General features: G+C 33.3%; 3 protein-coding genes across 9 annotated transcripts; 1 reads left to right on the top strand and 2 right to left on the bottom strand.

Moving 5' to 3' along the window:
- Positions 1–1,164: 1,164 nt before the first annotated feature.
- On the bottom strand, positions 1,165–7,155 carry LOC133190093 (uncharacterized). The gene is made up of 5 exons (XM_061325562.1): positions 7,112–7,155; positions 5,727–5,768; positions 5,293–5,352; positions 3,808–4,056; positions 1,165–1,392 (listed from the first exon to the last, which is right to left on the bottom strand). Exons 1-5 carry the CDS (start codon positions 7,115–7,117, stop codon positions 1,180–1,182), a joined length of 570 nt encoding a protein of 189 aa, XP_061181546.1. The 5' UTR covers positions 7,118–7,155; the 3' UTR covers positions 1,165–1,179.
- An 11,082-nt stretch (positions 7,156–18,237) lies between these two features.
- Positions 18,238–46,744, top strand: LOC133189966 (liprin-alpha-1-like). Of its 5 annotated transcripts, none has more exons than XM_061325417.1 (25): positions 18,238–18,754; positions 19,556–19,660; positions 26,397–26,561; positions 29,302–29,376; positions 29,941–30,072; positions 32,446–32,670; positions 32,922–33,068; positions 33,433–33,651; positions 33,871–34,065; positions 34,202–34,278; positions 34,410–34,506; positions 35,035–35,249; positions 35,509–35,689; positions 36,406–36,498; positions 36,754–36,890; positions 37,091–37,293; positions 39,313–39,406; positions 39,516–39,597; positions 39,944–40,144; positions 40,649–40,824; positions 41,010–41,107; positions 41,288–41,463; positions 41,897–41,969; positions 42,599–42,629; positions 43,816–43,982. In XM_061325417.1, the coding sequence occupies exons 1-25, from the start codon at positions 18,515–18,517 to the stop codon at positions 43,832–43,834; spliced, it is 3,456 nt and encodes a 1,151-aa protein (XP_061181401.1). In that variant the 5' UTR covers positions 18,238–18,514; the 3' UTR covers positions 43,835–43,982. The 5 variants fall into 5 exon arrangements, with proteins under 5 accessions (XP_061181401.1, XP_061181402.1, XP_061181399.1 ...); XM_061325418.1 differs by having other exon boundaries at positions 41,897–41,965; positions 42,596–42,629; positions 43,816–43,947; XM_061325415.1 differs by lacking the exon at positions 42,599–42,629 and having other exon boundaries at positions 41,897–41,965; positions 43,816–46,744.
- Positions 46,745–67,987: 21,243 nt separating this feature from the next.
- Positions 67,988–137,184, bottom strand: LOC133189964 (myelin regulatory factor-like). Of its 3 annotated transcripts, none has more exons than XM_061325412.1 (23): positions 137,024–137,184; positions 123,805–123,871; positions 95,936–96,196; positions 92,608–92,714; positions 84,286–84,526; positions 81,387–81,511; positions 80,855–81,029; positions 80,047–80,242; positions 79,805–79,881; positions 79,179–79,380; positions 78,753–78,953; positions 76,938–77,162; positions 75,914–76,092; positions 75,649–75,828; positions 75,264–75,353; positions 75,019–75,110; positions 74,461–74,607; positions 72,759–72,823; positions 72,128–72,287; positions 71,463–71,607; positions 70,403–70,502; positions 70,204–70,263; positions 67,988–70,106 (listed from the first exon to the last, which is right to left on the bottom strand). In XM_061325412.1, the coding sequence occupies exons 1-23, from the start codon at positions 137,064–137,066 to the stop codon at positions 69,999–70,001; spliced, it is 3,246 nt and encodes a 1,081-aa protein (XP_061181396.1). In that variant the 5' UTR covers positions 137,067–137,184; the 3' UTR covers positions 67,988–69,998. The 3 variants fall into 3 exon arrangements, with proteins under 3 accessions (XP_061181396.1, XP_061181397.1, XP_061181398.1); XM_061325413.1 differs by lacking the exon at positions 74,461–74,607 and adding an exon at positions 74,271–74,411; XM_061325414.1 differs by lacking the exons at positions 123,805–123,871; positions 137,024–137,184 and adding an exon at positions 98,151–98,276.
- Positions 137,185–144,179: the final 6,995 nt, after the last annotated feature.

Here is a 144,179-nt window from a genome sequence, read left to right as displayed (position 1 = left end):
GGTCAGTCTCGAACACACGACCTCCCGATCAGGGATGTGTCTTGAATGATGTTTTGCTTTCACAATTTCAAAATGAAATGTCATTTTCACAGTGTGAAAATAACATCCAGAACTACATGAGGTAAAAAATAAAAGAAAATCAAGAAAAATATATAAACAGAGAAAATTCAATGTTAATATTTTGTAATTGGACATGGAATTTATTTCACTCATTATTTCTAGATCTGGATATTTTTCACGAATGCTTCATATGTACTTGTAAGAAGAATTTCCTTTTTAAAAAAAATCCTGTCCCACTCGTGAAATACTTTCATTTCACTATACTCCGCTTGATCCCGAGTGCTAAAGTTTTAAATGTTGATCACCATATTAATCATAGATTGGATGTTTGACTTCAATGACTACCCAATAATACCCCTGCCACTATGTGACCAATCGTTAAACAAAAAATACACGTGGTCTGTCAAATCCCATTTTACTTCTTAAAATACTGTGATAGCAGTCTCCCAAATACTTTTTCCCATAAATACGAGAAAGGAACCTTCCTCACATTTAGATTTAGATTTTTTGCAATAAATTTGTTTAACACATCAAAGCGCTAGCGTTTTAAGAACATCAAGTAAAATGCATTTAAAAAACAAGTAAAATGTATAAAATAAAGCTTTTTAAACCTCACATGCAAACTTATATTACCTCCACCCGGCCAGTTCACAACTTAATATGAGACACTTAGTTTTGTAAGAAGCAAATCGGTGTTTTACTGACCACGTGTTGCTGTTTATTACAAATACCGTACGTATACCCGTAAAAAAAAATCAGCCGTTGCAATTGGTCAATATCACCAGTGGCATTGTTTAATATGCAAAGTAGTATTCATTTCATTGAAACCATACAAAACGTTGGATATCCTCTTTGTACTCAAAGTAGAAATGTGTTAACATTCTAATCATAATTTGGAAATTTTAGAAGAAAATACTCGTTATACTTTTAAAAAAACATCGCCTTAAAAGTGTCAACAAGCTTTCGTACATATCCTTTGTTAAGATTTTTTAAAAGTACATTTTTTATCAATATTTGAATAAACACACCTATACACATACTATCTTTTTTCTCACATTTCACAAACACCCATTTTTTCATTTCACATATTACACAAACATACATACAATGAGGTAGGTGCTATAAAGAACCAGTAATCGCACTTCGGTTAGAAATCAATATTATATTGTGAGGTGGTTTATCGTCTTGCTGCGTCAATACCGCCACTAACACCACAACCAACACCACCACACAAATCACCACCACAACGATCCCTGCCAAGATACGGTATTTCCACATCCTCATCTTCTCTTTCCGTTTGACCTTTTTACTCACAATCTGGAATTCCGCAGCCTATAAAGAGGTTAATAATCATGGTATATATATATATATATATATATATATATATATATATATATATATATATATATATATATATATATATATATATATATATATATAAAGTTAAATCGTAGAGAAAGGTGTCGTTAAATGAAGATTTTAGCTAGCTTTTGAATAATTTGTTAATAAGTTTAATAGTTTCACTTTCTTGAATTAATACATGATTACTTCCATTGCATACAAATTGTTTAATCACTGGCTAATCAAAGATAGGAATCTCTAGAATAACTTCAATGAAAAAGTGTAATTTATATCCGTACAGTCATGCAATAGGCACTGGTTAACAGAGGCATTGTAGCGGGTAATGTAAACTTATAAATGTAGCGGTAATGTAAACCATTTTGTAGCGGTAATGACTAGCGGTAATGTAATGCACTCGCTGGTGTGAACGGTCAACAGGGAACTCCTCCTAGGCACCGGATCCCACCTCTGGAATTTCCGTGTTTTATGTCCTTCACAGATTCGATTTTTTGAGATCGATCACTGTTCTTTGTCTTCATCATTTTCATTTACCTATTGTGTCGATGAAAATATTAGGTCTAGTTTGAAAACTTGTGTGACATACATTTACCTATTGTGTCGATGAAAATATTAGGTCTAGTTTGAAAACTTGTGTGACATACATTAACCTATTTTGAAATTCCAAATAAATCCCCCCCCCCCAAAAAAAAATAAAACGATGAAAAATCAGACATGACGTTGTAAAATGATTTGAAAGGTTCAGACCCTTACCCGGGGCATGTCCATTTTATACAGCTGTCAAAAGCATTGTTTCTTTTACATTATTTTGACCTGCTAGATGTCCAGAAGCAAAGAAAAAGACGTAAAAGAGATTTAAAAGAAGTAAGACATATATTAAATTACAATCAATTCAATAACCATATAGAATGAGGCCTTTGCCATTTGTCGAATGGAAATGGTTGATAAATTTCAGACTATGGATGAACGGACCATTGCCCGTCATGATAAAGTTATAGATGTTCTTCAGAAGGAAAAAAAGTCATTTAATATTTCTGATACATTTAATAAATAGGCAAATCCATCCATTGCCCGTCATGATAAAGTTATAGATGTTCTTCAGAAGGAAAAAAGTCATTTTATATTTCTGATACATTTAATATATAGGCAAATCCATACCGTTCATCTAAATTACATTTCCTTAACTCTTTAACATAATTTTACATGATTTGTTTGCTTAATGTTGTGAAAAAATATAATATAAATTGATTAAGTTCAGATTGAATGTCGCACAAAGACGGAAAGGTAATACATCACCAGATGTGATGAATATTGATGTTCTGTCTTACCGAACCACCGTCAGGGTAGCTCAGTCGGTTGATCGCTCACTCCGTGATCGGAAGGTCGTGTGTTCGAATCACGGCCGCGACTGACCTAAGTCGATATAAATAGGTAGCAACTGTTCCATCGCGAAGTGCTCGGCACTTTGGAGTGAAAGTTGCGGGTCCTTTGGATGAGACCTTAAAAACCGAGGCCCCGTGTCTCGGTAGGCGTTGGCACGATAAAGAACCCTCACTGCTCAATGGCCCAGTGTAAAGGTCTAAATTTGAAGTCCTTCACCGGTATATGGTGACGTCTTTATATGAGTGAACAAGATGTGTTTGTGAAACACTGATGCCCCCGTATGGCAACTTATAGCAAAGGTTAAACTTTCTCAAATGCAAATCAAATATGTTGACACTCAAAGTAAGGTCTTGTCTCGAGGAATAAACCTGTGAAATATGAAAGGCCTAGCAGCAACCATTGAATAGATATGGAAAAGGTTAAAGTTTTTTTCAAAAGTATGTCAAACATCAAGGTCAAATGGTCAAAATTAATGGTGCCAAAGGAAAGGCCTTCTCCCAAAAAATACACAGGTGAAATATGAGAGCCGAAGCACCAATCGTTCAAAAGTTATGGCCAAGTTTAAAGTTTTCCAAAAGTAGGTCAAACTCCAAGGTCAAGGTCAAAGGGTCAAAGCTGTTGGTATCCAAAAAAAAAGGTCTTGTCACAAGAATTACATATGTGAAGTATGAAAGCCCTAGCACCAACCGTTCAAAAGTTATGGCCAAGGTTAAAGTTGGTAAAATTTTGCAAAACTGGTTCTAACTCCAAGGTCAAGGTCAAAAGGTCATATATGGTGGTACCCAAGGAAAGGTCTTTTCATAATAAACACTCATGTCAAATATTAAAGCCTTATCCTTGACAGCGCAATAGTTATGGGCTAGATTAAAGTTGACAACAGACAGACAAACAAACAGACAGACAGGACAGAAACAATATACATGTACCCCCTGGATCTTTCGATCTAGGGGCATAAAAATTCTCGAACGGGACGTAAACAATATACAATCAATCAATCAATCTTACCGAACCAGTAAGTGTGTTAGCTATGTCAAGAAGATCGTGCAGACTGCCATGCCGATCCCGAAGTTTTATGATATTTTGCTGCATGACGTCTGTCACCTCCTCGAGCTGTTCACGTAAAATATCGTCCACGCTCTTAGTCTTCCTAATGCTATTCATTCTCACAATTTTTCTCATTTCTTTTCTTTCCTCGTCCTGATTGTGTAGATCCTCCAGGCTTCGACATCTTTTGTCTTCTGTGAGAATGCATGTCTTTATAAAGAATAAATAAAACTTTTAGTGGAAGTTTCCCGAGGAAGAAAAGCATTGAATTGACGGATGCATCACGTCCGGTGTTGTAGAGTGAGACTTACCCATGGTCAGATTTTCCCCCGGAAGTCGTGCTTTAGAGTGAGATTTCCCCCGGATATTTTGCTCTAGAGTGACATTCCCCCCTGGGGGATTGATGACTCTAGAGCAGGAGAACTCACGGTAAAGTATTACTCTAGAGCCCCACTTAGAATTGTGCGGGAAGACCTACTCTACCACTAGTCGCAGACACAGACCCCCAGTAGGTCTCCCCCTTTATTTTATCTTTTTTTTTACTGGTATTACAACGGGGAAACATGGCTCTAGAATGGGTCTTCCCCAAAGGGATACTATCACTTAAGACTAGAGCAAATCTTGCGGGGAAGTAAGGCTCTAAAGTCAGGCTTCCCCCTTGGGTAGACTTACTCTCTTTTGATACTTTCTGGGGGAAGTATGGAACTGGTGGTGAAGTTAGGTTCTAAAATATTAGACATTCCCCCTAGGGGTAATACTCACACCACAGCAAAACTTCCGTGGGAAGTCTCCCTATGGAGGGAAGTTTCGCTCTACAACATCGGCATAAAGAATGGGATTTGACAAGAACATTATTATAATTCAATTAAATCATGTATTTAACGATCAAAAAGGTACATATTGACCGAAAATGGATTGTAATCAATTTAGAATCATAAACATTTTTTAACCCTATGAAAGATAAGGGTCCCCATGGATACAACACTGAAAGTTTTCCGAAGATTTATTACCGTTGACTACAACTAGGAAACATTGAATCGTTATCAAAAGGTTAACTCCCTTAAAATAAAAATATCTGTTATAATGGTAACCAGCTGACAATTATTCATGTTTTTCATACTTGGAATAGATTCTAGATTTGATATTTAATTTTGTGGATATATCTATTGATAGTATTTGAAAAATTATAAAAGCTTTTAGTTTATTTATCCCCCCCCCCCCCCCCTCAAAGTATTAGTACAACATAATATTTTAAAATATCAGACGAGTGTGCAATTGTTTACCGATTTATATAATCGCTATTATTTATTAATTTGTTGTATACTCAATTACCTAATTGCCCCATAACTTGGAATCCCCACATATATCAGTGTATTAAACCTCCATTATGAAGTGACTTCGTAAACTTTCAAAATTGAGAGTTAATAAAAAACAAAATGGTCCTACCTCAGCTTCCTCGGGGTTCTCCGGGTCAATATCAATCTGATCCTGTCTCTTCTTTACCCCCTAAGATCATACAAAGAAATTTATCTCAGTCTATTCAGTATATATAACGTCAAATTACAAAGTAGATTTTTTTTTACTTGTTTTATTTTCCTTTGATTTGAACAATAGTAATTCTTGAACATTACGTTGATTGAGAGAATATTTTATTCTTATTTAGACGTAGTATCTGGTTTTTAATTATTTGCGAAAAGATAATTTCTCTGTCAATTACCAAATACAATTGAATTACTCTCTCGCTTGCTTTCTCTTTTTCCTTATACTTCCATCAATGCAGGGTCTTATTAGGTAATACCGGTATGATACATGTATATTGATAATGAATACTTGTACCACCCCATAATGATGGTCCCGGTAGTTTACTATACATGCAGTACCTTTCGCATCTGGCGCCCCCTTTTTATCTTCTGATCTTTCTTCTACAATTAAAAAAATGCATGAAATTTTATAAAACTCAAATTCCTCTGCGTTTCAACTTCTAGTCCACTCTAATGCTGGCATTACACAGAATAACAATTCTTTTATGCATACTAATTTTCTTTTCTTTTTTTATCAATTGAAAATGAATATTCTGTTTAAACTACTGCTATTTTCAAACTAATTTTATTTAAGTCGTTTTAATTATCAAATGAATACCTAATAGAGGTTGATTTGAACATACATTTGTATTTTATTGTACTTTATAATTATAAAGGGATTGGGCACAAGTTCTTAGAACTTTTTACGCCCTCTCCCTACATGTATACTACAAATTTAAATTTAGTCAAATTTAAACATGATTACAGATTTAGATTTAAAGATAAATTAAGTCACAGTTGAGCATATACATAAAGAAAGCATAAATAATATTTGCAAAATTTACAATCAATGCATTTTGTAGATACATGCATGTAATTTTGTATATACATATACTGATATATTTATTTTAAAATATTGACAAGGAAATCTACCAGAATGTTTAATGTTTGAACCAAAGTGAAAGAGCACATAATAGAGTTTTAAAATCTATTTTAAAATACATTCCAGTAAGGGATACACTAATCAAAGGTATATTGTATTAAATAAAAGTGTCAACAAAACACACAAGGTCCTAGGATTATGTAAAAAGCAAAACAGTCTATTATATTTTGTGAAGTGCTCCATGCACATACTTATTCCTATCTATTGCCATTAAAGTGGTCTACTTGGGGCTGACCATGACAAATCAATTTGATCATTTTGACATTTCAAAAAGAATATGACAGACATGCTACTGTTAGATCAAAATATACACATAATAGTATAGGTGCATAAAGTTTTATTTCTTTTTTATTTTTGAAAATGACAATGCGTTACTTTGGTTTAGTAAAGTAATGGTAATATACACGAGCAGGAAAACAGGTAACGATTTTATTGTAGTCAGTCAGAAATATAATACTTGCATTTTAAAGTGCAAAATCTGTCTATCAAATGCATGGCCTAGTTTTCTAAAGAATGTTGTTATGTCACTGCAATCGCCAATGTATTATGCGACAAAAATAAAAATAACGGTAAAATCTCCCTTATAGAATCAGGAAGAATAACAACAAAATACCCAGATATAAATCGGAATTCACGAATACATGCATGGTCTTCATAGCTAAAATCAGTCCAACTAAAATGTTCATGAGAACCGTTGAATTCTTTTATGTCCTTATTATAAACATATATCGTACCCCTACTTAAAATCGTAATACTGAATGAAGTTTCAATGTTATTTTATAAAACGGCAGAAGGACCTTACCTTCATGTTTACAGGTTAAAAAAAATCCAACAGGGTAGTGATTTACCTGGGAAATTTACAAAATTATAAGGAGTGTCAAGTCATGCACAAAATCTCGTCGAGTTGTAATGAAATAAATGCGGTCATAAAAGTGGTTATTTTAAAGATTGCCTTCAGCAAGTACATGTATTTACCGAGTGAAAAGGTGTATCAGAATCATTCAGTCAAAGAAGCGGAAATATTGAAGTTATTGAAAAAATTAAATAATTCAAATTAGTAACTAGGATGTCAGATACAGTATTAATGGTCGGATAACAATGTATTCAATAATAAAAGTTTTGTAACATTCACACACACTCCCTAAATTACTTCAGGGGAAAATCTGAATCATCGTCATGTTAGACGCAGTAACTTAACTTTAAGACATTAATTGTTTTCATTGATAATGTGTCTCATTCAGGAGTAGATATATAGATGGAAATAGTCTCAGACTTAATGTAACAGTCTAACACTTGAAACTAGATGCTGTCACAGTTTAGACAGTAATAAGTGCACGTAGGTGTTGGTCTCTAAATGCACTCACCTTCATATTTGGGTAATAAGGGAAGAAGCCACAATAATTTTATAATTTACAAACCAGTCCGTTTTCAGTCCCTAATCGCCCCCAGCGTGAAATTTGAAATTCCCAAACCTAAATACACATCAACAGGACACGCTCAGACTTATTCCAAAATGCGATTGGACTACTGTGAAAAATTTAAGACGAGTTCAAAGTTTTGTTTAAAAAAAGGGGGGAAGAAAAGAGGAAAAAAGAAAAAAAAAACATCAATTTTTACTCAGTTTGGCCTCCAGGTTGAAGTCAGAAATCTGAAACCTTATTGCACATCTACAGGACATCACCAATCACCATCCGAAAAATGATTTGGCTACAGCAAAAAATGTAAAAGCAGTTAAAGAAACCAGGTTTTGTAGAAAAAAACATCTTTTTCCTAACCCCAAAGGTGAAAATCGAAATTCTAAACCTAATATTTGCACATCTACAGGATGTTGTAGAAAATTGACAATTTTCATTGACACCCAATTGCCCCCGTGTGAAAATTGAAATCCTAAATCCTTATGCATACATATCTCTACAGGACACTCCCAATCATGTTGAAAAATATGACTTTTCTACTGCGAAAAATGTAAAAGGAGTTCAAGGAGGCAGGTTTTTGTTCTAAAAAAAGACGTTTTTTAAATTCCCACTTTGGCCCCCTAGGGTTAAAATGAAAATTCCAAAATTTTATTGCACATCTATAGGACCCTCCCAAAGATATTCCAAAAGATGTGTTGGCTACTGCAAAAAATGTCAGAGGAGTTCAGGGAACCATGTTTTTGTAGAAAAAACGTCACTTTTGAGCAAATTACGCACAGGGTGAGAATCGAAATTCTGAAACCTTATTGCACATCTACAGGATACTCTCAATAATAATCCAAAATATGAATGATCTGCTGAGAAAAATGTAAGAGGAGTTCAGGGACCCCCAGGGTAACAATGAAATTACAAAATATTTCTGCATATGTTCAAGGCACCGCCAATTATATTTCAAAAGATGAGCTGGCTACTGCTAAAATGTCAGAGTAATTTGAAAAAGAAGATAGTGTGCCAGACGGATGGACAGACAGAGCAGGATAACATCAATATACCCAAACTTCCTTCAGAAAATGCGGGTATAGTCATCAGTTCATACCGTTGTCGGTACGTTATAAACATAGCGGGCACCTGCATTGAATAAGTCTTATTTGCATGTCTACAACTGAGGACACAAAAAAGTAACATGGAGAATTAACCATTTCTTTGACATGTTATGTTATCCATGCAGTTATTTGAGAGGCGTCATAAAGAACCAATTTTCTTTGTTTCAAGTAAAATAGAGAAAAAGTTAACAAATCAAAGACTTGCCTCAAATCGTTACGCGGCAACTCTAGCAAAAGTACAAGAGCTACTTGTTAGACATACATATAATATCGTTTTTCATCTAAAATTGCCTATAACTTTTTACCTCTCTATGCCCTTCTTATAATGGTCCGTATCACTGGGAGCACTAAGAATGCTAAATGGAAGAATACAGGTAGGCACTGTTACCGATGTTCAACAAAAATTTTACTGTCTGTTACGTAACCGGGGTGCTAGTCATTTATTACAATTGCTTTGCAGATTTATATTTACTTGTATATCGTTGTGTAAATAAAAGGACTTTGTTATTATAGATACATAAATGTATGTAAAGACTTAGATACGTGATTTCATCTCGACCAGGACAGATTCAAACGTTTGAAACTGGTGTTTTTTTTCCATGTGAGAGCGATGTAAACCAATATTGGTAGTACATAATTTGATTATATATCATACAGATATACATCCCAAAGTAGCATTACAAACGTTATTTTGTTTTTGTATACATGTACGTGTATATCCTTTTTTAAATTCTTGAAAACGCGAGTTTTGATGTCATTGTTGAAAAGGAAACAATCAAAATTTAAATTTCTAGAAAGTATACAAGATCACTTTTGTACTGGACTTAACGAACCAGGTAGTATGGTAGGCCTGACTTGACAGAGGCAGAACTGAATACTTTGATATACCTTCCCATGCTTTTATTGAAAATAAAGAAAGAAGTTCTTGGAAGAAGTTATCTAAACAAGGACACAAAAAATATTAGGAACCCGGAAGATGGATGAAATGACATCCTTAATTTGTGCGAGTTCACCCTACTTGATCTTACCACAATATATCAACGTTATCAAGGAAGTATTGTAACACTTTTGTTTAATTCTGTAAGAAGGATATTGATAAACTGATATTCTTTAAAAATAAATTTCTTACCAAAATTTAAGACTAGAGTAACATTTTGAAAGGTATATCCCCTTCTCAAGGTAAAAACGACTTCGTCACTCAAAATTTTGTTAGTTAGGTCCGATTTTAAAATATTTCAGGGATTGATTTGTGACATGTCAAACGTTGCGATGTTCGATCTTTTCCATTTGCATTGTATAATTTTTCATTCGTAGTCTATAATTTTCCATTTGTATTGTATAATTTCTCATCTGTATTGTATAATTTTCCTTTTGTATTGTTTTCTTTTCCATTTGTATTGTAAAATTATACAACACAAACGGCTCTTCGACTCAGGTAACTTTGGTAGTAAATAATTTCAAGATTATGCTTTTATTCCAAACGTTGTATTTTCCAACTATTAATCCTTAATGGGTTATTTGGTAATACCTGAGAATATTAAGTAAAACTTGTAGACACGATTTTATGAGAATTATTCTCATAACCTATATAATATACTTTTGCAATGTTTCTAAGAATTGAACGCGACAGTTTATCTTTCTTGGATCAAATGGGAATTAGTTGTTCTGTTGTATTATCCTCGGAGGAATCAATATATATATATATATATATATATATATATATATATATATATATATATATATATATATATATATATATATATATATATATATAGGTGTGTGAGGGTGGGTGTGTGTATGCATCGTAATATATTTTTTTTAAATTAAATTCCGACATATCTCAACGTTTATATGTATACAAAACTAAAAATGTTTTTGGACCGTTTGGAAAATTATGTCATATGAAGGTAAAAATACTTCAGCTGATCCATTTCATTTTCAAGGACCTGTTATATTTTAATTCCCTCTGTTAACTTTTTTAATAGAAAATATTGCAAATACGGTATTTAATTACTCTATCTTGGTCTGATATAAGGTTAAAAATTCTTGAATTGATTACAAACTGTGTATCAAGCAAAACATTATTTTACTGTCCAAATCCTGGAATTTGCCAGTCCTAAATCTTAAAGCAACAAAACTGAGGGGGGGGGGGGGGGGCACCAGCAACTAAAGGAAAATTTACTATAATAAAATACTCAGAAAAAGTCCCCCCCCCCCCGCCCCCGTTTTACGGGCCTGTAGAATCTACATACCTCAGGAAGCTTCCACATAACTTTCGTCTCTTCGGGCCCAGTGATTTTGGAGATTTTTAAAGAATTTTTCCTATGTATTTCAATATAAAATTTTGATTCAATATTGTAGCCCCACCCTATCCCAGGGGCTATTATGTGAACAATTTAGAATCTACACTACTTCAGGAAGCTTCCAAGTTTCATCTCTTCTGGTCCAGTGGTTGTTGAGAAGATTTTAAAAATAATTTTTCCTTTGTATTTCAATGTAAAACTGTTGATCCCCTGTTATGGCCATCCTACCCCCGGGGCCAATGTTTTGAACAATTTAGAATCTACACTACCTTAGGAAGCTTCCACATAAGTTTCATCTCTTCGTGTCCAGTGGTTCTCGAGAAGAAGATTTTTTAATGACCCTACCCTATCTTTGCATTTTCTACATAATCTCTCCTTGGAATAGGACTTGGCCCCTTATTTGAACAATTTACAATCCCTCTTACCCAAGAAAACTCTGTGCCAATTTCGGTTAAATTTGGCCTAATGGTTCTTTAAAAGAAGTCGAGAATGTTTACAGACGGACGGTCGGACAGACCGCTAGACGGACAGATGGACGGACGACGGACAACGGGTGATCAGAAAAACATACTTGAGCTTTCAGCTTAAGTGAGCTAAAAATTTATTACGCCCTCTCCCTACACCTAGACTTTGGTATGAATTTGCTAAATAACAGTTTGTGATACATGTATTAAAAGGATTTTTTGTTTCACGTGAGATCACAAGAAGAGGCTCGATGTTTTAACTGTATTTATGCACCATGGAATAATTCTTTGAAAAAAAAAAAATTCTACATGCAGATCAAAAAGTTTGAAGACACATTATTTAGAAGATTTACAACGTACACTAATCACACTGCTTGCATTAATAATAATCCCCAGTATCAGTTCTCACCTAGAAATGTGAATTCCTTTTACACAACAGTATACAAATTCAGTAATGAATTCAGACTTAAATGAGTGTATCACGAACTCCAATCAAAATCATTTGAATAAATGTGCCTGTCCCGGCTAGCGGATTTGAATGATAACAAGAGGCCCATGGGCCACAACGCTCACCTGAATAACTTTGGCCCTGCTGTTCTTCACCAGATGATCTTTTTGTAATACCTATTGTGGCCCCGCCCTACCCACGGGGATCATGATTTTAACAATTTAAAATCTACACTACCCTAGGATGTTTCCATATAAGTTTCAGCTTTACTGGCCAAGAGGTTCTTGAGGAGAAAATTTTTGAAGATTTTTCCTATATATTTCAATGTAAAACTTTGATTCCCTATTGTGGCCCCGCCCTACACCCAGGGGTCAAGATTTGAATTCTTTAGAATTTACGCTGCCCCAGGATGCTTCTACAAAAGTCTTAGCTTTTCTGACCAAGTGGTTCTTGAGAAGAAGATTTTTTTTTCTATATATTTCAATATAAAAATTGGATTTCCTATTGTGGCCGCACCCTGCCCCCAGGGGTCATGATTTTAACAATTTAGAATCTACACTACCAAAGGATGCTTCCACATAAGTTTCAGCTTTTCTGGCCTAATGGTTCTTGAGAAGAAGATTTTTAAAGATTTTTTCTATATATTTCAATGTAAAACTTGGATTCCCTATTGTGGCCCCGCCCTTCCCCCGGGGTCATGATTTTAACAATTTAGAATCTACACTACCCCAGCATGCTTCCACATAAGTTTCAGTTTTTCTGGCTAAGTGGTTCTTGAGAAGAAGATTTTTAAAGATTTTTTCTATGTATTTCAATGTAAAACTTGGGTTCCCTATTGTAGCCCCGCCCTTTCCCCGGGGGTCATGATTTTAACAATTTAAAATCTACACTACCCCAGGATGCTTCAACATAAGTTTCAGCTTTTCTGGCCTAATGGTTCTTGAGAAGAAGATTTTTAAAGATTTTTTTCAATATATTTCAATGTAAAACTTGGATTCCCTATTGTGGCCCCGCCCTTCCCCCGGGGGTCATGATTTTTACAATTTAGAATCTACACTACCCCAGCATGCTTCCACATAAGTTTCAGTTTGTCTGGCTAAGTGGTTCTTGAGAAGAAGATTTTTAAAGATTTTTTCTATGTATTTCAATGTAAAACTTGGATTCCCTATTGTGGCCCCGCCCTTCCCCCGGGGTCATGATTTTAACAATTTAGAATCTACACTACCCCAGCATGCTTCCACATAAGTTTCAGTTTGTCTGGCTAAGTGGTTCTTGAGAAGAAGATTTTTAAAGATTTTTTTCTATATATTTAAATGTAAAACTTGGATTCCCTATTGTGGCCCCGCCCTTCCCCCGGGGGTCATGATTTTTACAATTTAGAATCTACACTATCCCAGGATGCTTCAACATAAGTTTCAGCTTTTCTGGCCCAGTGGTTCTTGAGAAGAAGATTTTTGAAGATTTTTTTCTATATATTTCAATGTAAAACTTGGATTCCCTATTGTGGCCCCGCCCTTGCCCCGGGGGTCATGATTTTAACAATTTAGAATCTACACTACCCCAGAATGTTTCCACATAAGTTTCAGCTTTTCTGGCCCACTGGTTCTTGAGAAGAAGATTTTTTAATGACCCCACCCTATTTTTGTCTTTTCTTGATTATCTCCCCTTGTAAAGGGGTTTGGCCCTTTATTTTAACAATTTAAACTCCCCTTCACTCAAGGATGCTTTGTACCAAATTTGGTTAATATTGGCCCAGTGGTTCTTGAGAAGAAGTCAAAAATGTGAAAAGTTTACAGACGGACGGACAGACAGACAGACAGACGGACAGACGGACGGACGGACGACGGACAAAATGTGATCAGAAAAGCTCACTTGAGCCTTCGGCTCAGGTGAGCTAAAAAACCTTCCACAACTCATTTTTCACCACCTTTCCGAATGGTAAACTGTTTGTATTTTTTTTACACTGACATGATACCATTGCTGTTTTGGAGTGTTGACCATTATGATGGTGTTGCTGTAGTACATCACAAATGTTGCACGATTCTCTGGTTCTGCGCAGGATTCCAAAGCATACATCTTGAATTGTTATAAGTCTCTGGTTTACCTAGGTTGTATCATTTTTCAGGTTAGCGCCGTACTTCTAGATGGACAATTTTACACTTCTGATCTGCGACAGAGTCTGGTCACCAAAGATGGCATTACTAGTACTTCAGCCTGGTTGACGTTGGTTGCGGCACTTCTTAGGTTAGTACCTTTTTTACGCAACTTAAGTTATGCGACTAATTCTATTTCAGCCTGGTGGTTGGTATTGACAGTTAGTCATCAAGGAGTTGCGATCGACTTCTGCAGAATCTACGTCTCCCCTCTTGAAACAAGCGGTCTAAACAACCTTTACTTCTCTGTTTATCGTCTCCTCCTGATGAACCCGAGTCTAGCCAGAAACACTGGACACCTTTCAATGCTTTCAATTCACTTGGCTTGTTTTTGTTTGCGTGTCTGTTTGTCAGAATTGGTATCACTCGGAATTGGTTTAATTCTAGACATTTAATAATGCCTAGTTCAGTTAACATTCGTGTCAGATTATCTTGATTCAGCAATGGTGTAACAAGAACAAATAAGTATATCGTCTTACTAAAAACCACTTCACCCGGAATCCGCAGTAATGTCTCCCCCATCCCTATCTCGTCATACAGTCCCACTCTGTAGTCTGAAATGGTGCTGACAAAGTCGCAAAACTTTTTTGCTTTACATCGATCATCTTCATCATCCACGTGAAGAACAACTCCATCTAGCGGTAACTCCTTTGGCATCTCCAGACTAGCCATCACTGGACACGTGTCTGTTTCCAGGTCGCTTTCGGGAAGAGGCTGGGGAAAGAGAACGGTGCTTTTTTCTTCTTCTGGGTGTACAGTAAGCTTGTCAGCTGTTTTGAATGCAGATTCTGTTGTTATACCTTGTCTGCTTCGGACTTTCCTAAATATCCAGACAAATCCAAGACTTCCGGTCAATAAAGCTACAAGTTTGATAGCACTCATGATTAAAATACATGTACAAGCATAATCAATGTAACCTAAATTGTTCTTCCGGTTTCGTTTTGATACTACGGAAACCAGAGCTAGCTAGCCAGAGCTAGCTGAATGTAAAGTTGCGTTTCGTGTTCATGAAATCAGGAGCGGTGCTGATATCCCCCCTTTTAGCTCACCTGAGCCGAAAGCTCAATTGAGCATTTGTCCGTTGTCTGTCGTTGTCGTTGTAAATGTTTTTTAATACAATTTCATCTTCTCCAAAACCACTTGGCCAACTTCAACCAAACTTGCCACAAAGGATCATTGGATGAAGAGAATTCAAAATTGTTAACAGAAAATTCCGCGTGGCATTTCAAGGAGAGATAATTAAGAATTCATGAAAAATTAATGTCATATTTTAAAGAACCACTGAGTCAGAAAATATGAGACTTATGTGAAAGTTTCATTGCATACTGTAGATTCAAATTTTGTTCAAATCATGACCCCTGGGGATAAGGCAGGGCCACCACAGAGGATAAAAGTTTTACATAGGAATGTATGGGAAATATCTTTAAAAATCTTCTCAAGAACAGCAAAACCATTATTTGTTCATTGTTGTAGGGGCAGAACCAGGCTTCATTCCTGAAAAGGAAGGGGACACATCAAGCCACAAGATCGGGAGTGGGCAGGACACCTCACTTTTTGTAACATAATGTGTTCCTTTTTGGTCCACTTTGGATTTTTTTTTTTTACTTTTTTCAAAGGCCATAGGGGTAATTCACTTTCTGAAAAAAGGGGGGTCCTTGAATTATCCCGTAGCATTGCTTGCTAATGAAATTGCAATGTAAATCTTTTGAGGTTGTTACACTGATGACAAGTTGCATCAATCAGAAATTGTTTTATTAAAGCTTTAAGTTGGACTTTTTATTTTATGTCCTTTAAATTACGTCCATAAATTCCAATCATTTTATTACTCGAATAAAAATACCAAATTACAGTACAGTCATGAGTTTAATTTAAAACTTTATCTTCACAAATTTGCCCCTGTCCATAATATCATAATATTTATTTATTTAGCTATTATACCCACACTTTTTAATGAAAGTTCGAGTATGTTGTTATTATCCAGCTCCGTCTGTCACACTTTCTTCCTCTCGGACTACCTCTTACATTTAAAGGAGTTGCTAACTCTGATTGATGGTGCCTTGAACGCCAAAAGAATATGAAAATTTTTATTTTCACCTGGGGGCCAAACGGGGATAAAAGAAAACCAATGTTTTTCTACAAAAACTTGGTTTCCTGAATTCCTCTTACATTTTTCACAGTAGCCAAGTCATATTTTGGAACGTGAATAGGAGTATCCTGTAGATGTGCAATAAGATTTTGGAATTTCGATTATCACCTTGGGGGACGACTGAGGGTTAAAAAAAAACTTTATTTGAACTTTTTTTTGGGGGGGGGGCAAAAAACTTGTTCCCTCAAGTACATTTTTGCAGTCACCAACTCATCTTTTGGTGTCTTGTAAATGTGCAATCTAGTTTCCGGAACTCCTCTCACATTTTTTGCAGTACTAGCCCATTCACATTTTGGAACGTGATTGGGAGTGCCCTAGAAGTGCAGTAAGGCTTTTGGAATTCTGATTTTCACTTGGGGGGGGGGGGCAACGATTGGGGATTTAAAAAAAAAAATTACTACAAAAACCGTGTTCCCTGAAGTCATTTCACTTTTATTTTATTTATTTATTTATTTTACGTTTTATTTATTTATTTACTTTTGCAGAAGCCAACTCATCTTTTTGGAATGTGATTGGTGGTCTTCTATACATGTGCATTAAGGTTTCTAAATTCCGATTTTCACCCTAAGGGCATCGATTGTGTTAAGATGCATCGTTTAAAAAATGGTTCCCTGAATTCCTCTTATATTTTTCGAAATAGTTTAATTTGGAATCTGATTAGGAGTGTCTTATAGATGTGCATTAGGGTTTTTGAGTTTGGATTTTCACCCTGGGGGAAGACTGGGAGATAGTTTTCTCTAAATAATCTGGTTCCCTGAACTTTTATTACATTTTTTGCTGTAACCAACTCCTTTTTTGGGAATATGACTGGGAGTGTCCTGTAGATGTGCAATAACATTTCAGAATTTTGATTTTCACTGTGGGCCAAATGGGGGTCAAAATTTTTTTTCAAACAAAAATGTCTAGTTCCTGAAATTTTCTTACATTTTTCAAAGTAGCTCAGTCATATTTTGGAAGAAGTCTGGGTATGCCCTATAGATGTACATTTAGTTTTCAGAATTTCAATTTTCTTTCTAGGGGTGATTGGGGGTTGAAAACTGACATTTTGTAAATTATAGAATTATTTTATGGCTTCTTCCCTTGTTACCAGAGTATGATGGTGAGTACGTTTAGAGCCGCAAACACCAAAGTGCGGATATTGCTGTCTTATGACAGCATCTAGCTTTATTGATTGATTGATTGATTGATTGATTGATTTTGGAGGAGGGGGAAGAGCTTCATAAAAAAGTGGATAGGTTTTTATGTATGATTTGAACATATTTTATTGTAAATTTAACACAAAAGTATCAGAAACAAGTTCTTACAACTTACAAGTTCTTCTCCTGGTGTTAGTAAAGTTAATTAATATCGTGAGTACAATTGTCACAATAATAACATTGTAAATAATATTGGCAAGTGGCATTAATAAATTGAAATGTTAATCAAATCTTCCAGATTCATTAATGAATTTACGAACAGCTGAAAAAATAAAGCAGTTCCTATCATAAGACAAAGTATCACTACCCCATAGTTTTTATGTATATATTGAGTTCATCGTTATATGATTTTTTTTTTAATTCAAACTCAGATACCCTCCTTTCCCATCCAGGAGGCATCCTTGGTATAATTATTTCAATTTCTTATAGTATATAATTACTACGGAGAATAACAGGAACAGTCCTTGTACAAAATACTTCTCTCTCTCTCTCTCTCTCTCTCCATACTTTTGACACTAAAAAGGAAAAAAGAATCATCTTATCTAATTTAAATTAAATAAATTGAGCATTTTGATCATTCTTTCATTTCTTGGTATGACGGAATTTGATGTACAAAGATCGACAACTGGGAAAACAAAACGAAACAAAACGTTAAAAAAAGTTGAGTTACTTCTCTTGGATTTTTTGCAAAGGAATTGTGGGTAATGACACACTTCGACTGAAAGAAAGATGGCACCCTTTCATGTAAATGATGCTGATAGGAAACTCAAATGCTTTTGATATGAAGGACTTTGATAAGTTTTCAGTGAACAGATTTAAACGGAAGTATGCGTATTTCATCCTAGATAAGAAAAGTGATCAAATTTTATGTGAATCTCGAGATTAATGAAGTATTACCGGCATTTTACACGGGATGCTATCATAAACAATGTTGTTTTTGGGTTCATGTCGCCGATGACTAATGTAAAATCATCAATATGATGTGCGACGTGATGCCTACGATTTCTGAGTCCGGTTCGAATGACCGGGAGTCTCAGAGTTCGCAAGATGAGGCTAACTTCGAGCAGTTGATGGTGAACATGCTGGATGAAAGAGATAAATTGATGGAAACACTTCGCGAGACTCAGGACACGTTAACGTTAACCCAGCAAAAACTCGCCGATGTGGAGAAAGAACGAGACGCTTTACAGGGGCAATTTCAGACCACTACACCTCAGGTATTTGTCCCCTGAGGTCAGGGGGTTTGCCTATTTTATGATGCAGCCAACACTGACATCATCGGTTGGGGATTCCGAATAAATCAGACGCCATTTTAAATACATTAAGCAGCCTCGGGATGTACTGATAGTCAGTTATGTCATCTGTGTGTTGTGGTTTTTAAATGACCACCGGTATACAAAAACAAACAATGTTCAGAAAATATAGTACCATAAAAGCTTTGTGTACACAGCCAATCCTAGTATTCTATTTTAAGAATTCTGACTTCTATTCAAGAAAGATATGTCTGACACAAGTATTTTAGTGTGTTTAGTTTAGCACTTTAAATTCAGGTACAGTGTAACCTTTATAGGTAAATGATATCAGTCATTCACATTATTTAATGACACAGAATTTGTGAATGAGGTATTTTAAAAAGGGAATTCAGATAGTACTCAGTAGTGAAATACACTATTAAGAAAAAAATAATTTGATACTTGAGCTAAATTATGAATTTTTCTTTCTATATTTTTGGAAAGGAACAATGGATGTTGCTTTCAAACTAGATGTTTGTGTTAAAAAAAAGTGACATAATTCAAATTTTAAAATGATACCGACTTTTTTTGCCTTACTGTGTACTGAAAAAACTGATATTATGTCAGCATACGTCCATTATACAGCGTAATATAATTCAAACTCAGTAAAAATGAACTACTTTCAGTATAATAACTTTTTAAAACAATGATGAGTTACATTATTGGATAAAACTCAAACTGAGACATAGTTAAAATGCTTCAGTTGAATTTTTCACTTTTTTACAGCAGGAATTTGCCAGTTTGTCAAAAGAGGTCAACCAGCTTCGAGACCAGCTGTTAGAGAGAGAAGAAGAAGTAGCTGAACTGAAGGCAGAGAGAAATAACACCAGGGTAGGTAAAGTGTTGTCGTGCTGTTGTGAATGACCCATCCCCCCACCCCCACCCCACCCCTCCCTCAGTGCCTCATCAAAAAAGGACTGTGCAAACAACAAAATCATACTGTGGTGTCTTACTTCTAAATTATATATAACACATACAATGCTTAAAAACTCAATAAAGGCAATAGTACAGTATGTTGTAACTATGTAACAGCATTTATTATGCCCCGCCATGAATATGGCCGGGGCATATAGTGTTTGTCATGTCCGTCTTTCGTCCTTCCTTCCTTCTGTCCTTCTGTCCTTCCGTCACACTTTGCGTTTAGCCCTGTTCAAAGCTCAGTTTCAAAGAAACTATCTAAGATATTTTTATCAAACTTCATATGCTGATAGATATTGATGAGAGCTATGCAACTGCATCAACATTTTTTGACCTTGACCTTTCCTTTGACCTTGACCTCACTTTTCTTAAATTAGTGTTTAGCTCAGTTTTAAAGATACCATTCAAGAAAGTGTAATCAAACTTCATATGTTGATACATACTGATGTAAGCTATTCAACTGCATCAACATTTTTTGACCTTGACCTTTCTTTTGACCTTGACCTCACTTTTCTTAAATTAGTGTTTAGCTCAGTTTTAAAGATACCATTCAAGATAGTGTAATCAAACTTCATATGTTGATACATACTGATGTAAATTATTCAACTGCATCAATATTTTTTGACCTTGACCTTTCTTTTGACCTTGACCTCACTTTTCTTAAATTAGTGTTTAGCTCAGTTTTAATGAAACCATTTAAGATATTTTTAACAAACTTCACATGCTGATACATACTGATGAGAGCTATTCAACTGCATCAATATTTTTTACCTTGACCTTTCCTTGGACCTTGACCTCACTTTTCTTAAATAAGTTTTTAGCTCAGTTTTAAAGATACTATTCAAGATAGTATTATTTAACTTCATATGCTGATACATACTGATGAGAGCTATTCAACTGCATCAATATTTTTTTACCTTGACCTTTCCTTTGACCTTGACCTCACTTTTCTTAAATTAGTGTTTAGCCCAGTTTTAAAAAAACCATTCATAATATTTTTATCAAACTTCATATGCTAATACATACTGATTTAACCTTTTCAACTGCATAAACAATTTTTTACCTTCCTTTCCTTTGACCTTGACCTAACTTTTCTCAATTTGTGTTAAAATGTTGCATTACTGATATACCCTCGGCGGGGCATTCATGTCCTATGGACATATTTCTAGTTATTTCTCCAATGGATAACATTATGAATGATTTACTATAACAATTTTAGTTGTATATGCTTATTACTCTGCTGATAGTTTAAAGCATTGTACCTTTATATTTTAGTTCTAAAATGCCCTGCACTTTTGCTTATCAGTATTGTTATTAAAAGGGCTTTTTTTCTAGGGAATCTGTATAGCTATATAGATCTAGGGATGTCTTAGAATGAAATTTGTCTGAACTATTTTGAAGATAAAGTTTAATGGTTTGAAGACGAATTAGATTGTTGGATACTGTATATTCAGACAGCAGTTAAAGTAAATATTGAATCTGTAAATCATTAAAAAAGTTTGACCAAGGTCAATACACATAAGTGTCCTAAAAGGAGTCAGTATTTCATCTTAAAGATCTGTGAGTGATAAATAATTTGTTAATCATTATTGTGCTGTTGTCATTGTAACATAGGTAGGATAATTTGATAGTAAATCTCTAAAGAATGGCTAGTAAGTCCTTGATAAATATCATACAATAAAACAATGATACTTAAACCAGTAGTTTTAGAAATGTATATAGATAAATATGGGTATTTTGAACTCGACAGTATTGAGAAGAAACTTTCAACATCCAATATACAATTTAGTATTAATTCAAATTCAAATGATACACTCACTTGGACATATCCCATCTCATTTGATTGAGCAGTTTAAAGAAATATAATGAGTCAAAATAGGTTGATTTTTTTTTTTGTTTCTATGATGCATGTGTATGTATCATGAATTGAAAGATTTATCAAAATTATGAGTAGAGCAAAGTTTTGACAAGCTCAGCTGCACTGTATAGTAAACAAAGCGTGCAACAAATAAGTGCCAGAAAAACAAAGGTTTTATCTCTCAAGTTATTGTCATAGCCCATATCAATGTCACATGACTTTATTTTTTGCATAAAACTTATAAACAACATTTCATTAGAGAATGCAAAGGTTTTAATATGTGTCATATTCTTGGTCTACCAACATTTCGCTTGTGAGACCTAAGACCATGGTAACTTGTTCATGTTTTCTGCGCACACGTACATTAAGGATTAAAGTGTGTGGCAATGTTTTTTATCTTGGGCCAGACAGTAATTATATTTTTGTCCATAAAAGTAGTTTATTCAGGGATTTTTTTACCCTTTGATTCCAGTGGCCGGGGCCGTCAAGATTGGGAAAAACAGCGATATTTGGTTAAATTGGGAAAAATATCTTCATACAAATAAATAGGAAAAAACAAGCAAAAGTCAAATATTTAATCATTTTTCTTATTTTTTATAGTATAAAGCTGGCTTAAACCAACTTTAGTGATATGAAATAATAGCGGCTGTTGAAGTTCAGAAGCTTAAAAATGGCAAAGCCGCAGTGTATGATAACATCGTAAATGAACATATTTATACATTGTCATCTTTTTTACCTTTATGTAAGAAGTTCTTTAAAATAACATTTGATAGTGGGTTTGTTCCAGATGAGTGGTTAATCGGTATTGTTTGACCAATTTATAAGAATAAGAGCGATTCAACCCAGCCTGAAAATTACCGTCTTAGGCAAACTGGAGAGACTGACATGATGCACGTTTATTTTTTAGATAACGATCCCGACTTTAATTTTTAAACATCGATCCCACTTTAAAAAGTATGCAGGCAAACATCCGTAGTATTCTGAATAACTTCTCGGAAGCCCTCGGATGGCTCGTACATCGCACATAGAGAACATAAACACCTTCTTGTCATTATTTTATTTTAATAATTTACAACTTAATACTTTTTTCATATTGGGAATTTTTAGGTATGATTTTGGGAAAAACATGCACTTTTCAGCATTGGGAATGGGGCCGAATTTCGGCCCCAGAGAGACCCTAAAAAAATCCCTGTTATTTAGGTTCTGAAACATTCAGTTTTATGAAACTGCATGATTTGCATGAACAACAAAATTTGCATGAGCCATTTATTTTTATTTGGGGGGGGGGGTTCCAGGGAATCACAGATTGTCATTATCATTTTTAAAGTTAAGATTTATTATAAAATTTCTTAAAGATGCTCTTTAGATTGACAATTTTTACAGCAATAAATATTAAATCTGTCTAGCTGTGCCATGTATACATTGTAATGAAAACATCAATTAATATTTTAATAATGATTTTCAGTGGGTTAGCTAATTGAAGAACTAATCCCCTTTTGCCATGCCTTAGTCAATTGAGCTAATTCAGGGTAATCCATAATGAACAAACACCACCAAATGTTTTCCCATAGACGTCCATTCAAAGTTGAACCCCTGTCACTGATTCATATATTGAATTTTTGGCAAATGACTTTCTTGCAGTGAAAGTTCAAGATATTGCAAAACAAAACATGCCAGAAAAAATATACTGTGCCACAGCACTTTTACTTTCAAATTCCATTTGTTTACAACTAGGTGTGTTAAACACCAAGTGAAAATCTCTAACCAAAGTGCATCCCTCCCTTCAAATTTTTACCTTCAACTCCTATATATCTCAAAGAAGCCTAAGTCTTCATATGAGAATTTTATCACCTTTATTTCACTTGTCAGATACATAAGTCTTTTCTATTAATGACCAATCATGTGCCCTGTAGCATTTTCTTCTCCACACAACTTCAGGTGTCCAAAATGTCTGCGCCCATGTATATGGTTATTTAGGTGTTTTTTCTATAATACTCTGGATTTTACTTTTGTATCAGTTTGTCATGCATTAGTCAAATAAGCTAATCCCTGCTTTGAAAGCTAATTCCTGTTATCTGTTATCCTCAAGATTTTACATTTGTATTGGTATAACCAAAACAATTAAAAAGTAAGGACCATTTTCCTCGGCTTCACCTCAGGAAATAGTCCTGGCCCCGGGGAAGTGGAATCCTGTTAACTCTCTCAAAGATGATAAACTTTAACTAATAATAATGTTGACTAGTTAGTTTATTAGTTTTTAACTGTACAAATATATCTCTTTTATACATAAATATGCTAAGCAATGTGTTGTAAGTTTGGTGTAATTTAAGAGAAATTGATGTTACTGGAGCAGAAACAGGTGTTGCAATGTTTTTAACTATTAATTATCTTCTCAGTAAAACATATGGCCACATTTTTCACAAGTTAGGTGCAGCAAGAAGGTCTTATGTTCTTTATTTTGTTGGTAATTTTTTAATTCAAATACATCTTTAGTGAGTTAAAAGTTGGATGGGGGATGTATAAAAACTGGGATGCAGGAATATATGAAACAGCATATCATTATAAAAGTAATGGACTCAGGTTAATAAATTGTTTTTGATATTAAAACATTTTTTTTATCAATGCATGAATATTTAGCATGTTTAGTACAAAAATTCCATATTTACAAGTGTTCACTAACCAGGAAAAAAAAAATCATTGTATAAAGTTACAGGATGAAATCATTTCAAATATCAATCAATGCTTAATTAGACTTGTTTACTTAGTGGCAGTTTTTTCCCCTCTGAACATAGAATCATCTGTATAACTTAATAAAGATTCAACATGTCAAATACAAAGTGTGCAGTAATCAATGATTACAATAAAACAGGTTAAACCCTACAGTCAAGGTCAAAGGTTGTTTTTTTCACAATCTTATGAATTATCCAGAAACCCTTTCAGAGTTGGGGAAAGATGAATTCAAACTGAACATATGATAGCATCTGCAGAAACATAGCTTTTACACTAAGAGATTCCCAAGTTTTAAGATCAATATGTTGGTCTGTGAAGAAGTGTGCTGGAGAGATGTATTATATTTTCTAATATGGATTTTTTTCAAGTTGGGAGATCATCTGTAGGGAAGACGGTTATGTTTTATTGTCATGCATAGCCGTTTTCTTGAGAGAGTTCAGATGATGTAATGTACAAATGCCAAGAAGATGGTGTGCTTTTGACATACTGAATATTTAAGATCATTTCTTGATCTGAAGGCTTTCTATTCAATAATCTGATGCTTCATATTTAAAACATGATGTAACCACATTTTTTTTTCTTGTCTGATCAATGTTACAGAATTGTACGCTCGCTTTATACAAACTATTTGATGAGTCATATAATGAATTATGTAATAATCTTATATATAATTGTGATAATCTGAAAGCATATTTTTTTTTAGCTAAATCATATTTACTTATGTAAACCATGCCAGTAATTTAATTCTGAAAGATCTCTATATATCGTATTTGCCTAATTTTCTTGTAACATAGTATGTAGATCAATTCATAGAAGCCCAAGAAAGGCAGGGGAAAATGAAGTTTTCAAATGAAAAGTACTTTTATAAATTGCAGCCTAGCATTTGATGGCATGTGGTATTTGAATTTGCCTAATGTTACGAGACTTTAGTCCAAAGATGGACTCAATATTAGAACAGATGTCTGCCTCGCATCATTACAGGCAATTGACAGACATTTGTGTGTGTAAGGAGTTGTAGCTTAAATGGATTGATTTGCATCAGAAGTCTTGTTTTATTTGAATGTGATTCTCTGATCCGGGAACTGTGCCTGGGAATTCCATGAACCCCATGGGCTGTTCAGGGATCTCCAAGATGGTCGCCCAGCACTGCACCATTTGACCATGACTTCAGACTCAGAACTGTGGAGTGAAAATAAGAAAAGTCAATGAATAGGAGCTATTACAAAATTATTGATAGTATAAAAGACAGGTTTACTGTAAGTGTGCTTGTCTGGGATTTTACCTGTGGATTGTTTTATTCTTGCATTAATACTGAGTGATTGTATTTACAATTATACATGTGTGTTTTTTATCTATCATCATATAATTTATAACTATATATCCTTGCTTGTTACATTTGCCTACTGATTCAGATGTACTTTTTATCAGTGTATATTGTAAAGACACTTTCGCAAATGTTGAATGGGTTCCTTAGCATAAGAACACATTCCTTAGCATAAGAACACATCATGTTTTAGGAAACAAATGTGGTTCAAGATGATTTTCTAGCTAATGAAGATTTTGACCAATGTCCAAAGTCAAGGACAGTAAAAAAAAAAAAAATGATTTTAGATAATATTGTATTGAAAAATAAATTTTTAGCTTTTAGAATCAGTACAGACCTGTACAATCATTCTTATCTCACAAAAATGCATTCTGATTAGTTAAAGAAACATAAAATTAGAGATATATCCTTAAGGACTACTTAGATATCATAGAATATAAGTGGTATTGTTATTTGTGCCAAAATCTATATTTAAATACAAAGAAGATTGTATTGCCAGCCCCCCTCCCATTCCCTGTGACTCCCCACCCACATGAAGCACAAGCTTTATTTGAACAGTGCAATGCACAGTGACAATCAGATATACATTGGTAAAAATCCTATATTCAACTCCTTTGCTAAATTTGTTATAGAATGTTTTGCTTTCTGATTTACATGTAGTTGTGACTAAAAAACGCAATGTATGTATGTGATGTATGCATTTTGATTGCTCTGCATTGTAGTGTTTCTGTTTGTAGTTGTTACTGGAACATCTTGAGTGTTTGGTATCCAGGCATGAGAGATCACTCCGGATGACTGTGGTCAAGCGTCAGGCCTCGTCCCCAGCTGGAGTGTCCAGTGAAGTGGAGGTGCTGAAAGCCCTCAAGTCTCTGTTTGAACACCACAAAGCTCTGGATGAAAAGGTACTTTTATTTTTCTCATAAAGGACAAAACACCACAAAAACTCCAAATGAAAATGTACATTTATTTCTTATAGAGGATAGAACACCTCAAATCCATTAACAAAAAAAACAACCAAAAAAAGGGAACTTGAGCCTTTCTAAAATGACATTAATTCTCTGAAATCCATAAGATACTTTAAAGAAGGGGGAAAAAATCTTGAAACACCAGAAAACGTTTGATGGAAATTTAGATTATTTTGCAATTTGTGCACAGCACCAGACCGCGGATAAAGTTGCCATGGCAGCCATGTTCAATATATTTCATAGTTCTTAAATCAAATTAAAAAAGTTTTTGAGAGTGTCCATTGAGCAGTATCTACATGTATGTCCCTATATTAATGACTGAGCTTAAATTCATGAAAGTTTCATTTTCAAATGTATATTCCCTGTTGTGCTTGGAACATTGTTTGACTGTTCATTTCTGGGTGATTAGCTGGGTATAATTTATTTAAATTGGTTCATTCTTAATAATTTATTACTGAATAAAACTAACATAAATGATAGTGTAGGAGTATTTTGCTTTGGAGACTGTATTTTTTAACCTGTATTTGCCAAATGAGTGATGGGATAACATTTTTTGGAGAGGTCCGTTCCTGAATAACTTTAAGCCTTATATTAGAAGAGAAAAAAAGAAAAAATATTCAAGATGTAGATTTACTTGACTTTAAATTTAGATGACATTTATCATCTAAGATATTTTTTTCTAATATCTTCAATACTACCTAATAGCTAACATGGTATTAGATTTAAAACTTGACTTTTATTATGCTGGACAAATCATCACTGAAGGTTTTCCAGGATAGGAGACGTGTTACTGCATCTGATGTTTATAAGTATAGAAACACTTTTAAGTGACATATAGGCCTATGGCCTTGATTTGTAGAAGATCTCATGTGGATGAAAAGTTGAAAACAGAGAGTCCCATTCCATTGTTTTCTTAATCATTCAGACCATGTTTAGGTTTTCTTCACTGTACTTCTTTGATAGTACTGATGGGATGAGTTTACTCACAAAAAAAAAAAGAAAACATCGAAGACAAAGTGTAAATGCCCAAGTTTTAAATATGACTTGACATAAAATCTGAATTAAACATGATATATGAAGTCTGTAAACATACTTTTTTCCACAGAGTCATAATTCCACCAAATCACAATTTCTGTTCAATCCATGGGTAGAAAATTATGTGGATTTCTTAGATTACCACTAAATGCCTTAATGTTCTATTACCGGTAGTATGCTGGGAAAATTTCCACGGAAAATTTGTGACTGGGTACATAGCATAAATTAATACCACATGGAAAAAGGTACTTCTACAGTAAATGAAAATGAGACTTATGTTATCTGAATTATATGCAAGGATTGTTTCAAAGCTGCATATCTTACAGTAACATTTCCCTAAATGGATCTATGAAAATGCATTTGGTTACATGTATACTGAGTGTGGGTCAAATTCACCCATGATTCCAGATAACCACCTTAGTCTGTTCATTTTATAAACAGCTCCATTGATTAATTTCCGTCTCTGCCATCGTTTATCATGAAGACCAGTCTGGGCTTTCATTGTCCTAAAATGGTAGAAATTGTTCACTATGATATCAATATAAACACCTTATACAAGGCCTAATAATTTCTACAGTAGATTTTTACATATATTTCAGGTTTGAATTTTTTTTAAGCTGATCTGATTTTCAGTTTTTGAGATATTGAAATATATTATGTATATAACGAAAAAAATCAGAAACTCTTATGGCTGATTAGGCCTGTGACAAATTGTAACTGTGTGTACAATTCTTTATATCTGATACAGAAATTGATTTCTCTTTTACATGGTAAAAGGGGAAAATAATTTTCTGTTATCTCTATGTTCTTGGTAATTGTTGAACCCCAAAGATTACGTAATATGCATAAAAGAAAAATGGTAAAGCATAAATGCTGTTATCTATCAATTATTTGATAAAATATTGGCAAGCTGTAATGAAACAATATTATCAGCATCCTAATCCCGCAGACCCAGAAAAAAAGACTGGAGTGGCACCTAGGGGGAGCACTAGTCTGTATTAAATAACTGAGAAAATCAATGATTGCGCCATTGACCCAGGCCGATTTCTGCTTCCTTAATTGGACCTTTTCCTGATTATAAGCCCTGTATTGTGATATACAGACAGCACAGAAGAGACAACAACCCTCCGAAAAATTGATTCTTGTGGCTAAGTCTCTCTGATTCTGATATGAATATTTGTCCTTGCTTTTCTCTTATCAAGAGTGCTTTGAGCAAATAATTAAAGTCAATGTGTTTTTTCTCACAAATATGATGTAATGATATTTAGCATTCTGCTGAATACCACCATCTGTTACACTGTAAGAGAGGAAAGTATATATTGAGGAAAACATAGTAAAGTACATGTTTTGAATAGTAAGACTTTATTTCATTCAAAGTATATTTCATGTTCAAAATGAAAGACAGCATATTATCATAAAAAGTTCTTTTTTATTTATTTAATTTTTTTTTCGTGAATGGTCTATGTATCTTGAATGGAAAAATTGATTATTTATTTTAAATTTTTTTTTCCATACTCTTATTTTGAATTCATCAAATAAATTTATGAAGAATATAATTCAGAAGCAGATGTATGCTATTTTGATGACTGATTATGCTTAATTTACTTTTTTGCTAAATTCCATGTATTATTCTTTATTCTAGGTCCGAGAACGTCTTCGAGTTGCATTAGAAAAAGTGGCCTCATTAGAAGAAGAGTTAACAAATGCTAATCAAGAGGTGTGTTATATTGACAATAATTACCTGTGTAGTACTCACTAGTTAATTGTTTTTTTTTAATGGTTAATTATTTTTATCAGAAGTTAAGTAGCTTCATTAGAAACATGCACACAGACAGCTGATCATTTACTAGGAAGAGCTTTTATGCTGCCTGTGTTGTGTATAAGACTTCATTCCAAGCTTACATATATTATAGAATGTAAAATTTACCTGTAGCATGCTAAATCTAGCAAACAAGATTTTAATGGAAAATAGCAAATTTTAATGGAGGTAACATTCTGGTTAGAAGCATTTAAAATAAATGATTATAGATAAATGATTGCAAATATTTCTTTTACTATCTAGATAAGATAAATGCATTTATTTGATTTTTTCATATAGTTGTTTTGATGTTGCATATACCAATTTGTTATTGGAGTTCTTAAAAGGTTTTCTAAACACAGAGCTTATGTAATAATTATCTGTCCAACTCAATATTTTGCCATAACTTCATGTAAATGGTTTTAATACATATTTGATAATTATGATAAACTGTACATTAAGTACTTTATTTATTTGTTGCAGTTATTCACATTACGAGAACAGCAGAGTAAATCTCGACATTCCAGTGGCAGTACAGAGGACAGTCTAAAACCCTTAAAGCATGAAACAGGAACTCAGGAGACAGACCATCCAAAACCAGATATACATGTCAAGGTAGGTACTGTATCCAAAACCAGATATACATGTCAAGGTGGGTACTGTATCCAAAACCAGATGTACATGTCAAGGTGGGTACTGTATCCAAAACCAGATATACATGTCAAGGTAGGTCAAAACCCCAAATCTTAGGATACAATTATCCAGTGTGAAGGTGGGTCTAAACCACAAATCTTAGGATACAGTTATCCAAAACTAGATATACATGTCAAGGTGAGTACTGTATCCAAAACCAGATATATGAGGGGTGATCAAAAAGTTCGCGAACTAATTGAATTACTTCCTTAAAAGAAATAAAATGAGGTTTCAGTGTTTATTATTTTTTAAAGTAGTCTTCAACGATTTTAATACACATCTGCCATTGTTCTGCCCTTGCGCAAATCACATGATCCAGACAGTCACGTGACATGCTCCGTAGCAGTTTGTTCAGAGAAGCTAAAAGATTTTTCCGAGTCTTTTATTTCTTACCATGCAAGCTATTTTTTATAACAAGAACAGTTCATCTGTCAGAGATTGCCAAATCTCGGCAATAGGATGGGTGGATAAGGATATCCCTTCCCACAATTAGTATGGTGACCCATCACAACCCGAGTCCTCTGTCTCAGGAGCGTCGTTTATCCAATGTGGATTAAGTCTGGGCGCCTTCTTTTTATCATATCTCATATGTTAAAAGTCTAAAGTAAACGATATTTTAGGGATATAATAATTATATTATTGTTATGATATTCAACCATTATTCTAATTGTAACTTGACGATGTTTCACAACAAATTGCCCAACTAAGGACACATCTTTTCACTGGCTTGCTTTCGCTGGGCAACAGAACAAACATCATTTTTAACCATCTCCCTGTCTTCACTTAAACAATCAATCCAATTGATGACTGAACTTATGGTAAGTCTTTTGTCTTCATTAACCTTGTACAAATTATCATATTCTACTGCAAAGGAATTTCCAAGATATAAGATAAACTTTACAGCTGTTCGTTGCTTGAGTACGAATGAGTCAACAATTTTTTGTCACAAGTGACCTACATATTGACGTCATTTTCACATTGTGACGTCACAAACACGGAGCAAAACATTATTTAACATCTGTTATTTATAGAACACGTGTATGACTATATGTGTGCCAAATTTCATTCTGATCTGAATTGTGGTTTTGTAAATATAGAAATAGTTCGCGCACTTTTTGATCACTCCTCGTACATGTCAAAGTGGGTACTGTATCCAAAACCAGATATACATGTCAAGGTGGGTACTGTATCCAAAACCAGATATACATGGGTACTGTATCTAAAACCAGATATACATGTCAAGGTAGGTACTGTATCCAAAACCAGATATACATGTCAAGGTGGGTATTGTATCCGAAACCAGATATACATGTCAAGGTGAGTACTATATCCGAAACCAGATATACATGTCAAGGTAGGTCAAAACCCCAAATCTTAGGATACAATTATCCAAAACCAAGTATACATGTCAAGGTAGGTACTGTATCCAAAACCAGATATACATGTCAATGTGGGCACTCTATCCAAAACCAGATATACATGTCAAGGTAGGTACTGTATCCAAAACCAGATATACATGTCAAGGTGGGTACTATATCCGAAACCAGATATACATGTCAAGGTTGGTCAAAACCCCAAATCTTAGGATACAATTATCCAGTGTGAAGGTGGATCTAAACCACAAATCTTAGGATACAGTTATCCAAAACCAGATATACATGTCAAGGTAGGTCTGAACCTTTAATCTTAGGATACAGTCATCCAAAACCAGAAATGCATGTCAAGCTGGGTCTAAACCCCAAATCTTAGGATACACTTATCCAATACCAGATATACATGTCAAGGTGGGTCAAAACCCAAAAATGCAAAGAGATTTTCGGTAGACAGTTATTTTCAAAACATATAAACAAGGCAAAGTGGGTTTAAACCCTTACTTTTAAACAGGACCTCAACACACAGACCATTTAAAATCAGAAATGCATGAGTCTTATAGGTTTAAAACAGAGTATTTGACAGAAACTTGAGAAACTAACAATCAGAAACCAGATGTAATGTTATGGTAAATTGTAAGTCAGAACCCCTAGAACAAGAGACACACAATCCTAGTTTGAAAGGGTTTAAGTGTTGCACAGAAATAATTTAGTTCTGCTCTAGATATAAGGTTGCCTGTGTTGTTTGTGCGTCGTATAATGTTCACAACGTTCCAGGTTTTCAGTCTTTCAAACTCATTAATAAAATTCATTATTGTCTGTAATTTATCAGAGTTCTTTGCCAACTTTAAGTGATTAAGGTAATGACATTATGGATTATTTTACAAGAATATACATTGCATCTGTTTAATATTCTGTTTTCCAGCAAAGGCTATCGAATGGCTCTATTGACCCTGACTCAGAGGTTAACAGAGTCATTGAACTTCAGGACACAGTGGAGAAACAGAACTCCGAGTTAACATCAACAAGGACTCGATTATTAGAATTAACCAATAAAATCACAGAGCTCGAGGAGACATCCACAACTGCCACCAAAGATCTGAACAAAGCTCAGGAACAATTAGTCAAGTTACAGCGAGACCTCAGAGAGGTAACTAGTCCAGGGTCATTTGTTAAATCGTAGGGTTAAATTACGTAAGACTTTGCAAAAGAATATTGTACATAATGTTGATCTTGTATATTTACAAGTAAGCATTAACAAATTAAACTACACAAAGGTAAGGAAAGTTATACAACCTTCCCCAGGTTTAGGCAACTTTGGAAGCTCTTGAAAATTCACAGCAGATTTTGGATATAATTGTCTTAAATTAATTGTTTAAGTTGCCGAGTTTTTGTTTACAGTCCCTGGCTCAGAGGGAGGATCAGGAGGAAAGGATAGCCACCTTAGAGAAACGTTACTTAAATGCTCAGCGGGAATCAACTTCACTTCATGATCTGAATGATAAGTTAGAGTCTGAACTAGCCACCAAGGAAAGCCAACTCAAATCGGTATGTTACTTTCATTATCCTTGGCAAAGTTTGTAAAGTTGTGTCATATTAAGAAACATGTATAAAGACTTTACACATAGCCTATCAACGCTACTGAATTGGTGTTTAAATTAGGAAATGTATCATTCCTTTTATTTATCCTTTGGCATTTGATCAGTGGTGTTTGATTTTGAACAAATACATGATTGTATTAATTATGTTTTAATAATGTCTTTCTGACTTATAAATTATACAGTGTTTCTTTGCAACTTTATCAAGAATATGAATGTAACAAAAATAACACAGTGCATTATGTTCCTGTATATGGTTATCCTGACATGTATAGTGTGGTATCTTAAAATAATTGAAAATAATTTGTTTGTAGACTGAGGAAAAGCTTAGACAGGTTCAAGAGAGGCTTGAGCTGGCAGAACAGAAACTACAACAATCTCTGAAGAAGGCAGAAGCACTGCCCACTGTGGAGGCTGAACTTGCCCAGCGTATGGAGGCATTGAACAAGGCCGAGGAGTTACACGGGTCAGCAGAGGAGAGAGTGTCTAGAGTTGAACAGAAGCTGAAGGATAACGAGGCAGAGCTGTCCAGGGTAGGGTTTATTTATCATCCTTGTCGAGAGAATTGTAGAGATACTTACTACCCTTTTACGCAGTTCATCATAATCAGAGCAGAAGCTCAGACTTGTCACTTAAGACTGCCCAGTGAAAATGTGTTTTTCCATCACAAACAGTGATATTCTTTTGCTCCTTGTTTTGATTGTAGATTGTGTTGTGTAATTAACCTTAATCAGTAAGTGTGTGTGTTACAGGCTAGAATGAGGGAGAAGATGAATGAAGAACACAATGCCAGGCTGTCAGCAACTGTGGACAAGTTATTGGCCGAGTCTAATGAGCGACTACAGCTACATCTCAAAGAGCGAATGGGAGCTCTAGAGGACAAAAATCAACTGACTCAGGAACTTGAACGAATCCGCAAGGCTTTGGATGAAACTCAACAAGAAAAGGTAAGAATCCCCCCCCCCTTTCCCCCTTCCCAAAAAATATCCAAACTTGATAATAATTATCTTTCTAATACATGCCAGCAAGTTGAAAATTTCAAATCATGTTGTCATGCTGAATAGTTTTCCTTGAATGTTTTAGGAAAGGATATCTGAGGATTTGGTTCGTGCTAACAGGGAGGTGGACACACTCAGGCAGCAGATAGAACACCTTGCCAGGTACTTGCTGGTCATCAATACTCACACAAAATAAAATACATCCATCACTCTTTATGCTTTGCTTTAATGTTAAAGAATTAATTATAAAGTAAGTGTACCTGAGGGATAATGGAGAATGATTTTGTTTACAGGCCAGGTACAGGGTACGTCATCAGAAGTCCTATGGATGAGGTCACCAGGAGGTCACAGAGGGGACGAGAGCAGTCTCTAGAGGAGGATCCAACAAAGGTCTGCTTCATCACAATATTTCCTTCCTCTGTAGTCTCAGATAAGTTAATCCTGGTTGTGACATGACATTTGATTGGATAGAAAAAAAATTTATATTTTATAACCTGTGTTGCCCAAGTCACAATGACTCAGTCAAAAAGCTATCAATCCATTTGAGGTAACAGTTTAAAAAATTTGAAGGCATGTTTGACAGGAAAATTGTCTTATTGTTTACACTTAAAAAATAGAAAATTAAATTATAAGGAATGAATTTAATAGCTACCCAAGTTATACTTGTATAACCTTGGTTGGAACAGTTAATATTTCATTTATTATTTTTTTTACTGCTTTGCAGTTTATAAGCATAAACTACCCCAACTGAGATTATACAGTATAACTTGGCTAGTTCATTCATTCCATAAGTATATTGCAAGTGACAAGCCTTCTTTGATTCAGATAGGAAAGGTTTGAATCCAGTTAATTTTTGAAGGTCACCTTTTTATTTGATGATGTAAATGATAGTATGTGTATATTTATAATAATCCCTAGGTGAACACCCTGAATGAGCAGGAGCATGAGAAATTAAAACAAGCCCAGATCCTGGAGAAACTTCAGCAGGCATTTGATGCTAGTGACACAGAGGGAAGCGAGAATGAGTCTGTGATTGAAGCATTTGATATGTGGTCCCCAAGTGGCCCCACTGATGCCCAGACACTGGCACTCATGCTCCAAGAGCAGTTAGATGCAATAAATAATGAAATTAGGTATAGTATGGGATCTTAAGAATGAATCAAAAATTTTCAAGGATAGATTTGGGTATTTCAGTAGCCTGCAAAAATGGAAAAGATTTCTCATAAGGGAAGGAATTTTATGATTAAAAATTAAACTAGCAATTTTACCTATTCTGTCATGTGAAGTTTATCTCTTCCTAATATTAAGAGGAAGGATTTTAATCATAATTTTTTTTTTAGAATCATAAATATCTTAGAATAAAAAAATTTATCCACATCATTGATGTTTCAGGTTAATCCAAGAAGAAAAAGAAACCACAGAGCAGAGAGCTGAAGAACTGGAAAGTCGGGTAGGGAGTGGTAGTCTTGATACGATTGCCAACAGATGGCGCACCTCTCCGCCATTGAGCGAGAGGGCGACGCCCACTACTCGTTCATTACAAACAAGAGATTACCTTCAAAAGTACCATACCGTAAGTGGGGAGTCAGTGGTTGTTGTTGTGGATGTGGTAGTTCCATTCTCTCTAGGTTTGGTTTTCTTTCATTCTTGGTGTAACTCTCATTTTTCATTTCCACATTAAATCATTTCTATAATTTTGAGGATTAAATTTTTTTTCTTCCTAGTAAAGTTCCTTTCCATATTTCTCAAAGATTTCTTGATTTAAATTTGGAGTTTATTTGAAATTGGTCAAGTGAAGTTTTGTTATTATTTTACACTGGTTTTACTGACTCCCTATCATCTGATGTGTTTCAAATGTGCTGGTATAAAATGATGTATATACAGAGAACTGCACATAGTGTTTTCAGCAAGGAAATTTACTCCAAAAATAGAGAATGTTTTGCATTAGATATTCTTTACCAAAAAAAAAAAATGGTTGGTGTATTCAGCACATTTCCACACATACTGTGCATGACTTCTGTTTGATATTGTTTAGTACAGTTGTACTTTGTTCCAGATTTGATTTACATTTAGCTTTTTCTCTGACAGGTATAAAGTAGAAAAAGCATGATATTTTGACATCTGCACACACTTCTATCTCCCTACCCGAAAACTGTATGCATGTACAGGACAAAAAATCTCAAGTTTGAAACCTTGGAGTTAATTTTATATTTAAAGTATAAATTTTGAAGATTCACAGTTTACCTGTGTGTGAGTAAACTGAGAAGCTGATTGAAATGTGTGTTTCAGGCTCCTGCTGGAATGTCCACTGCCCACCTGTATACCTACTCCTCCTCTAGTCCTCAGTTAGCTACTGCTGCCAATGAAAACAATATATCACAGGTAAGTCTGTTGGTCAGGTACAAGTCTTAATCATTACTTAGCCACAAAATCTGCATTAAAAAAATGTATGTGTATCATCTATTAAAAAAGAGTTGTGCTATAGATTTAATACTAAATAATTTATATTTCAAAGAAGTATTATTAAGAAATCCTAAAGAAGTATTGTTGTATTTGTTGCAATCATATATTCAAAGATGCATGTACATACAACAGGGTAGAAGTATTTATGTGACAAGCATTGTTTCTCCATTTCAGATGTATAGTAGAGATGACTCAACCATTAATGAGGAGAATCGACAAATCAAGTGTGAATCTAGTCCCCCAACCCCCCGATCTCTAAGGCTTGAACGAGCCACGGCCAGTCATAATACTTCTGTAGAGGATACACCAAGGTAAGAAATCTAGTTCCCCACTCCACAGTCTCCAAGGCATCAATTAGCCATGGCCAGACATAATACTTCTGTACAGAATACACCTACATGTAGGAAAGTCCCCCAGAACACCCCATACACACAACACTGGAATAGAAGATTGTACCAAATATGTTTTTGCTGTTCTGTTTGAAAAAAACATTTTTATTTTCTTTTTGCAGTAGAACTGTAATAGATACCACCCAGTCCTCTCAGAGTCCTTTCAGTACACCAAACAGCAGCCAAGATTCTCTCCACAAAAACCAGCAACAACAGCAACAGCAGCAACAAAAGAAAAAAGGCATCAAGAGCTCACTGGGCCGACTCTTCAGCAAGAAGGAAAAGCAGAAAGCCAAAGGTCTACCTCAAGAGCTGCTTCCTTCTGGTGTGTATTTTGTAGTTTGTTTCTCTTTGTGGCATTCAGTTTAACATGGTGGCAATACATAAGGGACCCTTCTCATTATGATGGACCCTCCATAAAAATTGTTTTCAAGATGGCTTACAGAAAAAAGAATATAGTTAAAGTGTGTATAGTATTTATTTTATATGGCACATAGAATATTCAGGAAATTAGTGTGGTAAACATATATAATGTATATGTATGTTCCCATTTTCATGTATCAGTTTTCTGCGCACCTTACTTAGCATTGAACTAATGGTATCCCAGCTTGGGTGTTAATGTTGATGTCTGCTTACTCTAAGTAAGTGCAGGTTAAAGTTGTTAGAGCAGATCCATTTCCAAAAAATCTGCATTGTTACCCATAATTTGAAAAAACATTTTGTTCTGATTTTGTATCCAGGAATGAATGCCACAAGTCATGCTTTGAATGCTGCATCTGAGTGTCTGTTATTTTCTAAATCATTGACCTGATGTGATTTTTAGGTCACCTGAGTCACTCAGGTGACCTATTGCAATCCGTTTTCGTCCGTCGGCGTGCGTCGTGCGTTAACATTTGAACATTTTTAGCTTCTTCTCTAAAACTGCTTAACCAATTTCAACCATATTTGGTATATAGCATCTATGGGTAAAGGGGAACAAAAATTTTGAATTTCATGGTCCCTGCCCCCTTTGGGCCTGAGGGGTGGGGCTAAAACCACCAAAATTAATGCAGTCTTTAAAAATCTTCTTCTTTACTCCTGGACATCAAGCAGTCAAACTGTTGGCATGATTGTAATAAGCATTGAGTCCTCTACCAAAATTGTGAAATTCATGGCCCCAGGGTTGGGGGTTCTGGTGCTAGGGTGGGGCTATATAGATCATATAGTGAAAGTGAATTATTCCTTTGAAAATCTTCTTCTCTGCTTCTGGGTATTAAATTAAGTAACTAAGTACATAGTTATGATGAGCATGACTGCTTCTTCGAAAATTGAATTTCATGACCCCAGGGTCAGGGGTTCTGGTGTTAGGGCGGGGCTCTATTGATTATGTAGTGAAAATGCATTTCTTTGAAAATCTTCTATGCTTCTGGGCATATTCGAGGCAAACAGAGTACAAGTTTTAATATGCAAAGGTATTTTTATAGTCAAGTGTTCTGGTCCTGGCCAGGGCTCTATTAACTTGTATTCTGCGCTTAGCAAAGTTATTCCCCTTTGCCATTCACCTTTGATAATTAATCACTGTAAACAATGTACTTGAAAGCTTAATAGAATAAGAGAATCATGCAAGAATATTTATTGTATAATACAAAAAGTACTTTCATAGTTTTAATGATCAGGTAGACTTGGAAGTAATAGATGAATAAAAACAAGACAAAAATAACTTATCTTTTTAAATGTTCTTCAAAGGCCAAGAGAGGCCAATGTGAAAAGTAATTATATGGGGTTAAAAATAGACATTTTGTTAAAAGTCTGCATGGTAATAGTGATAAATTGGGGACAGATAAATACTAGACCAATTATTTTTCTTGCTTTTTCCAACTATTTTTCTTGCTTTTGGGCAACAAAGCTTCATTTATCAGCTTATGGATCCTCAAAATTGTGTTATTTTACTCAGGTGACCGTTAAGGCCCTTGGACTTCTTGTTAGCAGTAACATTTGTCCAAAAACTATAATTCCCACATTAAACCATAATTGACAATGAATAAAGAGAAACACACACTATTACTCATGCCAAGGATGCTGTATTTGACATATCTTTTCTGGATGAGCATAGGGATTAAATTTTTGAAGCAGGTTCATGCCCAAGTAACTTTAAACCAGACTTTGACCAAATTTTAAAGGCATCTAGGGAAGCAGACTATGGCAGTTTTAGTTTTTTTAAATATGTAATTTAAGAATTTTCAAGATGAATTAACTAATGCATCATTTGAACATTCATTTGATACAAGGCTGTATCTCATTTATAAATGACAATCATTGAGTAAAGCTTTGTAATCCTTGATTTACGTATCTTGTTTTTGTACAGGGGGTGCATTCGCGGACCTGAGTGATGTGGGTGCTGGGGATGCCCTGACTCTTGGCCTGGGTCAATCGGAGTATGACAGGAGGAAAAAGAAAAAGTAAGATTCACTAAAACCTCTAATAAATTCAAGAGTAAGAGAGTCCCTTCACATTAATTTGAAATTCAAGGAGCTATTTATAATGAATGAATGAATTATTATGTAACAGGCATGAACTGCTAGAGGAAGCTATGAAGGCGGGTACACCTTTTGCTTTGTGGAATGGACCAACAGTGGTAGCCTGGCTAGAGGTATTAATCAAATGGTCAAGCGCGTATATTTGCACTAAATAAAAGAATATAATTTTCAATATAATTTTCTCATTGATAAATACGCAACTCAAACAGGTACATTCCCCTTGATAAAAGAATATATTTTTCTTAGGGATAAATACACAAGTCAAACATGTAAATTTTCACTTAATAAAAGAATGTAATTTTCTTATTGATAAATATGCAAGATATTATTAAGTGATCAGATTCAACAAGATTTTTAAAACTACGGGTTCACGTTTGAAGATTGATATTCAGTAATTAGTTGCTTTTTCATAAGTTGCTTTTTGATTTTCCAGTCAGAAAGATTTATTTGTATTTTCAGCTGTGGGTGGGTATGCCTGCTTGGTATGTAGCAGCATGTAGAGCTAATGTCAAAAGTGGTGCAATCATGTCTGCACTTTCTGATCAGGAGATACAGAGAGAAATAGGAATCAGCAATCCTCTACATCGTCTGAAGTTACGACTAGCCATCCAGGAGATGGTCAGTCTGACCAGTCCATCTGCACCCAAAACTTCCAGTTCTGTAAGTATAGGTGGACATCAGATGACCATTAACACGGAATACCGTATCTTTGCACCCTTATTCATGAAAATTTCAAGAATCATATAGATGAATTAAAAGCAATATTTTATACTCTTTTTTCCTAAATCAAACATGTTTTATTTTCACATTCACAATAAAGCACTCTTTAACATAATGTAGGTTTTGTCTTCTGCAGAAATTTTTATAACCTTAAAGATGGTAATGATAACTCTTGTAATGCATATGCTTCTCATTTGCTTCATTTTGTTCTCTGAAGAATTCATTCACTAAGTTCAGATTTGACTTTACATGAACCTTAACCCTGGCAAGGATTGCCAAATTTTGTTAATTGTTAATGCTTGCCAAATTAACAATTTGTTACTGACTGCTAAATTAACAATTATGTTAATCATTGCGAAATTTACAATTTCGTTACTAATTGCCAATTTATTAATTTTGTTCATGATAGAAAAATTAACAGTTTTGTTTCGCTGTTTGTTGTAGACCCTGGCGTTTGGTGACATGAATCATGAATGGATTGGCAATGAATGGCTTCCGTCGATTGGTCTCCCTCAGTATCGCAGTCACTTCATGGAGTGTCTGGTGGACGCAAGGATGCTGGATCATCTGACCAAAAAAGATCTGAGGGGACAACTCAAAATGGTGGATAGCTTTCATAGGTCAGTGTTGATTTCATAAACAGAAATGAGCAATTTTTGAAGTGAAAATACTTCTTGAGAATGTACCGGTAGATGATCTAGCGATTTGACATTTCTTTGGAGTATTCACTATTTGATGTACTGTGTTGTATATATTAATAATTGTTTGAAACCAGCTACCATACATTATTCATTTTCTCTTTCAGAACAAGTTTACAGTATGCGATTAATTGTTTAAAACGTGTTAATTATGACAAGAAGGAATTGGAAAGGAGACGAGAAGAAAGTGCTACAGAAATTAAAGGTAATGTTTGAATATTAGAGAAGACACAATAAACATGTACACATCGAATTTTGTAAATAGCTTTCTAAAACAAACATATATATACATAGTATTTGTTGAAAAGAAATTTAAAAAAAGAGAGGGAAAAAAGAAAACCCCTTTAATTGTGTAGTTTGAGTGTCATTCCATCTTGTTTTTCAGATATACTGGTGTGGTCCAATGAGAGACTTATAAAGTGGGTCCAATCCATAGGTTTACGGGAATATGCAAATAATCTAATAGAATCTGGGGTTCATGGTGCTCTAATTGCCTTAGATGAAAGCTTTGATGCCAACAGTATGGCACTAGCCCTACAGATTCCAAGCCAAAGCTCACAGGTTAGAAACAATATAGGATTACTGTCAAACCTTGTTATCTTAAATGGGGATGAGCAAAAAAGAGGTATCTGAGGATTCAAGATATTTAGGTTAGAATGCATAATCGAAAAGGGTTTGGACATCTCAAATTCACTTTGACATATGTATGGAGTTTGAGATATCAATGTTTGAGATACTTAAACTCAACCGTAAATGTTTACAGGCTTTGTACTTTGTAACATTGCTGCATCAAATGATTATGTTCAGACCCACCACATTACTTTATGAACATGTTCTTACACATCACTGCAATACAAAAGATTCTAGTGTTGAAAATTCTACTCTCTACGATTTGCTACACTGCCAGTAAAGATTTTCTACAGCTGTCTTATGAGTAAATGGAGTAGTATGATTATATGTACATGTATGAAAACCATAAAATTATCTTATTCAGGCACGCCAGGTTTTAGAGCGTGAATTTGGGAACATGTTGATCCTGGGAACAGACAGACGTTTGGACGAGGTAGGTCAGTCATTATATTACAATTAGATTTGACTCCCCTGTGTGACATTTGATTGGATCCTGTCACCTTTGATCCTGATGTTATCCAATCGTAAATCCATTGTGATGGTGAGTGAAAGTGTCCAGGAATGTGACTTGAAACAGAAGTGTTAGAAAGTAAAGCATCATGTATGAGTTATATTTTTTTAATTATGAGCTTTTTAAATGTGATGTTTTATTATTTTCCTTTGTTTCAAAGTGAAATTGATTTTTGTTTTCAAATTAAGTAAAGTAGATATATTTTACCTTTGATTAATTTTTATCATAGGAATTCAAAATACATGTGTACCAGTATGAATTAATTGCAAAACATTTCTGAATGCTGTAATGTTTGCATGGTTACCAGATTTGTTGCATGCATTTCTTTTTTTGTTTTTATCTCAAGCATTAAATTTATTTTGAGAAAAATCATTTTGCAATGTTTGATTGTTTTTTGCAATTTTTTAAAAAAATATTTTTTTGCTCAGATATCTAACCATGCTCAGTGCAAAAAGAGATTGAGGAAAGGGAATGAAAAAGAATTTGACAAATACTTTATATTATCATTATGCTAGTTTAATGCTAATGTTGCCGCTGAATTTGAATTTTCAGAAGAAAAAAAGGAAGGGATTAGTATCTTTCTTAGGTGAGACAAATTAACAGCTTTCATGCCATAACACCTGATGCATTTTGGACTGGCATTACTTGGGACATACGAGGCCTTTTATATATGCTTTTGTTCATAATGATTTTTATCATATCACTTTTTCAACTATATAACCAGAAATTTCTTAAAATAAATCACTTTTCAGTCTTTGTTTGATGAGTTGAAAACACTGGTATTTTTGTGTGATTTCTGGGGTTTGAGGTATATGTAACACATTTTGTAAAATCAAAGCCAAATAACACAATGAATTTCAAATTTATCTCTAAATTCACAGGGCACTGTAAGATAAGGTACAAATGTTTTCTATTTTGATTATTCTGTGTATATTTACTTGAAGTCTCTACGTTCTTCAGTTCCGCTGTAATTAAATATCCGTATCATAATGAATCATTATTTCCTGTCACATAACTTTATAAAACAACTCATCATACCGACATTGTATCTTCTACTGAATGGCTTACTTTATTCAGTCATAACATCCTACAACAGCAAGTCATACTGCATGAAATTCAAGAGCTTTTTAGACCAGAAGTTGAATATTAAGGTAGTGTAGATTACACAGTTGCTTATATGTTATATACATGTAAAAACAGTATAGATTATAATGATTATCTACAATATGAATATGCATGAATATGCTTATAAGATTAGATCAAGTCAATATGAACTGGAATATTACACACTTTTTTCAGGGATTCATGAAGGTTTTTTTTTTAAGTGAAGTCTTTTAATTTCAATATACTGTTTTATTATTATAAATTATTTAAATTTTGGTAGTGCTCACACTTTTTGAATAAGGTGTTTCTGTTTGACAAGGCACCCATGAAGCAAACCTATGCCTATGTATTGATTTTTGCAAAGCTATCCAGGAAGGTGATATGATGGAAATATGTGATAAGAAAATAGGGTTACATCTTATCTTTATGTCAGGGAATCACCAGACCTGACAAGAAAACCTAGAAACAGATACATGTACTAATTTCACTTCATTTACTTTAAATTTTATCACAGTTTTATCTCTTTTCAGAAGAACTACATGTAGTAGAAAGTTATTCTGAATTTAAACTTACTTATTGATTAATATGAACATTATTATTGTTTTCCTACTAATTGTAAAGAGATTTTTTTTTCTTGGGGGATACCTGACAAATGTTTGAATTTTCAGGGTGAAGGAGGGAAGTTGAGACGAGCTCCATCTTGGAGGAAGAAATTCAGGACCAAAGACAAAAGTCGCGAGAGTGGAGACGAGGGAGAGCCTAGCGGGACTGAGGGTCAGACACAGCAGTCCCCCCAACATGTCCGCCGACAAGGAGGAGCAGACAACTCCATGCACCGCCGAACCACCGAACACATGATGAACTATTAATACATTTTACTTTAGGTTGTAACAAATTATTAGCATCTAACTGTACAAATAGCAAATCTATAAATAACATTATAAATTGTTTTTAAAAAAATGTGAGTCAGGAAGACTCTTCCATAAATACAGCCTTTATTTATGTTGGCCACTTATGTGTATCTGGAGTCAAGATATTGATGTCATATATTAAGCTGAGAGTACCAGGTGTATTTAAATCAGACCTGGGAATATTATAAAACCCTACAAGGTAGAGTGGTAGATTTGTTGTTTGTATAGAGTACTTGGTAGATTTCTACCAAATTTTCATGTATTATACAGAAAATATTTATATGTGAAAATTCATTTGTATCATCCATGGTCAATTTTCCTCATACAATTTTTAATGGCATTTACTTTACCAAGACCAAAACTACAGAAGAATCATCTAACCATCACTATGTGTGTGTGTTTGTGTGTATTGTCGGTGTTCCATGCTGTAGTCAAATGCATTTATAGCAAGGAAAATGGAGATCTGTTTATTGTTGCTTCCTGTCCAAGTTCTAAGGGAAATAACTCTTACCCAGCATGAAAAGTTACCTCAGTCTTGACCTGCATAATACATGTATAAATATTTATATGAAGATAAATAGTGTAAAATGTAAGATTCACATATACAAATGTAGTACTCTTAAGAAATTTATGTGGATTTCGCAAATTTTCTTTAAAAGTAATTCCGGATGGAATATCCATTGAAATGTCAACCTATTTTTACAATGTCAGAATTGAACAGGGACAGAGAAGAGTTCTGGAATTATGAATATATGTTTGTTACTGCAAGTAATATATAGACTACATTCCACTTCAAACCTGTCTCTTTCACTTTCCAACTGTATTTTTGGGGGAATGTAAAGCATTTAAAATTATGAAAATTAAGAAATATCTTTAAAGTTATGATTTTTTTAATTGTTGATGAAATAAGGAATCAGACTTTGACCTTTGACTTAGGGTGATTCCAGTAAGTTGTTTTGATCAGGAGCACTGAGAAGTCTGAATATATTGCCTACTTTGAAACTTATATAGTTTGAAGATGTGAAAAATAAAGGCTTGCCCAAAATTTGTCCCTAAACATTGAGCACAGACAATGTGCCACAAAGGTTTGAAATCCAAAAGTGCTATAGAAAATTTTCAACTTATATGAGAATTCAAAAAAACAGTAGATAGTCATGTAATGTGTTAAAAAAGAAATGTACATATACATGTATATACATAAGCATTCACTTTTATATAGAAAGTAATAAATTAAATGTAAATAGATAGTAAAGTAGATTTTTAAAATTATTTTATTAACCTTGTGTATTGTGTATGAAAGATATGTTCAAGTAGGCAGTTTTGGATCATTTAACCAGCAATAATATTGTCTTAGAATCATGTATAAAACAAAAACCAGCATTATTATCAGAACAAAATTATATACTTATCATGTATTCATTGAAATCTCAGTTTATACATCATTTATAGATTACTCTTGAAAATGTAAGCCAACTAAAATTTATAAAACGGCTGTCTATGCAAACATATTCAGTAATTTAACATTCAAATGTTGTGCAATTTGGTAGGTACAAACATAGATAGCCTTCTTTGTCTGTCATTTTAAATACATTTTGTTAAGTACACCTATTCTTTTATAATCCATTCAGTGTAATGAACAATAGATTGTAAATGTGGAGGTTATCTGCTGCAAACTGCTCGTTGAAATTTAAAAAAAAAAAAAAGGTGACATATCTCGGTACAAGAACTTCTAAAGTCTTCACGTACTTTAGGTTGTTAGACTATCTAGCACAAGGTTGTGATACTGCTAAAATGGCAGAAATGCTGTATTATCTAGACAGGAGTCCATTTTGATTGTCAGAGTGACCCTTTTTGAAGTCTTAGGTTGTGGCAGCTTATTAAATAATTCTGTTAAGCATAGCTTTGCATTGAGACTGATGATGATGGGCTATAAGAAATTTTCAATGTTCAATCAAAATAATATTAACACAGGTAGAAGATAGAGTTCTGGAGTAGACCTTCCATTAATGGGATTTTGTGCTAAAGGCTAGATTGGATACTTTTCTAACAATGAACAAACTTCAGTACATTCGGAAAATACTGTGAAAAAATTATTCATAAATTTGTATTGGTTAGAATGAAAAGTTAGTGTTTTGTTAAATAAAGAATAAACATAGGATTTTGTATTAACTTTGAAATTATATCAATTATGGAGGAATGATCTGTAATTCTCAAAATATTACAACTTTTTAAATCCCTGACCTGTCAGCTGTTAGCTTTCATAGATGATAAAGAGAAGCTGTGTTCATTGATCAAGTTCTACCCAGAAACAGACTTGTGTTATCTTTGTGTTACACTGTACATGAATCCTTCATGTTTATGTGAAAGTCATTATAGTATTTCAAACTCAGTGAACATGTACCCATGTTTCTTATGGGAGGATCATTTTATTTTCAAAATAATCATCAATATGAAAAAAAATTAAATGAGATGTGTATAATTTTGGCAGAAATTGGACAGCTTTCTGTGTACAATGAATGAATGTGTGGTACTACTGAGACTGCTTCTCACTGCAATCTGTAGCTCTGTTATCAATGTATTTATTTCTCCATTTTGTATAAATGCAATTTGTGATATTTGATACTTATGATACTGTGTACGGCATAGAATGTTTTTATGCAAATACAGCATCAAAACACCAGTAAAATTATTTTGTTGTTTTGTTTTGTGGGTTTGTACAAGGTCTGTCATAAATATAAAAGGCTGAAGGGAGAAGAAATTGTCACCTGAAATATTACAGATGTGACTAAAAAGGTAAGTATTTATAGCTGTTGGCTTAAAGATACATCAACTGACAGTCCTATAATCCTAGGTGTCGGAGTGTGCTAGATGCATGTACTTTATGTACAGAACACTGCTAGATTAAGCTTGGTCATATAACTCGAGAATATATCGGGCCAATTTTTTAGTTGCAGCTTGAAATGACAAGATTTCATCATTTTTACAAGATACGTAGCTTATGCAATTTGATGTAAAGCAGGTGTTGCATAAAAGGTAATTTTCCTGTAGAAATTCCAAAGTGTTCTGTACGTTCGTTATTGACAATTACCTTTTTTTTTTTTTACATAATATGTATACTGTACAGAAATAAACCTATTAAACTGTTTGGATAATATTTGAATGCAACATCAAGGAAAATGACCACATTTTTCTGATAACGTTTAAATTGGCTAATGATTTAGATTATGTGTCTTTCACAAACATTGTTTTTGTGAAAATAGTCACCTTGTACCAAGATTTGGCAATAAACATCAAAGGTCCGAAGATTTTTCAACCAACAAGGATACCAACACTCACTCTATGATCAGAAGGTTATGGGTTCATGTCATGCCTTTGCCACCACAAACCTAAACTGATAAAAAAAATAGGTAGTAACTGTTCCTTTTGCCAAATGTACGGCACTTTGATGTGGAACTTGAGGGTCCTTCTGATGAGACATGAAAACTGAGGCCCCGTATCATGGGAGGCATTGGCATGCTAAGATCCCTCACTGCTCATTGACCATGAGTGCCAAGTAAAGGTCTCAATTTGAAGCCCCTCACTGCATCCTGTGACATTTTACATGAGTGAAGTAATCATGCAAGGGACGTAAAATTACAATAATCCATCAACCAACAAAATTTTATTGTGGAAAAAATTTTATGGTTACTGGCTTCTGTGTTGTTACACATGCCTCAGCTGATTTTTGATGACCAAAGGCCTCAAGGTGTGCTAGATTATCAAGGGTTAGACCAAAACCTGAGACACAAAAATAATGACTACTGTTTTTATGCCCTATAATTGAAGGGCATATATTTTTTGCTCTGTCCATTTGTCTGTTTATGTGTTTGTCTGCAAAGACTTTAACCTTACCAATAACTTTTGATTGGATGGAGCTATGGCTTTCATGTTTCACTTGTGTATTCCTTGTGACAAGTCCTTTCTTTGGGTACCAACATATCTGCATATATGACCTCTTGACATTGGCCTTGGAGTTTGACCCACTTTTGCAAATATTTACCAAACTTTAACCATGGTCATAACTTTTGAACTGTTGGTGCAAGGGATTTCATACTTCACATGTGTATTTCTTTTGACAAGATCTTCCCTTAGGACCAACAATTTTGACCATAACCTTTAAGTTTGATGTACTTTTGAAAAACTTTAACCTTTGCCATAACTTTGGAATGGCTAACGCTTTCATATTTCATAGGTGTATTCCTTGCGACAAGACCGTCCCTTTGATATCATTTATTTTGATCCTTTCATCTTGAACTTGCAGTTTGATGTACTTTTGAAAAACTTTAACCTTGGCCATAAGTTTTGAATAGTTGGTGCTAGGGCTTTCATTTTTCATATTTGTATTCCTTGTGACGAGACCTTCCTTTGGGTACCAACAATTTTGACCTTTTATCCTTGAATTGGAGTTTGACCTACTTTAGAAAAACTTTAACCTTGGCCATAACTTTTGAACAGTTGGTGCTAAGGCTTTCCTGTTTCATAGGTGTATTTCCTTGTGAAAAGACCTTTCTTTGGGTACCAACATTTTTGATCTCTTGACCTTGACCTTGGAGTTTGACTTGCATTAGAGAAACTTTAGCCCTCGCTATGAGCTGCCAAGTGGGGGCATGAGTGTTTCACAAACACATTTTGTCATTAATAAGGATTTAAAGACACAAATAATAATTGATCTTTTCTTTTACAAGGATTTAGATGACATTGCATACCTGTATGTACATCCACTAAATATTTTTTCTCCTTTATTTCATATGAAAACCAAATGTGGTTTTTCTGAACCAATTAACTGTTTCTTAAGTAATTTAAGGTGCCATCTGTATGAAAGATTTTTAAAGAAATGTCAAAGGTCAACTTTTCATAGGATCTTTCATCTGAACAGTCATAATCATTGCAGAAAAAAATCACATTACCTGTCTACACTGACTATATTTTTTTAATACACCCATCTTAAGACAGGACGTATTATGGTATGGCGTTCATGTCAATTTGTCTGTCTGGTGTGTCCATGCAGCTCATAACTTAAATACTATGAGGCCTAGAATTATTAAACTTTGTCAGCTGATACGTCATGGGTAGAAGTAGTGTTGCACACTTAAGGAGGGATTCTTCTCTTATTCTACTCATATTTCTTTTATTTAAAAATTAATGAAATTTTCTTAGATTCAAGAAGACAATATCACTAAGTGATGGTATCAATTAGATTAAATTTGACCGTTTTATTTTAGACACAAGGTCAGGTCAAGGTCATTATCTTTTTTCTTGACATTTAGAGTAAAAAATTACTGTTGCTAATCATGTGATGCCTACTTCTATTTTAAAAGATAAAATGTTTTTCTTTTTGCACAAAAAGATGTTACCATATCGGGTCTATCAGATGATTCTACCAAATTAATTGACATTATTTAACTTAAATAGATATTGGCTAATTCGGATTTCCTCTGTTTTTCTTAATTTTTAAGGATATACTAGACTTTGACCCGTGCGTGCACGGGTTGAATGCATCCATGTGCATATCGGACATTTACAAAATAGATACATCGACACATTCATATTGTAAGGTATTTTTTAAATTAACAATGAATGTGAATATAATTCTGGTTGGTTTTTTTTTTTTTTTTTTGGTGTTTGTTTTGTTTTGCTTTTGTTTTTTTTTAAATTGTTGCTTAACGGCGTAGCGCAGAATGGGTTTGACCACCAGTTAGCTATAAATCAAGTCTTGAGTTCGAAACACGCCGGAGCTTACATAAATTTAACCCTTACAAAAAAATTTAATAAAAGAAATTATGGATGTTCATTGAAAATATGACAACAGCAAAGAGTTGAGCACACTGCTGATACATATCAAGCAAAGTAATGAAAATGAAGAAATGTGCTAAGCTGGTATTTTTACACAATCAGTTATTAAAGTAAAGGTGTAAAAATTTTTGTAACAATTTTAACACTGCAGATCTCAACTTGTTCAAAATATGACCTCAACAATAAAAGAGTTAAGCACGGCTAATACATATACTTTATATATACACAGGTAATAGACAGGTATATAATCTGTAAAAGACTGTCTGTTTTGATAAAAATTAATGTAATATCCTTGAATTATAGTCCATAGAAAAAGTAATAAAAATAGAAGCTTAATTGAGAAAAAATAAAAACAAATTGGTAATCTTCAAGTACCAATGATGTTTAAAATACATAAAACAAAAGACAGTTTTCTTCCGATTTATCGGTATTAAAGGCCAAAAATTCGAGTCTATAATTTTTATATAGTTTAGGAATGACTCTAATTCTTGGCCAAATTATTCGCGTATAACCTGGTTTGGGTCAGTTTACGCTTTATAATCCGCGAAGCGGATTATAAAACAGCGTAAACTGACCCAAACCAGGTTATACGCGAATAATTTGGCCAAGAATTAGAATCATTCCTTATAATTTAATTTTAAAATCATTAAATAACTATGGGTGTAAAATTTCGTTGCTTTTTATTAGTTCAAATTTGCTGCTCAATAATACAACCTTAGTAACGGAAGTACCGGAAGTAATGGGAAGCGAGGGGAGGTAAAAACTGATACATAGGCCTAGCAGCCTTGTTGTTTGTTTACATGTGGTAAGATCGAATTATTGTTTGGTACATTCATTAAATCTGGAATTTTCCATGAATCCCGAGGACTGGAAATGAGAGGATTGAATGGATACAGATGATTCAGCTGGTTGTCAGGGGGTGTGTCCCCATACCAAACCAGGTTATACAGAAATAATTTGTGTTCCTTTTTGGATATTAACCAATCAGAGGTTAGAATACAAACAAAATTAAATTATTAGTTATTATTGTAATTTTTGGCGGAAAAAGAATGCCTACTTCACTAAGTGATTCTAACTGCATGGAGTTGTAACACCCCCCCCCCTTCAGTTCCCCTCAAAAAAGCATTAAAAAAAAGGAGGGATAAAATAAATCGGGTAGTTACATTAATGTTGCTCCTACGATCATGAGCTTTTTGCCTCCGTTGAGATGGCCAGAGATATAAATAACATATAATAAATGTGTCTCCGAGATGGCGAATGATTACCCACGGCCACAATATCACATTTGTATGGATATAAACTCGGAAACGATTACGATAATACAAACATAGGCGTCAGAGGCAAATTGAAAGTGGGGTGGCTATTTGAAAGTTGGGGGGGGGAGGGGGCTAAACCAACGAAAAAAGGTAAGCCCCAATTTTCAATGCCTATATTATGTCTATCTTTGCAAAAAAAGGGGGGCTAAGCCCCCCCCCCCCCCCGGTTCCGACCCCTATGACAAATACGTGTAAATTTTCATTGGAAATTTGCTATATATTCTTTTCATATATATTACTGATTTCTTATTAGAGAAATTATACAATAACAAATATATATCTACTTAGTATTACTTTTGTCTTCTCTGATTTGAACACACTCTCCACCAACGGCTCATATGTATGAGAGAGAAACGCACGACAACTCTGCAAGGGAGATTGATTTGAACATCGTGATTTAGCGTGAATGTAAGGTAATGCCCAAGCGCAAGATTGTAAAATCCAAAAAAATCCAGATGATTTCCGGAATTTTTTGAGGAATTTTCGTTGATTATTAATTAGCGAAGCTTAATTGAGAAAAAATAAAAACAAATTGGTAATCTTCAAGTACCAATGATGTTTAAAATACATAAAACAAAAGACAGTATTCTTCCGATTTATCGATACTAAAGGCCAAAAATTCGAGTCTATTATTTGAATATAGTAGTATAGATTAGTTACTTCTTATATTGAAATATTTCTTATTTTTACCTATGGTAAAGTAGTCACATAAATATTCAAAATGATACAAAAACAAAAAGCTTTGACCGTTTAATAAGAGAGAAAACACACTTTTTACTGATTTTTTGCTCAAATCTGTTTTAAAGTTGGAGGCTTTCCAAAGCTAACAAGATTGTAGTTTGTTTAGAAAATCATTTTTATTCGCTATGTTTTAAAACTTTAGGGCATTATTTATAATTTTAGTTACATATCAAAATTTCTTCAAGTCTTTGATTGTTTAAAAAAATTAACAACATGTAATGTTCTGTAAGTGATTTTGATAGGCAGAAAAGGAGATATTTTCATACGCCGTAGTTACGCCAAAAATATAGTCCCTTATGGATTTCAAACTCAGTTTACCATTTCTATTTAAAATTGTAATATCATGATGAGTAAAGAAAAATATGATCTTTTAAATACATTACAGCTAATTTTATAAGACATACAAGCAAATATACTTGGAATATTTCGTCTAGTAAGAAACCAGACAAGAATCCCTCCTTAAAGTAGGTCGCTGTAACTTTAATAAAGGCGATATGGCCAACTATGGCAAAATTCTGTCTGGCTCTTATTTAGAAAATTATTAGTTTAAGAATCATCAAACTTGGTCAATTAATTCATCTTAGGTAGGTGTATCGCATCATACATACAATGCTGTAAGGATCTCTGTGACCTTTAATTAAGGTGAAATAAATAAATATATATACAGTCAAAGCTCGTTATCTCGAAGTCGGTGGGAGGAAAAAAGATATCCGAGGGTTCAAGATATAGAGGGTAAAATACTTAAAAAATACGTGGTTAGGACTTCCCAATATCAATGGTATTCAAGATATCCATGTTCGAGATACAAGTTCAACTATATATATATATATATATATATATATATATATATATATATATATATATATATATATATATTGTTGAGATGTGAGTTATACACCTTTAGAACCCGAATAAATCAAGGAAACAACAAACTGAAATTTTAACAAAATTTAATAAACAAAACAAAAATAACTTTTTACAACAAAATAATTAAAAATAATAGAAATGAAATGTCTGTCTGCGTACCGTCCTAAGAAATGTCCTGGAAAGTAGGGTTAACTAATCACAGCACCTCTGCTTAACATTTTCAGAATTTTGGTGTTGAATTTCCTCATACGTAATTTTCACAAATGAAACATTGAATATAAATTCACAAATAACACATAAATCACTGTTTCCTAAACTTTCACAATGCTGTGTGGATTATATTTTGGTTTAATCAATATAATTTTCAAAGAGTGGAATTCTTTTGAACACATAACTTTATAGATGCTGGTCCCGAGTTGTCCGTCAGGGCTATCGTATCTGACTCTCTCTCACATGTGCTGTTGTAAATGCATAACCAAGACTCTCCCTCTCGCCCTGGACTGGCTATTGTATCAATGGAATTTAAGTACCCCGCCCAAGACCTGTGTTATTTTAGAAACGGGACGAGAGCCCGAGGAAATAGGACCCTGGGGAAAAATAGTAAAAAAAAAAAACAACCATACTAAATATGTAGATTCTAACTATATATAAACATATTTTACAAATTACATTTTCAATCCCGTAAATACCTGATGTACTTTTGAGCACCCACCCCGGCTACTTCAGAACAAGCCAAACAGGTCTAATCGTGGCTGTAACTTCCCGGGTACTACCCGAACACGAGCTCTCAAGTAGATAAAATTGCTAACCGAGGGGCTCCCCACAGGATAAAGACCAATATCTATTATCATACGATAGGGGTATCTTAAGGGCAAAATTTAGTTTGTTACACACACACACACACACACATATATATATATATATATATATATATATATATATATATATATATATATATATATATATATATATATATTAGGGATGGCAACGAATATTCGAACATTCGAATATTCATTCGAGTAGTTGATATTCAAATATGAATTTAAGATTCGAATATTCGGTGTTTTTCAGATTTCATAAAAAGAAGTACTGTGATTAATAAAGTTTGGAATTATCCCTGTTTATTTTACTAGCGATCAATTTCGATCGCCTGATTTCTTTCACCACTTTCTTATCTTATAGATCTACTAAATTACATGTATTTTGTTTTGAGTAAGGTGTTAATGAATTGTACAATAATGCTTTATGTATAATACAAAACATACTTTCATAGTTTTCATAAGTTAAATACGATCGGATCTAGAATAGAGGACAACAAAATGAAAGCTTCTTCGAATGTCTAAAAAGTGAAGTATCATTCCTTCAGTTTAGGGATTAATTAATGAGTTTAGTGTTAGAAGACTGTCTCAGTCATCTCTGATCAAGCAGGTGTTATTTACATCTCTTGGGAATACTGGGCAGAGGAATCTGGCCTCTTAATTGCAATTGATTGCAACTGTCAAATTGAAATAGTCCTTGTTGTTCAAAATTAATTTGGTATAAAGCTATTAAATTTAATTTGATATTGTATATTATACAGTAAAACCTCGTTATCTCAAACTCAATGGGACTGTGAAAAACTTCAAGATATGAGGATTCGAGATATTGAGGGTAAAATATTTAAAGGATAAGTGGTTGGGACTTCCAAATCACTTGGACATATCCATAGTATCGAGATACTGAAGTTCAACTGTAATATTTCTATTATAATAATTTTCATTTTTCAACAACCAAATTACATAGAGTTAAGTCACAATAAATGGCAGTTTTTAAAGAAGAATGCTTAGTTTTTTGATGTTTTATTATGCTGTGGCATTGTTCATAAAAATACGATGAACAAAGCTGCAGATAGGCATTTGTTAAACTCGAACACAACCACTTGAGAAATACATGATGTATTACATTGTATTTGCTCTAATTTTAAATAACTATCACCGTGTTTTGGGGACTGTAGTGATAACTAAGATTTCTAAACCTGAAAAACAGGACAGGAGACAGTCTTAAAATTAAAGCTGTTTATTCGTGAATGTCCGTCGCAAAAGTGATCATTTACAATCATAATAAAAGATATAAAAACAATGATACTCTGTATAATTAAAATGAAAGTGTGAGATAATGCCACAAATAAGAACATGTGTTAATTAAACATCATCTCATGCACACACAATTCATTACAGGTATTATAACATGTCTACTGAATATCTTCATTATAAAAATAAATGAGTTAAAATAAAAATATATATTTAATATCAATTGGGAGAATTAGCTTGTAAAACATTTACTTGGCTATGAGAGGGGTATGAAAGGAATAGACCAAAAATAGAAAATTCACATGTTATTGTTTACAATGAGTCTACTTCCTGTATAGAGATTCTGACTTCCGGTCATACAAAAGGGGGGGGGGTCCTAATGGACAAACATACAAAGAAACCCTAATCTACTAAATAAACACATTTACAGAAGAACCTAGTACATTTACCATATTCGGTCATTGACTACAAGTGCACATGTACTAAGCTTCATCCTACTAGTCTTGCACATGATTTTACAAACAATCAACACCTACAGCATGTATAATAGTTATGCATCATAAGAACATGTTTACTTACATAGATACTTTCAGCATTTTTCCTTTTTACAAACAATTAATAGAGTAGAACAGTAAAATCGACTGTGCGTTTACTTGTACAACAATGTTTTGAATACTAAATAGAAAACCAGTACAAAATAGATGCTAAATATCCGGAAAGTCCAAAACACTGTAAATTCGACAAAATGACTTCTTTCGAAAAACTCTATTATTCTAATACTAAAACTTCACTTTATACATGTAATTTGGTTTCCTGACACATACTTTCAAACATTAAATACAACATATGTTTAACTTCAGATTTGTGAAAAATAACATTTTGTAAGTATGAGATTTTTACTAACATGTACTAGTTTATCAACATGAACTATTAGACAAAATATAAAAATGAAAATAAAGGAAAATACAAAGTACAAAGTAAATCTACATTACCTGAAAAACAGGACAGGAGACAGTCTTAAAATTAAAGCTGTTTATTCGTGAATGTCCGTCGCAAAAGTGATCGGACAAAAACCCGATAGCGTCCCCTGTCCAGGTGTTGAGTTATTCTTGCCACTAATTATTACAAAAGGGCGTTAATCTAAAACGACTCATACTCGACATCAAACGGAAGATTAACAATAGGGCATTACGGCAAAATAGAATTTAAGTAATTAAGAAAACAAAGTTCCATTTGCGGAAAACTAAGAAAAGCACAGATTTTACACGAAAGGATGACACTAATTGATTTCACAACTTTTCTCAAGAAAACTGACAAAGGGCCTCAAGTTATTATTTCTTCTAAATCCAAAGCCATGAATTTTATTGCAGTAAATAAAAATACCAACTGGTAAATAAAAATTAATGAAATAAAAATAATTTGAAATTGATAATAAATTTATACTAAATTTATACTAAAAATAGAAAATATATCAGAGGGTCAATTTTACACTATGATAATTCCCTCTTGGTCAGAAAAATCTTTGTCCTCAAAGATAAAAATGAAAATATCCTACATAAGTGGCAAGCTCGTAGATAATAAAAGTAATGTATCAAAAAAATTTTAAAAGACTTGTATATATACACTAAACAAAAGTTTGCAATCTATGAGACACAAAAAAAAATTATTCACACCAATGTATGGTGACTCAATGTCTGAACAAACACTTAAAAAAAATAGTTATGTACAAAGCATGTGGTAGATATACCAACTGAACAAACTCAAAACATAATGTATCTCACTCACACACTTAAAGTAAGTCATGCCCAAAAGGAAAAAAATCTTACAGTATTTGAAAATAGTTGTGATGTGACAAAAGAAAATAAGCTGTGTAGGGATGCTTAAGAATGTTACGAATTTTCCAAGCTGTAAAAGGTGATATTAAAATGGTTGTTGGTACGTCCATTGAGCGGTTAGTATGTTTGTTAGTGACCGAGAAGTTAGTGCACTGAATGTGTAGGTAATGGAGGACAAAATACGAGGTGGTAATATTCACTGAAGAAATGTCCTCAGGGGTCTGTATTGTCCAATTATGTGGACACAGCGGTAGTGTCACCAGCGTAAAGAGCTCACATGTTGGTCCAGTAGTGAGTTCCAAATGTAAGGCTGTTCTGTGCGATCGTTGGAATTTTCGAAAGAGGTTGGCGATGCATGCCAATACGAAGAATGTTGTCAATACTGATATGGAAACATATGGCCAGGGAGTGGTGAACGAGGCATAAATATGCTCATTTATGCTGGGCGGTGGTGTGTTCTCTTGTGCCTCATGGTAGATGAACGATAAGGTTGGTTTAAGTGTAGAAGCCGTTGTTGAGTGGGCCTGATGTAGCAGTAACAATGGAAGCAGGACAGTTCGAATTTTGTAACATGACCAGATGCTGAATATGAAGCCAAAGAATGCAACGGATGTTGCAATGATGGCTAAAATACCACTTGTGTCTGGCCATTTGTCGACCGCAAATTCCACCTGGCCTGCGATCATAGATTCCGCAAGGTTATTAAACACTTTACCATCACGTCGAACAGCTTTCGCAATGCGCTTGAGGCTTAGATGTTGTTGTTTGTCATTGGCCAAATACTGGGAAAATGAATGGTTGAAGATTTGAAAATTTGGCAATTTGATGTGAACAAATTCTTCAAAGATGGTGTCTCCAAATATAGTTGAGTGGGCATCCTTGTCGAAGAATTGCTGGAGCAGGGCTAGATTGATTGGATGGAGGATGGTAACCTTATCAGTATTGTTGTTGCATTTGCCCATACGTGGTGGCAGATACAAGTCGTTGCTTGTTACTGAACAAAGGCATGGTATCTTCACAACACAAAAAGGACAGCCCTTAAGAATTCGTTGACCATTTGCGCAATCTAATGCAATCATTGTTGTTCGGTACAGAAGTAGATGTGAGGGTGACAGTTCGTACATGGCCGTGGGAAGCATGTTGGTCAAGAAACGAAAGTCACATATTTTGCTTACTGCTTCTTTGTGATTAAAGAAGACTGCTGACAAACAACTTGGAGATGCCGAGGCTGTCAGTGCAATGTTGAAATGGCAATAGAGAGTTGTTGATCCTTTGCACTGTGCCAACTGTTGTGACGTAATGGTGGCATAATGTTGATTGTCCTCTGTATTCAAAAAGTAGGGCGGCATGTTCATTAGCTGAGTAGCATGATTGGAACTAGAGTTGACAGGTACCGGATAAGTAATCACCTTGTACACTGAAATGGGTAGATGGAAGGAGGATATTGGTATTTTCACGGTCAGGTATAAATGAGAATGTTGTCTGGTAAACAGGAATTCCCCAAAGGAGTAATAAAACAGTGGGTCCTTGTTGGAAACTTGAAATTGTGGGAATTTCTCTGTGATGATGTTTTGGACTTGGTTTAAAGATGACCTTAAAACATGTGGTGACAACAGGAATGGAGACAGCTTGCCTTTCACCAAGTCATGTATTGCTAACTTAATATGTTCAAGCTCCTTTTCTAATTGTTCTGAGACATTCGTCTGTTTAATGATGAGTTGACTCATGATGAGGAACTCGTGATCCAGGGCATCCATTGATGCCTGTGCTAAATTGGAAATAGCAACAGCATCCTGATGATTCTTTTGTACAGCTGCTAGGACATTTGTAAATCTTTTGTCTACTGCATTGATAAAGGATGACAGATGTTGATCCTGATGGGCCATGGCTTTTGCGAGTTTCACATTGTTGTTGTTCAATACTTGCATGTGGCGCTGGAGAGTAGCAATATCGTCAGACGTTGCAGTTCCAAAAAGTGATTTTGAAATTTCTCCAATGAAATCAAAAAGACCTCTTTTTGATCTCGACGATCCAATATATTTCTTGGCTGCAGGAAGTTCTCTTGTTGGGATAAGTTCATGTATGTGATGCACGGTGGAGTTTACACTAGCCATACACTGCATTCGTAATGAGTTAAGTGATTTGACTATGTGGCCGGCCGTTTTACAATGAGGCATAGTGCAGTACAGCTCAGGCAGATGAATCTTCTTTGGCAGTGGTATTTGGAACGTGTGTAACCAATGTTCCTGGCCAAGGTATAGGTCGTTGGTCTTTTCAAAGACAACTCCATAGTTGATTCTTTGGATATATTGGTTTGAAGTATCTGTTGCACACACTGAGGTGAGACAGAGGCAACTGATGATAAACATAGTAGTGTTATGAGACGGTCCAAAGCTCTTTTTCGGTCCATAGTAGTTATTCCATCCATGGTACTTTCCTTGTCCACGACACACTAAAAAGAAGGAAAGAAGGTAGGGTAAAGATTGCGCACAGTGTACAGTTATGTCAGTATCAGTAGGTACCATTACTGAGAAGCACTAAATTAATGATTTCGAGAAATCATTAAAATTTCAACATAAACTTATACAGTGTACACAGGAAAGGGGTTTAAGAATAAGAATTAAGGGTTAAGTGGAGTAGACAGGAAAAGTTTGGAATCTAGTAAAAACATGATCTGGTCCTGCGTCTGCGCTTGCGCGCCCGTCCCATTTGAGTCCTGGTGATGTGATACTGCCGGATAAGTTCATCATTGATGTGTTCTTCTGGTTCCCAGGTTTTAACACTGCTTCCTTGCCATTTTACTAGGAAGTATTTCTTTCCATTGACAAGTTTGTATTGCATCAGTTTTTCAACATATCCATGACTATCATTTGTTGGTTGGTCAGCATCCACTTGTCTTTCTGGAGTATTATGCATTGTTTGTTGAGTTTGAGGGTTCGGTGGTACATGTTGATCATCAGTTTGAGGTGCTGCCAAATTAGGAGTTGTGGACTGATCATTTGTAGTCTGTGCATCATTATGCTGTGGTTCAGTGTGAGGTTCCACTGGGATTTGTGCTCTTTCCTGCTCTTCATTTTCAATTGGTTGCGAGTTGCATTGCTCTGGTGGCAGATGAGAATCATCTATAGGATCTGTTAAAGGTGGTGGATTGAGTACTTTGCGAAAATCTGGATTCTCAAAGTGTTTCAGTCGATTGGCATGGATCCGAGATTTCACTACCTTGTTATTTGAACATTTCCGGAGACTGTACGTGTTATTTGGACATTCAGCAGTGATGTAATAAGGTCCATCCCATGGATTGTGTAGTTTAGGGGAAAGTCCCTTTGGTACATGGGGTTTATGCAGTAAGACACTTTGTCCAACAGAGAAGTTAGGTTCCTTCGAGGTCTTGTCATATTGCTCTTTTTGTTTTTGACGAGCATGCTGAATGTTCTGGGTTGCAATCTCACGCACTAATTTAAGGTGTTTCATCAGGTTAGTGACATGAGTTTTGGCATCCTGGTTCATTCCATCTTTAGGTATCAGAGAGGTGTCAAATGGAAGATACATTTCTTTTCCAAACAGAATTTGGTACGGGGCAAGATCCGATGATTGGGTGGATGGGCTCATTCGGATTGCCATCAGGATACCAGGTAAAATGTCGTGCCAGTTTGTTTGATGTTGATTAACGTAGGTACGTAGACATTGTGCAATGGTACTGTTCATCCGTTCACATGTGGCGTTTGTTTGGGGATGATATGAGCTGGTGAAATGTCTCGTTACTTGGAAAATCTGGCAGACAGCTGTTACAAGCTTGCTCATAAAATTTTGTCCGCGGTCTGTGACGATGGTATATGGTGCACCATAACGACAGAATATTTCCTTAAAAAGTACTTTGGCTATCTCAGTGGAATCCTGGGTTCTTAATGGAAAAGCCTCTGGCCATTTGCTGAAAGAATCCACAACTAGAAGTATATATTTATGTCCTTCTGTTGTTTTGGTAAGTGGGCCAAGAATGTCCATGTGGATTCGGGAAAATCTGTCTTCAATTGGCATTGGTGTGAGTGGTGCTGGAGCATGATGTGTTGGTCTTTTGGACAATTGACATTCTCTGCAGGATCTGACATAATCTGCTATATTTTGATACATAGCAGGCCAATAATATTTTAACTGGATGGCACGGTATGTACGTTCAAATCCAAGATGTGCACCTCCTGCAAGACTATCATGGTATGACCGTATTACATCTTCTCTGAGACAACGGGGTACTGCCAGTTGTTTGAGGTGGTTGTTTGGATGACGTGCCCTTTTGGACCTTGGCTGGTAATAGTGGTAAAGGACACCATCAAGAAATACATAAAAATTTGATTCGCTGAGGAGTCGATCTCGGCATTTCTTGTCCTCTGGTAGATCCTTATCTACGAAATAGTTGTACAAAGCTTTGAAATCTGGACAGCTCTGTTGAAGATCACCAATAGAAGTTGTGTCCACGGGGTATATTGTTTCTGTTTCCATGGTCTTACGGAATGGTTGCTGATGGTCAGCATAGAAAAATGTTGCTTGCGTACATTTTTCTTCCTTTACAGGGGTGAAGCACTGCACATCTGGTGATGGGATAATGTCCTCTGGGTCCTCCATTGCAACTGTTGTGTCAAGATATGGACGGCGGGACAAAGCATCAGCTACTTCATTTTTCTTTCCAGCTTTGAATAATATTTCATAGGAATATCCTTGAAGTAGTACTGCCCATCGAGCTAAACGACCTGTTGACTGTTTCACATTTTGTAGCCATTTGAGTGCTGCGTGATCTGTAAAGATTTTAAAGGGTCTTCCTGCTAAGTAAACATGGAAAGTCTTTATTCCCTCAATGATGGCTAGTCCTTCGCGTTCAGATATAGGGTATTTTCTTTCATGTTTGTTTAATGATCGTCCACCATATGCTATGACTCGGTCCTTTCCATATTTGTCACGTTGTCCAAGGATATAGCCTATGGCTGTGCCGGAAGCATCTGTTGTTAGTGAGAATGGACGTGTGTGGTCTGGATAGGCCAAGACAGGTGGTGTTGTTAACAAGGTTTTGAGCTTTTCAAAGGCATTTTGGCATTCTTGAGTCCATGTAAATTCCTTATCTTTGGACAGCAAACTTGATAGTGGACTTGTGATTTTGCTGTATCCTTTTACAAATCTCCGATAATAGTTACATAGTCCTAGGAATGATCTTAGTTCCTTTTGGTTCTTTGGAGTTGGAAAGGACTGAACAGCATCTGTTTTTGACAAATCTACTTTGATGCCATCTTTTGTCAAAATATGTCCAAGGTATTTAACTTCTGGAAGTGCAAAGTAGCATTTACTGGGTTTAAGGGTTAGGCCGGCTGATTGGAGGCGACTGAAGATTTCATCAAGGTGTTTTAAATGATCTGTGAAGGAATTGGAAAAGACCAGAATGTCGTCCACATACACAAGGCATGTTTTCCAATTAAGTCCACGTAGAACATGGGTCATCAGTGCCTGGAAGCTGGCAGGTGCGTTTACTAGACCGAATGGCATTCTCTTCCATTGGTACACACCAGTAGGGGTAACAAATGCTGACTTATGTTTGGTCTCATCATCCATGGGTATTTGCCAGAATCCTGAAGCAAGGTCCAATGTTGAGAAGAATTTGGCTTGTGTGGTACCAATTGTGTCAAACACATCCTCTAATCTAGGCAGGGGGAAGGTAAACTGCTTGGTGACAGCATTGAGTTTCCGGTAATCCACAGCAAACCGTAGTTGGCCATTCTTCTTCTTCACCATTACTACAGGGCTCTGCCACATGGAGTCTGATTCTTCAATAATATCTGAATCTAACATTTCTTGTAGTTGGCGATTCATTTCCGCATTTGTTTGGGGTGATTGTCTGTAAAACCGTTGTCTAATTGGTAAGGCATCACCTGTTTCTATGCGATGTGGTTGGGTTTTGGCTTGACCTAGTTCTTGAAGATTTGTGGCGAAAACAGATCTGTGTTTGTTTAAGAATGTCAAGAGTAACTGTTTCTGATCTTCTTGTAGGTCTGCATGGTCTAGGTTGATGTTGATTGGTTCTTGAGCAGTGTTTATTGTTGACACTTTCTTTTGCCTGGGGGTATCCATGGTGAACACTGTGTCAGGATCAACAACAGCTGCAGTTGCAATCACAGTAGTTGCTTTGAGTCTGATGGTTTTGTTAGTTGGATTCATAATTTGAATGAAGGCTTTGTTGTTTTTAGTGTCCACCAGTGATTTTGCACCAGCGAGTTTCAGGGATGGTAGTTTTGAAATGGGTTCCAATAGTACACATGAATTTTTAGGCACGTTCGACACAAACACTTGTAGTGAAGTCACAGAATGTTTTGGTAAGATCGTGTATCTGGACACTTTAGCACATCCTGTATTTGTATCAATTGCATATGTTGTACTTTCAGAGTCGCGCACATAAAGAGTGTTGTTTTCTGTGTTGAAAATTCCATCGTTGGCTTGTAGGAAATCCAGTCCAAGAATAAGTGGTTGATGAAATGATCTGAAGACATGGAATCTTTGGGGTATGATTGGTCCATTGAATGACACTGGGAGGGTTATAGCACCAAGGCTAGCATGTCGTTCGCCACCGACTGCGACAGCATCTCTAATGTCAGATGGTTCTAGTTCCTTATGGTTCAGACCAAGTTTTGGCAAAAGGTGAGCACTTAAACAGGAAATGCTGGCTCCTGTGTCAACTAATGCTTTGATTGGAATTCCAAAAACTGAAATGCTTACTGTGTTCTTTTCCACTGGCATAATTAAATTGACACTTCTAGCTGATGTTGCTGCTTTTGTTTTAGCTGAATGGTGTTTTAGACGTTTGTTAGCACTACTGGGCAAAGAAGGGTTAGTTGTTGCTTGGTGTTTTGAGAAATTAGCTTTTTGAATTTTGTTAGCACTAGACAAAGATTTGTTAGTTGAAGGTTCGTAGTGAACTGAGGATGCTGGGGAAGTTGATTGATGTTTAGTACAGTGTTGCCTATCCTTTTTGGGGACAGGCACGAATCCCTATCTTTTAGTATTAGTGTTTTGTCTACTAGAAGGTGTTTGTCTATGATAGTGCTTAGCTTGTGTTTTAGGTTTTGTGCACACTGAGCTGTAGTGGTGAAAATTGTTACAATTACTGCACTGAGAGTTAAAGGCTGGGCATTTTTTTCTATCTGGGCATGACTTACCACCACAACCTCTGCACTTCTGACTTCCACCCACACACTCTCTTCTTTCATCGTGGTGACGTTTGGGGGTCTGGTCACGTCGGTTCCAGTTCCTCGATCCTTGGGAGTCGTGATGTCTGGACTTTCTGGACCTGTCCTCGTTGTGGTACTGTTGACTTGGCTCACGCTCTCTGGAACTGTCACGGTAATGTGTGCGGTCTCTAGACTGATCTCTGTAACGAGAGTCCTGACTGTGTTGACGCTCTCTCGAATGATCCCTGTAGCGTGTGTCGTAACCATGGTGACGTTCTCTGGAATGATCCCGATAATGGTCACAGCGAGGTGGATCTCTGTGGTGATCACAACAAGAATGTGCATGGTTAACTGCTGGGCATTCCTCTCGGTAGGAGTACCTAGGTCTTTCATGGAGTTGATCAGCTAACGCACTGATTTGTGCAGTAACTGTTTGTTCAATATGTGAGTTAATTGATTTTGTCAATTCACTTAAATCAAATGATGAATTGTTCGTCACAAATGACACCTGTTGATCACAACCAAGTTCTAATTGAACTAAGGAAATGTCTCTGCGAAGAGCTTGAAATGTTTGGGGTTCTCTGGCAAGAACTCTTCCTCTGATGTTGCTAATCAAGCCGTTTGCAATGAATTGCACCTTGTAGGCCTCATCAAGATCATGGTGTGCCAGGGCAAGGCGCTCAGCTCTTTCAAGGTATTTCTCGCAAGTTTCTCCAGATTCTTGCTTAATGCCAAGCATGGCCATCTTGTATGATGCTGGCTTGTATCTCTCACTTAGAAGGTCTTTAAATCCTTGCAAAGTCTGGTATTGAGCAGGGTTTAGGGTCTGGAACCAGGTTCCTGCACTTCCGTCCAGCAAGCAGGGAATGTATTCCAGCACTGCATTGTCTGTGAGTTTGTTAAATTTCTGCCATGCAGTTAATTTTGATAGCCAAATGCATGGTGACTCACTTCCGTTAAACTTGTTTGGCTGAGAGGTCGTCATAATGGTAGGTTGAAGAGGAGTTATATTTTCTTCAGGAATGTCAGCTTGTATGCTGTTGTTGAATTGTTCAACACTGTGATGAGGATTCTGAGATTCCTCGGAAGATTCTGTTATGATGTCTTGATGATGGTTAAGTGATTCCTCAGAAGGTTGAGTTGATGATGGTGTTAAAGGTAGGTCATCACTCACTTGCTGATCATCTGCTTCCTCTGTTGAATGATATGCCCCTGTTTCAATAAGAATTCCAGCAGCGTTGTCTGACGTAGTTGTCTGTTGATGCTGGGACTCAGCGACAGTAGACTCTGTGTTGGTAGGTTCTTGTTCTGTCTCTGATGACTTCGATGTATTAATGAAGCTTGGGCTCCGCGGCCTCAGGTTGTAGTTCTGTGGTCTATTCTCTTTCATCCGGGACTATTAGGATGTCTGCACCAACTTATCACCGTGTTTTGGGGACTGTAGTGATAACTAAGATTTCTAAACCTGAAAAACAGGACAGGAGACAGTCTTAAAATTAAAGCTGTTTATTCGTGAATGTCCGTCGCAAAAGTGATCATTTACAATCATAATAAAAGATATAAAAACAATGATACTCTGTATAATTAAAATGAAAGTGTGAGATAATGCCACAAATAAGAACATGTGTTAATTAAACATCATCTCATGCACACACAATTCATTACAGGTATTATAACATGTCTACTGAATATCTTCATTATAAAAATAAATGAGTTAAAATAAAAATATATATTTAATATCAATTGGGAGAATTAGCTTGTAAAACATTTACTTGGCTATGAGAGGGGTATGAAAGGAATAGACCAAAAATAGAAAATTCACATGTTATTGTTTACAATGAGTCTACTTCCTGTATAGAGATTCTGACTTCCGGTCATACAAAAGGGGGGGGGGGTCCTAATGGACAAACATACAAAGAAACCCTAATCTACTAAATAAACACATTTACAGAAGAACCTAGTACATTTACCATATTCGGTCATTGACTACAAGTGCACATGTACTAAGCTTCATCCTACTAGTCTTGCACATGATTTTACAAACAATCAACACCTACAGCATGTATAATAGTTATGCATCATAAGAACATGTTTACTTACATAGATACTTTCAGCATTTTTCCTTTTTACAAACAATTAATAGAGTAGAACAGTAAAATCGACTGTGCGTTTACTTGTACAACAATGTTTTGAATACTAAATAGAAAACCAGTACAAAATAGATGCTAAATATCCGGAAAGTCCAAAACACTGTAAATTCGACAAAATGACTTCTTTCGAAAAACTCTATTATTCTAATACTAAAACTTCACTTTATACATGTAATTTGGTTTCCTGACACATACTTTCAAACATTAAATACAACATATGTTTAACTTCAGATTTGTGAAAAATAACATTTTGTAAGTATGAGATTTTTACTAACATGTACTAGTTTATCAACATGAACTATTAGACAAAATATAAAAATGAAAATAAAGGAAAATACAAAGTACAAAGTAAATCTACATTACCTGAAAAACAGGACAGGAGACAGTCTTAAAATTAAAGCTGTTTATTCGTGAATGTCCGTCGCAAAAGTGATCGGACAAAAACCCGATAGCGTCCCCTGTCCAGGTGTTGAGTTATTCTTGCCACTAATTATTACAAAAGGGCGTTAATCTAAAACGACTCATACTCGACATCAAACGGAAGATTAACAATAGGGCATTACGGCAAAATAGAATTTAAGTAATTAAGAAAACAAAGTTCCATTTGCGGAAAACTAAGAAAAGCACAGATTTTACACGAAAGGATGACACTAATTGATTTCACAACTTTTCTCAAGAAAACTGACAAAGGGCCTCAAGTTATTATTTCTTCTAAATCCAAAGCCATGAATTTTATTGCAGTAAATAAAAATACCAACTGGTAAATAAAAATTAATGAAATAAAAATAATTTGAAATTGATAATAAATTTATACTAAATTTATACTAAAAATAGAAAATATATCAGAGGGTCAATTTTACACTATGATATAACTACACCATAGGAAATGCCCATCACACATTAAGAATGGGAAAAACCCTTTGAAATCATTACCAAGGTTGACATGATTTTCTTCTATACACCCTTGTCTGTTTGATATGATAAACAATATTTGATGGGCGTATCATGAGCAGTGTTGGTGCACTTTTTTCTACAATGTTGCAACTGTCCATCCCAGTATAAAGGAAGTATTTTATTGTTTAAGTATGTCGTAACTGCTGCTTCTTTGTGCTCATGTGTACAAGTTGTTACAGGCTTTGTAACTCATGACCTATAATCTGAGCCTTCATTTTACAAATGACCTCAGATTCTGTGCCCACTTGATTATCTCGTAGAACTGTGATCTTGAACAACACACCTAACTGCTATGTAGAGATAATTAGCACTAATTCATAAGGTACGTAATCTACTCTAGCATCTAGGCTATTACTGCCACAATCTTGAGTGCAACCCTGTTGAAGTATTCTCATATGATATGTGGGTAAGGTTAAGGTATTCCATCCCTAATAGCAACAGATTCAATGAAATTGAATACATAACAGATGTGTATGGGTTGAATACTCGGTACATTTAGACATATAATTCCTATTTATTACTATTAGTATGTAAGGTTGGGATATGTGTCCTAATTTATGACCTTGAATTTCGGTAAGAGTTATCTCCCTCTGTTTTTAAAAAAAACTTATCCGGTAAAAAAAATTGTTTTCAATTGTCATTCTATATCTAATGTTTTAATGCATCCTTCAACCACAGTATTTATTGATATTCTTCTTATTTGAATTTTTATTAAAAAAAAAATCGCTTGTCCCCATAGACTTCAGTGCAATCTTTGATTAATTACTGCTTAGTTAATAACATTTTTGAAACTTTCTCTTGTTAAATCCCTTTCTGTAAAATGCTTTAAATTAATATCAGAGTATTATGTACATGATGGACATTTAAGGATAGAGAATTAGCACCATTAGGGATGGAAAACATTAAGAAAAAAGCCAGAATGAGTGTATATCAAGTCTCTAAAACAAAGATGAACACATATACTCCTGATATTTTTATGAACTTTATTGTTTTCTCATAGGCTGATTTACATTAAAATATGAAACTTGACCATGAAATACCTACAAAATATGAATTATTCATTATCAAAATGTGTAAAGTTTTCCAGATCATAAACAATTCACTCCAGTAAAACAGCAGTTTGATCTGTAAGTGTAATCTCGGGCTCTAACATCAACTGTAAGTTTTAATTAGTAATATATATTTATATATATATTTATATATAAATCTTAAATGTCTTCCACCATTTGCAAACTGACAAACTAATATGGAAAATTGTAAAAAGGGAATTTAACTCCTAAAAAAATTATTCTGACAACTTCCTGTCCACTGTAAACAGCAATGTTCAAGTTTAATGAATCAAATATATAGTTCTTGATAATAAATCTACCTCTAACAGAACAAAATACTACAAGAGTGTTATACTGACAAAGAAAATGGCGATTGTTTGACAAAAACTGGTCATCTACAATGTTTGATATAATAGGCGATGATAATTACACAACTGAAAGACATATATACAAATGAAAATGCAAAAATTAACATAGACAAAATTAAACAATTGTGCATATCATATTATATTCTTCTTTTAACAAGTCAAATCACATGCATAGTGTAGAGAATTTGCAGTGTAGCAAGGCACCTGTAGATAATTGGAATGCTTGTTTACAGAAGAGCAGTATAGTCCAATAAACTACAAAATAATGTCAGAAAATAAAATAAAACAAAGTCCATAAAAAATATAAGTAAAGAAATATTATTTGGAATGCATGTTTATTCCTATTTTGGAAGATAACATTGTAATAACACCATCTTATAAAGAATAATGAAGTAGCATCATCTAACACTGTCTTTTCAGCAAATATAATCTCCCTTGAACAAAGGGAGGCAATGAATAAAACCACAAAAACCAAGGATGTCTACACCGATGAATTGTTCTTGATGTAAAATCTCTTTGGCAATAAACATTGAAAACGAGTATATTCTCTTTAATTATGCTATTTGTTGTTGGAAAGATTTGGAGTATCATATTATTTAATATCAATAAAATCCTTCAGAATTTTATTTTCATCAATTTGCACTTGGGCTAGTAGACCATATAAACTTAAAATCACCATCAAAACTTTTTATATGGTCTGATAAAAAGTTTATATTTTATTGCATGTAAATTCATCTCAAGTTTTGATTTAAAAACATTTTTAAAATCTCATAATTCTAGAAATCTCATAATTCTAGAAAATCTCAAGTCATTATAATTTACGAAGAATGTCTATAAACAGACAAGTAAATGGACCGAGTAAAACAAATACTGATAAAAAATGTGTAGCACTTCAAAAAAAGAAGAAAAAAAATACAGAGACAATCGTCAAACAATGATTTTCTTCTAAAAAATTCATTTCATTGATCCATCCACTTAGTTAAGAAGTAATATAATTACAAATATAAAATTCATTGCAATCAAGGCTTTTTTCCCACCCATAGATTGAGTGGATCATCACAAAGCACACAGAGTTATGTAAAGCCTAAATAAAAATACTGCAAACAAAGTCCTTAAGTATATCCTTTGCTGTAAATCTGTGCAAAATGAGAATTTCCTTCTGTGATATTGCCATTTAGTCTGATCCATCTTCCACAGATGGATTAAATACACTATGGATGATAGGGTATTAAAATAAAGTCTACATCGATGAAGACGCGTCATTATATACAATAAATAACATATATAACAAGAACAATGAGATATATATATGTATATATATATATATATATTTTGATAAAGTTAACAAGGCATGATGAATAATGGAAAACCTAAAAATAGAACGAATCTGTAAAGCACATATGAAAATGAAAGTAAGTGATGCATCTTTGATCATTCACCAGTACACAAGAGATCAATGGTTGACATGAGGCTATGAATGAGGTCAAGGCCATGGCAACAAGATTATGGCCGAGTACTGATGATAAAGCAGTTTCTTAGATGACACAATCCATTTCTTTAATCCATGTTTTCACAAGTTCTATCAAAATACAGGATATATTCAACATATTCCAAGGACTCTACATTTTCACTGGCCTGTTTCTTGCAGACATTCTGCTTAGCAGCCTGAAAGTAAATGCAAATTGCGGTCAATTTGCTTTATGAAATATGCAAATAAAAAATCACTGGCCATAGATCAAATGAAAATACACCTAATACAAACCTTGTGAGACACTCGAAATTTAAACGCACTGCTAAAATACTTTCCAATGGGAATTTGCCACTGTAAAAGAAAGAATACATGAATTTAAAATTTTCACAACAAAAACATTTTATTTGCTCTCCAAATTATGACCTTACATTAAATATACAGTAATAAAGTATAAATGATAATTAAATTAATAGATTTATTTTTTCCTGACCTCGTTTGGTACTCCTGCTCTCATTTCTCCAGGAACATTTGGGTTACAGTTCCTTGATGTGTGGTTATAACAAAGCGTTGCTGAGGATTGCTCTGATGTCCTACAAACAGATTTCAACATTTTATTAATGAAGAAAATTTAATGAAGAAATTAATAGATGTTTGGAATATTTCTTACAATTGTATAATGCAACAAATTTGGACATTCAATCTAACAAGCTGATACAACACATCAAATGAATGTAAAAGTACTAAGATCTATTTACCTTTACCTCAATAAGCCATCACTTAGAAAGCATGCATGCACATGTATGAATAAATTTCACCTGAATTACATTTTTATAAAAAGACACAATATAAACTTTGGTATCCATCTTCATTTGAAAACATAAAATGCAGCAGTTGTTAAATAGATGATATTATAATACATGTAATATCTCTCCTGTCATTAAGACAATTGAACTCCATGTTTCAGACAAATCTGAGCTGCTTAACAAGTCTGCAGAGCTGCTACATGTATGACATGCCTGAACTGCCATCGCAACCCTGAATTGCTAAGACATGTCTGAGCTGCTATGACACGCCTGGGTTACTATGACAAGTGAAATATGCTATGGCATGTCTGAACTGCTATGACTTACCTATGACATGTCAAGTATGACCTGCTAAAACATGCATGAGCTTCTATGACATGTAAAATCTGCTATATACATACGTAGCTGAACTGCTAAGACATGCATGACCTGCTATGATATGCCTGAGCTGCTATGACATTTCAAATCTGCTATATACCTGAGCTGCTTGGAATTGCCTGAGCTATTTGATAAGCCTAGACTACTATGTGCCTGACATGTTATGACACATCCTGACCTGCTCAATATACCTGAGCTGCTATTATATGCCTGAGATACTAATGATACACCTATACTCATGTGATAGAATTATAACAAGTTCACTAAGTCACAAAATGGTTATGCCTGGCATTCAGAAATAACCTTAATCCCTCAAATTACCATTTCTTTGAAAAATCAATCAAAATTCAAATTTTTGTTAGAACTTACAGGAACTTGAAGGTGATCAAATCATAGGAGAAGTACTGGCTGAGTTTGAGCCGGAACACTTTATTTGTTGGTGTACAGGCTGTGCAATGCTCTTCTGTAATTGTTACATTGATCTCCTTGATGAAGATATTTGTGTGTAAGTCTTCTGCAAAGTACAAATATATGAAGCATGAATATTACACATGAGTGACTGTAAATATGGATATTTATGCATTAATGTTATAGGTAATTCAGCAGCACTAACAATATGTAGGGGTGGGGTGGGGGGTTTACTTAATATATTGTAAATGCTGAATAAGATACATATAATTATAAATGAATTATAGTCATATGAAAAATATTTCCACTAATGATTTCTTCTCACATATTTAGTAATAATTAGCCCCCCTCCACCCACCCCCACACAAATTTTCATGTTCAAAGTATACTGTACATTTTCCAGTACATGGTTATATATTCATATTATGAATATATACCATGTAAACCAACATGATTTATTTTGGTGTGTTAAAGAGAGTCAACCTTCTGAATCTTTAATTATGTTCATAGTTCATGAATCTTTGCTTGATTGAACTTAATGAATGTTCATAAAGAATTCTCAGTGAGTTCCCACTCATTAAATAGACTAGGTATCTAATGTCAAATCCTGGCTGTAACCACCTTACCTTGTGGAACACTGCGGCGCTGTCGGAAGTGAACCACTTTTAGAGCGTTGGAGTCCACATCACCAGGTTGATCCTGTTGTTTAACCTCAGGTATCATGTTGGACTCGTTATTGTTAATCAAGTTGATCAACTCAGGGTCATCCGTCTTTGGACTTAATGTCTAGGGAAAAAAAATAAAGGAAAATTTACTTATTATTCTTGTATTTATTCATATTCAAATTTTAGCACAAATATGTTCCATTTATGATTTGCAAACCCTGCAAATAAAGCAAGATTTACAAACCCATACTTATTAAGTCTGGACTTAATGTCTAGGGAAAAAATAGTTGAAAATTTACTTATTTTTCTTGTTTTTATTCATAGTCAAATTTTAGTACATAAATGTTCCATTTATGATTTGCAAACCCCTGCAAATAAGGCAAGAATTACAAACCCCTGCAATAAGTCAATTTCTGATAATTTTCTAGGATTTTTAATTTTTTTTTTCAATTAAGATTTTTCCCATTTCCAAATCACATGTATACACCACATATTAACCTATATAACCAAGAAATTTGTTCTTTATTAGTAAGCAGCTACAAATCAACAAAGCACATGACATTAATGCTAGATTGTAGTGAAGGAGACTTACATTGATGACAACCTCCGGACTCTCCGTTGTCGGCCGTGGCATGATAGAGGGTGCAGGAGGGGTAACTATAATAAACAAACACAGTCTGGTGTCAAATTAATCCTTGTACAAAAAATCAAACACTTTGAATATAAAACAAAAATTATTACATCTGATACAGCAAATTGAAAAGATGAAGTAAACAATATGACTTAAAAACAGCAAGTGTATGTACAGTCAAACCTGTATTAAGCAGTCACCTGCGGGAATCATTAAAAGTGACCTTTAAAGAGAGGTGACCTTTGAATAGAGGTTCATCTTTTTCAAGAAAAATTCTTTTCCAATTTATGTAAGTTCTGTGTTTTACAATACTACATCATAGAATATTTAAGAAAGATGTTTATAAGACATCAATGGTCTCACTAACATTTTTTTTTTTTTAATAAATTTTAAATAGTATGCCTCAAGATTAAGTTCAAGCTAAATTTGATGACTCCAACAAAAATATATTGAGTCTAATAGGGCATTGCATTATCCTCCGTCCAAACAACTACAAAACTTTCCATTATTATAAGAAATTATCACGTAATGTCATGAATTAAATATGATGTATTTTTATCTAAACTGCATCTTAAAAAAAACATGTTTAGTTACATATTAAACTTAACAATTGTATGTTTAAAAATACATAAATCATTGCATAATAAACAGAAAAGTCATATGTACTCTTAGTTGATCCAAGCAGTGCACAATACAAATTGATATCAAATTCACAGGTGTTGTGAGCAGTGAAGAGTGACTAATCCTAACGGTCGTCTTACATAGGTGAAAATCACGAGATAATCAGGACACATTGTGTATACAAAACAGTTAATTAGGGTTTCTACATGCATTTACACAATAACATCTATTGGAGTTGGGCATGCCAAACGTGAACTAATAATTAGGAAACACCTTAATATTGTAGCCATTAATAGATAAATTAGAATGCGTTTCTTTTTTAAAATATCACTCAGAAATTTTTTAAATCAGATTCCAATTCTATAATCTAAGATTCTCATAAGTTTGTTTTCCTGATAACTATTTCATTCATTAGCACCCTTGTTTGAGTTTTGTTAAAAGAATAAATAAATTATCCAATATTTTAAATGGTTTTAATTAGGCCAATTTTTTTCGATGATCTCGCTACACTAGACTAATTATTTACATTAGTGACAGTAATTGGGAGTCACCTGGCTCTAGATCTGGTCACGTGATTGAACAAAATGGCCACTATATACAAGGTAAAACGATGATTTTACATGAAATTTGATGACCGCTGACCGCGTTACGCAGGTGACTGCTTAATAGAGTTACATTATATATGAAAATTCATTGGGAGGAAATAAAATGACCGCATAGAACAGGTGACTGCTGGATAAAGGTGATCGCTATGACAAGTTTGACTGTACTTGTCTAATAGAGCTTAGCATTTACTCTCTTTTACTTTCTTGGTCCGCAGGTTGAATAGACAAGGGGAAACCCCCGACTTACTAGTCTGGACTTCATGGCCACTGATCACCATCATACTGGTGACCACTTCCTCATCAAAGGGCAGTGGCGGGGGACAACAGTGCCTCTCACAAAGTGAAGCAGTAGGGTCACAAGGGGGATAAGGCGGTATCGTAGACCAAACTGGTGAAAAAGAATTTATAAAAAAAATTGTATAAAATACTATACTTACAGATGCTATAAGCGGGATTTACTGGAAGGGTCTGGGGTTCATCCTCTTGTTCTGGAGGGGGGCAGCATTTTCTCTCACAAAGCTGTGTGGTAAAGTCACAGGAAGGGTAGGGTGGGAGGTGGGTAACCAGTTTGATAGGAGTGCCTGCTGTGTTGGGGGGAGGAAAATTATATTGAGTGATAATAATGGAATGTCATGAATGGATGCAAAGGAAAGGAATTTTCTATTAGAAAATGATTGACTGCGGGAAATTTTTGCAAGGAAAACATTTTATGCAAATGAAGCATCTTATTTACTTTAAGAAAATGTTTGGAAAATAATTTCTCTAGCTTACTGAACACTCATTGACAACAAATTCATGCATTACTAATGCAGCTTAAAGCATACACATCATCAGATGCAAATGCATCTTACACCTAAATTTCCCACAAATTACCGATTTAAAGTAGTTTTCAGTCCATTTACATTAATTTTTCAAACTGCCTAGCTATCACAGAATCATGTCTCTTACATTTTATATAATAAATTTTTTAAAAATTAATCATGTTGACGACTTACTCATCCCTGTGTCTGGAGCCTTCGTCTTACTGGGCAACGTCGTCCCTGATGGCTTTACAGAAGTTTTGCCTCCTACATCATCAGTAGAAGGGCTGTAAAAAAATAATTAAAAGGCCGTCAACATGATGTCATATAGGTAAAGGATAATAATGTATAAATCTCCACCACAATTCTCTTGATAGGACTATTTTGTAAGCAACAGAGATTTTATATTTGGGTCCTTGTTAACTGTGAGATTCACTTACATCTTATTTCCAGCCAGATTCTGACTTAGAGGATTGTGTTTTGGTTCTTTGGTCTGCTCCAGAATCAACAAGATCATAAGAGATGCCAAACTGAAAGGGAACATATGGAATACTTAAAACCATTAATTGTTACAATACATATCACTGTAAGGATAAGCTTTGTAACAACTATTGAATTGTCCTGGATGACAGAAGATTGGGCAGATTTTTCTTATCAATACAAAGTTTGTTTTTTCCAATTCAACTTTTTGATTTTCATGGTACACATGATGCAATTATTAAATATCTTTAAACAAGCATATCAGTATCAGAGAAGTGACCTTGAATGAAAGATTCTCCTTGTATATAAAGTCTATCTCAGAGTTATAGTTAAATTGAAATGTACCAGAAGGTGATAACGATGCTGATGATGGTTCCCCAGCAGACATAGCGGTTTCTACAGTAACCTTTTTTACAGTGTCCTTTCTGAGGTGGCTGGGCTGCGTATTTCTGGCTGCTTTTACATGTATATGGATGTTGATGTGAATGACTACAAATTCGTGATGATTTCTTGGGTGATGATGATCTGTCAAATTAAGAATAATAAAATTTGCAAATTCTTTTCACCTGGTTCTCTTTAAAAATTTTTGTTATAAAGGTTGATTACGTACCCTATTGTACTAACACTACATGTTGATTTTGTACTGACGGTGGACTTCACACTGTCATACCGCTTTAATTTTGATAATTTCTGGTTCATTTTTTCCAGTTCATCAATTCTAACTTCTAAATTTCCTGTCACTTTGCACAGTTCTTTGACAGCTCCAACATTTTCCATGTATATTTTGTCCTGCAATCAATGAAACAATTCAAATTTAGTCAAATTGGATAATAATCCATTTCTTGTATATTTTTTTTTAAATTTCCTCTGTAGTACCAAGCAATTGCATTAGATATGGAATTTCACAAATTATTAGTGAAATTTACTCTATTTAGACTGTGTGCTTAAGTTTTGATGCACAAAACTATCATGTATCTTACTTTAAATTGGACAAATACACTGGACTTACAAAACTGTTACATATACATACTTATGATTTATCCTAAAGTAAATTATTTTTTAATTATGAGATGATGTTTTATTAGTTCTTTTAATTCAATCTTTAATCCTAAAAATTAAAAAAAAGTTCTTAAGAGAGTACAAAAATGTCGATATAAATATAAAATATTATAGAAACCATATCACACTGTATTATATTATGTTACAGAAGTGATTGCAGATACTTGTATCACTTCATCCCTTTTGTACAAATGCTTAATATAGAATCAAAGAATCTTCTCCATCCCTAAATGAAGTAATCCTACAAGTATGTACGAGTTCATACCTATGAGATGTATGTGTTCAAACCAATGAGTATTTATGTGCTTATACCAACGGGATATATGTGTAAAATACCTATGAGTATTTATTTGTTCATACCTACAAGCTGTATGTGTTCATACCAATGAGTATTTATGTGTTCATTCCAATGAGTATTTATGTGTTCATACCAGTGAGTATTTATGTGTTCATACCAGTGAGTATTTATGAGTTCATACCTAGGAATATGTATGTGTTCGTACCAAAAAGTATGTATATGTTCGTACCAAAAAGTATGTAGGTGTTCGTACCAAAAAGTATGTAGGTGTTCGTACCTTATTAACAACAAGGAAGTCTTTGATAACTTCTCCGTTCTCCAGCGGAACATCCCCCGCCTCTTTGACAGCGTCTGGGATAACCTCCTTGATTTCCTGAGCGATGACCCCTGTATCGTGCCGACTGTCCTCGGGAATTCCCATGGCATTGGCAAAATCATCGCTGAACTTGTAGTTATATAACTTGATGGCTGCTACTTTTTTCAGCTGCTCCTTAGAGTCCAGCTGCCAAAAAATAGTCATATTTGTTAAATGTTAATGAAGGGAGTAGGCAAAGAAAAGTCTCTTATAGCTTAAAAAAAAAATTAAAAAAAAACAAAAACATTTTTCATCCTTCAATTGTTTTCATATTGTTGTACCTCTTGGAGACAGGATATATTGTGCTCTATGTTGTACCAAAAGAGGACTTATTATTTACTTTTATTTGATTGTGTGTGTCTGATTTTTATGTGGTGTCTGTTTATGACCTGAATTTGCATTTCTGCAATGATTTTTTTTCTTTAATCCTCAAAACACATATATTTTTTCTTTAATCAAGCTTATATAACCTTTAATTGAATTTAAAAAAAAGACAACTGATGTTTGCATTTATGAATATTAATGTGTTTTCTGCAATTTCATTGTGTAATTTTGCTATGCACAAGAACCACTAAATCTCATACTTGTCTATTATCATTTTACGAAATACAATTCTTAAATTCTGTTCCAAACAAACTAATTATCTTCTAATGATTACGTTCTTCGCAATACACTGTGAATACAGCTTTTGAAAATTTGCACGACAAAGAAAACCTACACACAGACATATATTGGACTGTGTATACATCTGTCCACCTCCAAGAATGCGTAAGAGTGTGAGGAGTGGGGGAGAGGTCAGAGCAGATAATAATTTTACATATGATTTTTTTTTTATCTTAACATTTACTTTCTCACAAAACATAGCGGCATTAAAGTATGCATGCACTATTGCACTTGGCCTGAAGCATCTGCAGACATGTAATATGCCAAGAAATTCTTCTAAAAACCTGGCATTAAGAATTATAAATGGCTTCAAGAAGAATTACTTCATAGAGAGCCTGCACTACCAACCACAAACGAATCTTATCACTCTACATGCGTAACAGACACACAGACTTGACCTACAATACTGTCTTGAATATTTGCATAACCTATCTGCCAGCAGGAAAAATTGTTTAGAAGGAAATTTTTCATCCTTGAATAATGATGCTGTCAAAAATAATGGCTGTCTTTTGTTTGAGAGGATAAAGGCTGTATTAACCGCAGAAATGGTTTTTTGACTGTCCTTACACATGTACAGGTCTAATTATTTTCACTTAAATATTCATATTGTTTAAGAAATCTATTTCTTTTATTTCTTCATCATTGAGCCATATTGTATTTATTTTATCTTAAAATCTGAACTTAATAAAAATGACAAGTCATATTTACAGTAAAAAATATGTGTAAACAGTAAACATCTGGTAGGTTTTATGCTAACATTGATGGCATATTGTGTACAGTAAGTACTATTAACATTTACTTTTTTTTTTCCTTTTGAAAAGGGGGGGGGGGATTAAAACAAACAGTATATACAGCTTCTACCAATATATTTCTCCCCATAAATCAAATGTATAAATCCCTCTAAAATTAGTATACATACTTAATCAGTAATTTGTAATGAGAAAAAAAATCAAAATGCAGAAATGGCTTTGCTATTATACAGTCTAGTACTGTTTTCATAACAAACTCTAATAAAAAGGGTTCCAACAAGAGTGGGGTGGCCACTGGAATAAAAGAGAGTGTTATTGAGTGTACCTCTTTGAGATCTTCCTTGGCCCTGAGATCTGAGGGTTGGAGAAGGTGACCGGTCAGTCTCATGTTTCCGTGGACAGTTAATGCCTCCTCAGGGTGCTCTGTGTTGACCCCCACTCGCCCCACATGATACACACTGTCTGGGGTCTGCCCCTTCTGCCAGGTTACATCCATATCATTATCAAACTGACCAGGGTTTGATGCCTGGAAAAAAAGTCAATCATTGTTAATAAAAATGTCTAATATCATTTAGGAAGAGTAGAAACATGAGTAGAAGGACCGCACAGTGAAATCTCAGTTATCAAATACTGTATCAGAAATGCTGTGAGCTACACAACTACCAATATTTCTCTGCATTTGATTTCAAAAGGGACTGTCCTATCCTTAAAGATTCAAATTTATGCTTTTATGAAGAAAGATGATGCTAACCCTGACAATGATTTTCTCTGACACACTGGCTGCTACAATATATTTATACTCCCCACTGTAAGCATACAAAGTGACCACCAGCATAAAATAGCGCTGATCTGGGTTGGGGCGACCCTTCTTACGCATATTGTTGGAGGTCGTCTCGCTAAAATGAAGCCTTCCTACTGTTACTTTGTTAGTCTGTTCTGGTATTAGGTCCACCCTACAACAAAATATCAACAATGCAATAAAATATCACCTTTTGAAAATTCATTTGAAGATTTCAGTACACCTGCCTGAGAGAATGATAATCCAATCCAAAGGATTTTCTACTTAAGTATAATAATGTGGTCCCTTTTACACCTTTATTTTACCAGTTAAATATGAACATACAGTATTTTGTTTATTTTTCATTAGGTATAATGAAGTATTTACAAAGACTATAATGTCTTGGTCTAAAAACTGCAACTGTGTATATTCTGAATTTTTACTCTCTACAATCCTTGACAGGGAAACAGATTTCTCAAAACACATTTTGAAGATTGGCATAAACAGTATTTTTTCCAAAAATTTTCTCAGACCTGTGGAAGAATTTACTGGACATTTTTTTTTTTCATGACTAACAACAAATTGGGATTGTGGTTTACCTGACTGGGTTGAAGGGTTTCTTGCTGCGGTCAGACTGCGACTGTTCCACCTTTATAGTCTGGGTGGGAGATTCCATCTACAAGACAGACGTAAAAAAGTCAGACATCAGATTAGTTCAAAAAATTTGTTTTAAAGAATTACCAGTACAACAACAGGCCCCATCCATTTCAGATTGATTTATTGGAAATAAAGCTTGTTTTAATGCAATATAAATACAATATACCTTAACTTTGCTATGTACCTTGATTCCATTAAAATGGAGATAGAAGGCATCGATTTTCTTAACTCCCTCTGGAGTTGTGACATAGCGGGGGTCCCCAGACACCTGCATGTGAACTGTCACCTGAAAATGGTTCTTTTTCTGGCAGACAAAAGAATCATCAGGCTGCGAAAAGTTAAATCCTTTGTCTGCATCTACACGAAAGTTTGGCTGTGGTCTGCAACAGCAAAGAGTACAATATTATACACACTGTACTATCTATTCACTTTATGTGTCAAAATACATGTATATCATCATTAAACAAAAGGTTTTCCAAAGAATCCAAAAATATTACTACATCTGCATAGTATATCATATCTAACCCAGTTTGTTGTGCAAACTGACTCTGAGCACTATTTTGAATATTCCTGTATTATGATGTTCTTTAAACCATGTAATTATTTTAAGTACAAAACACATCTGCTTTAAATAAACAGGTGATGCATTAGTTTTAAGCATTATCCTGCACAATTCTATTGCAAAGAGCCTGTGTGTATTTTCCACATAAATATGCTTGTAAATGAAATGAGTCTCTCAAGATATTGCCATACTGAATATTAATTGCATATTTTAAAATACAGTCAAACCTCATTATCTCGAACTCGATGGGACTGAGAAAAAAATTTGAGATATCCAAGGATTTGAGACATCAGGGGTTAAAACTTAAAGAATAAGTGGTCAGGACTTCTACATCACTTCGTTATATCCATGGTATTTGAGATATCAGTGTTAGAGATACCGAAGTTCAACTGTATTAATATTTCAAACACCCTCACACAAGTCCACTTACAAATCTTTGAGATTTTCATTTTTCAGTGTGGCCCAATCTCTCTGATTAAAGGGAGACCACTTGATGACCTGATAGGTACTGTCTAAGTACCCAGGGGTTCCATTTGTACTGTCCTGTTCATATCCGAACTCGTCATCACAGTCCACGGCAAGGTTATAGCTCCCATAACTCGGACCTGTAGTGAGAGGCAGAAAATAAGGCACTCTGATACATTAGAAAATATTGGACCTGTATTGAGAGGCATAAAATAAGGCACTCTGACACATTAGAAAATATCAATGGCGATAATGTAATCTTTGTCATCTATATGACTTTCCCTAAAGCATAAAGTGGTGTAAATTTTTCTGAAGCATGAAGTCACATATTTTTATGAACCATTAAAGTTACTCAGGCATATCTCTTATGCCTTACTTTTTTAAATTTCCTCTGAAAATCTTTAAACTAAGCAAATGCTTGTTTTTACTTTGTTTTCAGTAACAAATAATAAGAAAAAGGGTTGAATGTGGAATCTAATATGAAAGTCTTAATATACCATTTGGCTCTTGTTTTATATTCAATACATTTCGGCCATTGAGGAGAGCATTGGTTACAAGTGCACTATGGGAAGGCTGTTCTTGGTACTTCCTTTTCTTGTGACTCATGTTACAAGCATTGGGGCTGTAAAACAAAGACATTTATTAATGTTAAGTTTGTCAAATAAAACTACAATCTATCCTTCAACTTTATATTTGCTTTTTTTAGGGATAAGAAAAGGAAAGTTAGCATCTTTTTTTTCATATTAGTTATATGCACTTACACCTATGAAGTTAAAGTTTGTAAGAAGTAAAATATATTTCTTTTAATGATTTGACAGTTTAAACTACTAAACAATAACATGTGATAATCTTGGATTTTAGGTGAAAAGAAATAAATCATTCACTGAAATTGTGAATTGTCTCTTGAAAGCATTTGATTTCTGAACTAATATTTTGATGCAATTCATTAAACTTGTCCAAATTTTTGTGTAAATAGGGAGAAGAGACACATGCATCATCTTTAAAATGACTGGTCTGTAACATTAGAACCTAATGACTTTGATACACTTACAATGAAGCACCATGATTTCTATATATATATACATTTTTAGAGCTGGTTAATGTCTAACCTTTAAGTTGAAGTCCATTTCAGTTTTTTTAGCATCAAATTATCAAAGTAACAGATGATATTAATTATCCGAGACATTGGTACAAATGCAATCTTAGTAAATTAACTATTGTTAAAGTGGTATTCGGTACTACAAGTGTGCCATTCAAATGATGCCACGCACGGTCAGATTGACAGTGATTTACCTAACTCTTATGCACCTGATGGACGTGACACGATTGAACGGGACGGCCATTATTAAGACAGGTACGGATAATCTGTACCAATGAATATCAAATTTGCTCAATATTTGTTTATTTAATTCACCGAGCTTAAATTCAGTATTTCCTTATTGAGTTCTTTCATCCTATGCATAGAGATTCACTCGAGGGATTCAAGGGTCTTGTACAATCTTAATTGATATGAGTACTCTTTTGAAGTATTATGAAGTCATTTCCTCTGCTAGGCTATACATCAGAATAGTACATGTAATATGATTCTTCTTGCCCACACTTCATCTATGTATTGAAAATTTAGAGAAACAGGGTTTCTTTTTTTCCTTCTGGGTTACTTTGAAACTCATGATACTACACATTTTATGAAATAAAATAGGAAAAATACCAATATCAATTCACACCCTCTTCCGTAAAAGTAATTTTAATTAATCAAACTTTAAATGTAGTTTATTTAAGCAGCTATTTGAGTAAGAACACATTAATTTTCCAAATATTACCTTATCCTTTATTGGGGGGGGGGGCAATTTTAGGTATGTTGCTGGAACCATTTAAATAGTTAATATTTCAGGCATTTTCCTCAACATTTGCTAGACATTTTAATTTCTCAATATAATCAACCTACACCCAGAACTCCAAATATATCCCAAAGACTTGGCTATATAATAGCCCAATGTGTTGACTTCTAATCTCAGAATTGGAAGCCCCCTCATGTCCAACATATCACTACAGGTTTATAGTATGAAATCTCTTGTATTACATGCTTAAATGTACCATACATCTATATGATTTTCCTACAATTTTAAAATGACTTTAAAGTGATTGTGAACTATGAATTCCTACCTAGAAATCTAATGGAGATACAAATTTGACCATGACCCTGTCAAAATGACCTAGTTTTAGCATCGATCATGACATATCCTCTGATAATAATCTAGTACATGTATTATGCAAAACAGGAGCTGTTCATGTTTCTCCATAAAAAAGTAATAGATTGGATAGGAAATTTACATTTCCAATATCTGCAACCTTGACCTGGTCTATATAACCTTGCCTGAGGACCATGACTCACCCTGAATTGTAGCGATCTCATTTTTCCATGAAACAAATATGATTTAACAAGAATTTTACATTTCTTATCCATGTTACCTTGACATTGTCCAAATGACCTTGAATCTGGGTCATGAAGAATCCTCTGGTTACAAGCTATTTTGTGCCAAGCATGAGGTATTCACTGACATGTTTTCTTCAAAGTTATGGGCAAGTTAAGTTGTGGACAAAGCGACAGACACACAAAGACAAGAGGACATAGAGCCTAAAAAAATTTTGCCCTGATCTTAAATCTTGGGCCCATAAAAATTCAGATTTGATGATTATCTACATTTGTATCAGAATTATACAATTTTTAGGTGGTTGATAAAAGGCTTACATGGAAATATGCCTTTTATATCCTAAAAAAAACCCTCACATTTACTTTAATATAGGATTGCTGAGTGTTTAAAAGATGCTTCCCATAAATTATTACAAGTATTTTGACCTTCATTTATGTCTGCCTAAAATTTCTAAATTAATTAGTAATACTAATACACAAACTTAATTTGACTTCTCTTTGTTTGTTTGCAGCTTACCAATTTATTTTGATGGATATTTTTATTGAAAATACAGTATGGACTTTTAACAGACAATATTGCATACCATATACAATTTATCCATTTTGACCTGATTTGACAGGAATTTGTTTCTTTCTTCAAATATTTGATGAAAATTCTTTGTTCTTTTTTATTAGATTTTCTCTTCTCAAAGCTTTTTTTTTTGCTGAGATAAGCTTTTCTATTATACCTAAGCATTTAATTACAATCTACCTTAAACAAACTACACCTTTATTATTGCATTTTACCTGTAAAATTACGAAATACTTGAGATATTTATAATATTTGCTTTTCCAGTTTATATCTGTTTACATATGAAATATTTATATTTATGTATACATGTATATCTTTAGATTCAGTATCTTTTTTTCGGAGATATAATTACCTGGCGTTGATTACATTTACCTGAGATAATGTACATGTTTACCTGAGATGGTTTGGTGACAGAGAAAGCTGAGGATTCATCTGGGAGGTGGAGAGAGGTAGTGAGGAGGTCTGGGGGGGAGGAGGGTGTGTTGCTGAGAGATGGTTTAGGGTTGGAGGTTCGTTATACCCTGGTGGCATGGACTTTGGTCCTGTTGGAGGCATCCCTGGGGGTCGAGGGTGGTGTGGATACATGCTGTGTTGATGCATTGACGTCACTGGAGTACTCAGCCCGTATTTGCTTTCTGTAAAATAAGCCACATTGGAATCTGAGTCTAATATCGTATAACACAGAGGGGTATGTCTGTCCTTAACTTCCTCAGATGTATTACTGTACATAGTTTATATTTCCCCCCAAAATCCAGAATTCTACAGCATACACAAAATCCTTGTGGCTGAGTGAATATTTAATGATATCTGTTACTTTCACAGGTTAATAAATTAATATCCACTAAGTTATTCTCAAGAAGCACAATCTTAAAAAAGTTTTTAACACAAAGAATATACTTTTGTGATCCACACTTGAATATGATCAGTCTGAAAATATCCATTTTTATCAGATATTCACAAAGCAAGAAATAAAAATTGAAATGGTCATGCATGCTTGATAATTTAAATCAATGTTAGATGAAATAAAACTTGTATCATATGAATACATTTTTTTTTAAAGTTTGATTTTAATCAATATTTTCCGCTAGAGGTCCATTACAATCCATAGAAAAGGAAGATTAAATCAAGACACTAATTCTTTGCATTTAAACAAGACCAATGAATTTTCCATTTCCGCTAAAATGACTTGGGTTCATCAATTAAATACGTTACTGATCAAGTTAACAAAAGAAAACATAAAATCAGATATCAGACTCTAAAATGATCTGGTGTTCAGCCCAATAATTTAGAACACCAGCAAGGTAAAACATAGGGTCAAAAACAGACAGACTCATGGACAACACATATTAAATATACTGATATTCAATTACTATAAAAAAAATCCAAAATGTCTTGCTGATACACACTGAGGCATTGAATAACCAGTATATCAAAAGGATACTGAATGTAAATTATACTGTGACAGGAACAAAATAACATTGGAATAACCAATCTACATTAACAAAAAATTAGCAATGGCACTCATCCGGAAGCTTGTACTTCAATACTATATACATAAAAACAAAGCAATAGATTTTTTTCAGTACTTTTCAAGTGCTTTATTCAAGCATGTTATTCAAACCCCCAACAGAACTAGGCTACAACAAGGACATTCACAGCATTATAATTACGCAATTATTTTAGCTACCGTACAGATCGGACAACTCTTCGTGCTACCTCTTGGTATGTCATCTTAAATAAAAGGTCAATATATCATAATGAATTAATGACCTACCCTGACACACATAACTTAAGGAGATCCAGCTCGTTAATTCCTCCGTCTTGCCCTCAACTTTGAACAATGCCATCCAATGCAGAAATTAGCATTAATTACAGTATCACGTAATTCGTTATTGATCATGAAATTTCCAGGCAAATGATTTCATGACTTTTGGAACATTCTTATACAAATGTCCAAGAACAATAATTTCTAATGCAAAAAAAAAAAAATATCCATGAACATATGTCCTCTTTAAGTTAAGAATAGCGTATGTCAGATTGAACAAATCTTCATTTTTCCATGCGCTTGGTTCTGGACTTTGACAATACTGATGTAGTGCTAAAAGGACTTTATCAAGGCAGTTCAAAATTCAAAAGACTTTCCTGTTTTTCAGTCAGAGAATCTCATAGATTCATATGAGTTTTTTTTTTGTCTTTCCTGTGCAATGTACACACAGGGTGTGGTAAAATTGAACATTTTTCTCCATATTGAATTATTCAGCTTTTTTATAGAATCAAAATCACTTAGCATTCCATAATAGAGCATAAACAACTCCACAGAAAATCCATTACATGTATTCAAATAAGACAGGTTAAACAAACTGTTAAGGACAAACTCCAAATAGAGAATGGCAATTTCTTTTAAACGAAAAAAAGCAACATTTGGATGAAAAAGGTATTTGCAAACCCAATCCTACAACACATCCAATCTGTCAAGAACTGTCTTAAAATTTAAGCCTTATGCATGTATACCCTTAAAATAAACAAAAAAATAAATGTTGATTTTTTTTTTTAACAAGAATAATTGTTATTGTATACTGGAGAAGAAAAAAATCTCAGATGTCTTGCAAACTGCAGCACACTTTAATATGAAGTGTCACAAAATTACTAAGAGAAAAAAATATAAATTAATTGAATAAGGACAAGTTTGGCATTACTTTGTTTACACAATTTCAGACGTCAACAAAAGAATGAAAATGCCATACAATATGACTTCCATAGCTGATGCAATCAGAAAAATTCACTCATTGACGATATTCCTTTGCACTGGAGGGGCTCTAGTTTTATGTAAACATTAAAAACCTAAAGTTAGACTAAATTCCTACCTCTAGCTTAAGTAAAATTACATTTTTTTAAAATGCACACCTGTAGGCATTGGTTTTATCATAAAACTTACAAGAGACAGAGATAACTTAACGTAATAAATAAATTAAAACAGAAAACAACATGGAAGAATTATTTTTCTACATTAATGCTAGTTTGTCATACTTTTTTCAATCATTTTCATTTTAAATCAAATTAATATTCAATTATAAATTTATTACATATCAATAACACTTTTCATAGCTACTTGCATGTACAATGTATTTAATCTTATTCATCCAAAAAAAAAAAAAAAAAAAAAAGAAGAAGAAGAAAAGAAAAGAAAGAAAGAAAAAGTTTTTAAACCAGTATTTTTTTAAATTTATATTGATACTAGCATAAATGCCAGGATCAAATAAATAATATATAATTTTTGCAAATCAGATACTTTAATGATAATCTTCTCCCAAACTTTAATTAACATATTTTATTACAAAAACAGTGATTGCATATGCTTAAATATCAGGTAATTTTTTTTTCTTACTTGCAAGAATTTTTTTTTTTTTTAGTTTTTTTCTCTCTTTTTTGATGGTGACTCAGAACAGTTTTTTTTTTTTTATAAATGTAGATTTTTTTTAAAGGGTACTGCTTAAAAAAAAAAAAATCAATGAAAACCAAAAAACAAGACAAAACAAAAAACAAAAACTCCAAAAACAAAACAATACCAGAACAACAACCGTCATTGCTAAATAATGGTCATATCCTACAGAAGCTGTGGAGTACTTATGGATCAACTATAATCTATGCACATCATCTTCATGGAGGAAGCTGCTCATATTACAGGCAGTGCATTACATTCAATATGAAATTCCCCTTCAGTAATATTAATTAAAAATGTGTATTTAAATGTGTGATATTGCTTGGAAATTGGTAAATTTTAATATTGATTCAGACCATAATTTTTTTTCCCTTAAATTTCATAAGACAGTAATTAATTAATTTTTTTACTGATAAAAAATAAAATCACTGAATTTAACATTCATAGTGAAGAAATAAAAACATTTATACAATATTCCCAATCCAAATTGATATTTATTATCAAAGATGTATAAAATAAAAACCTATAAAAATTCTACTCACTCTGAGATTTAAATGCAATGATGTATTCCATTATGCATTTGTAGGAAGACTCAACGCTGTACCATTAAAAAAGTAAATTTCAAGAAAAAAAAAATTAAGAAATCTTAATTACGATTTTGAAAAAATCATTGATGAAGAAGATCAGATCTTAGAGTCAGATTGGTACAAATGTCCAGATGGCATTTGATCTATGGAGGCAATATGATTACGATTTTCCCACGCTACAATTCCTGATTTCTATTCTTATCCACAATAAACTGCGGATACAACTATTTCCTGTTTAAGGGACAAAACACTTGACAAAATAAACCATTTTCAACTACATCTAAATGAATTGCATTTTTTGGCGAATTCAATTCCTGCTCACGACAATGCTCTGGTTACGTAAAATGGAACATTTCCTTGAAATGGATTTACTGTACATAATTTACCCCAAGTGGAAACAAAGACACCACAATCTTATTTACAAAATATTAATTAAAACCAATTCAGAAACACCTGGCAAGCAATTTCAAATTAATTCAATAATTTAAAAAAACATGCACAGTATATCTCCCCTCAGCCATTGGTTTCTAAATACTAATCTAAAATTATACAGCATTAAATTTAGTAAAAAATCATAAAAATTTGTAGAAGTATTTTCTGTTTTTGTGTACTCTTTTTTCCTTACTTGAAATGCCACAATTAAGGTGTAAAAAACATTATATATAGTTTACAATAAAAGTTCTTTCTTAAACAGAATAAAAATTCAATTTTGAAATGTAAAAATTTTAAAAAGATTCAAATTAAGATAAGAAATTGATTAAAATGCTTTCTGAATAGTAAACCCGTAAGCCACTACTGGAACGATAGATGGTGTCAACAAAAGTGCTACGATGTACCAGTTATATGATACGGCCAATTAAAAAGAAATTCAATTCCAACTTTGTAACAATTCCTTACCCTGATACATTGCAATCCACAAAATGTGATCACCCCAAAAGAACTCATTGACTGATATATGGGATCACAAATTATTTTTTGGCCTTTGACAAACAACTCATAAAAGCTAGGATCATGAACCCAGCAAGGGTATAAAAACTACTAGATTTCTCCTAAAAATGACCATCAAGTTTATTCTGAAACAAAATGTCAAATACGCCGCATGTCAACGATCACTTTAAAAAGTAGAAATTATAGAAGACAAATTAAAAATAATTTTTTAAATGACCAATAATTATTTGAAAATATCAACACTATAAACTCACCATGGCCATATATCCTATGGAAGACCGATTTAAATTTAGTCATCTTTTTAAACTTTTTGATGGTTAACACAGTAAAAACGCCAACAAATCGTCTTGATGACCACTAATAAAATCTCAAATACGTGCACAAACTTTTCATTAAAAAGTTTATAATTCACAAATTAAGCGTTTTTCTCAAAATGGGCCATTCCCATCCGAGTTTTTATTGTCTGCAATCAATTAGCGCTGAAGTTAATCCAATCATTGTCCCTTCTCTCCTCCCAAGCATGAAATTAACACTGACATTAAACGTTTTAAAAAAAAAAGACAGTGAACATCGCGGGGCTCCATGTTTAATTATAATCATATACACGTTTCTTTTGTTATTGTAAGAACGTAATACGTAATATGAAGAAAAGTTTGGTTTGCGCTGTAGACGATGTCGTAATAATGGAGGGTTCATTTTGGGATGCAAAGATTGATCGCATCATGGTACAAAATTTGACACCACTTTATAGGGGAGCATAAGATAAATAAGTTTTCCATTTATCACGAATGCCCTCAATCTTTTTAGAAAAAGGCCAGATTTTTCAAACAGATACTGTTTCAACTATACAATACTTTAAGCTATTACTTTTAAAGTTGGAAGGTGAGATCAAATGATCTCTTAATAACATAGCCTAAACAAGGACAGGCAACTTTACTGGGCTCCGTTAAGGCAGTCAATTTTCTCCTTCGAGTTGCATAGAAATACTTAGTAAAGAAACTTATAACGTTACATTCACACTAAACACATAATCCTAAAACAGTAAAAGAATTGAATTTAGTTATCCAGGAAGTTAGAAATCTCCAAGACTGGTCCTTTTCGTTCAGAGACATGGTCCTACACTCAGGCACGGAGTTGAAATGGGGCCTAATGAAATGACCAGCAAATTGTAAGTGTGTGCATCATTTGAAATGAGTGACAGTGAACCTAAAGAAGTCAAGTGGGGACAGAAGTATAGGTTGTGGATGGAAAAATTAATTGAATGACCAAGCAAGACCATGTTCTGGGTTTGTTGGTGCCATAATCTGCCTGGCGGTCCAAATCACCACTGCTCTGTAAATCCCTGGGGGTCAGTTCTAATCGCTGTGATTAAATCATGCGGCTTCACTCTTTCTCCTTGCACCTACCTCTCGCCTTTTGGCCACAATGGCTACACAAAGTGAAGAAGGTGACAAGAAGATACCAGGCAAACCTTTTGATAATCTGAGGAGAGGTATTGTGTGGTACACAGGTTGTTGTGGGCCTTGAGAGTGAGGTGTACTCTTTTCTCTGAGATGAGGTATACCACTGGTCATTTTGATATGTCAAGGGTATCCTTTTGTTCGAGTTCAAAAGTTGAAATCTTAAAAAAAAGAGAGCTAAAACATCTCTTTTCCAGAATTTTTTTTATTGCGAGTCATATGAAAAAGGCGTTTCAATGGTAGTAATTTATTGGTGACACAGTTCTTGACAAGTCTAGAAATGGTACACGAATATGATGAAGTTAAAATGGCAAAAAATTACGAGTTCCATCCATCTAAATCAAAGCTTTGGCAACTCACAACGAATCATTTTTTTGGTTGCCAAAAGAACATACCGTTACCTGAAATCTTGACATACCAACACAAATGTTCGAACAATTTGTTTCCGTTTATATGCAATAAAATGACACGATCAAAAACTGAAATAACATTTATGAACTTGCTTAATTTTTCGCCTGCCAAATTGAATTAAATTTTTCGTGTTCACTGTCATTGCTTTTCACGGGAAACTGAAATCCTGCCCGAAAATTTCTTGTCTACACTTATCAACATCTTATCTTAATTAGCCGAGTCCGTGTATAAGGGGTTTGCGGCAACGTTAAAATATATGACCTAAACCCTATACCATGACATAACAGATGGCATTTTCCCTGCAATGGTTAATTAAAACATTATTTAAGAAATACCGTGAAAACACAACGTAAAGCTATTCACTGTTTAAAAAAAATCTAGATATTACCACTTTCACGAATTCACCGAGACCAGCTTACACATAAGGTAATGCTTTACTTTTTTTTTCATATTTATTATTTACTGAACTTAAACTATACCTTGACTTCTTATTTGCACATGTCCTTTGGAGTTTGTGGTAATTTAAGGTAGTTTAAAAATTTATAAAATTTAAAAAATAATCCTTTCTACGAATCACTCGTTTTTTGATTTTTTTGTTTCAATAACCTGTTAGCTATTATTTATGTAAAAAATTCGTACAAAATAGTACTGTTGTGTTCTTAATTTAATAACTATATCAAACACAATATATCTAGAAAAACAATACTCATCAAGTCAATAAAAAACTCTTAATCAGTAAAGGATTAATCTAACTTATAAAAACATTTTACATTGCACTACATTATATCTGCCATATATCTTTCACTCTAAAAACAATTACTTTGATGCTCAGTCACACCTGCCATGGCCTGACTTTACTAGGTTGTTGTCCAGGGGGGACCAGTAGGTACCGCACCCCACCTGGTACTGCGGCCGTGGCCATACAGACATATGGCCTCTGTCAGCAATCATTCTGTCCCCTGGCCCACCACAAAATCTCATTACACACCGTATATAGTCCACAGTGACTTGTTTTATGCTTCTTTATTACTAACCATTGCTCTTCATGAAGATATCGAATACTCGTTTTATCATATGTTTTAAGATGACAGAAAGTGCAAAAAATATTTCTTTAAACAAATCAATCAGATTAAATGTCCTATGTTTGTAAATACTACATCTACAGAATTTCTATATATTGATAGATTTTTCCAGGAATGCTAATTACTATAACATAATTTGTTCTAATATATAATACTTACATATGACAAAGAATATTCTTCACAATCCCAAAGACCCCAAAAAAATTTAGTCATATCTTAATATCTTGATTTTTTTTTCTTTTCTGGAAATACTTTACAAAATAAAAATTCCCACAAGATATGAAGAACTGAACATAACTTTAATATTTTTCCATATGAAATCGTAAATGCTTTGACAATACATTTGAAATCATACAACTTCTTTCACTTCAAACTATAGTATTCTGCTGCTGAATCACATGATATACATTTTCTATAGAATTCTAAAAACAGATTTTGCTTCCCTTTGTCTTGAAATAAAATATTTTCAATAAGGACAAAACTAAGATAAGAGAAACATGTACAGTTCTATATGCTGTTTTCTGTAAAATTATACTTCAGATCTAAATAATACTGCCTGGTGTGTATAGCAAACAGGATAGCAACACAAAATAAAACAGAAAATATAAATTACCCTTTCCTGCTCTGTTTGACAGGTTCATCAAAGTAGAATTTTATACCCTACCATTCTATTTCCTTTGCTTTGACTTTGAGTAAACATGTGCATGCTAACTACATCAATAGAGATTTTTAAAGAGAAGAGATCAAACTTAAAAAAATATGAAACTGAATCCTAAATCTTTGTCATACCTTGTGTGGTACAAATGATATGGTTGCTACCATTCATTGTGTGGTTGCTATGGTGACCATCTGGAGGAGAATATGGCTCAGACTCGGGTGGGCTGTCAGGGAGGGTTCTGGAATACCAAAAACATCTCGTCTGTAATTTCATATTATAAAAAACAGACCCTATTTCCTGATTCTGTTAGTTTTAATAATCAAAGATTTTTTTTTTTTACTATTTGAGGGCACTTGCTTCCTGATGAATAGGGAATATCCTTAACACAATATACTTCACAAGAGTTGGCATCAAAGCCAATATTGTATACTAATGTCACGTGCTACAGGAAACAACCCCAGTCTCCCACTTGTCTGACACAAGTTTTACTTCATGGTTCTAAATTCTCTTGTTTTGTTCTCCCTTTGCACTTATTGTCAAAAATAAAAAAACAAATTATTAAAAAGAAACATATGTCTATATATATATATATATAGAGAGAGAGAGAGAGAGAGAGAGAAAACTAAATGGTATTGTACAAAGATAAATCATATGGACTAGAAATTTGACCAAATATTTCAAATTTTATATAAAATAGCAGGTTTTTTTTTTTTAATTTTATCTGTGGGATCAATTTAACCCATACACTCAACATCTTGATTATTACAACTGGACCAATCTCCTTCATATATATATAAAAAAAAAAGTCAAATCTCAAGAACTCATACAGGTACAAACAGTCACATGATGATAAAAATACAGAAACTTTTACCTTTCAACCTTCAGACAAGAACTTTAATTGAATTAGATTGGTCTAAAGTGTAATGGCATTTGTTTAGATGGTATCTATATCCAAGTCGTTCATTTTCAACCTGTGCCAGTTACGTTCCAACCGAGTGAATTGATTGAACAAGTTGTACCACAAGCCCTGATGTCTCCCTAACCGAATCAATGTCTGAATGTAACAGAGAGGACTCATATCCATCAGAAAATCTTTCACTTTTCATTCAAATAACAGACTTATATATGTGGTATTTCTTCATTTTTGATTTATAACTGATCACTGGAAACAGACTTATTCTTCTCCTACATTGACATGGCCAGAGTAATTTGTACAGTCATGGCATTTGTTAATCTCAAATACAAGGAAAGATTTGTAAAGACACTCAACTATATTTGAAAGTCAATTCTTATACATAATGAAATAAAATCTTGCACAAATAAAAGAATTTTTTCCTTAAGTACAGTAATTCTATATAAAAAAAAGAAAACTTATACTATGTCAAAAATATCCTAGGGAAAAGGGAATTATCTCAAATTACTTTTTTCCCGGTAAAACATCAACAAAAGTTAAAATATAAATGACATTTTGTTTTTTCAATAAACAGCAATGTCTAAATCCTTCCTCCCTGTCCTATTCCCCCACTAATGTGTATACTTACAATAGTCCAGCAGCTGGTAGTACCAGCAGTCCAATGTATGCCTGACCTCAACAGGCTGTGGTTTGTTTAGATGGTACAAGCCAAAGACCAATACCACATGTCAACCTTAAAACTGTTTTGTACCACTGGCAGAATAAAAATTATTCTTTATGCCCTCCCCATTTGGACCTTTTGTCCACTTTAGAAAGCTGTCTGAACCACGAAATGACCTAATGAACATTCAAGACAGGATCTTTCCCTTGGTAGTGATCATGACCCCCCCCCCCCCCCCCCCCCCAATATTAAAAAAAAACCTGTTAATATTGATAAGCTTTTGAGAAGAATTAGAGATTTCATCCTCAGAATATAACATATACTTTTATAAAAATCCTACAAATAAGTAAATTTCACATCTAAATGCTAACAGAAAGTATTATTGGTGTTTATGTCCCTCTGACTGTGAACTTCATGTAATTAAAGAAGATGACATGCATGATATTGTGTCACTTAATAAAAAAAATTGAAGTTAGAAGAATTCAAGAAATTACTCAAATAGCCATGAGAAAAGTATGTGCATATGTCCAGGAGACCTTAAATTTAACAGAAAAGAGCTTTCCTATGAATACCATAAGGTTAACAGGTCAAAGTAATTCAAAACTTCATGGGGGGTTGGGTGTGGATTTAAAACATAAGCACATTGAAATCAATATGGCCATATTGTAGCTCAAAACACTCACTTTTCAACTGGTTTTTTTTTTTCATGCTTCACACACATGTATTTATTAACACTTAGATAATTAGTTGCAACAAGCTAATTCAGGGAATTTATGCCCTAAGCTGAAGGACAAAAGTTTGAAGAATTACTGGATACTATAACATTCCATATATGACTTTGTGACCTTGACCTGTCACCTTTTGGCCTAAAAATCAATAAATTATGAATCTTTTTTTAAAATTAGGGTCACCACCTTAGGCTTCACTACAAACTCAGAGAGAACTAAATTTATCTAAAAACCATTTTATAAATAAATGAATTTTTGAACTTGGCCTTTGACCTTTTGACCATAAGATTGATATTGGTCTTATTTAATTCATTAGAGAGTTATGAGATAATATTTCATAATAAAAGCTAAAGGACTTTAGAGATATTATCCAGAAATGAAAAGTTTGACAGATAGACAGAATAACAGATAGACAGATGAAAGGGACCCATGTTCATATTCCATGTTTTTTGCAAAATCAGTTGACAAAAAAACATATCTGTAGACATTGCAGTCACCATTAGTCCAAACAAGACACTACAGATAATATAACTGCCTTTGTATTTTGTTTTGTACAGAAGCCATGATCTTACATTAACCAAAGGCAACAAGATATTTTGGCTATCCAATTTATGTTGCTTTTAAGATTTGAAAATCAATTTTGGTTTTCTGCCTGCAGTTAGATCTTTATCATGGAAAAATCGTTTAAATTTCATTAATTTTTATAAAAATTTCACTTAACAATAAGTTTTTGTCCCACTTGAATATCAGATTCTGTATGTAAAATAAGAGTTGCTGTTACAGATAACAATGGAATATTACAGTGACACTCTGGGTAATTAAGCTTCCTCATTGTCCATAACTCCTTTACTGTATCATACAAAACCTATTTATGAACAATTCATATTTTCAGCTAAAATCATTTACGTAAGTGGTGAATGAAATGAAAATACAAATTACCCAATTAGAATCATAAGTACATCTGAACAAGTAGTGTACATAGTACAATTGACAATCCCTTAAACTTGCACAGTTTCACTAAGAAAATAGATACACACAACAACTCTTAGCTCTCTCTCTCTCTCTCTCCAAAAGTATCTTAAAATTTTTCCCAATTCATATAAATATCATACTTTGAAGCTAGCATGACACTATATAGATTTCCTCTGTATACGTACGGGTTCATAAGTCGGTTATCATAACCTTGAATGCCGTTGATGGAATTGTTGATCCCTGTACAACTATAGAGTCCGTTCATTGGGCTTTGTGTCTGGGTGTGTGGTGGGGTGGAGGTGATGGGGGCATGGGGATTTGCCAGGTGGTTGAACTTGTAGCACTCGTCGAGCTGCTGTGGGGGAACACTGGGGTGGTTCTGGGAGGGGAGGGGTCGTCCGTTGTTGGGGTATGCTATGGCGGGAATGGCTTCCTCGGGAAGGCACCTACAATGAAATCATAAAAATCAACAGAATGCAAGGCATAATCAATTAAGTCCTTCATACAAATTTTTTCTGCAGTTATTTGAACAATAAACTAAAACTTTTTTCATATTTTTACTACTACTCCCTCCAATTGTGTTTGCTTACCATAAATAAATTCTTAAATTTGTCAAACTATTCACTGTCAGAAATAGCTGATTCCAGAACTAACTATTGTCTCCATAGTGACTCTATTTACTTCCCCTTGTGTCATGCAAGATTGAACAGTATAAAATCCTTTCTTGCAGCTGGGTTTTTTTTTAAATAATGAAAACCATATCAAGTGGTTCATCAATCAACATAATTACATCATTGGAAAGGACATCAAAACACTAATTACATTGTTCAAGTACTTCCTTTGCATAAAACTCAATATTTATACTGTGATTGTTGTCTGCCTTCAAAACAAACTCTGATAATCTAAAGCGTCATTTTTGCAATTAGAAATTGAAACTATCATGAAAATCATGTTTTAGAGAGAGTTATTAACATTAAGAAGCACCATATGAATATTAAAATTTGTGATAATGTGTATCAACAGAATCTTAAGATTTGTTGCATACGAATTTATCTCTTTCAATATCAAACACAATCATACAAGATGTTTACAAATTTTACTTCAAAACTCTAATGTTTAATCTAATGAATAAAAAATTACACATTTCTGATTGTCATTAGCTGTAGAGATGTGTATCATGTTTATAGACAAAAATTCAAGCATTTGTCAAGTGTCCTTATCCAAATGCAACACATTACCAACATGGAATTTCCTGAGGAATAACTTTTCCACAGTTCCATAGTCAAATAATACATATACAGTCCTTGTTTAATGAAAATATTTTCAACACAGCATCAATAACGATAAAGGTTAAATCTTCATATATGGACATATGCACAAAAAAAAAAAATACAGAAGAATTCCATCCAAATTCTTTTAAATCAAATCAAATATCACTGATTGATGAGATCGATAGAAAATAATATATTAAATTCCAGTCTTAATTATAACAACTTGCAGCATTATATTAAGTTCCATCTATAATTACCTCATGATTGCTTCACATTAAATATGCAAAGTACATTTTACAACAATGATCCCGTTCAAATTCACTGAGCTGACTGCAGGTTCCTGTGAATGATCAAGATATAACCACAAAGAGGAACCTGACACATCAAAAGAAGCTACTAATTAAATTGACGATTAAAAAATCAAATCATTCAAGTCCCTTCTTCACCTTCCACAAATCACTCCATATTTTTCTCTGAAGTAGCCGAGCACACAATTTTTTTTTTCTCAAGTGAGCAAACAACAATGACTGACAAATATAATTTTGAACAAAAATGATTGTGTACTTTGAATAAACAAAATGCAGAAGGGATCCCATGTACGGGTTGTTAACTGTGTAGCAAATGAAAATCTACAATTATATAACAAAGCTTAGTAAAAGGACGAGCCAGGCACATCTATACACCAATGCCTCTAATTAAACCAGCCCCTGATGTTTAAATCATTTAACTTGAAAAAAAATATATATGTTTAATTCTGTGTTGAACTTTTCATGAATTTTGTGGGAAAAAAACATTCAGAATAAAAAAGGAAATCTGAGTGCCTGGGGTACCTTTTATAACGACAAACTTAAGAAAAGAATACAGCTGTAAGACAAGTTTAGGCCTAGTTTTCATTTACGCAAAATTGGGACACATTTGTTCTGATGTAAAATTATTCATAAAATAAAATTTCATTTTTGGATAAAAAATGGTTATTTATTTTTTTTAAACAAATATCATCCAGATCCCTTTTCCAGGAAATATTTAACACACTCATCAAGTGCAGTCATTAATCTGTCAAACCTAAAATTAAACTTAAACATTAATGGCTATTTTTTCATTAAGTTTAAAATGAATTAATTCTATTTACCTGTACATGTCAAAGCCGGGTCATCTTGGTTGCCAATATTCCATGTAAATTTGTCAAAAACAACTTAGTTTTACATGCACATCTCAGTCACAATGGGGATAATAAAATCACACAGAAAATATCAATTATCTACTCAGAAAGGAATAAGAATTTAAGGAAATGCTTTAATTACACATTAAGCATTTTTTTTAATCACTTTTGAGCCCCAATTGTGGATTTATTTGAATAACAGAGCTGATATAGGTAACCATCAAAACTTTCAGAATTGTAGGTTCCACTCCAATGAATTTGGATTACTCTTTTAATGGAATTCCAAGTTAATAATATACATATCCTGTTTTTTTAAGTCACTTTCTTGACATACACACTATATTGAACAGATAATTTGCTGGAAACAAGTTTGTCAACAACTTTTTTCCCCTCAAAATCAACTGATTTACAAAAGATTATCCCTTTCAGCGTACGTCGGAACAAATCACCCCGATTAAAAAATAATTCACCATCTGATTATTGAGGACCTTTAGTGCCCAGAGTGCTTTCTATGAGCATACCCTGAAGTGGGACAAAACGTCAGGTGTGTAAAAAAGGCGGAACAGGTTTATCAATGACCCTAACCGTGCCCCTAGGGTGTAAGGTCCTATTATTATTGTATATCCACTACTCTTGTATTTACTTATGACTTAATGAAGCGTGCATGGTATCATTTAACAGGCATAAAATAAACAGTCATTTGTCAGCTTTACATATGTACTAACAGCTCTTTAATGAGACTAGTTAATCGGGTCATATTTCTTTGTCTTTCATCCATTGTTTTTACAAATGCTTTAAAAAAAACTGATGAAGAGATGAGGAATCTATATGTGTATCTTCTGTAGTATGTAGAGCTGCAACATTGAGTCTCATTCTCCATGAATGTTCAGACATCTATAATTCATACCTGAAGGCACCTAACACGGCTTCACATTGCCAACGACAATCGGCACCGGCCGTCGCCTGGTACGCATGGCTCGTGTTACAGTGGTACGACTTTGAACGTCTTGTCCAACCTGACAAGCTTCAGAAAACCTCAGGTTTAGACACCTTCTCTCTTGAAGCTTACAAATAGTAGCTAACTACTCCCTAGTATATCACTGTGCAATGGTGGATTGTGAAAATAATAAACCAAAGATTTTAGCAATGAGTGGGGTTGCATTGTTTGATTTTAAATCCATTATTTACTCTTCTCTTGAAGAAGAACAGCTAAATTGATGAAATAACCCTCTGATTGATCACCTCTTTTTAATGGGCTCTTTTTTAAACATTTCTTTTCTGAGTGATGTCTTGTACTTTACTTTCCATAAATTAAAATACTAACAAGCTTCCGTGTACTTAATTGTCTCTGAGGTCACACTATAGATTTACAATTTACTACACATTAAAACTCATTGAGTACATATCCTTTGTCATACTTAACCCAGGACAAAATTCTATAATAATTAAAAAAAATAATTACAAGAGTAACTAATCCATATCCTTTTAAGCACATAAATAAGAAAGCATCAGTATCTGGTTTGAATTTGGCAGTATTTTCCAAAAATAAGGAAGAGCAATATGTGACTAAGATAAAATGTAGCTTTTTTTCCTTATTTTTTACCAAGAAAAATTTAAATATACTGAGTTGTGAATCTGGACTACTAACCAACTTCTCTATGCAAATTTTAAGATTTGTTGTACTTAAATTGAATCAATCATTTTGTCATAATTTACTGATGTATCTGTTTAAACTTCCACAAAAGAAAAAAAACTCCAAAAAGACTAACTACAAAATGTGAACAAAGGGAAGCAACTCAATAATCATTTTTTAGGAAGAGGATAAGAGGAAACTGTTCTTTTGACAATTGTCAAAAAAAAAATTAAAAAAAAAAAATTTAAAACTCAGTGCAGTTACTGAATGATTTAGCACATTATGCACACATTTATCAAAATACAAATATGTAAATTACTCTTCATGTAATCATTCTCTAAGCTATATAGTACCAGGTCCCTGTGTCTTTGAAATAATTAACACAAATATTTGTATTTGACTATTCATTCATTTTACTACATAATGTCTCACGGAATACCTGATGACATTATGGCAATGAAATTCTCCTGAAATATAGTCATGTTGCACATCAAAAATGGCCACAGTTATTTCCATATTTTTTGCAAATCTCTGTATATCTTGCCAGATTGTGGTTAAAAAGTAATTTTCAAGACTCCATTCAAATGGGATTCATTTAAAATTAAACTCTTCTATTTAATTTAAAAGATGGAGTTTCATTAAAACTTTAATGTATAGTTTCTCTCCATTCCATCTCTTTCTCTATGTCTCCATATACTAGAAAATACTACATACAACTTACTATTAGATTCCATTTAAAATCATCTTTCATGAAAGGTGCTACTCCAAACATATGGATTTTAGTTATTTATTTTGCCAAGTATTTAACAATCCAACATTTTCAATAATAGCAAAAAAAATCATATAAAAAGGATTGGTCATACAGTTTTTGCTAATTAATTAATGAATAATTTATCTTATAACTCGCAGCCAATTAGGTTTCTCTTATAATCAATATAATCCCCCTTTATCTTTACTGTATTTTTATTCAATTACATATTTTATTTTTTACTTGGAAAGCGTAACATCTTTTTGCTAATTATGGAAGTCAATTTTTCCGAGTAATGAAGCTATATAATATTATCTAAATTCGTGAATAAATTGTCACGATTTCTATTTTTCATAAAAACTGTAACGATTTCTATTTTTCATAATTTTTTTTATTTTTTACTTGGAAAGCGTAACATCTTTTTGCTAATTATGGAAGTCAATTTTTCCGAGTAATGAAGCTATATAATATTATCTAAATTCGTGAATAAATTGTCACGATTTCTATTTTTCATAAAAACTGTAACGATTTCTATTTTTCATAATTTTTTTTATTTTTTACTTGGAAAGTGTAACATCTTTTTGCTAATTATGGAAGTCAATTTTTCCGAGTAATGAAGCTATATAATATTATCTAAATTCGTGAATAAATTGTCACGATTTCTATTTTTTTATAAAAACTATAACGATTTCTATTTTTCATAAATTTTTTTATTTTTTACTTGGAAAGTGTAACATCTTTTTGCTAATTATGGAAGTCAATTTTTCCGAGTAATGAAGCTATATAATATTATCTAAATTCGTGAATAAATTGTCATGATTTCTATTTTTCATAAAAACTGTAACGATTTCTATTTTTCATAATTTTTTTTATTTTTTACTTGGAAAGTGTAACATCTTTTTGCTAATTATGGAAGTCAATTTTTCCGAGTAATGAAGCTATATAATATTATCTAAATTCGTGAATAAATTGTCACGATTTCTATTTTTTTATAAAAACTGTAACGATTTCTATTTTTCATAAATTTTTTTATTTTTTTACTTGGAAAGTGTAACATCTTTTTACTAATTATGGAAGTCACTTTTTCCGAGTAATGAAGCTATATAATATTATAAAATTCGTGAATAAATTGTCACGATTTCTATTTTTCATAAAAACTGTAACGATTTCTATTTTTCATAATTTTTTTTATTTTTTACTTGGAAATATTTAAGAGTAACATCTTTTTACTAATTATGGAAGTCACTTTTTCCGAGTAATGAAGCTATATAATATTATCTAAATTCGTGAATAAATTGTCACGATTTCTATTTTTCATTAAAAACTGTAACGATTTCTATTTTTCATAAATTTTTTTATTTTTTACTTGGAAAGAGTAACATCTTTTTGCTAATTATGGAAGTCAATTTTTCCGAGTAATGAAGATATATATAATATTATCTAAATTCGTGAATAAATTGTCACAATTTCTATTTTTCATAAAAACTGTAACGATTTCTATTATTCATAATTTTTTTTATTTTTTACTTGGAAAGTGAAACATCTTTTTGCTAATTATGGAAGTCAATTTTTCCGAGTAATGAAGCTATATAATATTATCTAAATTCGTGAATAAATAATGTCACGATTTCTATTTTTCATAAAAACTGTAACGATTTCTATTTTTCATAATTTTTTTTATTTTTTACTTGGAAAGTGTAACATCTTTTTGCTAATTATGGAAGTCAATTTTTCCGAGTAATGAAGCTATATAATATTATCTAAATTCGTGAATAAATTGTCACGATTTCTATTTTTCATAAATACTGTAACGATTTCTATTTTTCATAATTTTTTTTATTTTTTACTTGGAAAGAGTAACATCTTTTTGCTAACTATGGAAGTCACTTTTTCCGAGTAATGAAGCTATATAATATTATCTAAATTCGTGAATAAAATTGTCATGATTTCTATTTTTCATAAATACTGTAACGATTTCTATTTTTCATAAAAATTGTCATGATCGATTTCTATTTTTCATTAAAACCATTTACTGCCATGCACTTCAATATCCCAAAAAAAGTATACCAATATGTCTCTGTGTTTATGTCAATTCATCAATAATTTTTTTCTTCATGGCAGTGTGAAGGGTATCAATGGGACAACATATCATCACCTAGCTAGCTTATATCTCTTAATCAAGAATCACATTTAGCTAAACCTTTCACAGAACCAAAAGAAATGAGACCTCTCAAGTAAAAATCAAAAGGTATGTATTTTTGTTAAGTTCTTCTTAAAACCCTTGTAACAGATTTGTTTTTTCTCTTATTAAGGTACAGTTTTTCTATTCCTATATGCAAAGGCACACTACAGGGTTGCAGATAAGGAAATTAAGTCTGCAACAGACTGGTCAAAGATTGCACATAAGGAAATTAAGTCTGCAACAAGATGGGTCAAAGATTGCAGATAAGGAAATTAAGTCTGCAGCATTCTTTAAACAATAGCATCTTACAAGAACTTCAGAAAACACATAATGACTAGAGGTACCATTAACAATGTTTGTAATTCCTATAATGAGGCCTTCTCTATACTATAAGGAAATTATATAATACAATCAAACCTCATTATCTCGAATTCGATGGGATTGAGAAAAAACTTTGAGATATCTGAGGATTCGAGATATTGATGGTTTGTTTGTTTGTTTGTTTATTGTTTTACGTCCCTCTCGATAATTTTTCACTCATATGGAGACGCCACCACTTGCCGGTGGAGAGCTGCAAATTTTGACCTATAACTCAGCACTCATGGCCATTGAGCAGTGAGGGATCTTTTTGTGCCAGCACCTACTGCGACAAGGGACCTCAGTTTATACGGTCTCATCCGAGGGACCGGTCTCCATGTCCCACAGTAGGATTCGAACCCATGACATAAGGATCATCTCCTTACTTACTCTACTCTAGAGCAAACGCTCTAACCACTGCGCCACACGGGCGACTTAGATATTGATGGTAAAATACTTAAAACCAAGATGTCAGGGCTTCCATATTACTTCAACATATCCATGGTATTCGAGATATCAGTGTTTGAGATACCAAAGTTCAATTGTATCTCAGTGATTAGTGCTGTTAAACCTTAACATCTCAAAAATCCTTACATCAATACCAAGAATATGTTAAAGTAAGGAATACAATGATATGTCTAAGTTATGAAACACAGGGATATGTCAAAGTAAGGAATAGTAATGAATAAAATTATTATGTCAAAGTTATGGAATAGTAAGGATATGTCAAAGTTACAGAATAGTAAGAATATGTCAAAGTTAAGGAATACAAGGACATGTAAAAGTTACAAAATAATAAGGATATGTCAAAGTTAAGAATTATTAGGACATGTCAAAGTTATGGAATTGTTAGGATATGTCAAAATTAAAGAATAATTAGGGTATGTCAAAGTTCTGGAATAGTAAAGATATGTCAAGTAAGATGCTTACAAGAATAGTATTCTTCAATACATCAAAGTAAAGGAATACAATGATATGTCAAAGTTAAGGAAAATTAAGAATATGACAAAGATAACCAATAAAGATATGTCAAAGTTAGGAAATAGTAAGAAAAAGTTATGGAATAAAAAGGATATGTTGAACTCTCCATTATCTCAACATTTTTTTCAGAATAGTCCGAAAATGTTTGAGAAAAAAAATGTTTAACTCTATCTATCATAAAAAAGAAAAGAAATTCATGTTAGTTATCTAGAAAGTGTTCAGCAATGAAAATATCTAAAGATTTAATAAACTAGCATTGATGACTTCAAATCTTTAACAGATGCTTTAAGGTCAAGATCTAGTAAATGACTTTAGACTAACTTTTTGGTGCTAGATCCATTATGACGTCATAATCATTTTCAACTTTCTTTTTCCCGTACTTTACGGCTCTAATAAAATTATGTAGAAAATAAAGTATTTTCATGGATTCCAATTTGAAATCATGAGAAAAGTAATCCCGATACCTATATTCAATTTAATATTATTTTAAAGAAGAGACCAAGAACATACATATTAACGTTTTCTGAGAGACTGTAGGCAATCTGAATACATTTCATTGGTCTGATTTGGAAAAAACTCCCATATTCATGACAGGTTTTCTTCTTTTTTCATTAAAAATGACAGTTTAAATATGATTTTTCGTCTTATTTACCTACAAATCTTGCCCCGTAACAACTTCTTTGACCAAGCTAAAATTATAAAGCATCATTAAAGGAATTAATTTCTCAAATCTGAGAAATCTGTAGGCACCTTTCATTTACTAGATCTTGACCTTAACAAATAATTGACCTGCTTGAAGGAATGGGAAAATAGCATTCTGGTTTTGGAATTTTGAAACAAAATAAAATGTTAATATAAGAGCTCAAGTTTGCACATTAAAGATAAAGTATTCATTTCATTTCTTCAGACAAATTTAGCAGCTGTAGCTTTTGAATACACTGTCTTTTAACTTATGAACCTTTCATAGTGGATCAAATGGCTCTAAGTTTTTTTTTCATTTTCTTTAAAGTTGTTAATTTTGCATAAATTTGTTGCATTTAACAGAGTTAAGTAAAAACAAGAGATAAATCCACTGTCAAAGAGTTTAGTGCAATCAATCTAACTCTGGTCATAAATCACAGGTGTCGAAACAACAGTCTTCAACCTTTGTACAAATGAAAAATAATGGCTAAACTTGACACCATAACACCATTCACAGCTAAAAGTTGGTAGCAAGCAGTGTCTGTATTTTTCTGAATCCACCCATGAAATGTGAAGCCCCCAGAATAATCTGTAAATCTCTGATAATTCTATGACAGTGTGACATTGATATTTTGTGACTTATAGTCCAATAGCATAAGGAATAAATGTCGTCAGTGTTATCTCTGAAAATTAATGGCAATTTGTAATTTTAATATATATCCATCAAAGGCAGGACAATCACTATCGTAAGAATTAGCTTTCTGCTTTGTTAAGTGCCATATTATATCATACATTCCTAATATCTAGGCAGTGATAAAGGAAATTAGAAGTTGGGTGGAGTTGTATGGCTATAAGTGGTGATGAGTACATTATATGGAGTGTCTGATTTTCTCTCAGTTCCTGACACTACCCCCCTCCCCCTCACAAGAGGCTCATCTGGACCAAAATGCTCACTCAGCTCTCATTTTCCTTAATGTGAGATGAATTTCAAGACATTTGGACTCTCCAGTGCAGCCCATTTAAATGTAAGCTATAAATCATGGTTTAAACAAACATTTAGGATCCATACTACAAAATATTGTCTGCATATTAAAAGTATTTTACAAAACTGTATAGACTCCTGACCTTCAGAAAAAGATCTTCACAGACTTGTCCTATTTTCTGATTTCTATGTAAAGGCCATCTTATAGGTCAGTGGAATATACAAAAACATTAATGTATCAGCAGTGCATTATAATGGATGACATATTAATATGACAAAACTGAACAAATCCATTGTTCTAGTTCTTTCCCAGATTTCTGGACTTCTTTCTCAGCATCTAATTTACATGAGGATCCATGATAAAGAAAAACTCAAAATACATCACTGTATAATTTTGGTCCCTTGGTGACATAAGTTGTACCATGTAAATCTGAACAAGAACCTACAAATTTCCAAATGTACTTGTTTGTAAATCTTTGGTCTCTTTTGAAATTTTTTAACAAAGAAGGAGACAGACTGGACACTTCTACAGAAAAAAGTTTACAGGAATCTCTGGCTCTATTCTAGAGAGTGCTCACAGATTTGGAATTTTTCTGAATTCATATTTCTGCAATACAGTCAAACCTCATTATCTTGATCTCAATGGGACCAAAAAAAAAAAACCTTTGAGATATATGGGGATTTGAGATATCCATGGTAAAATACATAAAGAATAAGTGATTGGGACTTCCAATTCACTTCAACATATTCATGGTTTTCAAGATATCAGTGTTCAAGAAACTGAACGTTAACTGAATTTACATTGTATATTTTGTAAATATGTGGATTTAACTCGACAAAATGCTCCAGTCTGGCTGAGGTGCCTTTTTTTCCAGAATGAACCATTTGAGGCTTATATTTTACATTTTTCCCTGTTGTTTTTCCTCCACCTTTATCACTGATATACTGTATACAGGGAAATTTTTTCCCCCATTTTATTTTTGCCCCTTTCCCCCTACTCACAGATGAGCAAATTTAAAATGGGATTTTGATAATAAAAGAATTTGATAATAAAATCAAATTTTGAAAATTTTTTCAATAACCACAAAAAATAAGTATTTTTTAAAAATTTTTTTTAAAAAGTTTAAATCTTATAACCTTAGGATTATAAACTTTTGTTATAACCTTTGAAGTTTGACATGTTAGTTTTATCTTTTCTGATGCCTTGGTTCTAGAGAAAAAGACTGTGATGATCCCATGCTATTCTCCTTAAATTCTCAATTATCTCCCCTTGAAAAAGTACATGATTTTCCATTTGAAAATGTTTTAACCCCTCTTACCCTGAGAAGTTTTGTGGCAAGTTTGGTTGAAACTGACCCTGTGTTTCTGGAGATGAAATTCTGAAAAGTTTACAAACTCAGATACATACTTGAGCTGGTCAACTGTAAATTTGAAAAGAAGCTCATTTGAACATCAGCTGGCTCAGGTTAGCCAAAAATGTTTGGTGAAAAAAAACTTATGCTAAATCTCTTAATCAGCAACAACAGTTTACATATAGCTATGTACACATAGTCAATATGTATGCATCTCCAAAAAAAAAAAACCACACACACAGTATATTTGATAAAATCATGAAACACAACTAAAAACAAAATAAAATTAAAAAAAAAACAAACTTATTTTTAAAATCATCCTTTTGCAAAAATTATTAAAAATGTGCAGGCAGTGTACATCAAGATTCCTCATATTTGTGTGTATCACAAACGCAACACACTGGTAATTCTTGCATGCCATAAATTTTTATCACAAACCTACAAAAATCTTTCAAACAATTTTATCTCAGATGTTAAATATTACATAATCTGTTTACTAAATTATGTTAATTAATTTATTCAATTAATTGAAACCCTCCTACCTTAATCCAAGAATCTGTGTCAATATGAGATGATCTCTATCTGTGCATTGTATTATGTATATGTTCCAATATTTTGAAGGTTCTACTGTTTTTAGCACTGAAATTCATTTCCATCCTTCTAACCACAGGTATAATGATCATACCTATATCATTTTCCATAATTTTATGCCAATTGTATCTCATTTACATATCCTCACATTTCATGCAAGAAAAAAAGAGCAAAAAACCTTTACGACCTTCAAATATTTAGGTAATATTTAAGTATCGATTTCGAATTGCATAGGTTCATCAGAAATGTTGTATCCTTTTATCGTAAAAAAAAAATGTATGATTTAATTCATGAAAGTTGAAAAAAGAATTCATCTAATGAAAGATAATTACCTAAATACAAACAGGATTATCTCTCTTTTCATAGTGCAACGCTTTTAATTGTTTTTCCCCCCTTAATTTACATAAATCTTCAGCTTCTTTTTTGAATGCTTTTTTTAATTTTTTAATTGCAAGATCAAACAAAAAAGAGTTTTGAGGGCTGAGAGAAAGGTTTTGAAAAATAAAAATTACAACTTATTCTCAATTTTTAACCCAAAGACCAGCCTAATTATGATGAGAGCTTGATATTAGTCTGATACCGTTACCAAACCTCAGTAAAGTTTTTATACATTCTAATATTTTATGTCACACTTCAAAATAGCTCCTAAATTCCATAAATGCCACAAATACTTTTGTGTGTGTGCAAGTGTGTTGGGGGGGGGGGGGGGGGGGGGAGTCAAAAAGTCAAAAATGAGCTTTACGCCTATTCTACCTTGGGATGTTTCTTAAACTCTGCATCGATGATATGGACACAAATTAATGGACATAGCTATAGATAACTGACCTAACCAACCAAATGTGCCTATAACAATCAGATTTACCACCCATTGAAGGTACCTCAAAGTACTAATAGTAGTTGGAAGTTCCATATATTTGTCTTAGACAGTTTATCATTTATTGATCATTGTTATATTTTCAAAACTAATGTATTTATAAAAAATAAAAAGATGATTATAAAAGTTTTACACAGTCCATAGCTTACACTATAACATTTATTCACTTCTAACTAAACCAGTTAGTGTCCCAGAGTTATCTCTCTTACCTTGTGTGAATGTGCATCACACATCTTGTGTTGAACAGGCGTCCTACTTTTCACATGACTTTCCCTTCATTGCGATTATCTACATTTTTATTAATACTTACCCACAGTATTTTACATGTAAGAAAGTCTTCTCTTCTCAAACAAAAATTACCATATTCTGGTATAAATGCTGTATACTGTAGCCTGGGAGCGAGATAAGACTCTTAAAAATCTATTATTATTTTATCATGTTTTCTCCTATCCATCTTAAACAAACACTTGATAAGAAAATGGTATAATGAAAAGAAATAGTTCAATGAATGCAGAAAATGTTCATAGTAAGTCACACACTATTCTGTTAAGCTGATAATTCACAGTACATACTGTACATGCAGGGCATTTTTCTGAATCATAATCCCACAAACTGACTTTATGATAATATAGATTTTAACATTCCTAATTAAAGGAAAAAAATGGTTAATTCCAAATCAATCAGCAGTTTTTCAAGTAATATCAAAGACATATTCTGTTCATTCAATAATAAATTACTGTATGCCTCCTATGAACATCATAACTGTAGATCAACAAATTCGCACGAGACCTTAGGTACTTAGTACTTAGAAGTGGGACAAAATTTTCATGAATTCTGGTTATTGCTGTATATATATAATCTATACCAATAAAATATGAGAACGAAACTTTTGCAAGCAGACGATCTTGCATAATTACGCAAAAATAAACTTATCGCATAAAAAAAATGATTTACAGTTACATTCATGTGGAAACTCATGGTCACAGTCAAAATATAATAGTTTGTTATAAAATACTTATATCACAGTAAAACAGGCCTTATAGTCTTCATTTTGTTTGAATTATGAAGTATACTGTAATATATCACATAATGTTAATAATAATAATAAAACCAGAAAATATTGCTATCAAAAACTGATTAGCATCACTTTTGTATTAAGGATTAGAAAAGATTATCATCATTGTGGATTAAAGCAGATACTGACATCATTATTTATCATGTTCATGGTGTGAAATAGTTTTCATGCATCCTTACTTCTTATTCATGCAGTAACATTTTTCGATTTAAGGATTCACTCCTAGCCATTTTGATTCCCAGAACACACTCTTTAATTATTTTAGAACATTGAAAATTTTAAAAATTAATATTTCATCCATTTAATCTTAATGAGTATCTGCCATTTATTGCAAATCCTTATTAAAAGTTTCATTTCTAGTCGGTTAGTTTTTGCCAAGCCATTATCATTGTTAAAAGGCAATAAATAGGCCTCATGGACAATAATGCTCACATGAGTTTCAATGACTTAAATTGATACTGACCACTCCTCACAAGGAGAAGAAAGGATCTTGATTCATTTGACAAATAGTATACAGGCATTGAAAAATGGCATTACAGCAAATTCATCTTGAAAAGTGCAACATTGTTGTTGAAGACTTCACAAGAATGTATTTTAAATACCTTTCCCATGTATTAATCAAACTTTAGAGGGGGCTGGACCTGTGGGACTGCCTTTTAAGCCAAATATTAAGTGACTATACCCTCTCTTTTCCAGCATCCTTGGCTTCAGGCCAACAAATTTACAAATTAGAATATTGCTGTGTACATTGTTTGAATTTATGAAAGTTTTGTCATTTGTGGTCATCAGGTTCATCAGAAGATTAGTTAAGATCATCCCATCCTGCTTTCCACTTCTGTCTAACTAGCTAACCTTCTAGTAGCCTAAAACATAGTTGAATATCAAAATTGAAAAAAAAAAATTGTCTCCACCACCAATGGTCAAAAAAGGCTACAAAACAAGTGACTAATCTGGAGAAAGTAAATGTCAATCATACAGATGCATAACAAAATTTCATGAAGAAAACTTGAGTCCTTGACTCAGGTGAGCTTCAAACTAGGAAGTCAGACACAGAAAAAAGGTTAGATACAATCTTGTAGACAAAATTTATTTTTGGAGCTTGTCGTGACAAAGTCCCAATAAAGTTCTAACGTTCTATGAGTAACCCAATACGGATGGTATCGGAAAAAGGATCTGTGCAACTCCAAACAATATAATTACCTAATGAACTTAAATGTTTATAAAAAAGGTGATCAATAAGCTGCAAAGTGTTGGCTTTATGATATTTTAAATGTCACAGCATATTGGTCTTTTAGCTAGAAAGGCATTTATCAACATGTTAAATACCTATTTCATATGCCTGATTTTGATTAATGACATTAATGACAGGTGCAATAGATTTTAAAAGCCGGTTCAATATGCCTTTTTAAAATAATTTTTTGTCTTAATGCAGGTTTTAAGTGTACCTGATATGTGAAAATGTCCTTGTCTACTAACGTACAACAAAAATGCAATGCTTTACAACATTTTTTTTTCTAGCAAAAATGAAATTGATCCTAAAAATAAGCATTCCGACTGAATTAACAGACAGTGCTCCTATTATATATATGGCCAGTACATGTTAATCACAATTTGAACAAATGAAATCTTGAATTTTCAGATCAGTCCCAAATTAATCAAAGGAGACCAAAAAAGATACCCCTGTAAACTAAAAACCAAGCAATCAATCAGAAAAATTCAGTGATTGATCTTGAAATGCACTTTATTTTCAATTACCTCAGATTTTCCTATTTTCTATTTTTATCAAAAAGTATTACATTCATCATTTTCATAGAAATTCTTTGTATTTGACTGGATCTCACATACAATGCTGATAATTAATGGCACTAAGCAGGATTTATAATTAATGGACAACAAAAGCAAAGAAACAATGGGTTGAATGAGAAACCATCTAATTTTTTATGCCTTTATTTTACAAAGAATAAGAAAAAATGTAGGTTTGAATTAAAAATCTTTACAAAATAAATTCCTTCAAAATCAATTGATTTTTAATTGATCATTGATTTATTGATCCTTTTTAAAATACTTGATGATCATGAAATTACAAGTGCATCATAAGATTCACAACACTAATCAATGATAAGAGTCAAAGGCAAATAACTAGTATTGTGTCAGACACTTTGAGGTCATAGGTCAAGGCCAAAGTCATCTCCAGTGGTGAACAAAATAGGTCATCCTGATTTTCTCATTAGTGAAAGTAAAAGATGAAGAAGAGAATAAACTATCCTCAGCAGCAATCATTATTCAAGAGATATCTACCTGAATCATTTAGAAATTTTAAGGTCAAAGGCAAAGTCAGAGGTATATAACTTTAAGGTGGTATTCAAAGCATTTTGTCTGATTTAACTTATAATATGTAAAGTTGGCAGTTAATGCAATAAAAAGGTTACCTACAATAAAGCTGATGTAGCAATAAACTGTGAAAGAGACACTGTCAGTCAATAGATGTATATGTCCTTGCAAACCTTTCAGTAAAATCATACTACTAATTATCCCTGCCTGATTCAGAGAATCTGTTATTCTAATGAATCTGAACAACTACTTTGTCATTAAAAACCTTAACATTTACTTTCTCTGTAAATTAAATCAAAGTACTTATAAAATACTTGTCAAAAACAAAAATGTAAATGTGACCCAAATCTTGACATAAAACAACTGAGAAAAGAAGTGTTTGACTCATCTAAGAGTGTTTTATGCTGATAAACTATAAATCTATCTAAATGTAGACAATGATTATATTCCAGGCATTATTACTGCCGAGTATGTCACTTTTCTGTGACAAACCTAATCACATGAATTTAAGGTACTTTAAAAGAAAGTATCTAATAACTGGGCCAACTTATTCTTAAATGTGTTCTTTGACACACATTTTGATTTCTGTTGCTTTCTTAATTAATATTTTTTTTCCATCTTATCAAAACACCAATCAGTGAATGGTACATGTACAATGTAGTACAATGTAGTACAATGTAGTCAATGCTTTAAATGATATATAACTGATACAACAATTATCTTTTCTCTATTGACCCACTGCTTAAACATTAAGGTCTGGGCAATAATTTTTACTTGGTAGTGCCACATATTTAACTTGTTAAGAGGGCTGGGTGGTTGTGGCCATTTTCAGACTATATTGATCTCCTTTAGAAGAACAGCTTCATATAGAGATATACAAAAATGATCAAATTTTAAAACTAAAATGTATGAAATTTTTTTTTGCCAAATGATATTTGACAGTTTAAAATATCATATCTAAAAAATTAAGTTATATCTGATGGTTAATTTGTTGACCCCCCAGCCTCCTTAATTCCAAACATTCAGTGAAGAAATAGTCTCTATCTGTTCTACAACCCCTGCTAAGTTGTATACCCAGCTGGAGTCAAACTCAGGACCCTCACTCCCCACAAAAGGTGAATATACCTGGCATGCGCTCCCCTTAAGATTGTCAAATTCATGACAAATCATAATTCCATCTTTGAAACAAAAAACAACAAACAAACAAATCATAGCATAAAGGGGTATAAGTAAAAGGCTCTATTTCTAAATTCTTGTAAGGGAAGAGCTTTTGGAAGCTAAATGATTCCTAAGCTTGATTCCACAGACCTTAAAATATTCCTAGTTTATTTTAAAATTATAATCCTTTAATTTAATGAAAACTTAAGAAATAGTATAAATGTCTGCTTAGAAGACTTCATTTTTGCCCTACTAATAAAATCTCAAGAATCCATGAGCATCCTAGGTTGAAAGCCCCCTCTGGGACCCTACCAGGGCTTCACCCTGGACCCAATAGAGGTCTCAATCTGGACCCTGTGAGACCCCCTGCCTATTTAGCTAACCCTCTCCCCAAACTTTAAAATTCTGGCTCTGCTCCTGTTAAGTAACTTGAAATTTGAAAACATTTCAAGTTCTTGCTATCTCATGTATCTCGTGACCTTCACCTACTTAATTTAGGCATGATGATGTTTCTTTAGTGTTTCACACAAGGAAATACTATCTGCATCAGAAAAAGAGGAGTTTGCAACAAACTGCATTCTTCAATATTTGACTCGACCACATTCTAACCAAAACAGTAACAATTAACTATTAGACCAATGTCAAGGTTAAAAACCTATATAAGTAAATTAGTAACCCATAAGTTATGACTTGGTTTCTCATTAATAGTAAGGAAATAGCTTAAACAGAATTAGCCTGTCAAATTCTTCTTTCCTCATCACCCACAGATAATCATAAACATCTCCCAGGGACAAGGAAGTCGAAACAACTCTCATTCAGATTGATGTCTGCAATGTTCTAGTACACAGAAATAAAAGATCAGGGCTTAACCCCCCCCCCCACCACCCCCGACCCCCCCACCCCACCCCTCCCAAAAAAAAAGAACTTCACCAACTCTTAATGAACACAAGATTAATGTTACATTATGTGATAATGCTCCTCTTCCTTCTAGACCTGGGTGACCCACAACCGAAGGCATCTTGGCTTCTTGTCAAGGTGGCTTGTGTTCTAGTAGAAGTTTATTTTATCTGACATATCCTGCTTATGAGCCATTAAATGAGTGTTGTATTTTATTTGAAGCAATTTTTTGATTGTCATGTCAGAACCTGGTTTTGGTGTACTCACTTTAGCCTGACAAATCACAGACTGGGAGAGGACAATGTAGGTACAACATTACCCCCTGACATCTGTGTCTAACCTAATGAAGAGCTAATCATTATGTTGTTTGAATATTACCAGAATTTTACACCAAGAATTCATAGCCAATGAATTTTTACTTGATGAATTAGCAACAAAATCAAATATATGTGAAATGTTTTTATGCCAATTATGACATGGCATGGGGATAAATAAATGGATTCCTCTACGCAAGAATTACCCATATTAGATATTTTCATAATTTGAACATTTTATGTTTCAATAGGGTCTGGAAAGTCGTGGTGCTGTGTGCCATATGCACATACTGCCTGAAAATGGCACAATGCAAGAATGGTGAGCTGCACCATGTAGCACACCCCACAAATATTTTGTAAAATATGAGCATGCATGATTTGCTAGTTTGCAAGTGCATTGCAGACGGTGCTATTGGTATTCATCATCAAAGTTATAGGTAATCTGTGATTTATCATATATACTGAAAGGAAAAAGAAACGCAGGGTAAACTTTTGAAGTGATTTAATGCTATATTTTCGAATGTATTCTTCCTAGCCTAGATGTTGCAATTCAGGTAATTTTAAAACCTTAGTTCTCAAAAGAAAGGGGGATATTAAAATTAATTAAAATTTAGTTGTCAACAATTTTAGCATTATTTTAGAAACAAAACAATGCAGAAGGATTAGTAGAGCAAAGTTTGTTTTTTTTTTTTGTTTTTTTAAATTCAGGTATGAATAGAATTTAAAAATTTAAAAAGAAAAGAATGGTTCATTCTACAAGTTTTCGCCCTTTTGTCTGAAATTAAGTGTCATGTGTTGCTATTCAAGGTTTTTAGATAATAATCATTGTTTACCAACAGCTTATATAATGCATGATATAAATATTCATCATTTGCAATAAAACTTGTGCATAAAACAATGTTCTTAAATATCTTGTATTAGTGATCAATCCATTATTTTTAAAATCGAAGCAGAAATTAAAAAAAAAAAAAACAGGTGGTCTACTTAAATTAGGAAATGGAATTAATGCATAAAAACTGATGAAATGAAAATAGTGTTCTGCTTTGAAATAACTGATTTTTTTGTATTCTGAATAGCAATCCACAAAATTAACTTGAAGTCAAATCGAAAGTAATTATGAATAAAATTTGAAATAATGACACTTTTCATTGATGAACACTGATGCATTAATTGATTAGAGATAATATTATGATTTCTTGTGACTTTTATACCTCATGCAAATACCTAGGTACCTGAGAATTGACAGTTTACAGTTAGTTTCAGATCGCTTTAATAGGACTTAAAAACAAGATGTGTTTGTGAAACATTAATGTCCCCCGTATGGCAACTTATAGCGAAGGTTAAACTTTCTCAAATGCAAATCAAGTATGCTGGTACCCAAAGTAAGGTCTTGTACCAAGGAATATACCTGAGAAATATGAAAGCCCTAGCAGAAACCATTGAAAAGATAAGGAAAAGGTTAAAGTTTTTCAAAAGTAAGTCAAACATCAAGGTCAAGGTCAAAATTAATGGTGCTCAAGGAAAGGCCTTCTCACAAGAAATACACATGTGAAATATGAAAGCCCTAGCATCAACCTTTCAAAAGATATGGCCAAGGTTAAAGTTTTTCAAAAGTAGGTCAAAGTCCTAGGTCAAGGTCAAAGGGTCAAATTTGTTGGTATCCAAAGTAAGGTCTTATCACAAGGATTGCATATGTGAAGTATGAAAGCCCTACCACCAACTGTTCAAAAGTAATGGCCAAGGTTAAAGTTTTCCAAAAGTAGGTCAAACTCCTAGGTCAAGGTCAACAGGTCAAAGTTGTTGGTATCCCTAGTAAGGTCTAATGTCACAAGGATTACACATGTGAAGTATGAAAGCCCTACCACCAACTGTTCAAAAGAAATGGCCAAGGTTAAAGTTGGGTAAAATTTTGTAAAACTGGGTTAAACGTCAAGGTCAAGAGGTCAAATGTGATGGTACCCAAAGGAAGGTCTTTTCACAAGGAATACACATGTGAAATACGAAAGCTATAGCTCCAACCAATCAAAAGTTATGAGCAATGTTAAATTTTTTGCGGACAAACTGACAAACAGACAGACAGACAAACAGGGCAAAAACTATATTACCCTGAATCTTCGATACAGGGGCATAAAAAATTGGGGTGTTTAAATAATTAAGATAAAGGTATGAAACTCCTTGCATACGGCACCTACTTTCACCTATGAAATACATTTAAATCAAATGATCTAAAACGTTTACTTTCTATTTATATCTATTCACATATAAACAATCTACATTACTACCAAAGTTCATTCCAAAATTCTGTATAAACTGTACTTCTCAAGATATGCTCAAATCAATTCCAAACTTGACCTTTTTTTCACTTGAAATGAAATAAGCTTGGGCCTCTGATTATGCCTGTGGTCCTCGGTTTTTATGGTTTCATCTGATTGACCGGTCTCCACATCCTTCGGAGGGACCTAAACCTAACATGTTTGGAATCAACTCCTTTCTCTGTGATTTACAACAAAACCCTCTAAACATCATGCCACCTTTATACTGGTAAACCATTTATAAGTTGAATACCATGATCTCTTGAAGAAATTTCGATATCTGAAACCCTCTGATATCTTAGTTTTCTGTCTTTTCCACTGTGTTCAAAATATTTTAGTCTGATTGTAATACTAATGCAAGAACTTTGAAGTAATATTTTTTCCATCGTTGCTTCATAGAAAGGTATATGACTATTTGTACTATTACAGGACCGTATCATAAAATTGAAGTCTTTTAGAAGTAAATGACCAACAGAAAAGTCAGACTTTTCCATTCAGCTTCAATTCCACTTCTTCTATCCTAATTAATGCTTATAAACACATTTTATCTGAGCTTGCAAGAGACACAATCTCAGGAAGACAATGACCTTCTAGTAATAACAATTCAAACATCATCTCCATAAAAACACTTTATATTCAATAATAGTTCTCCACATCAAAACAGAAAAATGATGAGGCTCTAGAATTAATTTCTTCTTACAGTCATAAACATCTTGATTTACCATGAAAAATCTCCATCGTAAATCTCCAATTTTAAGTGTGTAATTAGCATATTTGGAATGGCAATCCTTCCCTATAGATTTACACAAGAGCAGTTTAAATAGCAGCTTTGGGAATGATATTAAGAAACATAAAATTTAACTGACAGTCATAAAACCAAATATTTTACAACTCAATATTGGTTTATAAATATTTTAAATCTACAAGAGTTGGAAGTGAAGTCACATGGTTGAATAAATTTTCACAAAAGTAATGCCAGCCATTGCTAAAGAACAAACCGATCATACCCTTAAAATTATAGGGAATTTCCCACAACAATTTTCAATGATTTAAACAAATTAATTGCAGCCATTAAGGTTCTTCAAAATTAAATTTAAATTTACTGACCCCTTCAGCATTTGACAAATTGACAACAACAAAAATGTAACATGTTTTCAACCTGCCCACTACCTGTGGAAATATATTCAAAACCCATTAAAATATGCGACAATAATTAACAGTTTGTAGCAGAAAGTCAGTCATTAAAATCAATATTTATAGACCAAGATCAATTTATCATTTTGTGAAGGCATTTCAACAATGTATCAAAGTCTCTGTACATTGAAATATAATAGTGCACTTTATGTACGTAAAATAAGTGTAAATATATAAACGGCATGCCAATTACCAATTTAAATTCTGACATGACAGACAACATACTCTCTGTATTCCAATTACTTATTAGGAATATGAACCTTCTAATTTCCGGGTCTAAAGCAGTGACCAAAGAAAAAAAATCACACTTACAGAGAACAGTTCCTTAATTAATGAATGATTATATCATACACAGGTCATGATCTTAGGCAACTTGTCAATATACATCTACAATGTTCAAGGAGTGTTCTTAATGAAAAAAGAATTGTTTAACCTGTTTTTGCAATAAAAATTTTATTTTTGATACATATACTTCCTGAAATTTATTCAAAATGACACCCCCGCCCCCCAAACGCCAGCTTAATATAACAGCTTACTAAATATATCATTATCATCAATATAAGCCTGAGTAAAATAGGGCTAAACTCCCTCTTTTACGTAATTTATGATGATGGTAGCTTTAAATAACAGCTTTTAGTTCATGATGACACACTTTTTTCTCTCCCTCACCTCTCTCCTTCATTCAAAAAGTAAATGATGATGTCTTCTGTCACTTATTATTTAATTCAGCCCTCTCTTACGAACTCAGAAATATATGGGACAATAATGTAAAAATAATTCTATTTAGAAAAGATAATACACTGCAAAATAAAAGTTATGAATAATAAAAAACAGATTCCTGAGAATTGCAAGTTATTTTTTTTTTACCTAAGCAGAACCATGATAATTAAACACACCAAAAATAATTTCATTAGTAATTCAGATTTGCCATCTAGCCAGATCTTCTTAGTTACTGAGCTTCATAAAAAGTCCTGTTAATCAACACACTGTATGGCACAATCCAAGGAAAATATAATTAAATATTCACACTTCAGATATTACAGTTGTTAAAATTTGCAGATGGGAACATTTAATAGAATTTATATAGATTAATATCTCATTATATCAAATGAGAACGGATGTTGTTCTGTTATATACAAACCTTTAAAAAAGACAGAGGAAAATAACTGCGGCATTACATTTGTCACTTATGTAATTTGATATATTCTTAACCCACAGTAGGTTAAAGGTTCAATCTTCTTTGTCTTTTTTTTTCTTTTTTTTTTTTTGAATATTTGTTCTAATTAACCCAAACTTTAGCATATTGAAACCAATAGAGTAAAACACAGTTACAGAGAACATTAATGAATTCACACTTACACGGTGAAGTGATTTTAATTATATTATTATAAACTTTAGGGCTGAAACGATATGCCCCCTCCACGGTACGGTACATATCGCGATACTTGTGTCTCAATTTAATTTTTTCAATACGATACATTTTAAAAAAAGAAACAAATCATAAGGTTAAAGAAAACATGTATTCAGATTTCAAAAGGCAAGTAAAGGTGGTGATACAATAAAGAGCACTACTTGTGCTTCTGTAAATTAAAAGAGCGCTTTGTTTGTGTCAATACTAGCAGTGGCAACCTGCTCTGAAACTTTCTCTGTCGCAATTTTCTTCCTTATGTGTGTCAAACTATCAAAATGAGGTTGAACCTGATGTATTTCAAGGAGCAACCAAACCCGATTATAAAAAAAACGTACTGACCGAAAAATCTCGAGAGTGAATCGAACATTGAACCGAGCAGAAATATTGAACAATATCGATATTTCGGTGAATCGTTTCAGCCCTAATAAACTTACAAAACAAATCAAAATTGTTCATCCCTGGCAATTTGCTATAACTGTGTTTTATTTTACGTAAGCAAATGTATGGATTCACTCTCAATTTTAGCTTCTGTCCTCTATTCACTCATATAAAATCTTTCTTTAATGCTATTGATCTCCCAAAACAAATCTAATTTGAAAGAAATTGATTTTTTAACTTGAATTTTTTTTTATAAGAAATAATAGTCATTTATCCCAGGAAGAGTTATCTCTCTTAACAGAGGGTCAAGGAACCTTAATGACTGAAGGTGGTCATGCATATTTAGCACAAGTGCAAAGAGTATGTAAATTGTTATGAAAGATTGTATTTCAGCTAGGCAAAAACAGTCAAAATATGAATTCCACTGAAATAAAAAGGCTTTGAAGTACATATATAAATAAAACAAAGATTACGAAGCCCACCTCCACAAATGTTATCTAGAAAGGAAGGCAAATCTCATGCAATTTTTTTAATTCTAGCTAGTATGCATCCTGTTATCAATATCTTGATTAATAATGAGTCTGATTTAATTTGGACCTAAAATTACTTGGTAATGAACCTACTCAAAAATTTTTAAGTTTGCTCATCCAGAAAATGTAGGTCAGATCCAGCATCTGAAACAAGTCTAGAAGTGTCCATCCCTAGAACTTTGCATCATTCCTGCAAGTTTTAGACATAACAAGCCATATAGTTACACAGCTACTCCAAAAAAATGTAGGTCAGATCCAGGATCCGAAGCTAGTATGGTAGAGTGTATCCCTAGATACATGTATATCATCCATGCAAAGTTGGTTCAGAAAGGGCTAATCATTACTTGGGAGGGACCTACTCATAAAACTTTAACCTGGTCACTCATCTGGAAAATGTAGGTCAGCTCCAGCATCCATAGCAAGTCTAGTAGTGCTCATCCCAAGATAATTCATCCAAGCTAGTTTGGTTCTGGTAGGGTTTTTCAGTTTGGTTAACATCTATTTCAACCCAAATTTCAAAGAATTTAACTTGAAAATTTTTATCTATTTCAACCCAAATTTCAAAGAATTTAACTTGAAAATTTTTTATTTGTTAAGTTAAATTCACCTTGAAAACAAGTCTTAACCATGTTAATGTCTTGACATCAGTGTTTAGGACTGCTAGGTTGACTATTATAGCTACAACCTGACCATTCTTGCTTGTTTTGATAATTATTTAATCCTTTCGTGACAAGTGTTTTTTGCCATGGAATAAAGCTGATTTCAGTTGTGATGTCTATTATCACTGTTCACCTCATCATTCTTTTGATTTCAATGCCATTTTTTGTAAAAAACAGTTTCTAATACATAAACCATACCCAAAGAAATCTGGAAAAATCAGCAACCTGACACCCCCCCCCCCCCCTAAAATTGTCAAAGTTAGTGTAAATCATAGTTTCTTGAGAAAATGTAAAAATGTCTACTCGGTAGACTTCATTTTAACCCTACAAAATCTCTAGAATCCAGGAGCTTCCGGGGCTTTGCCCTGGACCCAATGGGGGGCCTCAAGGCAGCTGCCAGACCCCCTGCCTACTTTTTGCGCCCCTCCCCCCCTTCAATTCCTGGATCTGTGCCTGAAAATGGAACCAAAACCGAACTGAACAACTTGGACCACAGTTTTTGGTTATTTCGGGTAACTGTGGCAACCCTACTTTAAATCACTTTTTAACATGAGAACTTTATTTTCATGTAATTTGCTTGCAAAAATTTTATTGTCACATATAGTGTTATGTAAAGTAGTAACCAAAATTCATGAAAATTTTGTCTCGCAAATAACTTTCTCACGAAAATAAGGTGTTTTTGAAAATTTCATGATCTACAGTAGCATAAGCTCATCATGATTCTGTCAAGGTGAGCTAAATAGAGGAAAATAAGTAAAACTCTCCATCTCCCTCTGTTTTGTTGAGACACTCCTTGTGATCCACCACGTAAGCTAAGTAATTAATGACATACTTATATTATTTTTTTTCTCTGCGTAGATTTTCACTTCCTTCCGCTGGCACATCACACATACATAACACACTTACAAGGAATTATTTTCTTTCCTTTTCAATTTTTTTTTCTATCAAACACATTATGAAATTTCAATTAGTTTAAGTATGTAATTCGAATTCAACAGAAAATTTGATAGATATCAAAATATGTATTAAAAAGGCAATTTTCAGTAAGAGCTACACCCTTGACCCACACTGATTTTTGTGATACAGTACGTTGTACAATACATCATTTTCTCAAGCATTTTAAAAGTGTGCGTGTGTCATAAAATATATTTTATGAAAAGGAAAGCTGGCTCTTGTTCGAACTTTTTTTTGTATGTAGGCTTGAGATTGCGGGTCAAGATTTTTTTCCCCCTCGTTTTTAATCACAGAATGCATTACAGTTCTCTTCAATGTTGATATAATTGAGCATTAAAAGGAACTTAAGGCTCTGTTAGTCAATCAATATTGTCTGGTTTTTTGAAGTACTTAATTCTTTATAACCTGATTTCAAAAGTCAAACAAACTTGTGTTGACAATTGCAGAACATGAAATCCATTAAACAAATTTTCTTTTCAGTGCGGAGGACCCAGTTGTGTGCTTTTGGTGTTTGGGTTTATGTAATTGTCACTACTTCTACAGTGAAACCTTTGTTATGTTTTCTGATTAGCTGCCTTTTAAACATTTGGTAAGCTGGTTAGAGGTTTAAGAACATTTTATGCAGGTCTGCAATGGAGACATTCTGTAAAGCCACGTCTGGACTGAAGCATTTTAATCTCCAGCTTGGCCCTAGGGCTACATCACCTTACCGTTTTACAATATATATACACTTGAAAACCTTCACTTAAGGTAGACAAGACGTCTTACAACTACATGTTAAGATATTAAGATGGTGTCTTACTTTGTAAACTGACACATGCATGGATAGGTTATAACAAATTCTTACAAATATTTTCTCTTTGAAAAATGAAAAGTAGTAAACAGCCATTAAAAAATAATTCTGCTTAGGTGGGACACAAAATAATATCAGAGAAAAGTTTAAATTTCTCTATATTTACTACAATTGTGTTCCTTCAAGTCTCTTCAATTAAAATCTTTAGCTGGAATTTATTTACTGAACCTTTGACAGTATATGTACATATATATTTTTCCTTTTTAATTTTTTGGTAGCCCACGGAAAATCTATTCTGTGATGGTTGCTCTGAGCATACCCTTGAAATCTGAAAACACTGGAATCTGTCCAGCTTTTGAACACTGGAGTCAATAGAAAAATATGTTTAAATATTATGAGATAGACTTCCCTCAACCAAAATAATTGTCTAGCTTACAAAATTTGAATGAATCAAATGACTGAGTCATGCCAATAGTAATGGGGATTGGTACATTGGCCTGGTAGCTTAGTGGTAGAGGACCCCGCACAGGTTCAGAGCCCTGTTTGGCCAAAACTTTTCCTTGTCTCTTTTTTATTTGTTGCCTAAGAACAAAACCATTGGGTACTTTTGAAAGAGTATCAGTGATTTTTTTTCTTTTTTGGTGGAAAACCTTGAGAAAAGGGGGGATGAGTATGTAACGGCAACTGCATGGGTACAAGTCAGCAGTGCACGGTTAATGGGAGGTCCTCAGTTCAAGTGACTGACTAGCTGACACTTTTCTCTGCTTGCTATACTGATATTTTCTGTTTAATATGGATGATTAAAGAATTTATAATCTGCTAAGATTGGTAATGTCACATTTCCAAAATTTTGGCTTCAAACAGGTCCAGTCCATAGACTATTTCTACCTATGTAGCTATTAATAGCTACCTAGGTATTTAAAGCTACCCAAAGTAGCTATTTTTACCTACTTTTTGCTTTACTTACATTTTGTGGCCAAACGGCCGAATGGCGCAACATCATGAGTACCACATTTCTTGATAAAGTCACACTGATGATGAATACGACAAATTTTGGCCAAAAAAATGATTACTTTGTAAGTTAACAATTTTGCATTAATTACTATGCGAAATTGTTAATTTACGAAGGAATCATTTACAAATTACAATGAAGAGAACAATTCATAATACATATACTAATGTCACCTTGTAATGTTTTATTGACCTATCTGTCACGTGAATTGTACTCAGTACTCACATTTTACCATTCCCGAGGTAGCGTTCCAGGTCCATGTCCAAGGCTTCATCTATCACAAAGTCCTGGACTACAAAAACAAAAAAAGAAATTCATTCATTCCACAACATTTAATTCCATCTTCAAAATTAAATCCTCAATCCAAATATCAAAGTTATGAAATTTACCACAATAATCACTTAATGGTCCAGATGGAAAATTGACAACCATTTTTGAAATCCAAATATAATCAAAACTGTCTGATAATTATGCAGTTCATTTAAATTGTTACAATCATTATGAGGTCAAGGTCAATTGTAAGAAATCTTCTTCTGTGGTTCGGTCCAACCAGAACAACACAAAGCCAGCTCTAAGATTCCATGTAATTCATTTCCAAAACAGATATGTAAATAGTATGACATCAATAAGTGATGTACACTGGAGATATTATAATAATGAGGCTCATAACATCACCGTAATTGTCACCTGTATATATTAATTTCTTACTAAAAGATATTATATTAAGCCTACAAGGAATTAACATGCAGTTTTCTTCAAATTAGATGGCTTTTTTACACGATGAACTCATTAAAACCAAAATGAAAGTCGAAAAACGAAATGAAAACTTTCATGCATATATTCAAATGACATGATGGGAAAGAATACAATGATTTAATTGTTATACATCAGTGTATGTACTTAATAAAATCAATGTAAGTACAAAGAATATATGTATACATTATATAAAAATATTCTTTTTTTTAATTAATGCATGTGCTACTTAGGTCTTGGCATGCTTTGTACAAAACATGATTCAGCATTGTTGTGTTTGACACGTATTGAGGTCAGAATACCTGAATGTGTGTAGAATTAACTTTTTTTTTAATTGCCATTATGATGGCACTAACAGAGAGTCTCAGAGATAATGTCAGGTATGTGCATCACCTATATAGAGGATGCACAATACACCAACCACATTAGTTCTAACGAAGTACCACTGACAAGAACACAGTCTTAAACTGTAATCTGAGATAGTCAGATAATACAAGCCTGTACATAAAACATGATTTTTTAGTTACTGAAAACATCTCTACATAAAAAAGTCATTTAGTCAGTTAATCTAAATCATATAACCCATCATTTAATTCACTCATCACAAGTGCACAAGACATTCAATCTGAAAAGAGTGGAAATTAAGGGGGGGAGGACTTCTGGGGTCATGAGGAGGTTTTTGAAAATTTTGTGCTAAAAGGGGAAACCAAAAGAGACCAAGATATATATGAAATATACTGAGCTGGATTGGGCACCAGACTATACATGTTACTTGTGTTTACTATGTAAAACAGGGGCACAGGGTGAGCAGGGCTATTATATAAAGCAAACAAGTACAATAAGTACAATCCTATTTACAACGATAAATGCCCAATATTCAAACCATGCCAAAAAGATAAATATTTCATATATCATATGTAAATAATTTGATACCATGCACTGATAGAGCTGAACTCTTATGCACCAATTTGAAAGATATTGATCATCATTAATCAAAATGACTATGGAGATCATATAAAGACATACATGTACAATGTATGTACAGATTCTACCAACAACAGCAATTTTAAGTCTCGGAAAGAGACTAAGAGAGGGAGTGATTATCATTTGGCAACAAATAAATAAAAATATGGCTTTGAATTTTGAATTTGCCATATAGAACTTCCCAAAAACTATTAAGCAATATCTTGTATGCAGACCTTTAATATTATCTTGTTATCAAAACACATTTTGAGCTTTCTACTTTTGCAGCATGTACCATGACAAGGAATACTGTGGAATCATTTTAATTCATGGGGGTCAGTGTTCGTGGACAAGCAAAATTTTACTTGTTCAAGGGGACGTAATTTCGTGGGTTACTCGTTTATACGGTAGATTCAATTAATCAATATGTTTACAAAATAAACGTTCGTGGGGATGTAAATTCGTGGGTAAGGGTAACCCACGAAATCCACGAACATTGGTCCCCGACGAAAAATGATGATTCCACAGTAGATATTTTCTTCAAAATGATGTTGGGCAATGTTGAGATGGCTCATAAGTACCAGGGTATTCTCCGAAAAAGCTTACATTCCTTACAGTAAGTTCAATTTAATAAATACAATCCATGCAAAGTTGACAAAAAATCTGCATCATTAAGGAAAATACATTCTTTACAATATTCAGTTCAATCCTTAAAATACAGTCCATGCAAAGTTAACAAAAAACTACATCATTAAAGGAAAAGAAACAAGGAACTACAGTAATGGTTAATTAAATCAAGAATGGCACATAGATTCCCTGTCAGGAAAAAAATGAAGCAAATGAAGAGTAAGGTAAAAAAAAAAAAAGAGAGAGAGACCTATGGGCCACAATGCTCACCTGAATCATATCTTCATCAGCTCATTTTTTCCCTATATATTCCTATGTAAAACTTCATCAATTGTGGCCCTATCCTACCCCTGGGGTTCATCATTTGTACAAACTTGCATGTATGTACACTACTTGAGGATGCTTCCATATCAGTTTGAATAATCATGCCTTTGTTGTTTTTGAGAAGAAGATTTCTCAGATTGTTTCTTTTATATACCCGCCTATGTAAAACTCTGATTGTCCATTATCGCCCATTATGTAAATTTGGTCATGATTTGAACAAACTTGAATATACACTATGTAATGAAGATTTCACATATGTTTCAACTCTTCTGGCCCAATTAGGTTCTTGAGGAGATTTGAAAGATTTTTTCCCCATATATTCCTAAGGATGTCGAAAATGTGAAAAGTTTGCAGACAACATACATGTACAACACACAACAGACAGATGCTGGACACTCTTTGATCAGAAAAGCTCACTTGAGTATTCAGCTCAGGTGAGCTAAAAATAAGTAGAGTTTGATCCCTGACAGTAAATATCACATCTAACATATTTTACTCATTTCACAAAGAAATAAAAACAATTCACTGATAACTTCTCTATTTGTTTCTTATATGTATTTTACTCTCTTCTCAAACCCTCAGATATCTTGAATTTTTTTCTTAGTCCAATCAAGTTTGAGAAAATGGGGTTTGACTGTAGTTATAAGCTAATGATTAGATGCATTCAAATCCAAAGAAAGTATCGATCTTCTCATTTCTAAATCTTGATTTTGGGAACATATGCTTTCTCTACCATTGAACTTTTCATTGGCATTGAAGTTCTTAACGATTTTGAGTAATGACGGTACCAAATTAAACAGTATTACATTGTACTTATTGTTTTAAATGTTTCATACTGTACGTAAAACCTAAATTAAAAACAACAGTAGGAGAAACTTTTAGAAGTGACACATAAACACAGGAATAAGATAAAATTTCTTAAACTTATTGTGTGTAGACACGTCCTACAAAGAACGAAACACTTTATAGTAAGATACACAAGTACATTAACATGCATGGCAATTGAATACAATGAAGACATTGCTTAAAAGGGAAGAGGGCACTTAAAATATAGGATAAAGTCTCTTAAGATGGTCTGTTCTAATAGAGATGTTGGAGAAACCTACTCATGGTGTAAAACCCAGTACAGCTAAAGAATATAGAAGTCAGAATACACTATCTGAAATAAAACAGAATTAGTCTACTGTCCTTGTTTGTAAACAAAACTTGAGGTCAGACAGTTAAGCACGATCTGTTTCAATTCAAATTGAATACCATCAAAAGTCTTAATAACAAATTAGAAAATTGTAAACTGTTTTTGGCAGTCATGCTATAGATGTCAATTGCTGGAGTTTACTCTCTATAAATAAGTAAAATTTCAGCCACAGGACCAGTTACTGAAATCACATTTACAAGTATGCCAATTAATTGATTAATTCAGCCATTATAAAGAAGTCTGAAAATATATACAATAACTAATGATACATATTTTCAATACCACACAAAGAATAATTCACATTAGTAAACTTCATTATTTTTTCAAACATCTTCAATATGAATGAAGATTTTAAACTTTGAAGCCACTTGAAAGGGTCAGACTATGTGAATTTGTATGATACAAAAATTTATGTACACCAGATATGGATCCTCCCTAAATTAGATAAAATTGAGCAAGTTTTACAATGAAATTCCAAATAAATTGAACAAAAATTTCAAGGATATAATGACCATTTTGTGTTAATTTCACTTTTCTTTTTGACCCTGACCCTACCGTATAAGCAAAATTCAAACAACCATGTACCTGAACCTCTTTTCATTTTAATACTTTAAATTGTCTATATATACACAAGAAGCAATAATTGCACATATTATATCTGATGTGGGGTGATTCTTCAAAACCCTACTATTATGGACTTATATTACATGTGTCACTGTCAGTGTGTGTCTTTTATTTTTTCATATCAAGGCAAATGCACTTCATGTGTTACTGGAATTTGATCTGTATCCTCTGCATTATAGGATACTATAATTATATTCATATTAAGAACTTTCTTTTTTTTCACGTTGAGACAGTTTTAGAAAATAAGGCAAAAATAGCATTATTACAAATGTGATTTAGAGTACTCAACTAACATTTATAATTACAGTGAAACTTTGTCTATATATCTGGACACCACTGGTTCCAAAGAAATTGGCTGAATTAGACAACATTCCGGATTAGACAACATTTTTATCAATTAAATTTTATTGAAAGGGATTTAAAGTTTACATTGTAATACACAATTTTTCGGAATACACAACATCCGCATTAAGTTTCACTGTATTACCAGAAACACAATAAAATTTGCCTAAAAGGATAATGAACCCAAACTAAAAAGAATTTCATGTCTATATGAACACATAAAATCATTAATTAAATGGTAAACAAAAACATTAGATAAGACTGGAATATTATCTGGAGCAATGCACGATCATCATGGTAAATAAAAAGAGACCCCATCAGGGTAGCGTATTTGTTTGTGTGATGCTCTGATGATAAGATCAACCTTAGATATGTATATTAACAAACATAAGTGATACAGGTACTAATGATCCAGAATGCTGTGTAATTGACACTTTGCTGCTAGCATGCAACTACATAAACTACTGTAAACAAAATTCTGCCTTAATTTATTTTACCTTAATTCTTGTACAAAAATTTGGGATCATAAAAAGATCGAGAAAAAAAAAACCCAGGTGTATACTGTATAGGGTGCTTTGTTTTACCTTCATTCATGTGTATTCTTATAGAAAAAAAATTGAAGACTGCAAAAAAACTGGGATGACAGAAATGTAAAACAGGTGTAGAATGGGGGGGGGGGATATTGAAATAAATAAAACCTTTGTTTGAATCCTCCTCCATCACCCCCTCACACTCATTCATCCCAAGATGCTTAGAGAATTTAACATACATGTTGATTAATGGCAAATTATTTCCCTGCAAAATCTCATAATCATTAGTCAGTAAAACTGAATGTGCAATAAGTAGGTCAGAAATATTGCAGTTAGTGGAATATTTTAGTACCTCCACCTGGGTTCATAAAAAGCATGTCCATCTAATTAGACATCCATATGATGTATTCCAAGTCATGTCCTAAACATAATGCTTACAACAGCATACAAAGTATATACTAGTGCTTCAATCTGTTAGGTACCACAGTCTTCAGCAAGATAACACATACAAAACAGCAATTATTAGGTTAAACATGGTATTTAGAAAACAAGATGAATATTAATGGTAGCAGACTGCATGATGTTTTCATAACTTTTTTCCCAAAATGAGATCTTATGATGGCACACTTTTATAAATATTTAACTTTGACGTTTTTCTGAGCATGCACAAAAATTTCAAATTGAGTGTTTTAATTTCCCATTATTTTCAATTCACAATACTAATAAATTCACTGTCTTGACTTCTACGCACTGATGGAATTTTTTCAGTGTGTGCAGTACATCATTCGTATTACTTATACAAGGTATTATAATATTGATGGTCATATTGGTCCTTGAAGGCCTTTATTGCTCTTGTCCGTCTATAAATAAGTACAGTACTATAGTGTGTCCATAAATAACTCTAAGTTTACGGGCCATTCCAGTTCCCTTACACAGAGGGCATGTAAACACTTACAATATGAGTGTTATGACCATACTGCAATAGAGGTACTTTGTCCAGAGAATGCCTCTGTATACTGCTTATATAAACTTGACATTGTAATTATTATAGATTTAATTTCAACACTATTATAGTCATCACTTAAATGTCAAGATGAATTGAGACTGTGGCAAGTATAACCATGTACCTATATGTCATTCCAATCTGATATCTTGATCATGTTGATCATGCTAAAATCTAATTAAAAATTGAAGGAAAAAAAATTCAACTTTGTGATTCAGCTAAAGAACACTACCTTTTTCTTTCAATGAAAACAAAAACTGTCCTTGAAAAACCTTTGATAATGCATGCACATATTAATTTTCCTTAATTAAATCAGTGCACATTTTATAAAAAAGTAATTATGAGAATCACTAAAAATCAATATGTTTCCTACATGACATGAAGGTCGTATTTTAGTGTAGGATGTCATTTAATGGTTCATAGACTTGGTGTAAATCTGTACAATTGTTATTATAGTGTGACTGACAACAAGTATTGTCCACTATAGTTGGATCATCTAATCCGTGCAGCTCCTTAATCTGTGTCGTGTGTCTATACAGTTCGTTCACTGGTTCAAAGTGTTTATGACAGTATAACTACCAGTTTATGCACTACCCACATACATTGAAGTACCTTAGATAATTACTCAGCTAGCTTTAGGGACAGATCCTTGGACAACAAAACCATTAAGAGCATTACTATAAGTAATACATACTGCTACTTGTACTAAAAATAGTTTGCATTTTTTCATACTTGTGACATTTTTTCATTACAATAAGATTTGTATTTAAGATAGCCATTAATTTGCACAATGCTAAAGTATTTATGCCATAGTCTTATTTACCAATGCTTATTACACTGCAGATTTGGACTTTATGTTTAATCATAAATATCTGAAACCCTATGTCATACAATTTTAGCAGATATACGTAAGCAGACACAAACTCCATCTCCACCCCGTACAATAATACTAATTGTTAATTAGTTTCTTAATGACTTAATGTAAACCATTATAATTATCTATGTTTCATGAAAATCTGGGATTCCTAATGACTACAAATGTTCCAGAGATACAATCTGCCTTGTGTACAGTCATCAATATTTCAGCACAGAGTACATACACCCTATCATTGTTAATTGCTTTGAACGCTTTCTGATTAACACCATCAGTGATAGACAAAAATAAATTGTTCTCTCAATAATAATACAGTCTCTAACAAACACTGCTCCGAGGCCCAATTGTACCTGAGTTATATCAAAAGTCAATGAGATTCTTGTTTGGTTTTAACATTTTCTAGTGCAGGAATACTGTGATATTTTGTAAGAATTTTAGCAAAAACCTTCATATTCTTCCAATATATCTCTATTCAATTTAAAAATCAATCAAAAACCTTCATATATAATGATTTACAATGAAATAATTGATAAAATGTTGTGTAATTTAGGCTTTTAGGCAATTACATAAAAGTTCTTATTTTGCCCCTTTATTGGTACACATTCACAATATTTAAACTATGTACAAAAAAATACATTGAATATCTTGTCCACAAGGTGGCAAAAATAAACACAAGGTGAACAAATCTTAAATTAAAATCTCTCTATCAGGATGCTTTCAATTAAAACCCAGCAAACACCCATCCAGTCACAAAATACCTTGATCTACCCAGAGGGGCCATAATGGCAAGTTAACAAAATATTAGCATTCCTCTGACTAATACTTTTGCAGTTCAATAAACATGTAAGGGTAGGGCAGTGTCTGTTCATACCAATACAGCAACTACAAACTGAAAAGAAAGACAAACAGTCTCTCCATCAAATAATTCTATCCCCTTCAAAATTTAACAAACATTGGTTTGATTTTGTTATTTTTGGCTTTATCAATTCAAAATTCTTTAAATTATTAAATATGTAATGAAAGACTTTAAAAACATATTGAAAATACACAGTTATATATTATCATGTATGAAGAATAAGATTTCCTGTAGAGCTCTAGTAATATGAAATGCACTAAAAGTCTAAATTCTTTTTAAGGTGACATATTTTAAAAGTGCACACACATCAGGATTTTGACTGTTTTTAACCTGTTTTCATGAAGTCTATGTTCAGTTTGACAAGACTATCTCACTCTGACTCTTTGTGATGGATGTTGACCCTAAGATGAAAAAGAAACAAGATTTCCACCCCTAGTCTAGCCTATTTTTGGTGTGTACAAACCTATTCCTCTTGAAATGATTTCTATAACTGAAACTTAATCTTGTTTGATAAGTGAACTGATTTTTTTTTCTTAAATAATAAATAGGTTAAACTCATGTATCCATTATGGCTATTTGATTAGATGGAAAACATTTATTTTTTATTGAAAATAAAAGAATCACAAAGTTTAGCCAAAATAGTTACTACATTTTCAATAGTGAAATAAAAAAACATTTCATTATTATGAGATTCAATTCCAATTTTGAAATCTGGCATAATTTATCAGTAAAATATTAATTGCAGATCAATTAACAGTTTAGCATTCATTATCTGTCAAAACAGTCACGTTTTTTTGAAGAATTTCCATTAATTGTTTGCTCTCTATCTTTAAGTTAGAGAGTTATGTCCCCACAAGGAAAAGTCATAATTAGCACAAAGAAGTTGCTTGGTAAAGCTTTTGAAACTGCATGCAGAGTGTCTGACTTCTGATTTATTTAAAACAAACAAAATTTCCTTCAGTTAATCACTGTCTTCCTAGCAAGTAGGAAGGAAAATTTATCTTGAAGTTCTTTTTCTGTCTCAAGATATTTTTTTTTTACAGTGATTGTGAATTACTCACTGAATTTTACATTCAGAATGTGTAGAAATATCACAGACAGATGTGTGATGGGGGCTTCCCCCTCCCGCGTTGAACACAAATGACAAAGTTGAAGACTTAAAACTTATAAAAACAAAATACCATAAACAAGAAGTTACTTCTAGACATCTATTATATTTGCTTTCAGAGAGGACACCAATGAAAATTAAGAGAAGACTATTCCTTATTATTACTGTGACACTGGAAAATCCGCAAATTATAACAATTTACATGCAGGATTTAATTGGCTGATTTTTTTTGTCAGCTGAGTCAATGCTCTGATATTTAATATAAGCATGAAAGTATCTTTTTTAAGGAGTTTTGGAACTATTTATAATAGTATAAATGATCTTGAAACAATCTGAGTTGTAAGTATACTCTCATATCAAAGCATACTACTTAATTATCTAATTAAAGCTGATCTATCTTAAATAATGTCACTATATATGTAATGTTTTTATCGCACAGGAAAAAAATACTAAATTTACCATTGAAAACCAATTAAAGACATACAGTCATATTGAAACCATTATAAAGACTTAAGATGAACATTATAATTCTTCACAAAATTGAAAATAGGATTCAAATAGCGGCCAAAACAATTTTCATTCAAAATGTGTCCTCTTCATCAGTATCAGGGACTAGCAGCCCCTAAAATCTCAAAACGATCAAATCAATTAAGCTCAGAATTTGATAGAAATTTTCTTTATAGTTAAGGTTGACCTCAATATACCTGGCACAGATTATTACTTTAAAACACTCACTGATTTATGACATTTGGAAAATAAACTGATTTAATTAACATCATTACTAACACTATTTTCTGAAAACTACAGGTAACAAGATGAATTATTCCAAGTTTGATAAGTTCGATAGTCGTAAGACAGTCTGTAACAATCTCACTCAATACATTGTGGTTACGGAGTTTTTGGCTCTGCATTTTTTTTTTCTTTTAAATAAATTATTTTATTTTTATCACCTACGAAAATTTTCGTATTCAAATCATATTGCTATGCTTCACACTAAATATAACATTCATTTACAAAATCAAACTTTTAATAAAAAGCAAAAAAGCAATTTTTATAATTTCTCAAAATCAATATAGCCTGGCATAAAGTTTATTCCATAAGGACTAGACAAAAAAAAAAAAATTAACAGCATTTCCTGTAATCAGATCACTAACTTATATTAATTAACTAACTGATGTTAATTATTAAGAACCCCTATTAATTAATTTTTAAAGCAAAATTTACTGAATATTGAAGTAAATTGATTTTTGATTAAAAAAAAATGTGGATAAATTATGATGAAATAGGTTTTAATATTTTGATCATTTTAAAACTTTACTGTGCTAAATCTGCCTGTATTAATGGTGACCCCACCCCCCACCCACCCCCCCCCCCAACCAAATGAACTAATTGACTGTTAGTGTACTTTTATTTCTTTGGAGTACTTTATTCAGATTATGACAATTTAAATGTCTTGACTGTAAGTACATTTAAAAAATAAAAAAAAAATAAAGGCTGATATTGATATTAATTTTTCACGTATAAAATGGGAAGCAAATATATCTTTATTTGGCCTGAGTCATCCAACTTATCAAGAAATATGGGAGGAGAAGGGGGTGGGGTGGGGGGTTTGAGGGTGGAAGTTATCTAATTTCCTTTTCATCTCTTTTTAATTGACACTGGTTATTCATCTTATTAGTATTATTAATATGATGTTTAAATTTTTAAATATCTACCCATTTTTAGTAATGGATATTGATGAGTGAAAATACAATTTTTTTCATCACTGCATACTTGATTTTGTATTTTCTATTATCTGTTCAGTGTTGAGTGTAGCAGCAGATATCATGAGTATTTTCCCCCTTTCTTTGAGGACCAATGACATCAAAAAAACTTTAATCAAAACACATTCTGAAGAGGAAGCATCTCTGACTCACATCCAAGAGGAAGGAACGAGTTCTCATTATAGAAAGTCACCGCTTTCCAAAAAACTGAGAAGTTAAGCGTCACAGACTAAAAAAACAACTGCCATACAACATAACCTAGTTAGAATCATTGACATTAGAACAAAGCCAAGTTTCTGAGAAAATTGTTACCAATGGGTTGATGATACAATAGATAAAGAGAAAGATATAAAGTAATATTGTAATAAGTAGTTTTACTATGAAAGACTGACAATATGAGTTTACACTGACAAATAAAATTGTAATATACCAAACAGTAAGCTATATTGTCATGACTGTCCTTTGGAAATCAATGGTAGGATTTTGGTGAGGGATTGGTGATGTTACTGTAACATTTAATTGTTTCATGTACTTTTATATTGTCTAATAGAGTGTAATAGACATACCATGTTCAGCATCTACCAAATGTAAACATATATGGTATATTGCATGTCTGCATATGTAAATAATCTATCTTGGTAAGTTTGAAGCAAATTGAAACTTTATCACCAGAGTACCTCTGAAGTCTCTATCAGCACTGTACATTGTCTGTGATCATATGTATTTTATGTTTAGCCAATTTAGGCCCTGGTAGTATATTCTATTCTATTCTATTTTATTCTATGGGTAGACCACACATGCCATGCTCTTACCTACCCAGTCATTCCCAGATCAAAATATTTTCATTTTTTGACTTTTTAAAAGTTTGATTTGTATTATTTAAACTTACATAAATCAGATTTGATCCTGTTTTGGAATTTAATTCTATGATCTCATATTGATTGAATTGAGGGGTCCTACAAAGAATTTTTCAATGTTTTCACACTTGGAACTTTTTGTTGACACTATGGATTTTAACAAGAGAAACAAAACGTACTTTGCCTGTGGGTCGTATCCTTTTAATGTGCTTTCTAAAAAAAGAAAACTGGAGAAAAATATGAAGCACAATTAGGTCTGAAATCTTCTTTGATTTACTGGAAAATAATTGATCGTGATTCATGACCAAAACATTTGATAGAGAGAGGCATCAGATAATTATAAGGTGTGCCACCCGTACCTGGCATTAAATTTTTATCTCTCAGACTCTTTGAGGCAAATTTAAGCAGAAGCAATACTACAACAAGAACCAATATCATAATTAACAGGTTTCTAGTCAATAATTCACCATTGATAGCCACTGAGATTTTTAAATCAATCAAGACAGCTAGCATACTACAATGTGGGTACACAAAATTTTATAAACCCTCAATAGGTGTAAAGTAATAGGAACTCTATTCAAAGAAATACACTCAGGTGAAATAGGGAGAAATATTGTAGACCTGCTATTTCATTTCAGCTTCAGTGTCATAAGTTCTAAACAAATTACTGTATTTTCATTTTTTTTTCAATTCTATACAAATCACTTCCAAATTCCTTAATTCTATGTTGGTAACACAATATTCTATATTATATTGTTGTAAATCAATCAAACTATGGTTCCAAAGATTGGATGCACATGTACATTCATTAATCATGAAAGTCACTTAAATTGATTTCAAGGTTTAAATTAAAATATAAATTTTTCAGCAGTACATTTGATCATTAAAACTTGTAAACATGGTACATCTGTTGATTTTCAAAAAATAAATCATTATTATTCAAACACGAGTTTTCAGAAAAAGTAGTTTTTTTATTTGTTTCATTTACAGCATCACTTTGGACCTTTCTTTGGGACTCATTGATTAAATTATCTTTGACCTGAAGATAACACGCAGATTGTACATATATTGACCAAGTTATAAAACTATAATTGCATTTTGTAGTGTGTGTCCCTCATGTAAATTTATGGTGCCAGAATATCTACTGAAATAGGATTTGTCAACTTGATTTTTTTAAATCAAAAACTGTGCCCTGTGGTTTGTCAAATAAGTGTATTAAACTGTTCTTCAAGACATGTAGAATAAAGAGCGGAAATTCCTTGGTCCTTGGTGATGAGGAAAACCTGAGGAACCAATAGTAGGCCTTTGGGGCGGTGAATACCCACTGACCCCATTTCACATACTAGAGACACACTGAGCTTGACAGTACAGTAACCGTTATTGACTGCAAAAAGTAACACAAGACTTTAAATATATACTGCCAACAAATACACATTCTACTTAATGGTAAACCTTATAAAAATCACTCATTTCAATACAACGTCGAGGGTAAACAACCAATCTCTGACACTTTTTTCACGAAATAAAAACGTCTTCGTCAACTTAAACCCTCATTTTTTACCGGAAACCTAGTGATACTTAGCGGAGTTTCTAACGTTTCTGTCTAGGGACGACATTCAACTTACCTATGGCGTCTCGCATAGCCTGGTCGTCCGCCAGGACTTCCATTAGTTCACCGGAATCAGAAAATATCTAAACTTTTGTGTATTTACAAATCCATGTGTATATTGACGATCTTTTTTCTTCGGTGTACACATTACACTCTGCCCTTTGGCCTCGTGACGTAGGAGCACATGACAGTTCAATAAGATTTTTGGCGGGAGTTGTTTCCCTTTGATTGTGAAACGAACATACACTTTCAAGTGTGTTTATAAACATTTTCTAATCTTGTTTATATTAACTTATTATATCTAACTATTTTATGTCGTTTAAAAAATCCTTTAAAACGAGTTAAACCATTTTCAAATTTAGAAAGTTATCAGTTCCCAAATTTACGTTTAGTCTTCTTTTGTAAAATGTTCAAATGGGGTCCTGTGACATGTCACAAAAAAAACAACATATTTTTATAAAATATATGTACATGTAAGCCACATCGGGAAAAAAAATTCAAAGTGTTAGTTAAAGGCCCGTAGCAACGGTTTCAAAAGGGGGCAACCCCCCCCCCCCCGCCCACCAAAATCTGACAAGCGAAAAAAAAACTACACTGACCAAAAGTGGGGTGGGGGGCTCCTAACATTATCTGACAAGCCAAAAAAAAGGGGGGGGGAACTAATTTACTGTCCAAATCCTGGAATTTGCCTGTGTTCGACCTACCTCGACAGCAAAGATTATGCACTTCATGTAATGCTATTGATGATGAATTTCATTTCTTTTTACAATGTAATTTGAATATACAAGCAAGGAATATACTTATAAAAACCATGTTAGATAATTGTTCCTCATTCTATCTCAAGTCACTCATACAGAAACATGAATATATACTTAGTCCAACAATTGAAGTTATACCGGCTGTTTGCACTTTTATAAAACAATCATTAGAATTAAGAAACAAAAGGTCCACATCGGTGTAACATATAAGGAGTAAATTACTTAAATTGCGCCTATTGTATAAATACATTCACTGTTCTTTGTTTTTTTTTTTTTAATTATGAATTGTATTGCTTGACCCATATGGGTGTATTATGCAAAAAAGAATTACTATAGCAAAAAAAAAAATACTCGGAAAAAAAGGGGCGCCCCCTGTCCCCCCTCTCGCGCTCTACGGGCTTGAGTTATATCGACGTTGGACATTTTAGCGGATGACAGGACTTTTTAGCATGTTTGGGGGACGATCATTTGAATTGGGGGGGGGGCAACGAATGGTCCTACCCTCGCAGGACAGAATATTCAATATTCAATTCAAACATGAACAGATACAGATCATTTTTTTTTCTTTCTACCCTGGAAAAGGTAAAAAGAAAAAAAAAAAAAAGAAAAAAGAGAGATTATTTATTTACAAAATCTCATTTTGCGATCGAGCCAGCAATCAATGCGTCACCCCCTTAGCGGGAAAATGGACGTCTGAACATGTTAAGGGGTATTTTAGCGGAAGACTTAAAGGACATTTTAGCAGAAACTTTATAGAATATTTTTGGCGAATTATGTGTACATTTTAGGGGGAGAGTTAATCTAAGTCTTCTGTTAGCAAAACTATGCCCACCCCCCTTTCCCCTGCTTGGAAGTTGGAAATATGATTTAAAGGGATATAGCTAATTTTAAAACAATTTAAAACTATATCAGTTCGGATTCGAACTTTGGCATCTTCATCATATTTTAGCAACCCATCAAATCTACAGGTACTGAAACATGTAATGCAATATACATTTCACCTCGTTTCCACCTCCACACGTCCATACTGTTCTACGGAAGCGTATTCGTGCCCCTAATTTTTTTTTTTTTTTTTTTTTTTTTTTTGTAAAGTTGGTAATTCCAACTTTAAAGTTAGCTTTTCCAACTTTAAAGTTTAAAGTTGGAATTACTAGCCATGATTAAAGTTGGAATTACCGACTTTAAAGTTGGAAAAGCCAAGATTAAAATTGGAATTTCCAACTTTGAAGTTGGAATTTCTATTTTTGAAGTTGGAATTTCCATTTTTGAAGTTAATTGGAAAAGCCTAGATTAAAGTTGGAATTTCCAACTTCAAAGCATCCATACTGTTCAGTGTTGTAATTACAAATAAATATGTTTACCTGTATAAATATGTATGTGTTAGTGAGTTTTATTTAATTACGTAAAGATTAAATTTTCTGCATTCGCTTTGGAAATGGGATTCAACAAAAGGCAGTGTCTAAACTTGCAAATAAAACGTACAGGAGAAATAAAACCTTATTTCCCAAAGAAGGGAGGGAAGGGGGATTACGAGACCCAGTCAGAATGTCCGTTACCCATTATGGCAGCATCCGAGATCCGTTACTTGATTGACAGGGTTTTTTCCAGCTCAAGGTCCTGCTCCTCCTTAAGGCCTGTCCGACTAAACTCTTCGTTACAAGTCAATTTTTATACCATATCTTATGGTGTGATAATAAGTAACATTTCATTCAATACTCTCTCTCCAAAATTTACTCATTGCCATGTAGCCTGTTTTCTAACCAGGCACTCAAACAATTCAAAAAGCTAACTTTACTAGAGAAACACATTTTTTTTATTCAGGCCATTTTTACACAAATTTTGAGCCATTTTTAGCTCTAGTGGCCAGAGACCAGAAGAGCTCATGCGATAGTAAGGTGTCCGTCGTCCGTCCGTCTGTATAGCTGTCCGTCCGTCTGTAAACAATTTTTAGTCTGATTTCAATATAACTTGGCACACAAGTAGACTACACTAAGAAACATAATCCTGCGTATCGGTTTTTATTTCAATGAACGGTGTTGCCATGGTTACTAAAAATAGAAATTAATGTGAAAAACTTTCAAAACGCTAGTCCTCCTACAGTTTTGATCTGATTACAATATTACTTGGCACACAAGTAGACTACACTATAAGATACATAATTCTGTGTATCAATTTTTGAATTCAATGAACGGTGTTGCTATGGTTACTAAAAATAGAAATTTCATGGTTACTAAAAATAGAAATTTCAGTGAAATTCTTTCAAAACCCTACTCCTCCTACAGTTTTGGTCTCATTTCATTATAACTTGGCACGCAAGTAGACGACACTAACATACATAATTCTTTTTATCGGTTTTTGATTTTGATGAAGGGTATTGCCATGGTTACTAAAAATAGAAATTTCCTTGAAATACTTTTAAAATGTTACTCCTCCTACAGTTTTGATCTGATTTCAGTATTACTTAGCACACAAGTAGACTACACTAAGATACGTAATTTTTTTTTTATTTTGTTGAATGATGTTGCCATAGTTACTAAAATCGAAATTTCTGAAAAATTCTTCTAAAAGGCTACTCCTACTACAGTTTTGATGATTGCAATAAATCTTGCCACAAAAAGAGACTAAACCAAGGATCATTATTCTATTTATTGCTGTTGCAAAGTTTCAAGTCCAAGTGCTACTTTTATCTTCCTTTGTTATAAGTACAAACCAGTAGAGCTACAGTCTCATTAGAGACTTCTGGTTGATATCTACTCCCCCAATCCAATATTTTTTTTTCATTAGCTATTATATATTTAAGGTAGGTCGCGGGTTTACTGCATAAAAATTCTTACGAGAAAACATATCCTGAAAATTTGATATAATGTTCCTTAGAATTTGCGGCATATTATCTGAAATTTTTATTAAGTTTGCCTACGTGGTTTTAATGCTATATTACTGGAAACGCGGTATAGTTTTCGGTACTATTTTTACGCTTTACAATAGAAATATATAGGAAAATGACGTTTTTAAAACAATTTTACCGAAAGAGTTTCTTAAGAAAAGGTCGGATAACTTTTTAACGACGTAGACGAATTACTCAGAAATTTCAATATATCTTCAAGATGAGGTTAAATTAAAACTATTGAGGTAAAAAAAATCAATATGTCTTCTCGGTAGTTTTTTTGCTAAATAATTTTAAAGTTTGCTTTTATATTGCCAAAATGTTGCGTTTATGGCGTTATTTGACTAAAACGTCATATATTGAACGTAATCGCGTTTACATGTAAGTATCTTTAAAAAAAAATATATTTGGAATATACAAGATCTAAAAGGTCACATAGATGCATACTGTAATTTTATTCAGCATTTCACTCATTGCGGAAACGTGTTAGAAAGGACAGCAGCTTATCTACTCTAGTATTATGAAATTCATATTCTGTCCACGAAGTCAGTATGAACGGTATATTGATATAAACATTCTTTGTGCATTAGAATTAATATGCAGCGACAACACTGCGATTGATAATAAATTAGTTCAAGTAATGTTAGGATGTTCAAGTTCATTATTAAGATTTCAAATATAACACTTGAATTTTATCACTTCATTCGAAATCGGTAAAAAAAAAAAAGAAGAAAAAAAAAACACCCCAGTACTGAGGAGGGGGGGGGGGGGGTGTTACTGGCAATGTTCTTTTTATATCAATCGCAATTCAGTACAAAGTCCGAACTCTCAAACATTTGTTCTTTCTTCTTTTCTTTTCTTTTTCTTTTTTCTTTTCTTTTTTTTATCAATTTTTCATCGAAAAAAATGTAAAATACTTGCATTCAGCTTAGTCACAGACAGCTTAATTTTGTTATATAGGAAAAAATTGTACTTGAGACTTGTCTTTCGTAATACATGTAGTATATTATTATCTGTTTAGAGTGTCATAAAGGTCCGATATGCCGGGTGTTTGTATAAATTCATTTTAACATGTTTAATGCATTTCACTATGATAAATCAATTCCTTGCTAGCCTGCATATAGAGAACGACTTTATCAGATTCAAATACAAAATAATTTTTTTTAAAAAGAGGAAAATGCATGTAATTAAATTTCATCCGTTTTTAGTGTTGAGGATTGATTTAATCCTAAAAATAACAAATTTGTTTTTTTTTTTTCGGTTGTGATGAGCAAACATGGTGCATTACGCACCTTCCCTTCGTTGCAAATTACGTGCATACATACAACCTTTCAATTTTTCGGCTAAGCAATTTAACTTTATCTTAGTTTAAACCATATTTTATTGAAAAATGCAATAGGAAAAATCTAAAAGAATTTGGAAACAAGTTATTAATCCCACTTCTTCTCTATCTTGATAAGTTATCAAAGATTTTTTCCTATCTACTCCAGTGTAAAACACTTTCCTTCTGTTGTGACCTCACCCTATCCAAATTAAGCCAAAATTTGAACAAACTTGAATCTGCACTACCCAATGACTAGCATATCAAAATCATTAACCATGGCCAATCTGTTCTTGATAAGATTTTCGCCATGTGTTCCTATGAAAAACCTTGATCCCCTGTTGTGGTCCACCCTTGCTGGGGAGGGGGGCATGATTTGACTACCTATATAGTTATGGATGCTAGCACATTCTAAAATATCATTAATCATAGCCTTGCTTCTTGAATTTTGAAGTGATTTTTTTTATATGTTCTAATATAAAACTTTGATCCCCTATTGTGGCCCCACCACACGATGGATGGTGACCATGGTGGCCCCACCACATGGGGGGCATGATTTGATCAAATTTAAATCCACACTAACCAAGGATGTTTGCTTATCAATATGACCTATCATGGCTCTGTTTTTTTTTTTGTTTTTTTTGTTGTTTTTTTTTTGGAAAAGATTTTGAAAAGAAAGGATGACTGCACTTAACGCCGGTTTTTGGGTCTTTTTCGGTTGCTTCTGTTGCATTTATTGCTAAACCCTATTTCACTTTTGTATATTTATGAAAGAATCCTGTCAATTTGGAATCAAATTTAAATCTTAAAATAATTTTGGACTGTGATACAATAAAATGATTCAATGCTTTTTGTCCTTAGTGCTTTCAAAATATAGAGAATTTACACTTACCTGCCCTTGATTGAACATTAGATATGCATGAGAGGTGGAGCTAACATTGTAAGAATGGGTCTAAAATTAGACTAGATAAATAACAATGACATATTTGAAATAAGGAATGTGTTCACTCTTTCCCATCTCCCTCTCCATTCTGTATGGCACAAATACACTACTGACAAAGGTTTCAAAACGAAATTAACAATATGAGCACGTCCATGTAATTAGAGCAGATTTTATATCAATGCAGATGACTTAACGTGTTCGAAAACAAGTCCCAGTTAGCACAAAACATGCTACCTTACAAGTCACGTGACGGAATTTAATATTCACAAAGTTACCTGAGGTAAGAAATCACGTGGTGAATTATAATATTCAACATGTCACAACCCTTGGTTACAACACAGAGAGCAAATGTAAGAAGAAGCAGTTTTTTTTTCTATTTTTAACCATGAGCGCATGTTTGTCTAATAATCTCCTTTTGACACATTATTATTTATGCAAATATACAACTACTGTTAAACGTAGAACAATAGACAAACATGCGCTGACTATGTATGAAGTCGGTAAAAAAGTCTGCGTCCTCATTATCCAACGGAGATTCAAGAAATTGTGATGACCCCTACCCTTGATAACACATTCGAACTTCGTAAATACACACTTTTATTAAACGTAATTACATAAAGTTGTAGATTGGATGTTGACCATTCTTGCAATGAAAAGAAAAATGCTTGTTTTGAAAGTTTATTTTGTCGCAAATTTCGCATGTCCTTAAGTGCAGTCATCCTTTCTTATATAATAATTTTGACCCCCTTTTGCCTGAATTTATGCTAAATGAGAAAGTATTAATATTCACCCATGTTTTTTTGGCCTAATTATTTTTGAGGACATTTTAAATAATGCAATCAAATTTTTACCATTTCTTAACTATCCAGCCCAAAAGAGGGTGTGACCCTTTAATTGAACAAAATTTATCCTAGAATGCTTTGTGGCAAGTTTGGTTGAAATTAGCCCAGTTGCACTTGAGAAGATAAACTTATTTCCTTTCACATTGTGATGAAGTTTCTTGTTTTAGAACAAAAAAGATGCAAATGAGATAAAAAAAATATTATGAAAGTTAAAAAATATCATATGTTGTCTCATTACACACATAAAAGTATATCATCATGATACATATATCACATTATGCAATCATTTGTTACACCACTTATTAGGGCCCATACCAAAATGCAGATGTCCTTTTGTAATCACCTTGTCCATTTGTTCGTCTGCTTGTTGTCAACACTTCAATCTGATACCCTCAAGTACTTAAATTATTAAATCATAGCTTTT

The sequence above is a fragment of the Saccostrea echinata genome, unplaced genomic scaffold (genome assembly GCF_033153115.1).
Source record: "Saccostrea echinata isolate AGI-Se365-2 ecotype Australia unplaced genomic scaffold, CSIRO_AGI_Sech_v1 ptg000020l, whole genome shotgun sequence".
NCBI lineage: Eukaryota > Metazoa > Mollusca > Bivalvia > Ostreida > Ostreidae > Saccostrea > Saccostrea echinata.
Note: the sequence above shows the minus strand (reverse complement) of the source record. Positions and strands in the feature narration are given on the sequence as shown.

Excerpts from the sequence above, each read along its gene's own strand:
- LOC133189966 (XM_061325415.1), top strand. The coding sequence starts at position 18,515 with ATGATGTGCGACGTGATGCCTACGATTTCTGAGTCCGGTTCGAATGAC. Across the intron at positions 26,562-29,301 it reads ACAAAGCTCTGGATGAAAAG|GTCCGAGAACGTCTTCGAGT; the intron begins GTACTTTTATTT and ends TCTTTATTCTAG. Across the intron at positions 35,690-36,405 it reads ACCTTCAAAAGTACCATACC|GCTCCTGCTGGAATGTCCAC; the intron begins GTAAGTGGGGAG and ends TGTGTGTTTCAG.
- LOC133189964 (XM_061325412.1), bottom strand. The coding sequence starts at position 137,066 with ATGGAAGTCCTGGCGGACGACCAGGCTATGCGAGACGCCATAG. Across the intron at positions 123,872-137,023 it reads GGCTATGCGAGACGCCATAG|TCCAGGACTTTGTGATAGAT; the intron begins GTAAGTTGAATG and ends TTGTTTTTGTAG. Across the intron at positions 70,503-71,462 it reads TTGATCACCTTCAAGTTCCT|GACATCAGAGCAATCCTCAG; the intron begins GTAAGTTCTAAC and ends ATCTGTTTGTAG.
- LOC133190093 (XM_061325562.1), bottom strand. Across the intron at positions 5,353-5,726 it reads GGGGGCGCCAGATGCGAAAG|GGGGTAAAGAAGAGACAGGA; the intron begins GTACTGCATGTA and ends GTATGATCTTAG. Across the intron at positions 1,393-3,807 it reads CTAACACACTTACTGGTTCG|GCTGCGGAATTCCAGATTGT; the intron begins GTAAGATTGATT and ends ACCTCTTTATAG.